At 40.7% G+C, this 144,179-nt stretch overlaps 2 protein-coding genes across 3 annotated transcripts in view; both read left to right on the forward strand.

Annotated features, from left to right (window-relative positions):
- Window positions 1-4,350: 4,350 nt before the first annotated feature.
- On the forward strand, window positions 4,351-87,097 carry LOC149271601 (CLIP-associating protein 2-like; the record flags this gene model as incomplete). Its single annotated transcript, XM_089507281.1, has 22 exons — window positions 4,351-4,452; window positions 4,667-4,693; window positions 32,134-32,304; window positions 38,763-38,870; window positions 39,345-39,407; window positions 42,304-42,410; window positions 42,797-42,820; window positions 43,420-43,664; window positions 45,273-45,336; window positions 49,344-49,507; window positions 49,621-49,699; window positions 51,740-51,790; window positions 52,973-53,116; window positions 66,511-66,654; window positions 66,751-66,857; window positions 68,158-68,311; window positions 68,623-68,851; window positions 81,037-81,233; window positions 83,479-83,607; window positions 83,738-83,944; window positions 84,212-84,328; window positions 87,011-87,097. Coding segments are annotated over 22 exons (2,720 nt in total), but the record flags the coding sequence as incomplete, so codon positions are not given.
- A 32,343-nt stretch (window positions 87,098-119,440) lies between these two features.
- LOC149271602 (upstream-binding protein 1-like) overlaps window positions 119,441-144,179 on the forward strand; it is a 26,776-nt gene continuing 2,037 nt past the window's right edge. Inside the window, exons 1-13 of one of the 2 annotated variants that reach the window (XM_089507279.1) lie at window positions 119,441-119,553; window positions 120,900-121,051; window positions 121,717-121,793; window positions 122,788-122,893; window positions 123,602-123,708; window positions 124,065-124,217; window positions 127,442-127,552; window positions 128,356-128,463; window positions 138,648-138,748; window positions 139,060-139,114; window positions 141,764-141,857; window positions 141,963-142,053; window positions 143,916-144,025. In XM_089507279.1, the coding sequence (XP_089363405.1) occupies window positions 119,441-119,553; window positions 120,900-121,051; window positions 121,717-121,793; window positions 122,788-122,893; window positions 123,602-123,708; window positions 124,065-124,217; window positions 127,442-127,552; window positions 128,356-128,463; window positions 138,648-138,748; window positions 139,060-139,114; window positions 141,764-141,857; window positions 141,963-142,053; window positions 143,916-144,025 (1,378 nt within the window). The remainder of the gene's footprint in view (window positions 119,554-120,899; window positions 121,052-121,716; window positions 121,794-122,787; window positions 122,894-123,601; window positions 123,709-124,064; window positions 124,218-127,441; window positions 127,553-128,355; window positions 128,464-138,647; window positions 138,749-139,059; window positions 139,115-141,763; window positions 141,858-141,962; window positions 142,054-143,915; window positions 144,026-144,179) is intronic. The other variant, XM_089507280.1, reaches the window with a different exon arrangement.

Consider the following 144,179-nt stretch of genomic DNA (forward strand, 5'->3'; position numbering starts at 1 on the left):
CATATCTCGGGGGGGGGGGCAGTGGCAGCATATCTCGTGGGGGGGAGACAGAGTGGCAGCATGTTTTTTTAGTGCTTTTTTAAAGAAAAAAAACGTTTTCTTTAAAAAAGCACCAAACTTTTAGGGTGCGGCCTATATACGGGGGCGGCCTATATCCGAGCCAATACGGTGTGTGTGTACACACACACACACACACACACACACGTGTCAGGCAAGTGTGAAAATTTTTTGTAAAGTAAGAATTTAGGTACACTTGCACAGAGCCAGGGAGTTTGTAGGCATATAGTTAGGTGTATGATTAAACAATTATTCCAAATAATTGCTAATCATCATCAGTTTAATATGTAAGTTGAAACACAATCATTAACTGAAACAGCAACAGCTATGTAGGAGGAATAAAAACTGGTTAAGGAACATCCAACCTCACTAACAAGATGATGTTGCTGAAAACAGTTTAACCCCTTCGTGACAAAGGCTGATTTTACTTTTTGTACCCTTCGTGACAATGGCCGTTTTACATTTCTGCGCTGCTCGTGTTTAGTTGTAATTTTCTTCTTTCCCGTTTACTGAACCCACACACATTATATATTGTTTTTTTCAGGACAAGAAGGGTTTTCTTTAGATGACATTGTTTTGATTGTATCATATTATTTACTATTAAAAAAAGTATAAAATATGGTGAAAAATTTAGAAAAAAATGACTTTTTCTAACTTTTAGTTGAAAAATCTTTTACTCATCTATAAAAGGTAATGAAAAAACCTGCTAAATAGATTCTATTTGTCCTGAGTTTAGAAATACCCAATGTTTTTATGTTTTTTTGCTTTTTTCTACACATTATGGGGCAAAAAGTACAGGTAGCGTTTTGCTATTTCAAAGCCATTTTTTCCAAATCTGGTAATTCTTCCCCCCATGTGCCATTTCAGGTATCTTTGAAGCCGGCCAATGCAATTTACCCCATCAAGTCATATATTTTTGAAAACTAGACAGCCCAGCGTATTCCAAATGCTAGTATTTTAACCCTTTCCAAGCACTAATTCTACCATCAGCCTTTGTCAAACTTTATGGTAGTCATTTTTTTTGCATTTGTTTTTTCACACACATTTTACTTTAGGTATGAATAAACAGGTTCTGGTATATGTCACTATCATAAAACACCCCAATATGTGTTTAGCAACATCTCCTGAGTACAGCGATACCTCACATGAATGATTTTGCCTGGCTGTTTGGGGGCAAAAGGGCCACATTTGGGGCATGCGCATTTTCAATGTTGAACTTTGGCATTGGGGATCCACTGCCCATGCCCTATTTGGTACATCTTTGAGCCGGGCCATTTCAGTGTGCCCAATAAAGCCATATATTTTTGAAAACTAGACACCCCAGGGTATTTCAAATGCTAGTATTTTAACTCTTTCCATGCACCATATCTACCACCAGCCTTTGTCAAACTTTGTGGTAGTCATTTTTTTCCATTTGTTTTTTCACACACATTTTACTTCAGGTATGAATTAAAAAGTTCTCGTATATGTCACTATCACAAAACACCCCAATATGTGTTCAGCAACATCTCATGAGCGCAGTGGTACCCCACATGAATGATTTTGCCTGGCTGTTAGGGGGCAAAAGGGCCACATTTGGGACATGCACATTTTTCAATGTTGAACTTTGGCATTTTGGGATCCACTGCCCATGTCCTATTTGGTACATCTTTGAGCTGGGCCATTTCGGTGTGCCCAACAAAACCATATATTTTTGAAAACTAGACACCCCAGGGTATTTTAAATGCTGGTATTTTAACTCTTTGCATGCACACATTTTACCACCAGCATTTTTTCAAAGTTTGCAGTAGTATTTTTGTGTGTGTATTTTTCCCACACACACCTACTTTATGTATGAATTTACAGCTCCTGGTATATGCCGCTGTCACACGACACCCCAATATGTGTTCAACAACATCTCCTGAGTACAGTGATACCCCACATGCATGGGTTTGTCATTTTAGGGGGGGAACTAAACGGCCACATTTGGTACGTGTGCATTTTTCTAATTGGAAATTAGATGTGTGGCCATCCTTCCACCCCGTGTTAATTGGGACATTGTTGAATCCGGCCAATTCAATTTACCCTATCAAATCATACATTTTTTAAAAGTAGACACCCCATGGGCATTTAATATGCCAGTATTTTAACTCTATCCATGCGAGAATTGTTTTAAGCTAATGTGCTAATTTTAGGACTTGCTCACAAAAATATATTTTTTATATATATATTTTAAATTTTTTTTGCCTTTTTTAAAACATTTTTAACATTTTTTTTTCAACTTGAAGGTTCCCCTGATAGTGACATCAGAGGGAAATTATTTGTACATTTTACTGGTTTTTTACTATTTTTTTTCTAATTATTAATTTTATTTTATTTTTAATTTATTTTTTCTAATCACACTGTGATTAGAAAGCTGGGCTCCATTGACTTGCATGGTTGAATGCAGTACCTGTATTCAACCTGCAAGTGGAGCCAGAGTTCTCTAGAGGGTCAGGAGACCGTCTAGCGAATCTTTTCATCTTTATTATTTTTTTTCCCAGGCTGCTGCCATCTTGCTGATGGCGAAGATCACCGGCAGCTGCGGCTGTGACCGCTCTCCGGAGCGGTCACAGTCCATCAAGAGGTAAGTGTTTGGTGTCGCTGGATGCCTCCTGATCGAGGTATTCCAGCAACACCATTTAAGTTTAGGAGGTGATCGTTGATCGCCTCCTAAACGCTTTTAAAACGGGTGTCCGCCGCCATACATTGTATGGCGGATGTTGACGCCCCGGGGAGGGGCCAGACAAGGCCCCTGATTCTGATCATGGCGTTGCTGAATGCCTCGAGGTTGAGACATTACAGCAACGCCGTTTGGGTAAAAAAATCGATCACGGATCGATTTTTTTTTTTTACCCGTTTTAACAAATTTGGCGTTAACGACATGTTTTTCCGTGACTACGGTTGAATGTAGTACCTGTATTCAACCTGCAAGTGGAGCCAGAGTTCTCTAGAGTGTCTGGAGACCATCTAGCAAATTTTTGCATCTTTTTTTTTTTTCCCAGGCCGCCGCCATCTTGCGGATGTTGAAGATTGCGTGCGGCTGTGACTGCTCTCCGGAGCGGTCACAGCCCGTCCTGGGGTAAGTATTTGGTGTCGCTGAATGCCTCCTGATCGAGGCATTCCAGCGACACCATTTAAGTTTATCGTTGATCGCCTCCTAAACGCTTTTAAAACGGGCGTCCTCCACCATATAATGTATGGCGGATGTTGACGCCCCGGGGAGGGGCCAGACGTGGCGTTGCTGAATGCCTCGAGATCGAGGCATTACAGCAACGCCGTTTGGGTGCAGAAAGCGAACGTAGATCGCTTTCTGTACCCGTTTTAAAGACATGACGGTTCTGGCACGTCAATTGTCGTAAACGACTTGTTTTTCCGTGACGGGCCAGAACCGGCAATTGTCATCAAGGGGTTAAATGTACCCCACAGAACACTACAGCCCAAATAAAATAAATTTATGCTAAAGCTGTTTCTATATATTGCTCATTTAATAGGTGTATTTTATTTTGTTTTCTGGGCTCTGTACAAAGCATGACTTCAACACATTTTTTGCTTATAGCACAGGATGAAATTTACATTTTGTATGTTAATGTATAGAGAGCTAACAGATATCTAAAGCTGTACAGTATAATGCATTTATATTAGTACAGTAGGCATGCGAAACAGGTTACAATAGGTATGTGTCCATTAAAAAGACACACGATACACAGTGATACTGGAGGGAGGAGTCTAATTGCTGGATAGTTTCAGCTAGGCTGGTAGTAATCATTTCTGAATGTGTCTAGTGAAATTGAACCTAATTATCAATTACATTTGGTTGATTTAATAACTAAGGGGGCAATTACTTTTTCACGTAGGGCCAGTTGGGATTGGAAAGCTGTTTTCCTTCTATACTTGAAATCATTTAACTACATTTTGTGTTTAATCGTATTATGTTTGTCAAATGTTTCAGATCAAACCAATTTGAATATTAGATAATAGGAGAAATCTAGAAAAGAACAAATACTTTTATTACTTTGTGTATGTTAGTGTGACTGTCTGAGTGTGTATGGTGTTAATGTGTGTCTGTATTAGGATGGGTATTGTGCGTAGCTTTCTGTGGCAGGGTGGCACTCGGCTTTCTACACCCGTTTAAAGCCATGACGGTTCCTAGCGGTTGCTAACAATGTTTTTGTGTGACGTGCCTGGAGTCAAGGAGTTAATGAAAGAGCTTAAGTAATCATGTCCTTTCATTTTTTTGGTTCCACTTTTAATGAAAGTAATGCTCTTTTTCAGGACGTGTTCGTTCAAAACTTAGCACACTTCCCACTGGCACTTCATCTTCTAAGACAGACTCAAGAGGACGCACTCAAACAAAATCTATTTCACAGTCTCAACGTAAGTATCTGCTTTGCGCACCTTTGAATGTCTTTTGAATGTATTTTACGCATGGATGTATGGGTACCCTTTTGATTCGGATGTCATGGTACACTGATTTTTGTCCGACCAACAATTTAACTTGCTACCGTTTTTTTACTAGATCTTATAAATGGCATATAGTCAAATAATCAGAGGAAAAAATGTACTGAGTTGCCTTTATGTACCATCTTAGGTTCTTCATCTCCTGACAGACCGGAAGGTATATTCATTTCTGTAGGCTATTGGTTTTGCTTGGTTTTCTGTTTCCTTCAACTTTCAGGCCATTTGAGGCCATTTTAGGGCTGGATCATTTGTCTAAGTAAAAAAACATCACTTTCCATTAAAATATTTGCTAAAATACATTATACGTAAAAACAAGACACACACTTTTGCTATTTCACTTACCAACAGATAAGTTGCCACTGATTGCAAAAAAACAAACAAACCCTACAAAACCCTGATTTATGTTATATAAAGTATTGTGAGTAAAATGCTCCGTTACATTTTTAGTTATAGCAATTTCTTATATTTTAATTTTTTTTTACTTTTTTTTTTTAATAATGTATTGTTTGCTTTTTTAATTTAACTACCACAAAACTATTGAGAGGCACACACCTGAAGTAAAAAAATAAGTGCAACACTCTGAAGCTGATGCCGATAGGACAGCAACATAGACAAAAATTAATACAAATAGAGGTGCAAATACCTATAAAAATTTGCCATTTTAATCAAAAAATCCAAATAAGATATGATAAAAGAAACAAACTTGCAAAAATAAAGCATATGGTCCACAGTCAAATAGAAATAGAATCAAAATAGGCAAAAAAAAAAAATTGCCGAAAGCTGTTCCGTGGAGTCCACTCCTGGGTGTGTTTCCACGGAACAGCTCTCTTGTCACTGCTTTTTTTTTTTATTTCCTTTTTTTGCTTCTATTTTGATTTGACTGTCGACTGATTTGTTTTGAAAGTATATTTCTTTTATCATATCTTATTTGATTTTCTGATTAAAAGGACTTTTAATTTTTATAAGTTGGTGCACCTTCATTTGTATTTTTTTGCTCTGCGAGACCTGTCTTGTAGCCAGACTCACATCACAGTGGTCTTCTTGAAAACAATATTTCTCCATCTTTTGTCTTTGATACGCAGTGCAACTGATCACAGTGATCAGCAAGCATGGTCAAATTGCCCTTGATTGTTAATTGCAGTAATTCTCCCCATCATGATCTGGTCATTATGGGGTTAAGAGCAAGTGTGTTTTATAGTGTAAAATTTCCAACTTTACAAATGTGTTATTTATAGCTGCATTTAGTTTATATATAGTGCATATGCCAACATACTATAAACCTTCGTAAATTTCACTTTCCAAATTTTTCCTTGTATTTATATTAATATCCATTTGCATTTTTTGTAAATTAAATGATCCAACCCTAAAATTCACAACATTTTGGTTCTTTTGAAGCTATTTTCTCACTTTCAACATGGTTTCTTTCTATAGACACCAAATGTCCACATCTCACATGCTTCTCTGATGGTGGTGGACACCAAACACACACACACACTTTATATACCTGGACATTTATCGGAGCTAGTTCCCCCTTGAGATGGGGGGGAGCAGAGACAGATTAGGAGTGCAGTTCTACCCTGTACTAGGAAAAGTGGTTGTTAAGAGTAGGTGGAGTGAAACACCACTCTAACACCCAGAGATCATTGGCTTTATATATACAGTGGTAGGAAAAAACAAGAGAACCCTTTTGAGATTATCAGCATTTATAGATAAATTTGTCTTAAAATATGATATGGTCTTCATCTAAGTTAAAATAATGAACAAACATTGTTTTAACTTACAACACACATTATTGTATTCTTCTTGACATTATTGAAAGTATCATTCAAGCATTCACCGTGTGGGTTGGAAAAAATATGTGGACCCCTAGCCAAGCCAAGTTGGCAAACTTGAAGTCCAACCAATGAAACGGGATGAGTGGTGTGTTTTAGCGCTACTTTGACATTAAAAAAGACACTCAAACTTTTGAGTTTGCTATTCTCAAGAAGCATCTGTTGATGTAAACCATGCCTCATAAAGATGAGATCTCAGAAAAACTACAATCAAGAATTGTTGATTTGCATAAAGTGTTACAAAGTTATCTCAAAGAGTTTACTAGGGATGCACCGATATATCGGCCGAAAAGAGCATTATCGGCAAAATGGCGAAATAAAAAAAAATTGCCAGAAAATAATCTTCCGCAGGGGCTTGGCTGCTTACCTGCGCATTGGTCGCACACTGTGTGCGAGCAGCATCTCGGCCAGGAAAAGCAGGAACTCAGCGGAATCACGTGAATGCAAATCACATGACTCTGCGTCGCTCCTTCTTCCCCTGGGGGCGTGGCTAAAAAATTTGTTCGAGAGGAAGCAGCAGGGCCCCTGCAGTAGTCTGTGAGTGAGAGATCTGCAGTCAGGTAAGGGGGTGGGGGAGGCTGTATGAGCAAGTATTTGTGATTAACGGAATCAATGAGTGTATCAGTGTTTTGGGGGGTCATGGTGTAATCACACTCCTATCACGCCCAGGTTCTAGCATGTGCTGGCTGCTAGGGCATGATAGGAGTGTGATTGCTGTTAGACATTACAGATAGATAAAATATTGATTTTTTTTTTTTGGTTAACACCAAAATTGGATGAAAAATGCAACAACTATATATAATAGCAATCCCATGCCTATCATGCCAGGCATACCTAGATTCCAGCATGTACTGGCTGACTTTGCATGATGGGAGTGTGATTTGCTGCTAACAATCATAAGTAATAGTTATTGAAATCACACTCCTATCATGCCCAGGTTCTAGCATGTACTGGTTGCCTGGGCATGATAGCAGTGTGATTGCTGTTAACAATTATATATATATATATATATATATATATATATATATAATTGTTGCATTTTTTGTCCCATTTTGGTGTTTTACTTTTAATAAGTGTGGTCATTTATTTTAAAGTTTAGTAAAAGTTCAGGCACTACACAAACAAAAAATATATATGTGTATAAAGTGAATGAAGATTAAAATATATTATAACAGGTGCTGCAAACACTTAAGTATAACCCCTTTCTACCAAAATACAAAATAAAGATTCAATAGTGTTGCGCAAAACATATTTATGCCAGTTTGAGAGGCAAAATGTAAAGTGATTATATATAATATAATGTGATACAAATAATATGTATAAAAAATGTATATTAAAGAAAACAATAATTATATTTTTCGTTTCTGTGTTGTCTTTTTTTCAGTTTCCCAGTTGTGGTTTTTCTCCCAGTGTTTCAATGTATATAAGAAAAAAAGAATAACATAGTGTTTTCCGTAAAGGCAATACATTTGTATCAGATATTTCGAATGCGGTATCCCACTCACATTGATGAGAGCATTATAGTTTGCTCTGACTTTCTGGGCGTAAATCGGACGGTTCCACCCGCCAAAAGAATTATATAGGCTTCCGAAACTCCTTCCCGTAGAAAACAATCGGTCCACACGATAACGCCACAAGGCGAAAACCAATTATCGGTCCACACGATATCACCACGTGCCGTTTTCATTATTATTTTGTTACACCTGGAAGTTGTCCAGAGAGAGACCCGAGAAAGAGATCTTAAATGTGAGCATACCGCACTTTTTTTTGTAAACGAATTAAATATCTGTATACCTTATCTTCTGCCTCTTTGCTTCGTTCCGTGGTGATATCGTGTGGACCGATAATTGGTTTTTCGCCTTGTGGCGTTATCGCGTGGACCGATTGTCTTCTACGGGAAGGAGTTTCGGAAGCCTATATAATTCCTTTGGCTGGTGGAACCGTTCGATTTACGCCCAGAAAGTCAGAGCAAACTATAATGCTCTCATCAATGTGAGTGGGATACCGCATTCGAAATATCTGATACAAATTTATTGCCTTTACGGAAAACACTGTTGTTCTTTTTTTCTTATATACATTGAAACACTGGGAGAAAAACCACAACTGAGAAACTGAAAAAAAGACAGAACACAGAAACGAAAAATATAAGTATTGTTTTCTTTAATATATATTTTTTTATACATATTATTTGTATCATATTATATATAATCACTTTACATTTTGTCTCTCAAATTGGCATATATACTTTTTGCGCAACACTATTGAATCTTTATTTTGTAATTTATTTTAAAGCCAAGTGAATCCTGAATTTTTGATTTCGGTGCAGAATTTTCATTTCGGTGCATCCCTAGAGTTTACATATTCATCAGTCTGCAGTTAGACAAATTCTTTATAAATGAAGATGACGTAGCACTGTGGTTACTCTCCCTAGAAATGGGCGTCCAGCTAAAATGACAATGGCACGCCCAGTGTGATTAAAAAACTGGTAAACATCTCTGTTCATGAGTCTATCATACGTAAAACATTGAACAGGCATGGAGTACATGGCAGGCCACCATGGGCGAAGCTTGCTGTCTCAAGGCATTGACAGCATGCCATCGCTTGCTGTCTGAAGGCATTGACAGCATGCCATCACCGAGGGGGACAATGAATTCCCAAGTTTATCTAGGTACCATACAGGATAATGTCGGGATGGCTGTCTGCCAGCTGAAGCTCAGTGGAAGTTGGGTGATGCAGCAGGACAATGACCCTAAACATCAAAGTAAATCTACTACAGAATGGCTGAGAAAAAAAAAGAAAATTTGACTTTTGGATTAGCACAGACAGAAATCCATTAGAGATGCTATGGAATGACTTCATGAGAGCCGTTCACACTATCCGTCCTTAGAATATGATTGAGCTGTTACAGGTATCCGAAGGGCTTGTTTGGAGTGATTGTATGTTCCACCAGTTATTAAATCCAAAGGGTTCACTTACTTTTTCCACCAGCGCTGCAAATGTTTAATGGGTGTGTTCAATATACACATGAAGATTTATCATTGTGTGTTATTAGCTTAAGCACATTGAAGTAAATCAGATCACGTTTAATGAAAATTAATGCTAGAATCCAGATTATTCCAAATGGTTAATTTACTTTTTCTTGGCTCTTTGTATATGTGTGCTTTGTATGTGTGTATACCAGAGTGCTTTCTTTTGATACCATTTTAGATGTTAAGTCCAACTATTAGTATGAATAATTTGTTGAGAACTTGAGTAAAATAAAAAATAAAAAAACTATGCCTTTCATTGAATTTTGTTATGTAAACCATCATGAAATTAGTTAGGTTGACAAAAATACACAAAAAATTTAAATTCAAGTGTCCTCATTCTGGAAATGCATCATTTCTATAGAATGTCCATGTATTTCGGACAATGATAGGGCAAATATAAGTTGTACATTGTTTCAAATACATTTTTATGCTGGGATTTTAACGAATATTGAACAAACTGTTGCTAAGAGTGTTTAGACACTCATCATGCAATCATTTCGCCACCAAATCACTGCAAAAGTTAGTGAAAAAGTACAGAAACTCTTTACTGTGGCTAACACCTCCATGTCGCTTTGTTGTTTTGCACAAATTATGAGTAGAAGCTACAAGGTGCTTATCTGAAGACTGTTTCCAAGATTGAAATTTTCACATAGTGTGGCCCTATGTCTGATTTGGTGCTTTAGCAATCATTTTCTATGCTTTTTTGAGTAATGCCTTTACTATTCTTGGGATTATTTTGTACGGTTTATGTGAAATGATAAATACATTTGTTCAGCTGCATCTCCAGCATTCACAGTGCAAGGTGGAAAAATGTGAACTCCTATGCTAATGACTTCGCCAAAAGCGAATTCAGCAGTCCAATGAATGAAGAGTGGATGTGTTGGTCAGAGCAACCCTCGCAAACTTTGAGTATGCTATTCACATTGCCTGATAACACATCTCTAACAAAATAGATTACCGAAGACCTAAGATTAAGAGTTGTTGACTTACATAAAGCAGGAAAGGGTAACAATATTATCACTAATAGCCTTGATCAGTCTACAGTAAAACACAATTTCTATAAATGGAGACCATTTAGCATGTGTATAAGTGTGGTGTTGTGTATGTTACAGTATGGCATTAGCATGTGTCTATGTCACCATATTTGTCTGTGTGTGTATATTAGTGCATAGGGTAAGCATGTGTGTACATGAGTGTCGAATGTTAGCATGTGTGTTACTGTTTGTGAGCATAAGACGTTAGCGTGTCTGGTACTTTATGGTGTTAGTGTGTGTAAGAATAATGGTGATACATACAAGCTTGAGTCTTTATGGTGTAAAATACCTCTGGTCTTGAAGTGGTTAACTGCAGTACTGTACAAAGTGGTGAAGCACTGAAGGAAAGTGTGTTATGTTGAATTGCCCCAAGGAAGAAGAAAAAAAGCTGGCTCTTAGATCCAAACCAAATTTTTCGCCTCATGATCTAAGGCCTTTTGTTCCTCAAAGCTAAACAGAAATTGGGTTGGGAAACAGGCCCAAAGCACTTGAAATAAATCAGTAGCAAAATAGTTTCAACAGGACAAAGAAAAACTTCTGCAGTGCCTTGGTCTCTACCTGGTTAAGATGTTGTGGCATAACCTTGAGTGCAATTCACACTAGACATCCCAAGAACACTGCTTAACTGAAACAGGTTTTTACAGAGGAATGGTCTTATCCAAAAGTATAGGAAACATTTGGTTGAGGTTATTACTACAAAAGGAGTGGGTCTACCTCTCCAAGGGTTCACATACTTTTTTCCATTCTACACTGTGAATGTTTACACCGTGTATTAAATAAAGACATGCAAAATGTGTTTTGTATAGTTAAAGCAGACTGTCTATTGTGACATAGTTGAAGATCAGATCAAATTCCATGAGCAAAATATGCAGGTAATTCCAAAGGGTTCACATACTTTTTCCTGCAACTATAAAGTAGACTTGTCCCAAAATAAATCTGCCCTAGCTATACATTCCTGCACATTTTTAACCAAAGCTGCATTGGTTTAGCTTTATTTTGAACAATGTATTTGAAATGTCAGAAATTCTAATACAAAATGTGTTCAGCTTCATCTCCAGATCACAGAAATACCCTATGTGCATAGGTTTATCATGGTTTTGTGAATGTTACACAGCACACGGTTTACTAGGCCCATGACTCGATTGCAGCATAAAAAAATAACAATATACATAAAAAAGAAATCTAATAGTCTCCGTTTCTATAAAACTCAATTGTTGATGCAGTGGTACGTGGGGTCCATCCTTATCCCATTTTTTATAGCAGACTGCACCTTTTCTGTGGCACTTTTTAACCCCTTCAGGACCGGCGTTTGCGTACTGCGTCTTCCCTGGAATACCGCAGTTTTTTTAAAATATTTTAATTCTGTGCTCGTGATTCGCTTTAAAGCGATAACGTGCACGGAATTGAGGGGGCGTGGCTGCTACGGATCGCTGGGGACACCCAGCGGTCAGTAGCAGCCGCCCCTTGCGATCCCAGCGTTCATAGTGACGCTGGATCGCGCATCATCGATGACGTACCTGGTACGTCCCGGTCTGGCGGTGACCTATGACCAGGAAGTACCAGGTACGTCCCGGTCTTGAAGGGGTTAAAGGCGGTGTGTGCAAGGAAGTTGCCTGCCATTAAGATGTATAACACCTTCATGTTGTGTATTTTGAATATGAAGGGACTGCCCAAATAGAGTGTTAACTTTTAGTTGGAATTTTAATGAGTTCCTCTTTCCCGTGCCATATTTTTTTAACAGCACATGCACAGTAAACATGGCTACCTGGGTCACCGTTTTATATTGTGTATTGATCACTCAAGTTCAGTTAAAAAAATTGCTGATTTAGATGAACGTTTGTGCAGGAACAATATCCGGCTTAGTGGCATGACATAGTCCATTCAATCATAAGAAATGGAGTCATATCTACTAACATACTATAATTTACCCACCGCAACTCCCAGAGATTTTATAGTAGTCTTCATTATTTCAAGATGAAATATGCCATTATGGACCAACACATGTCCCTGTATTTTGACCTTTCTGCATGTACGCTCACTAAAAGAAGTAGTTTCAAACCCATCGTAGAGGCCTTACAAAAAGGCAAGATCCACTACAAATGGGGGTACCCCACAAAATTATCAGCGGCAATACACACGCGCTACACTCTCCTTCAGAGGGTATGGAGAAATTAAAGGCATGGAGCATCCAGCTGCCACAAGACGCAACAATCCCACCACCAAAGAAACGTCCAGTTAAAATGCATCAAGAGCAGTCACATTAAAGCAGCGGGCCTCAGTTGCATACCCTGGAATCAAGTCTTCGCCCGTCCTAGGAGGATGAGAGGCAAATGTCAGATTGTGCAAACATCTTTTAGTCAATCAACGGGATTCCAAGCGGATTGAAGCTGGATCCACGATGGACTTTATCATGAATGATGACATTGGTCTGTAAATCACCCATGGACGAATCCTTGTACTGAGGACATTACTGATGACTGGACTAATTCTGATGGGAAGGGTTAATAGTAGGACAATAGCATACATATACTGTAGATAAAACATGATATCAACTGCTCGCTACGTTTATTATTGTCACAACAGATTCACCCTGTTATGGTTAGGTTTTGAGAGAAGAAATGGCAAAAACTGCTACTTCTCTAAACATATCCCTTGTGGATCGCCATGTCTCCTTGGCGGAGTTATATTCTCCAGGGGAGGAGGTTAATTGGAGAACCTATACGTTTAGTTATATCTGGTTTTGTTAAAAGTTTTAGTGTTTACTCGTTTAATATGCTCGATTATACACTGTTTATAGGCACAGCCCCCTTAATACTCAGACATGGGAACTGGGAAGAAGGCTAGCACACATTCTTACAGTGAGATGCAGTTTTTCAACTTTAATATTGTCAACCTTAAGTCTCTGGGGAACATCATTGTCCATTCCCACAGAAGTTTATAGATATCAATACGCATACACTGGATTTCAATCAACACCCTTCCATATAACGAACATTACAAGGCAGGTGTTTCCATTGTCTACCACTCTTTTTGTACTAGCTCTGGAACCTCAGCCATAGCTCTCTTAGAAAGTCTCCTCAAATACAAGGTTTTCACACTAGATCTAAAGAACATAAGATAGGGTTATTTGCTGCTAATATTCTATTTTCAATCAAAGTACAGCCCTACAACCTATTCAAAAGTTATTACGTCCCTGCTGTTACACTGGAGATCAGGCTGTCGTTTGACAGCCTGGACTCCCCCCTGACAGCAGAAGCCAGCATCGCTGGCTTTCTACTGCCCGATCTCATATAACAGCTTCCGGCAAGAACTCGGCTTTACATTTTTAAATGCCCAATCGCGAGACTGCTGACGTCACCCTGAAGGGTGTCTTCGAGAAAACAATATTTAGTTTACATGGGTACATTATTGACAAAGAATAATCGCTGATCTGACAGTGCAAAAAAAGGAAAAAATTGCCTCGGGCTCTGAGGTACCAAATACCCCTGGGACTGAAGGGATTAAAGCAAACCACTCCTTTGAAGAAACTGTTCAATAATATACCTGGGTATTCATCTGACAAAATGTATACAACATTTTGTGCATTATAACTAAAAACTTATGGGCCAACTTAGTCAAGAATATCCAGAAATGGAGGCAATTTGAAATATGGTGGGGACGTGGGACGTATTATCTCATTAAATATGATGTGCCTCCCTAAACGCATGTATTCTGCTACCCATCCTAAAGAGTTATCTCCTAATGTATCGAAGTGCCGTTGGCAATCATACTTGGTTAAATCGCAAAACTAGATTTGCGAAGAAAACACAATACACTCCAGTGAATGGGTGCACCAAATTTACTATACAACCACAATGCAGTTGGTTTAACACAGGCCCTACAAACCACATCTGCAGGCTCTGTCCGCAGATGGGTAGAACTGGAGAACAATCTTCTATACCAGGGGTGTCCAAGTTTTTTTTTCTGCAGTGGGCCACTTCATCAGAAATGTATATGTGCGTGGGCCGCACTCATTTTTCACTGAGAGAAAATATGGCCTTTATCCTCCTAAGGACCAGGCTGTTTATTTACCTTTTGTACCCTTTGGGACCGAGGTTGTTTTAACACTTTTGCGGTGCTCGTGTTTGGATGTAATTTTTTTCCTCACTCATTTTATCACAAGAAGGGCTTTCTTCAGATACCATTTTGTTGATCATATTATCTAGTTTCCCATAAAAAAAAATAAAAATAGAATATGATGAAAAATTAAAAAAAACTTTTTACTTTTACGCGAAAAATCTTTTACTCATCCGCAAAAGCTAATGAAAAAACCTGATTCTATTTGTCCTGAGTTAAGACATTTATGCAAGATATTCGGCAATAAGTACAAGTAGCGTTTGGCTATTTTAAAACCATTTTTTCCCCCAAATCTGGTCATTCTGCCCCATGTGTTATTTCAGGGTATCTTTGAAGCCGGCCAATGCACTTTTCCGCATCAAGCCATGTATTTTTGAAAACTAGACACCTCAAGGTATTTCAAATGCTGGTATTTTCAGCAACACCATTGGAAGTTTAGGGGACAATCAAACTCTTTTAAAACGGGTGTGTATGGCGGATGTTGATGCCCCGGGGAGGGGCCAGACATGGTCCCTGATGCCGAGATTGGTGTTGCTGAATGCCTCGACATCGAGGCATTATAGCAACACCATTTAAGCAAAGAAAGTGACCGTTTTTGCGTGACGCGCCTGACGTGTCAACGGACATTAAGGGGTTAATAAGATATGCAGATTGAAATAAAGTAAATAAAACAAAACCTTTACTTTTCTGCTCACTGATTTTTGGGCCTAGAAAGTTTTGTCCTCTGAAGTGATTAAATAAAAATTAAATAGCTAACTAAAGTGCTAGGAAACAGATGACCGAATACACACACCAGCACAGGCTCTAACACACACACCAGCACAGGCTCTGCCACACTGACACCCACATCCGGACGGACTAAGCTACAAACAATGCTTTGTCATTGACACCCCCTTTTATGTTTATGCCCCTTTGTGGATCGCCTCCGGCCAGCACTATATTTGTGCCCCAGCCTGCCCCTCCATTTAGTACTGATTTATGTAATTGCCCCATTTGCCCCTTTGTGTATTGATGCCACCAGCCCAGATCAAATGCTGTCCTGCAGTATGGGGGATATATATCTATCTAATTGGTTCCCTTCTGTTAGTCCATACATCCCCCACATTGCAGGGCAGCATTTTATCTGGGCTGGTCAGCAATATGTAAAAGTTATGTGTCCTGGAAAACATGGCTGATGTGGTCACCCCCACACCCTTGTGTATTGCCCCCAGCTAGCCCCACATTTATCCAACCACTCTCCCCCCTTTAGTATTGATTTATGTGATGCCCCCAGCTAGCACACCTCACACCCTTGCATTGCATCCACAGGAACTACCCAAGCACAGGGCATGCCCTATTTGCCCCCAAAAAGCCTGCCTTTGACATCCTAGCCTCAAACAGCCTCCCTGTGCCATGCTCCCAACTAGGGCTGCAACTACCAATTTTTTTCACAATCGATTAGTTGGCTGATTATTTTTTCCAATAATCGATTAATCGGATAAAAAAAAAGTAACATTTTCATTTAAAATAATTTAATAGGATGTTAAAAACAAACTGCAGAAAAAAAAAGATAAAAATGCATTTCTTGTTTTTATTTCCCAACCTGCCCCCCCCCCCCGTTATGCACATTTGAGCCCAGGCTTGCCACACTGCCTCCCAGGCTTGCCATGCTGCCACAGATATCCCACTCCTTCCTCCCCAGATATGCCTTATACCCCCCAGATATCCCATAGTTGGCAATGATTTTCATTATCGATTGGTTGTTGCAGCCCTACTCCCAACCACTTACACATCCATGCTATCACACACATTTTCATTAATTTACTAATTAACATTCATTCACTCATTTACAAATACTCATTCAGTCGCACATTCAGCTATTCATTCACAGATACTCATTAATTCCCTCAGTCATGCATACTCGTTCATACACCCTCCCCCGTTACCTGCACTGCAGCTCTCTTCGTGCTGCTCGCAGACTTCCACAGGGGCCGCTGCTTACCTCTGCATTCTTCACACCCTGTGCAAGCAACCTCTTTTGTACCGAACACGGGAAGCAGGAATGGAGCAGAGTGATGTGATGTAAATTCACGTGATTCTGCTGGGTTCCTGCTTCCTCTGGCGGTGCATAGGTGAGCAGTAGGGCTTTTGCGATCCTGCGATTGTGGTTGTCCTGGCTGCAGATCTCATGCGGGCTGTACCTCGAGGTCACATCGGCCAGAAGGGTTAGTGAGCTTAACATTGGTTCCTCAGGAACCAAGGTATACACCTGCCTACGTTTTAGCCGCACCCAGTATCAATGATGGAAAAAGCTCTTTATATGCTTGATGCTTTTTTAATAATCCAATGCACTTCGGGCAGTAAAAGGCGGCATAATTAGTAATGTTAGTAATAAATGGCTTTCAACTCGTATGTGCAAATGTTGAGGGTATGTGAGTTCATGCAAGTTGAAAAAGCAAGCAACTCACAGATTAATTAATTGATTAACCCATAAATTGCATGTGAGTTACAAATGCAAGTAGCAACTAAAAATTAATCCTGCATTCCTAAGAGTTTGTAAATGTCTTAAAGTGGATTAAAAAGCAATAAAAAAAACATTCTAGAGGGGCACAGACCCCATCACAAGCCTCTCCCCTCCCTGCATTCCCTATCCTGGTGGGATGCAAGGGTAAAAAAAAAAAAAAAAATACAGCTTCTCTCCCTCCCTAGACAGTGCCTCTTATCTAATGCACATACAACATAAGTTGGGGTAAAGTTAATGGAAAACCCTTCCTCTTAGCAGAAGCGTTATTAAGCACTAATTTGCAACCACTAGACAGAGACCTGTTTTTCACACGGAAAACTTGTAGTTCTACCACCACTGCAAGGTATTCTGGGTAGGTATGTGCAAATTTTGTTATTTGGACCAATATTTCGGTGGGAAAAATAAGTGTCTGGGTTGTCCAGTAGTTTAATAATGCCTATGCTACCCTCTCAACTAACAGTAACTGTGAGGGAAGTCTCATGTACGCTATGGAAAAGAGATCTGAGCGATTGGTTTAGGCCATTGCTCAGTATGGGGCTCTGAATGCCACTGCGTGTCTGACTGTTTGAGCCTACTTTGCCAACTACATATTGCCTACGTAGCTTCTGCTTTAGGGTTAAGTGGTGTCCTTTGACTTGAATGGGATCCGTTGAAAAAAAGGGGTATAAATACATGCTCCCGCATAGATCCAAAAACTAAGAAGTGATTTATACATATTATATACAGTGCACTCCACTAATATTGGAACCCTTGGGAAGTTTTTACTACAGCTGTCAATGTTTTGTGATCATTTTATATGCCCATTCTGATTGTTTTACGTTGACTAATAATCACTCTGTGCCTCCCAGTTTGCATTTGCTTTTTTGATCATTTAATAACCATTTAACCACTTTGCCCTGGCTCTCACTGTTTGTGTTTCTGCAGATTTTTCTGTTAACTGACAAAAGCTTTTTTTATTCCTGTTTGCTGCCCAACTCCCCAATGCTCTTGTCCTTTCACGTACATGGATTGCAAACCTTTCCCCTATTACTGTCTGTACACTTGTTCAGGACCACAGTCCGCTAACCCTGGTAAGAACTTACAGACTATTTATGTATGTGTCTGTATCTTTCACCTCATTGCTTGCGTGTACCTTCGTTCATGTAGAATCATAAACCATAAAATATTTTCAGCTACCCATCTTTAAAAAATTCAATACATTTTGGAATGGTTTGTATCTGTAAAGCATAGTTTTGTTTTGTCTAAAAGAGAGGGTTAACCCCATAAGGACAATGAGTTGTCCTTAAACCCATTAAAAACAATGCATTGTGAGCTCGTACATGTACGGGCTTTGTCTTAATGTCTTGATCATTTTGAGATTTCTGCTTCCTTACAATTGTGATTATACCGTAGTCCAGATGATTTAATAGCTAACATTTTGTTTAAACGTTACATCAGACTACAACATCAATTCCAAAATATGTATAATGTTTTTAATGTGTGTGAAATATTCATATAGAACCAATTTTATATGTTATAAATAGTTCATCATTGGCATCATCAAAGTAGCCTCATCTTAACCTTCACTCAAACTGTTTTTAAACTTAAGCTTTCACTATAAGTATACTTTTTTAAGTATGTAGTCATGCCTGTTAGCACAAGGAACCTTAAATGGGAACTGAATTTAATATTTTGTTGACTTTTGTGTTTACCATTATTACTTGAATCTGTTAAAAACATATACAAGTATCATGCCTTAAAAAATTTCCCTTGTGAACTGCAAATGTTGCTCAGTTTAGACCAGATCTCTGCCATGAGACATATTCAGCAGTGGATTGCAGCAGTAGAGCCAGAAACAATGTTTAAATCTTCTACCATCTGTAATGAAAGTGTGAGGTTAGATGGGTAGTACTGGTGGCTGCTGTTGGTCTACTTGCACTCCGAAGCCCTGAATGTACGTAACACTATTTTATTGCATCTGGCGCAATAGCTTGCTAAACACTTGATATTACAGCATAGTCAGTGATGCTACATCAGCTGTTTCTCCACAGCTGGTTTCCTGTATACAGTCTTAATATGATACCAACCATATGTCCTTCATTAAAATATAATTCTAAAAAGGCATTCCCTTTTTGCCTTATATCTTTAATAGTTTCCTTTCCTTCCTCTTCGAAAGCTATTCTGTTCTCCATACAAGGGGTTGTCCCACCACCACATTTGTGTTTCCACATTTATCATATTGGTGAATCAGGGCAACGGCTAAAAATATCCCTAACGCTATCACACCGACCAAATAGCCACCCCTTCATGACCTCTGTACAGATAACAGAGAGGACACTGCAGACATGTAGCTTCAGCTCCCACTACATAGTAACTACACACTGAGTGCTTTGCAGTACTCACACATTGGAAACTGTGATGCTTAGTAGGACAACATCCAATCATTTTGCAGCAAGTACACTCTAATTAGTTCTTGGCTTTATGTCCCACCCAGTGTGACTGACAACAGCATTCCTTCTGAATATAGTATCCCTTTTCCTATCACTCCTGTGTTCCAATGGCATGTTGTTAACTAATCCAAGTTTATGATTTTAGAAGAACAATTGATCGTTAGCAAATGCTTTTGCAATGCAGTTAGATATGTCCTTGTTTCCGATAAAAGCAAATAAGCGACCCCAACATTCTGAATGGTAGTTGTGTGTGTAAAAAATAATTCCCTTTTCACACTTTTTGGTGGTATGTGTCTTACTCAACCTTGAGTCCACTACCAGAGGCCTGTGTTCAGGGTTCTGTGCAGTATCTTAGCTGTTCCTGGAGTCTGTTGAAGCTACTTTCCCAGCTTAGAAGTCACAGCCCCAGTGCTCCTATGACCACTGGGACCACTTTGGCCTTCACTCTCCACATTTTCTCTAGCTCTAGTCCAGTACCTACTTGTCGGTTTGGATCTGTAAGTACCTCAGGAGCTTAGCTCTGCTATTCTCCACAACATTCTGTAGAATCTCCCATTTGGACTTGGGAGGGTTTAGCCCATACTCTGTGCAGATGTTCCTGTACACAATGCAAGCTACTTGTTTGTACCATTCAGTGTACACTGTTCCTGCAAGCATCTTACATCCCGCCACTCTGTATTGGACTATCTCAGAAGCCTCTCTACACATTCGGCACCTTCGGTCTGGTCTGGTCTGGTCTGGTCTGGTGCGGTAGATGCCTGCCTCTATGGGGCCGATGAAACAGTAATTTGTCCCTGAATCTGGGTAGCAAAACGCAGAGTTAAGTGTAATTGATTGCTCCAGTAGGAGCGGTCGGAGGGTGATGGTTCTTGCTGTTGCTAATCTACCTTTACCTCCGGGCAAACCGCAGCAACAGTGCCCCCGCGATCGACATGGTGGTGTCGTGGAGGTGTTTTGTTTTGGTTTTTTAGCTAAGACGTACCAGGTACTTTATTGGTCCACACGTGGACATTTTCTGATGACGTACCTGGTAAGTCTTCCTTTGCGAAGGAGTAAAAAACATGCATATTGCAAGAAAATAGATATTTACAATTTAAGCATATTATGCTAATTGTGCAACATGCAATACAGTTAGTTGCATCTGTGCGTGTACTTTTGTTCTTGTTAACTGTGCAGTGCTGCAGAATGTTATCCCTTAATAAATAAAGGTCAATAGTAGGGCTGAAACTAAAATCGATAATAGATAATGAAAATCGTCGTCAATGATTTTCATTATCGATTAGTCGAATCGATTTTTATCGATTTTATCCTTATAACACTAGAATCCAGATCCCCTGCAACGCTGCAGGGGACCTGGATTCCCCTCACTGTCGGCCGGTCTCTCACTTCCGTCTCTCTCCCCCTCCCATACACCCCTCTGACTCCCCCCCCCCCCCCCCATACACTGCTCTGCCTCTCTCCCAACTCCCTGGTATTTTGTGAACCTCCGTTGCTGACAGGCACTTTCACTGCAGCTTCATAGAAGCCTCAGCATAAGTGAAGGGCAGTAACGGAGGCTGTCTGTGCACATCGTGCAGACCCCCACCGGCTGACAGAGAATCGAGGTCTCCTGCAGAGGATCATCCTCTGTCAGCCGGTGGGGGTCTGCATCGCACAGACAGCCTCCGTTACTGTCCTTCACTTACGCTGAGGCTTCTATAAAGCAACGGCGGTTCACAAAATACCAGGGAGCCGGGTAGAGAGGCAGAGTGGTGTATGGGAGGGGGGAGGAGTCGGAGGGGTGTATGGGAGCCACCCTCCCATACACCACTCTGGCTCCTCCCCCTCCCATACGCCACTCTACCTCTCTACCCGGCTCCCTTGTGTCTTGTGAACCTCCGTTGCTGACAGGAGGCAGAGTGGAGTATGGGAGGGGGGGAGGAGGCAGAGTGGTGTATGGGTGAGTTATAGTGGTGTATGGGTGGTATAACGAATTTCAGGGAGGCAGAATGTCATATCTGGGGGAGTTAGAGTGGTGTATGGGGGGGTATAATTAATTTCAGAGTGGCATATCTGGGGGAGGCAGAGTGGTGAATCAGAGAATTTCAGGGTGGTGCAGGGCATTTATGGGGAGCGGAGTGGCATATCGGGGTGCACAGTGGCATATAGGGAGGTATAAGGCATAAATGGGGGCGAGTGGCATATCGATATTAGGCATATCTGGGGGTAAAAGGTATTTTAGGGGGCTCAGTTGGATATCACTGGCATATAAGGAGTATAAGGCATATCGGGGGCACAGTGGAGTCTCTGGCATATAAGAGGTATAAGGCATATGTGGGGCAGAGTGGCAAGCTGGGGGTCAGATGTGCATAACTTGGGGCAGTTTGGTAAATAAAAGAAAATATAAACAAGGCTTTTTTCTCAGTTTTTATTAAATATGAAAAATATGAATTATTTACTAATAACTTTGTCTTAAAACCTAGTTTGAGAAACACTGTGTTTGGGTTCTTGTAGCTTTTATTATTATGTCAGTAAAATAAGAAGAAGCAAAGGCTCAGCACTCAAATGATAAGGTGAGTTTATTGAGGGACTTGGTGGTACCCTGGCTCGTGCACCATTTTACTGCTGAGTGCTGCATTCCAACCTTTTTGAGTAAAATAAGAAGGTGAATAGCGAGAGGCCATTGCAATAAAGAGATGAAAGTGTAAATTGTACGTTTTTTATTACATTATTTTAAATTAAAAAAAAAATTGCATTTTTTATCCAATTAATCGAAAAAATAATCGGCCAACTAATCGATTATTAAAATAATCGTTAGTTGCAGCCCTAGTCAATAGTCAAAAAAATGTCTCCTACTCTTGGATTGCCTTCTGATAAATTTCTTCAACAGGTATTCAGTACAGGAAGTTCAATACAGGAAGTTATAAATCTTACGTATAAAGTTGTTTAGCAAAGCAGTTGGGCAAATTGGATCTCACCTAGCCAGATGGATATTCTATACTATTTTTTTGCTTCTGGCCTCTGAATTGGACAAATAAGGGGGGGGGCTGGTTTTTCAGTTATCCCACTGTGTGTGCTGTCTACAATAAATTCTATACTACAATATTTATATGTTATCACTTAGACACCGAGAAAGTAAGCCACAACTGGTTACTATATATTTTTTTCTTTCTTTCCCACCCGATCTGTTATGATGCACAAATTTGAGGTGTCACGCCAATTTATTTCAATAAAAACATTTATTAAAAAATGTTTGTTGTATGGCTTTTATTGAAATAACGTATTGATAATGATCCAGTATTTGTGACTGAACTATAGTGCGCATATCATTTCAGTATGCACCAGAAGATGAAAATGTGATTGAATACAGGATTTCTTTTTCTAGAATAAAACTTTTAATGAAATATATAAAGTGTATTTCAGATGTTCTGAAGCTTATCAGCTGCATTATCCTATTTAACTATAATTGTCAGTTCTTCAACGTTCATTTTGTAAGAAAGTAACAGTGTAGCATTTTCATGTCTTTAGCGTATTAGAATCTATTTAAAAAACTGGGCTATAATATAGAATATTAAAAAATCGATTTTAAGAAGTATGTTACCATAAAAGTGATGTAAAGATAAAAATGTGTTGGCATGCTTAAAATATTTAGCCTTACACTTTTTTCCCAACATACAGTGGCAGTACGATGGGTACTGTTCTTTTCTCGGGACAAGATGCATCTAAAGATAAAAAAACAATTAAGTGCCCCGGGACCCCTCCTCCTTACCCATAAAAACCGGGGCCGAACCGGAGGTAGACAGTTCTTTTCTTGTCCCTTTCAGGGACGGACAGGGTGTATCGTTGGTCCGGACAGGAGTTCGGCATCTCGTCAGCTGGTGAGGCGCACGGGTTGCTGCCTGGGGGTCTTCGTTGCCTCCGATTGCTCCCCGGGTGGTGAGCAGAGAGAGGCTTCCCTCCGTAGCGGTCCTCGTTACGGAGGATGTAATGGTGTTCTTCCTTTTCTGAGCAAGGAAGTGGGAGCATGCGCAGTTTAGGTGGAACGCACGCCCGGGTGGCTTTGCGTTCCACTGAAGATCCGATCGCGCTACTGAGCATGCGCGAATCGGATCTTCCGGAGGGCGGCAATTTTAAAAATTGCATTTAAGCGCTTTGCCTGTCTGACTGCTGGAGCTTTCGTCAGTACAGTGCAGCCGTGTCACCAGCCCCCCCACACGGTTCAGAGGAGGTTAGGGTAAGATATTTTCTTTATCTTGGCTCTCTCCTATCCTCTTCCCTCCTAAAAAAAAAACCAAAACATTTTATTAGATGTCTACTCCGTTACCATCAGAGAATCCGGATAAGGATAAAAGACCTGCTTCCGCTCCCAAAAAGGCCACTTCCAAAGCTAAGCATTTGTCATGTGCTGAATGTGCTACTCCACTGCCGGATGGCTGCAGGAAAAAGGTGTGCAACGCCTGCTCTGCTGCCCAGCTTGCTGCTGAGAAGCGCAAAGACCTTCAATCTTTCCTTGGGTGGTTCCAGGAAAATTTGGCGCAAACTTTTGAAGCATTTCAATTTTCGGCAGCTCAATCTCAGGAGAGAGTCAAGTTGGATTCCACACACAAGCGCAAGAGATCCAGGTCTTCCTCTCATTCAGACCTTTCCTCGGGTGAGGTCTCCCGGTCCTCTAGTTCTTCTAGTGATAGTTCGGAGGAAGAGATGATTTTCCCCTCCCAGGATCTCCGTAAATTCACCAAGGAGGTGACTCGTATGCTCCTAGTGGGTGATGTGGGGAAGGTTAAAGGTTTTCCTGTACTCCCTAAAGTGGATGACCTTATCGCCAGGGAATGGAAGCATCCTGAAAAAAGAGCCTTCATTTCTAAACGCTTTAAGCAGTTGTTCAGGCTTCAGGGGGAATATTCTTGGGAAGATCCCCCCAAAGTGGACATACAAGTGGCCCAGCTCTCCAAAAAGACTACTCTCCCTATTGGTGAAGTGTCCGGGCTCAAAGACCCTATGGACAGGAGAGCAGAGACTTCATGCAGGCGTGTGTTCCAAGCGGCAGGAGCTCAATGCAAGGTGGCGGTGTCTAGTGCGGCAGTGGCTAGGGCCCAGCACATGTGGCTTCAACTTTTGCAAGATCGTCTTGCGGATGATGCGGATTCTGAGATTAATAGACTGTTGAAGAATTTAAAGCTTTAAAACGATTTTTTTGTGGATTCAGCTCAGGAGTCCCTTAAGCTCTCGGCCAAGAACATGGCCTTGTCGTCTGTGTCACGCAGAGCCCTTTGGTTACGTTCCTGGACGGCGGATTCTGCTTCTAAATCTGCTCTTTGTGACTTACCTTTAGAGAGTAAGAAGTTGTTTGGTGCTCCGTTGGAGGATCTTATTAAGCAGATTTCGGATACAAAAAGAGCTTTGCCTCAGGATCGAAGGCCAAGGTGGAACCGCAGATATCCTTATAGGAACCCGAGACCCGTTTTTCAATCCTCCAGATCTCAGAATTTTCGTGGGCCATTTGGAGATAAAAAAATTCCAAGATCGGCCGAAAAAGCAGGATAAGGCTAGGTTTCCACTTGGTTTTTTTATGCTAAAAACGCCAATAAAAACGCCAATAGCGCCACCTGGCGTTTTTTTAGTGGAAAAACGCAGCAGCCAGATGTTAGCTGTTTTTCAATAGGAAATCGCAAAATGCCATTTCCACTTGGCGTTTTTCTGTCTGGCGTTTTTTCAGTCCTCTTTGGCGTTTTTCTGCTTTTTTGGGCTCTGTGGCAGTTTTTCAAAATCGCAGCATGTTCACACTCTGGCGTTTTTTCAAGGAAATCTTGGCGTTTTTCTCCAATAGAAGTCTATGGGAGAGAAAAAACGCCATGAAAAAGCCATGTGGGTTTATTGCCTTGGCGTTTTTTATGGCGTTTTTTCCACAGTTACAATGCAGAGGATGGTCCCAGTATCTGTGTGTCCTACGAGAAATAGGCTGGAAACAGTTTCACACAAAACAAAGTCCTGGACTGGTTCATATTGAATTTAACACCATTTGGAACAAACATGCCATTACAAACAAACATACCCGACGCATCAACTGGATCCTGCGTGCCAAAAGCAACAGCAAACAATTTGCACCATCATTTGGGGCCAATCTTCCTAGAGGAGCAGACATTCGGAATAAAGCATGCCTTACAAACCACAGAAAAGAGACAAAGGGGTCTACCAAGTAAATGACATCGGGGGCAGATACTTGCCATTTATCCTAATCCCTTTTAGCTGGGTGAAACTGCTAACTTGTAAAGGCTGGAAAAACTGCCTAAGGTCAAAAAAAGCAATTTCCACAGAAAGGCTAAAACGCCAGAAAAAAACTCCAGAAAAAAACGCCAAAACGCAGGAAAATGCAGTGGCAGTTTTCTTGGCGTTTTTCATCAAGAAAAAAAACACAGGACAAAAACCCAAGTGGAAACCTAGCCTAAAAGAAAGTTCTGACTGCAAGGTGGGAGGACGCCTACGACACTTCAGCCTATCCTGGGAACAGACCACACAAGATCCGTGGGTTGTCAGATTATTTCGGAGGGTTACAGGATAGAGTTCGTTCAGCCTCCGGGCCGCCAGTTCCTGATTTCGTCCTACCCTTTGGAAAGGAAAAATTGGACTCTTTTTTCCGAAAGCATGAAGCTTCTGGGAAAAGCGGTGATAGAGAAGGTTCCTGTTCGCAAAAGATTTCAAGGAGTATATTCCCGGTTGTTTCTGGTACCAAAGCCGGATGGCTCCTTGCGTCCGGTTCTGGACCTGAAGACAGTAAACCGCTGTATCCCCTACCAGCATTTCCGGATGGAGAGTATCACCTCAGTCACTCAGGTGCTAAAAAAGGGAGATTTGATGGTCACCTTAGACCTGAAAGACGCTTATCTTCATGTACCGATAGCCGAAGCGTCCAGAAAGTTTCTGAGGTTTGCTTTGCGCATCAATCACAGGGTGCATCATTTCCAGTTCAAGGCCCTTCCATTCGGTCTGGCATCAGCCCCAAGGGTTTTTACAAAGATCCTTTGTCCTTTGACAGCTCATCTCAGAGAACGAGATATCTCGATAATTCCTTACCTGGACGATTGGCTGATCATGGCGGCCTCCCGGGAGAAACTTTTGTCAGACCTTTCCGCAACTATGAAGTTCCTAGAACTCCACGGCTGGTTAATCAACAAGAAAAAATCTTGCCTCATTCCCGCTTCCAGGACTCTTTTTCTGGGGTTTTTTGTGGACTCAATGTCCCTTTGCGTTTATCTTCCGCGTTCCAAACGCCTCAAGATAAAACAAGAGATCTCGTCGCTGCAAAGAAATCCGATTTGCTCGGTCAGGAAGGCTATGAGCATTCTGGGTCTTCTCACCGCTGCCATCCCGGCGGTTCCTTGGGCAAGGTGTCACCTTCGTCCCTTGCAATGGCAGATCCTCTCGAACTGGTCCAGGCAAGAAGAAGATCTGGAAACGTCCTTCGCTATAAGTGGCCAGGTTCTCTCCCAGTTGAATTGGTGGAAGCAGTCTTCCCATCTCGCCAGAGGACTCTCTTTCCGTCCCAGAAGTTGGATTGTTATCACCACGGATGCCTCCGGCCGAGGATGGGGAGCCCATTTGGGCTCCCTTTTTCGAAGGGGAGATTGGGCTCCAGTAGATGCTGTCCGCTCGTCCAATTTCCTAGAGCTAAAAGCAATTCTTCGGGCTCTCCTGGCCTTCAGGTCTTTGATAGAGGGTCAAGCTGTCAAGATCCAATCAGACAACGCAGCGGCCGTCGCATATATCAACAAGCAGGGCGGCACGCGGATCCGGAGTCTTCAGATCCTGTGCGCAGTTATTATGGAGTGGTCCCAACTTCATTTGACGGATATTTCAGCGACGCACATCAGAGGCCGCTACAATTTCATCGCGGACGATTTAAGCAGAGCGAAATGGTCACAGACAGAATGGTCTTTGACCCCGCAAACCTTCTCCACTCTGGTGTCACTCTTCGATCTTCCGGAAGTGGATTTGATGGCGACTCGCAAGAACCGCAAGGTCCCGGTGTTTGCGTCCCTCAACCGATGGGATCTTCCTCGATTTTTGGACGGTCTTTCCATGGTGTGGAATTTCCGGTTGGCCTACATCTTCCCGCCAGTGGCATTGATTCCTCGCGTTCTGCTGAAAATCCGAAACGACAAGGCCAGGGTCTTGGCCATCCTTCCATACTGGCCCAACAGGGGTTGGTTTGTCCTCCTCCGGCAGTTGACCGTCACCTTTTGGGAGCTTCCTATTTCTCCACATCTTCTCGAGAACATCGACCTTCGTCCGGAACTTCTCAAGATGTTCCGTTTGACAGCCTGGCTGTTGCAAGGCTGATCTTGAGTGACCGGGGTTTGAATGAAGACGTCGCAGACTTTCTGTTGACTTCAGTCAGGAGTTCAACGTCCAAAATTTATTTTCGGGTATGGACCAAGTTCCTCCGATGGTGCACCGCTAGGCACCTTCCCATTTTTCCTCCTGCCATCAATTCCGTCATTTGTTTCTTACGGGAAGGTCTGACTTTGGGCCTTAGTGTCTCGACCCTTAAAGGGCAGATCTCGGCCCTTAGTCATTTTTTTCTTTTAGATCTGGCCTCTCACGTACTTATTAGACGTTTTTTCAAGGCCGCTACTATTCGCCGTCCTCCTAGGAGGTCCTTGTTTCCATCATGGGATCTTGCCATTGTGCTTCGAGCCTAGTGTTCAGCTCCTTTTGAACCTCTGGAGGAGGTTTCCATGAAGTTTCTTTCGCTGAAAACAGTTTTTTTTAGTGGCTATTACCTCGGCTAGGAGAGTTGGGGAAATCCAGGCGCTGTCGTCCTCTCCAGGCGTTCACGATTTTTCATGACGATAAAGTTGTTCTCCATGTTAAACCTTCTTTTCTCCCTAAGGTCATTTCCCGGTCCAGTCTTAGTCAGCCCTTGGTTTTTCCTACTTTTTTTCCGTGTCCTTCTTCTCCTGATGAATTGATTTGGCACACGTTAGATGTCAAGAGGGCTTTGGAGATTTATATTGCTCGTACCTCCGCCATCCGTTCTTCAGACCAGCTCTTTATCAAATTTTTTGGGCCGGGACGGGAGTTTCCAAAGCTTCCGTTTCTCGTTGGCTGGTGGACGCCATCCGCATGGCTTACCACTCTAGTGGTCTCACTCTACAATGGCCCATCAGGGCACATTCCACTCGGGCTATGGCGGCCTCCTGGGCTGAAAAAGCTGCAGCTTCTCCTGAGGACATTTGTACGGCTGCTACCTGGTCCTCATTTTCCACTTTCGTGCACCATTATCGGCTAGACATCTTTTCCTCCTCTGCGGCGGATTTTGGGCGTAAGGTGCTCCAGGCGGTGGTCTCCTGATATGGCCCCCCCATTTCTGGGATCTTGCTACATCCCATCGTACTGCCACTGTATGTTGGGAAAAACGGAAATTTTTACTCACCGTAAATTCCTTTTTCCTTAATACAGTGGCAGTACCAGTTTCCCTCCCTTATGTAATAAATTATGTTTGGCAAGCTATTTGGTGTTTGTCTTGTTACTTACTGTCTACCTCCGGTTCGGCCCCGGTTTTTATGGGTAAGGAGGGGGGGTTCCGGGGCACTTAATTGTTTTTTTATCTTTAGATGCATCTTGTCCCGAGAAAAGAACAGTACCCATCGTACTGCCACTGTATTAAGGAAAAAGGAATTTACGGTGAGTAAAAATTTCCGTTTTTATTCAGTTATATCATACATTTGGAAAGATAAATTAGCTGGAAATGTGTGTGATTTGTTTTAGCCTTTAATCTATCAACCAGATGTTGCTACAGTAGTTATGATACATAAAATATAGACTATATTTAGAATAAATAATTTTAAAACGAAATCAGTAACCCATTTAATATTGTGGGTTCTTCCACACATAGTAAACCTAAATGTTATCAACAACTGTTTGTTTGTGATCCATAAACAAGCTCTTTAATGGTCATTTTATTTGAAAATAAAGGTAAAATAGAGGCAATGAGAAGGATAGCTCTCATTGTCCTTGTAACTTTCACTTAAGATGAGCCTTGAAGAGCTTTCTTATTTTACGTGTGTGTGTGTACGTGTACGTGTATACACACACTCCAGTACTGTTCAAATGTTTGCGGTCACTCATGGAAAGCAAATCATTTTTAGCTGTACTAACATAATTGCAAAAGGGTTTTCTAATGGTCAATTAGCCTTCTAAAACGATCTTGTGTTAGCGAACACGACATGCCATTGGAACACAGGAGTGATGGTTGATGATAAAGGGCCTCTATATGCTTATGAAGATACTTTATTAACCCCTTGATGACAATTGCCGGTCCGGGCACGTCACGGAAAGTCGATAACGACAAATGACGTGCCAGGACCGGCACGTCGTTAAACGGGTGCAGAAAGCGATCTATTTTCGCTTTCTGCACCGAAACGGCGTTGCTGTAATGCCTCGACCTCGAGGCATTCAGCAACGCCATTATCGGCACAAAGGGGCCATCTCTGGCCCCTCCCCGGGGCGTCAACATCCGCCATACTTTGTATGGCGGCGGATGCCCGTTTTAAAAGCGTTTAGGAGGCGATCAACGATCGCCTCCTAAACTTAAATGGTGTCGCTGGAATGCCTCGATCAGGAGGCATCCAGCGACACCAAACACTTACCTGGGGATGGACTGTGACCAGCGGTCGCAGCTGCCGGTGATCTTCGCCATCAGCAAGATGGCGGCGGTCCGGGAAAATTCAATAAAGAAAAACAAAGTCTAAAAAGTTCGCTAGACGGTCTCCAGACCCTCTAGAGAACTCTGGCTCCACTTGCAGGTTGAATATAGGTACTGCATTCAACCATGCAAGTCAATGGAGCTCAGCTTTCTAATCACAGTGTTATTAGAAAAAATAAATTAAAAATAAAATTAATAATAATTAGAAAAAAAATAGTAAAAAAACAGTAAAATGTAAAAATAATTTCCCACTGATGTCACTATCAGGGGAACCTTCAAGTTGAAAAAAAATGTTAAAAAAATTTAAAAAAAAGGCAAAAAAAAATAAATATATATATAAAAAATATTGTTGTGAGAAAGTCCTAAAATTAGCATATTAGCTTAAAACAATTCTCGCATGGAAAGAGTTAAAATACTGGCATATTAAATGCCCATGGGGTGTCTACTTTTAAAAAAAAATGTATGATTTGATGGAGTAAATTGAATTGGCCGGGTTCAACAAGGTCCCAATTAACACGGGGGGAAGGATGGCCACATATCTAATTTCCAATTAGAAAAATGCACACGTACCAAATGTGGCCTTTTAGTTCCCCCAAAAAATGACAAACCCATGCATGTGGGGTATCACTGTACTCAGGAGATGTTGCTGAACACATATTGGGGTGTCGTGTGACAGCGGCATATACCAGGAGCTGTAAATTCATACATAAAGTAGGTGTGTGTGGGAAAAATACACACACAAAAATACTACTGCAAACTTTGAAAAAATGCTGGTGGTAAAATGTGTGCATGCAAAGAGTTAAAATACCAGCATTTAAAATACCCTGGGGTGTCTAGTTTTCCAAAATGATATAGCTTTATTGGGCACACTGAAATGGCCCGGCTCAAAGATGTACCAAATAGGGCATGGGCAGTGGATCCCCAAATGCCGAAGTTCAACATTGAAAAATGTGCATGCCCCAAATGTGGCCCTTTTGCCCCCAAACAGCCAGGCAAAATCATTCATGTGGGGTATCACTGCACTCAGGATATGTTGCTGAACACATATTGGGGTGTTTTTTGATAGTTACATATACCAGAACCTGTTTATTCATACCTAAAGTAAAATGTGTGTGAAAAAACAAATGCAAAAAAATTACTACCATAAAGTTTGACAAAGGCTGATGGTAGAATAAGTGCTTGGAAAGGGTTAAAATACCAGCATTTGGAATACCCTGGGCTGTCTAGTTTTCAAAAATATATGATTTGATGGGGTAAATTGCATTGGCCGGCTTCAAAGATACCCGAAATGGCACATGGGGGGAAGAATTACCAGATTTGGAAAAAATGGCTTTGAAATAGCAAAACGCTACCTGTACTTATTGCCCCATAACGTGCAGAAAAAAGCAAAAAAACATAAAAACATTGGGTATTTCTAAACTCAGGACAAATAGTAGAATCTATTTAGCAGTTTTTTTATTACCTTTTATAGATGAGTAAAAGATTTTTCAACTAAAAGTTAGAAACAGTCATTTTTTTCTAAATTTTTCACCATATTTTATACTTTTTTTTAATAGTAAATAATATGATACAATCAAAACAATGTCATCTAAAGAAAGCCCTTCTTGTCCTGAAAAAAACAATATCTAATGTGTGTGGGTTCAGTAAACGGGAAAGAAGAAAATTACAGCTAAACACGAGCAGCGCAGAAATGTTAAAACGGCCATTGTCACGAAGGGTACAAAAAGTAAAATCAGCCTTTGTCACGAAGGGGTTAAACAAACCGTTTCCAGCTACAATAGTAATTTACAACATTAACAATGTCTACACTGTACTTTGATCCATTTAATATTATTTTTGATGCTTTTCTTTCAAAAACAAGGAAATTTCTAAGTGACCTCATACTTTTGAATGAGTCAAAATGAGTTTTGAGTGTGTGTGTGTATATATATATATGTTTATCAATTTTGTTTTTATGAATTTGTTTTAAGCTGGAAGTCGATCTGGTTCACCTGGGAGAGTTTTAACTACCACTGCACTATCAACTATGAACAGTGGAGTCCAAAGAGTATTGGCCAATCCCCCATCAGCACAAAAGCGGAGCAAGATACCTAGAAGCCAGGGCTGCAGCAGAGAGGCCAGTCCATCCCGTCTTTCAGTTGGTAAGTCACAAATATATTTTTGATAAATACATTTTGTTAAAAAAAAAATATTGTAAAAATGTGATGGCAGCAGTTCCCTTTTTGAGGATTAAAAGTTTATTCTGTTATATTTTTCCTCCCATTTTAATAAACATCCTGGCATGCTCATAAGGGTGTGTCGAAAGGGAAGAAAGGTACATTCAGGACAGGGAATTTTGGCCACCAGTTGCAACTAAAACCAGCTCAGCTATGACAAAGTCCTTTACTTTCAAACTAAATTATCTCCAAAACAGTTTCACTGATTGAGAAAAAGCAATCTGAGTATTTTTTTTTAACCCCTTAAGGACAATGGGCGGTCCCTAAACCCATTGAAAACAATGCATTTTGAGCCTGTACATGTACGGGCTTTGTCATTAAGGGGTTAAATCCTGTGAATACATTGTTTTTAAACAGTGTCATGTATTGATATCAATATCATTTTGTATGGAATTACATTTTTAGCATTTTCATTTGTATATAACGCCTTGTATTTCCAAAAAATGAGGACTACAACAAATTATTGCATTGCCTTGGTATTAACAAATCTAGATGTTATGTTCCTAAACACAAAAATATGAAAGTTTTCTAGAGAGCCTACAATTGTGAAGCTATTTTTATACAGTGTGTACAAAACATATATTATCACGTACACTTAAGCATATGCTACATGCTGAGTGCGCCACCTTGCAGATGCTTATATTTCTATTAAAATGCAATTTACAAACCCTTTAGCTATTGTGTCAAAGTCACACTTTTATTTTAGTAGAAGGCTGGAGTGCTTCCTTTCTGTTTCTGGCATGATGGAGTTAACAGCATGAATTTAGTCTTTACAGGATGACATTTTGTTGCTCTGTATGATTTTGTAGCTCATCTATTATTTTAAATACTGTTAGTCCAATAAAAAAAGGTATTACAAGATTCTGCAACATTCTGGAGTTTTTTTGGATGACGTTTGAAAGGCCCTCTTGCATGCTACCGCTGTGAAACAAGAGACAAATCAGTTGTTAACGACTCAAATAGAGAAGCTGTGTTGGAGGCACAGACTGTCCTGAAGGAGATGGCATAACACAAACTGCTACAGATGAGCAGAAAAGCAATACCAAACTAATCTTGGCAAGTCACTTGCAAAAAAAAAAAATAGTCCACACCTCATTACCTTTTAAGGAGCAGTGGGCTGAAATTATTGCACCCTTCCTGTTTGGGATTACAGACTACCAGACCCCATTTCAGTGTGGGGAGCTGGGACACGTATAAATTGGATGTCAATATTTTGCCAGAACCCATTGAATGTGGATAATGTTCTGATAAACTATTTTGTGCACTAATGTTTTTGGTATGGAGCAAACCAATAATTGTATATTTTGAAAAACTAATTAAAGGGCAAGGCAATTTTGGCTCTTGTGGAGTGAAATTAACATAATTCCTAAAAACTTCCTTTTACCCTCGAAAGTTCTTACAAAAGAGAAGGTAGAAGTACTCTGTGTAGATGACTATTGTTTCTTATCCCACTGCTTCTTTACAAATAGAACTTCTTTATCTGAAAGGTTAATGGATCAATGTTGTAAACATGGATATTGACACTCAATTTGAAAGGGAACACATAGGCAATTTGACCTTGCAGAATACTTATAATAAAGTTGTAGAGGGTAAGTTGTATGGGGTTTTAGTTGAATGTAAACCCAGAGGTGTTTATTGGAAATTATATACTTTATATTGTTGGTAAGGAAGAGAGACGCAAGATTTGGTAGATTTAGTTCATACTCATATTTAAGGCAGACACTTGGGAGTTTATGAAACTCAAAGAACCTAAAGGATATTATTCTTCCCAGCGGTCTATGAAGAAGTAAACGGGTACTATGCCTTGTGTCCAGGAAGCATTTAGGAGCACCCTTAATAGAAAAATCCATTATTGAGACATCTTGTGAGAATATCACTATGGATTTAATGGGTCCTTAAGGGAAATCAGCTAAGGAGAATGGATAGATTCTGTCCATGGTGGAATGTGCCATAAGATATCCAGGTTGTTAACTCCAGCATGTCAGGAATAGGGAGAGCTCCAGTTTGTTTCTAATATGCCTTATTCTTCCTCTTCTGTGGACAAACGATTCTTGCCATTGATTGTTTGGTGGCTGCATCTGCAAAGGGATCTGAACAGATTCCTTCGGCAGCATTTGTAAAGCCAGTGCTGGAGCTGACTGTAGGAAAGTATATCACGTGCATAGAAATGCGTTTAACCAAACCTGATCAATGGACAAAGGGGAAAATGCATATGGGGAATTATGCAGAATCCCCCCCCCCTCTGCATTTGCAAGGATACCAGAAAATTGGACCATACCTTTAGTCCAGAGTTATCAAATATAAGTTTGCCTTATAACTGAATTTTCTGAAATATCTATACAGTTACCCTGAAGAAGTGTTTATTTCCTCCATTTTTTTTGCTAACTCAATTGTAATATCCTAGTGCTGATTATCTCTGCTACACTTTTATTTGTATATAAAAGTTATCTGACCAACCAGAAAATTATATTGCATTGTAATTAATACAATGGCCAGAGAATGAGGAAAGTTTTTATGAACTATCCAACAGGAACAAATACAATAATATAAGTGTAGCCAAACGATACATATTATCATCTTGGTATGAATGGTGCATATTTAGTGCATATTTTCCTGGGCTATAAATGACAAAGTGCTTGGATAGTGACCAATTAAAACTTAATGTGGCAACTTTTCTGGCATTAGATGGGGTTGGATGCCCTTATGATAGAAAAAGTGATTTGATTTGGGACAAGTGGAAGATACACTATATTGATAAGTATTAGTAACGCCTCTTAATTATTAAATCAGACCCATTGCCACAGGTGTAAAAAATCCAGCACCTAGCCATGCAGTCTGCATTTACAAACATTTGTGGGGGAAAACAGGTCATTGTGGAGAGCTCATTGAATTCAAGCGTGGTACTGTTATAGGCTGCCACCTTTGCAATAAGTCAGTTTAAGAAATTGAATCCGTGCTAGATATTCCACAGTCAACTGTAAGTGTTGTTATTGTAAAGTGGAAGTGTTTTTGAACAGCAGCAACTCAGCCCCGAAGCGGAAGACCGCATAAAGTGTCATAGCAGGGTCACAGAGTGCTGAGGCGCATTTGCTAATTCCATAGCTGAGGAGTTCCAAATTTCTACTGGCATTATCAGCTCAAAAACTGTGTGACAGGAGCTTCATGGAATGGGTTTCCATGGCCTAGCTGCTGCATTAAGCCTCACATCACCAAGTACTAGGGCTGCAACTAACGATTATTTTCATAATCTATTAGTTGGCCAATTATTTTTTCGATTATTCGGATAAAATGTAAATTTTGCGTTTATTTTAAAACATTTAATAAACAGGGTCCTAAAAACAAACAGTAGAATAAAAAAAAACTGATAAAAATGCATTTCTTGTTTTTATTTCCCAACCTGTCCCTTCCCCCCAATTATGCACATTTCAGCCCAGGCTTGCCACTCTGCCCTCCCCACATATGCCACTCTGCCCTCCCCACATATGCCACTCTGCCCTCATAGATTCACAGACTTGTTCACAGCACACTGACACAATACATTTATAAATAAATACAGGATTAATCTTCACTGCCCCCAGGATTTAGATTCCCCTTTAGTTCCCCCCCTTTACAACTAACTGCACCTTAAGTTAACCTTATTAAATTAAGTTAACCCTCAGTCCTCAGCATTAAATTAACCCTAAAAACTCCAACCATAACTGCCTCTAAATTAACCACCACCTCCTCTAACTTTCAGCAGCCCAAATACCGTATTTGCTCGATTATAAGACGAGGTTTTTTTCAGAGCAAATGCTCTGAAAAATACCCCTCGTCTTCTAATCGGGGTCGTCTTCTAATCAGACCTCAAATAGAGTCTGATTAGGAGACTAAGATCCAGATCCCCCGCACCGCTGCAGGGGACCTGGATCCTCCTGTCTCACCCCCCCCCCATCATACACACACTTACCGGTGCTTCCTGCTGTATTGCCGGGGCAGCGGGTTGACGTCTACGCGATCCGCGTAGACAACGTCCGCTGCAGCCGGAAGGAGGTGTGGCTAGCAGCGGGGGTTGTCTGCGTCCGTCGCGCAAACCTTCCCCGACTGTCAGAGATCAGAGTTCCCCACACCGGTGCGGGGAACTCTGATCTCTGACAGCCGGGGAAAGTATACGCGACGGACGCAGACAAACCCCCGCTGCCAACTCCACCTCCTTCCGGCTGCAGCAGAAGGCGACGTCAACCCGCTGCCCCGGCTGGAAGCACCGGTAAGAGAGGGCTGAGAGGGGAGGGGAGGGGAGAGTGTGTGTGTGTGTTAGTTAAATGGGGGTATAGGGTGTGTGTGTGTGTGTGTGTGTGTGTGTGTGTGTTAAATGGGGGCATAGGGCATTTCTGGAGTGGCGTTAAGGGGGCATTTAATAGAGCACTCTGCCTCCTGAAATGCCTTATACACCTATATGCCACTCTGCCCCATAATATGCATTTTAACCCCCTAAATGCCAGAGTGGCATATAGGGGTATAAGGCATTTCTGGAGGCAGAGTGCTCTATACAATGCCTTTTAACTCCCTTAATGCCACTCTGCCTCCTGAAATGCCTTATACCTCCCTATATGCCAATCTGCCCCATAATATGCATTTTAACCCCCTAAATGCCAGAATAGGATATAGGGGTATAAGACATTTCTGGAGGCAGAGTGGCATATAGGGGTATAAGGCATTTCTGGAGGCAGAGTGGCACATAGGGGGTCAAAAGGCATACCATGGGGCACAGTGGCATATAGAGGGTTAAAAGGCAGATCATGGGCCACAGTGCCATATTGGAGTGGCAAGCCTGGGGGCAGATGTGCGTAACTGGGGGACAGGTTGGAAAATACAAGAAATAAAAACAAAAAAAATATTTTTCTCAATCATAGCTTTTATTAAAAAAAATAGTTTACATGAATTAACATTTACTGGTAAAACTTTTTTCCTTTAGGGTCGTCTTATATTCAGGCTTTTTCTTTTTTTCCTAAGTTAATATTCAGATTTTGGGGGGTCGTCTTATAATCAGGGTCGTCTTATAATCGAGCAAATGCGGTATTAAATTTATACTTACTGTCAGATGAGCTGCTGAGCAGTGTGGACGCTATAAGGAAAGGGGCGTGGTCAATAGTCAGTGGAACTGTAAATAGTAACTGCTGTGACAGGTCGGATTATAAAACGAGGGGTATTTTTCAGAGCATCTGGAAAAAAAAACCCTCATCTTATAATCGATAAAATCGATTCAACTAATTGATAATGAAATTTGTGGGCAACAATTTTCATTATCACTTATCGATTTTATCGATTAGTTGTTGCAGCCCTACCAAGTACAATACCTAGCATCGGATCAAGTGCTGTAATGCACCCTGCCACTAGACTCTGAAGCCGTGGAAACCAGTTATATGGATGGACGAATCACGCTTTTCTGTTTGGCAGGCTTATGGGTGAGTCTGGGTTTGGCAGATGTCAGGAGAACGTTACCTGCCTAACTGCATTGTGCAAACTGTAAAGTTTTGTGGAGGAAGGATAATGATATGAGGCTGCTTTTTAGGGGTTGGGCTAGGCTCCTTACTTCCAGTGAAGGGAAATCTTAATTCTTCAGCATACCAAGGCATTTTGGACAATCCTGTGCTTCTAATCTTGTGGGAACAATTTGGAGAAGGCCTTTTTCTATTTCAACATGACTGTGCCCCAGAATGCAAAGCAAGGCATGAGTTTAGTGTGGAAGAACTTGACTGGCCTGCACAGAGCCTTGACCTCAACCCCATTGAACACCTTTGAGATGAACTGGAAGGAGCCATTACGAAGCCAGGCCTTCTCATCCAACCTAAGTGCCTGACCTCGCAAATGCTCTCCTCGATGAATAAGCAAAGATTCCCACAGAAACACTCCAAAATCTTGTGGAAAGCCTTCCCGGAAGAGTGGAAGCTGTTATAGCTGCAAAGCGGGGACCAAATTCATATTAATGTATATGTATTTAGAATGTGATGTCATCAAAGTCTCTGTTGGTGTAATGATCAGGTGTCCCAATACTTTTGTCCATATAGTGTATTTCACAAGTATGACACAAGGGCTCGCAAGTATGACATTTGTATATCTCCTGGTTAGAAAATGAACATTAATGTACAATAACAAACAAAACCCTTTTCTTTAACAGGTAGCTAAACTATGTAGTATTCTGTTATTCACATGGATTTCGTCTTTTTAAGTATTTTTTTTTAAAGTAATTAAGATTGTAAAGTTATAACTAAAGTTTTGTATATGAATTCTGTTTAGCTAACTTAAGCTGTACTAAGAACGTGTTTGGGCAAAATCTGTGACTTTTTTTGTGTGTTTCTCTTTCTTTTCTCTTTTCTTCGCTTGATGTGCTCCCTGAATCACACTAGCACGAGGAAGTCGTATCCCTCGACCTAGTGTGAGTCAGGGATGCAGCCGGGAGGCCAGCCGTGAAAGCAGCAGGGACACAAGCCCTGTCCGCTCTTTTCAGCCTCTTGGTAAGTACATGGAGAAAACTTTGACAATGCATGGCCACCTCTCCTTTTTAACCTAGTTCCTGTTATGGTGAGATACCACCTTAACTTCCTATAATCTTTGTCCTCTGCTAACCGGTATGTAGAAATAGAAAGTCTGCAGTGACATTTTCCATTCTTAATAAAGATGGTTAAAATCTTTATTAATTCTTAAGAGAAATTGGGGTTATAAACAACAAACCAACTAAAGTTACTTGCCTGTCTTTTACACTGGCGGGATCTATTAAGGAAAAGCTTTATAGACAATTAAACTTGTATAATTTATCATACCGAACACATGGTTATATTTGGTAACTTACAAACATTGATGCCGCTTTAACTGGGAAGCATGCTTGTTGTTCTACTTTCAGATTATCCTGAGCTTTGTACTTTTTCTAAGCAATTTGTTTAATTCTTCCCATGGTGATAGATATAGTTTCTGTGATCCTATAATTACAGCCTCCAGACATCACTCCAGATCTACTGGTGCTCTCCACACCCCTGACGTGTATGGGGCTTCAGGTGAAGGATGAGTAAATCTTTTTTTCAATGTCTGTGCAATCAGTGCTTGTAACCCCATTTTAACAATTTTCTTTGATATTTTTTTATTTATTTATATATTTTTGAACAAACCTTTAATTGCATCTTTTAAAACAATTATGTTTTAATGCTCTAATTTTTTAAGCTAAATTGTGTTAATTTTCTAGTTGAATTCATCAGATTTTCACTTGATTTTAAGTCACAGACTTTGTTACTCATTCCTTCCATTTGTTAATTTAATGTGTATTTTTATTTTTTATATATTTTTTGCTTATCTTTGATCTCTTTTGTATACCTGATATTGTGTATTTGTTTTTTCCTCTTCAAACTGTTGGTATTATCTTCTCAGTAAACTGCTAACATATAAAATTGCTTTTAGAAGTGCAACAAAGGTTAATATATTTGCATTTGTATTTCAAATTACAGCCTTTTCCCTAGTGGTTCTGTTTGTCTACCCCAAACGGTCAGTTCAACTAGTGACAGTGATTGTGAGGCAGTGACTTTACTTTGGATATCCAGCCAATATCTAGATATTGACTAATATGTAGGAAAATGCAAATATTTGCTTGCCAAGTTCCTCAACTGAATAACTGGAGACATATTTCTTTAATATATATCATATCCTTGACACCCCCTGTAGAAGAATGCTTATTAAAAGTAGCTGAAAACACAAATGCCGCCTGGCATTTGGCAGGGGGACATGGAAAAGGGACAAATGAGTTTTAAAGGACCACATAGCTTTCATATGCATTTAACTATGTGTCCCTTTTAAGTGCATCTTAAAAGTGTTTTGTTGTTTTTTTGTTTGTTTTCTTAAAGGTTTAGCCACACCTTGTGTTGCCCTGAGCTAAAATGCTTATTTCGAAAGTTAAAATGAATGGCAATAAATATTTTGCTCTGTGGTCTCTGTTTTCAGAGTACCTTTAACCCCTCAGGACTGGGTTTTTTTTGTTTTTTTTTTGCCATGTTTGCGCTAAAAATTGTGTGTATTTGCTACATCTTTATTCAACTGTGATTTCCCACCTACTCATTTAGTCCACCCCTACAAACTATATATAGGTTTTTGTTTTCAGGACAAGTAGAGCTTTCTTTTACATTTTATATATATGTGTGTGTCTATATATCTATATATATATATAAAATCTAAAGTACACAATTGCACACCAACCTTAATTACTCTGCCCAGTGCCTGGTAACTGAAGCAGTAATGCATATAGATTCCATAAAAGACTGAAACGTTGACTTGTAATACAGAGCTTTGAGAGATTTATTGAAACCAAGTCCCAGGAGTGCCGGCAACTATTTTTGGAATATATATATAATATATATTTATACACACCATCATTTAATACGGTATAAAAATTATACATAGCCAGTGCAAATGAGTAAAAAAAATTTACAAACTGATTTTGGAAACACCTCTTTTCATTCATTTTGGTAGCTACAGGGTTAAATATGAATGACTCACATCACTGTTTTCAAACAGGTCATTTTTAAACTGCAGCAGACTCTTTAACTGACAGTAATTGACCTGGAAGCACCTTTGACTTCCAGGTCAGTACTGCCTCCCCCCAGTTAATATTTTAACTCTGAAGCTGTCTATGGCAGCTGGGACAGGACTGCTGCAACCCTGGACCTGACAATCCATGATCGCTCCTGTGGGAGCAATTAAAGTCTCGTGGGGGCTCTTTTTTGTTATTGATGGTCTGCCCAGCTTCCAGGCAAATAGTAGTAGTGCCTCATGAAAAAGAGTATTGACCACTAAAATATTCCTAAAAGGGTTCATGCTGGGCTGTCTCTCATATGGAGCGATCGGTCAGTAGGGGAGTGTGGGGGCCTAAGAAACACAGCCCCCTTTCTTGTAGCTTCCTGTGGCAGCTGGAAATGCGATGGTGGTAAACCGGCGATGTGAGCATGTATAATCGCTCCTGTAGGAGCAGTCAAAGTCTTGGGGGTCTTTGAGTCAGTGTGCTTGTATCCACGGACCTCTGGGCAGACAGCCGCAGTAGTATGCCTGCAATCCCCAGGTACGTCACTGGTCCTATGAGGAAACCTTGACAATGATGTACCTGGTGCGTCTGTCGTCGTGAAGTGGTTAATTCAGGATTACATTTGAAACGGAATTTATTTGTTTACAACTGACTGCACTTTTTATTTATAAGTCTATATTTGTGTTGGTACATTTGATTAAGAAATACAAATCTCCTTTTTCACAGAAATAAAGTTCCTCATTACTGTATTGATATTTTGCATCCCAAACAAACACCTTTTGTGTACAGTTTATAATTGGGTTGATAATTTAAGCTTCTTGACTTGGCATTATGAAGGTCTAACCCTAGTGGGCTTCTCCTTTATGAAGGCCCAGGCTGGCCATGCCTAATACATGGTAATAGGCCAAGATTTCTGAAAAATCATCTCACAGGTTTATATGGTCAGAGGTGTGCATTATGCACAGCCGACTCAGAACTTGGTAAGCTTGATGTGATTGACCGAAAAATCGTCATGTTTACTAAATACACCCCATAGTCCATCCGGGTAAAAACTCTGTTCTTTGCATGTCGCTATGTGCAGGGTCTTCTAAATAATGACTCACAACTAGTATTTGTATTTACAAAAAGGTCACCTGGTCAGGGTTGATTTAGTCATTCGTGGAATAAAATACAAAGTTTACAGTCCGTACAAAGTTACATTTTCCATGTTAACATCATGTTATTTTGTGTTAACGTGTGTGTGTGTGTGTGTGTATATATACCCAGTAAACACGCACTCACTGGTCTTTTCAAATGTATGAATTGCTCATCGTTTCGGTTAGTTTACAATATAGAATTCATGGAAAACCAGTGTCAACTCGCAAGTTGAATACTCTCTGCTCTAACAGGTGTAGGATATGGCATCAGTCAACAAAGTCGACTGTCTTCATCTGTCAGTGCTATGCGAGTGCTGAATACAGGATCTGATGTAGAAGAAGCTGTTGCTGATGCTTTGGTATGTGTTCTGATTATCTAGCTACATGTCACGTATGTGTTCCGCTATTTAGATCTACGTATCACTCGTAAATTCTGAGAACACCATGTCAAAAAGACTTGATTTGTGTACGTTTTATGATTGTGCATACACTTGTCCAGCCCTCCTTTTGGATACATTAATAGCCCTTTGTCTTCTTTCCCTAGAGAGTCGTCCAAGTGTACTGTCAGTTCATTCTCTTTCCTCTGCACTTTTAGTTACTGCTAATGTGTCACCGTGAATGTCTAGTATAATGAATGTTGGCAGTACATTTAACGCCTGATACTATGGGTCTTTATGTTATTTTTGTTAAATAATGATTCCTCAATGTTCTCAATTTTTCTTTTTCAATAATGTACTGCTCTCAGCTCTTAGGAGACATACGGACAAAGGTATATATATTTTTTAAGTTTATGTTGTAATTTGCTTATGTAAATGCAAAAAAGTTAGTTATAAAAAGATGAATGTTACAATATTTACCGTCATGCCATATAATAAGGCCAGCAATCAGGTTTTAGCTACCAAGTGTATTTGTTGTATTTAGCACCCATTGACCTTTTGGTGATGTGTTTAGCACTAAACCTGTATTAGTTTTAGCACTAAAATGTTTGTATGTCATTGCGACATTTGATTAAGAAAAACTAATTTTTTTTTCTTCTCAGACAAAAAGAGATTGTAAAATCCCTTCATGTAGTTAAAAACCTATTGTGTTTCATGTGTTTGCACAGATTTTGTGCCCAAGGACCAATTAAAAGCCAAAACATCCTGCCTATAGAACAGCTAAGAATAGTTAGTTTGAAGTCTTTGTTTGACATTTTTAAATGTATGCAATATTTTATTTTATGGGGATAATTGCGAAAGCAATATATTGTAGATCCAACCCCTTTATGCCATGTGAATTTGTGTGCATATGTATATATGTGTGTGTGTATTTGTATTTATATTTTATGTACCAAAAATCTGTTATAACAATTTTTTTTCCCTTTGACAGAAAAAACCAGCCCGCCGAAGGTATGAGTCATATGGCATGTATTCAGATGATGATGCCAATAGTGATGCCTCAAGTGCCTGCTCCGAACGCTCGTATAGTTCGCGCAATGGAACCATTCCCACATATATGCGCCAAACAGAGGATGTTGCTGAGGTCCTAAACCGATGTGCAAGCTCAAACTGGTCTGAGAGGAAAGAGGGACTGCTTGGTCTGCAGAATCTTCTAAAAAACCAGAGAACTTTAAGGTGAAATATATTTTTTGTAATTTATTTTTATTTTACTGTTTTTATACCCATTTGTAACTAGATTGTGAGATATGAGCCTGGTAATTTTGAAAACAAATAATAAAACTCATGTTTAGCAATTTTGGTCCTATTCTTTATGTATATGGTGCTGACAGTTTTCCTGCTAAAGATAATTGTGTTTCTACTCTTACCGACATGGGTACTACACTTAAATATCTATATTCTGTAAATTAGCAACTCATCCTCTCTGATCTTTTGTATATGTCTCCCTATGTGCTACAGGTAATAGCAAGGGAAACGGAGAATACCTTACCTGGGAATTTATTTCCTTTATTATCTGGTAGCACATACATTTCTTCCCACCCAATAAAGTTTTCTGGCAGTTGCCCACTTTGTTATTTCAATGGGGTAGAGGTCTGTGGTATTTAAATGTTTCTGTCCTGTCTAGAAAGAGGAGTAGCTGTATTCTCCCTATGTATTAATCAAGGAAATTAAATTCCCTGGTAAGGAATTGCTAATGTGAAAGCCCAGAAAGTTTTCTCACACATACTGCTCTCACTTTGCCACATAGTTGCTGTTGACGATAATGTGTTTCTGCATTTGAATTGGTTTCAGTTTCTACAAAATCCAGAACACTAAAATTTGTAATTTTTGAGTTTTTACTTATTAGTTCCAGAGAAGATCATTGGACAGTAGTAGAGACTGTAGCTCCACTTTGAGTCCAGCATATTAGGCACATTACCACCAGGGGGACTACATTGCTTTGTATGGAAGGTTTTAGCAATCTGTGCAAGCTACGAACTATACCATCAATTATCAATCAAATAACTAAATCAATTTCAAATTAACTATTTAGCAAACATCTAAGCCAACCAATAATGTAGTTGTCAATAAATAAAATAACCAATTAGTCAGTTTAAAAAAAAAAAAAAATTACGGTTAGGTGTTGGTGTTAGGTAATGCTGTGATAGGTGTCAATATAGAGAATTTACAGTTGAGCAGCAGCAGATTCTGTAGTGATTTATTATGTCAGAAAATATGAAATACTGTAAAGTAGGAAAGTAATCAATGGTACATGACAGGTTTAGCTCACATAAACAATCACTTATTAATTAGTGGCTGCACGTGACAGGAGTGATGGTGGGATAGCCAAGGATTTTATCATATCACTCATGTTTGTTAAGGAGTGATCTGATCACTAGGATCCAACTTCTTATTGGCTCTGCTGCATTTTCAAATTATACTGTAGAACTTCACTGACAGCTCAGATCTGTAAGCATCTATCGCTTCTGAGTCAGTGCTGTCTTTTTTTATTCTTTAAGTACTTTGATGTTGGTGGTACTTATAAAGTATAGTGAAAAGAGGGGAACTCCAGGTATTTCCCTTAAAAAAATTAAAAAATAAAGTGTTTTAATAATTACACAACAGACCCCAGTGATGTCATCATGAGGGCTGCTCTATAGTTCAAACAAAGAATACCCAAAGTTGACATCCAGTCATTCTGCACCCTGATTAGAGCAGTACAAGAAAGTAAAATAAATGCATCCTTGGTCAAGTAATTGTGTTTATGCAAAATTTTATAATTACTGCTGTTTTGTGTTTTTACAGTCGTGTTGAGCTGAAAAGACTCTGTGAGATTTTTACAAGGATGTTTGCAGATCCCCATAGCAAGGTAAATTAATTTATCTACTTATTGTGTATGTGTTAGCCTATATGTAAATGCATCTTAATGCACCAAGGTGCCCACCGTGAGTGAGGGCACACCAGGATTCTTGCAGAATGTCTATCTACTGGGTTATCTTTTTAGCCTGGGGATTTTTACCTTCATAGGTCTTCCCATAAAATGATACATCTAAATGGCAGGTTCTTAAAATCGGTACTGTGCTGAGCACCTCACTGAAACCAAGAGCTCTAATTTCTGTCTGTCAAGACACACCCATAGAAATAGAACTATTAGTTATAGATCTTTAGTTAGCAGAATTTGTTGTAGTAGTGTTTTCCGCGAATGCACAGGTGAGGGGGAATCTCAATAGACACCCACAGAGTTCACCAAGCCAAGGCTTGGAAAATAGCATGGCATACCAAAATCACACAGTTTCTTCAGAAGTACTGCTGAACGCTACTTCATAAAATCCGAATCCATGGAAGACTTTACTCACTACAAATTCATGCTTTTCACCTACAACTCTGCTCTCTCTCACACTGCATACCTCTTCTATGCTCTCATATCCTCCTCCTTCCAACCCACATTGCCTATTTTCTACCTTCAACTCCCTTCTCTGTCCCTCCATACCCATGCCACAAACCTCTCTCACTGCCCAAAATTTTGCTACCCGCTTCAAAGACAAGATCAAAACTATTGGACTACAACACCCTCTATCGCCCCCCCTGCTTAACCCATATTATCTACCTTTTCCCCTACAACTGAAGAAAAGCTAGCCGCTCTTCTTTCTTCCTCTCACCCAACAACCTTTCCCCTTGATCCCATCACATCTTGCAAAGTCTTTATCCCTCTCCCTTGGTCCATAACTTACCCACCTATTTAATCGTTCTGTGTCACCTGGAACTGTACCAACAACCTTCAAGCATGCTCTAATCCTGCCCATTCTAAAAAAAAATCCTTGGTTAGATTCCATCTGTCTGACGAACTACCGCCCTATCTTTTTTTTACCTCTAACTTCTTTAAACGGATTGTTTAAATTTGAATCTACCCTAGTCTAAACTTCTCTCTTACAAGTGATCTGATAGTAGTTTGTTTATTTGTTGTGTATTGTACCCAACATTTTACGGTAAACCAATCTGCTTAGACAATTAGAAAAGCAATGCCTTGCTTGAACACAAAAAAAAGAATGTGAATATAATAGGTGGTGATATGTTGGGTTGTGGCTCAAAAAATAATTAAATGTTAGATTGGTTGTGTAATTTTTATTTCTTTCCTTGCAATGTTGTGTTTTTACTCGTAGGAAATGTATTGGACTAATTTTATGTGTTTTTTCTTTTGTTTTTTGTGCACGCGGCCCCCTGTGTTGGAACTCTCTATAGAGAGTAAGTTGGCTCAATGTTTGCTGAGAATCTATAAGCTAATTGCATGACATACAGTATTAACCTTTTGATAAATCACTGTGCTTAGCAGCTCATGCAGAGACAAAAACATTACTTATAAACCTTTATTAATGCATATTAATGGATATTGATGTCTGGGTTTTTTTTCAGTTTCAATTGCTTGGGGGATTTTTATTGTGCCAAAAATCTAAGGGAAGAAATATAATGCAAGTTTAGAATGGGCTTTAGTCATAATTAAAAGTACATTTAAAAAAGTAGACACAGATCCTTATATTTCTTTAACCCCTTAACGACCTATGATGGGCCAGGCACGTCATCTAAAAATGGTCAGTTAAAGATCAATGACGTGCCTGGCACGTCATGGCATTAAACAAGCTTAGAAAGTGATCTATGATCGCTTTCTTCGCTTAAACGGTGTTGCTGTAATGCCTCTGTGTCAAGATCAGTATTAGGGGCCATGACTTCAATGGTGTAGCTGAAATGCCTCAATAGCGAGGCATTCAGCAACACTGAGCTCAGTGGAGCGCAGTTTTCTAATCACAATGTGATTAGTAAAATATATATATTTTTAAAATAAATATGGGGAAAAATGTAGTAACATTGAAAAATAATTATGCAGTTATGTCGCCATCAGGGGAACCATCCAGTTCCAGCAAAAATAATTTAAAAAAAATGGAAAAAAAAATTATCATGAGCAAGTGTTAAAATTAGTGGTGTATCTTCCCAAAAATCCTGACATGGAAAGAGTTAAAATAAAAGCATTTCAAATACCCAAGGGGTGTCTAATTTAAAAGAAATGAATGGTTTGATGGGGTAAATTGGAGTGACCAGTTTTAAAGATAGGGCATAGGCACAGACCAAAATGGGTGGGGTAGCTCACTTTCAAAATGTGGCCTTTTAGCCCCCAAACAACCCCATGCATGTGGGGTATCACTGTAATCAAGAGATGTTGCTGAACACACATTGGGGTGTTATTTGATGGTGACATATACCAGGAGCTTTAAATTCACACCTGAAGTACAATTTGTGTGATAAAAGGGTTTAATTACCGCTATTTTAAATACCCTGTGGTGTCTAGTTTTCAAAAATATATGGTTTAATGAGGTAAATTGAATTAGCCCTCTTCAAAGATGGCCCACTTAGGACATTGGGGCAGTAGAGTAGGACCAAATGTAAAAGTTCCAAGTAGAAAATTGCGTACTTCCCAAATGTGGCATTTTACCTCCTAAACAACCCGAGAAACCCATAGGGGGTATCACTGAACTTAGGAGATGTTGCTGAACACATATTGGGGGGGTGTTTGATAGTGACTTATACCAGGAGCTATAAATTCATACCTGAAGTACAATTTGTGTGAAAAAATACAAAAATAATTACTGCCACAAACTTTGGCAAAGGCTTGGTGGTAGAATCTCATGCATGGAAACGGTTAAAATACCTTTGGGTGTCTAGTTTTCAAAAATATATGGTTTGATGGGGTAAATTGCATTGGCCGGCTTTAAAGATACCGAAATTGGGACAGAATGACCAGATGTGGGAAAAAAAAACCAACATAAAAACATTGGGTATTTCTAAATTCAGGCCAAATAGTAGAATCTATTTAGCAGGTTTTTTCATCCGCTTTTTTGGCTGAGTAAAAGATTTTTTTAAATGCTTCATATTTTTTTTTATAGGAAATTAGATGATATAATCAAATAAATTGATATCTGAAGAAAGCCCTTCTTGTCCTGAAAAAACAATATATAACTTGTGTGGGTTCACTAAATGGGAGAGGAGAAATTTACAGCTAAACATGAGCACCGCAAAAGTGTTAAAACAGCCTTGGTCACAAAGGGTACAAAAAAATTAAATTTAAAAAAAAAAAACAGCCTGGTCCTTAAGGGGTTAATTGAGAATTATTAAGTAGTATGTAACCTAATATTTAAAATTACATTCACCTACCGTATTCAGTCAAAATTAAAAAAAAAAAAATTGCCACATTTCCTAATAGGAATATTTATTTTAAATTAACTTAACAAAATCTGATGTAATGACAATAAAATGTGCCATATCAAAAAAGATTACTTTAGTACTTCAGTGTAAAAAAAAAACAAAAACAAAAAATACCTTCACCTCTCTATGTATAATGAAGCATACAACCCAGATGTATTTTTTTACTAATTTTTATTTTCGTTATAATTTACATGTGGCTATTTAAATACTTTTTTTCTGTAGGATTTAGATACAGTGCATGTCTATAGTTGAAAAATCGAGGGATTTTGAAATGTATGCATGCATATTCATCACCCAATCCTTTCAGTGATTTCTTAATGTAGTTATGATGTATGAGAATAGCAAACTGATTTCTCACCATAGCATAAAATGTAATTTACAAAGTGTTTCAGTCATTAGAAAATTTCAATATTGGTTTCTAAACCAATTGGAAGACAAGACCGGTCACTATAATAATAATAAATAAATAATACCTAACTCTTTTTGGCTGCTTAGTTGCTGCATCTTTTTCACCATGTGATTTTCCTTATCACGTTACCCTCATTTCTAACTTTTGTGCCTTCTAGTTTTAACATTTGGGGTCTGAATCCTTTTTCTTGCTCTCCCTTACCTTTTATGTTGTAGGTATTCAGTATGTTTCTGGAAACATTAGTTGATTTTGTTCAAGTACATAAGGAGGACTTACAGGACTGGCTTTTTGTGCTTATCACACAACTGCTTAAGAAGATGGGTGCCGATCTACTGGGCTCTGTGCAAGCAAAAGTTCAGAAAGCTCTTGATGTGACTAGGTAATGTATATTATTTATGGCCATGCTTACCTTAAGTACCTCTTTTTTTCCCATGTAACCGCTGTGTGTGTGTGTGTGTAAATTCTCTCCCTCTTTCTATTTTTATAAAACAGAGAATCTTTTGCAAATGATCTTCAGTTCAATATCCTCATGAGGTTTACAGTTGATCAAACCCAGACTCCAAATCTCAAGGTATGTGTCTCCATAAATAATGTTATGGCACATTTCACATGTTTATCAATAGTATGGCTCAAAGGAAGTGTAATGCATGTGGGGCGATTCTGCAAAACCCACTCTATTAAATTCCAAAAGGACACCAAATCATTTTATAAGGACTTCATAAAGCATATAATAGCTGAGAAGCATAAAATGCCCCTTTAATGTGAGAAAGCGCACAATACTGTGTTAGTCCGTAGAATAGACAGGAGTCAAGGTACTTTTTCTAATATTGATAAAGCATTTTACTTTTGTGATTTCTCTATTACAGAAAAACACATACTCCTGTCTATTTAATAATTAAAACCAAGGTCACTGTTTCAAAAAAAGAAATATAATGAAATATATCTAGTACATATATTCACAGTTAACATGTTTGTATAGTAAGGTCATCTTCAGCTAGACATTATGCTAGGGCAAGCAGGTCTATTTTTCTGTTGTCACTGGCCAACTGGATTAATGTATCAAACATCATCTATAGATTTGCTAGCAATTTGGTGAGCACAATATCGTTTTTATTATAATATACCGTATTTGCTCGATTATAAGACGAGGTTTTTTCCAGAGCAAATGCTCTGAAAAATACCACTCGTCTTATAATCGAGGTCGTCTTCTAATCAGACCTCTTTCTGCTGGGGCCATGCTGCTTACTGGGCTTTGGTCGCGAGCAGCGTCTCTGCTTGTAGTAGCAGGAGAACAGGAAGCTAGGAGCGTCCTCACATAACTCTGCCTCCCCCTCCTTCCTCTGGGGGCGGGGCCAGAGAAGTTGCTCGCACAGCCGGGCCCCTGCAGAAGTCTTCGAGTGAGAGATCTGCTGTTCAGGCAAGGGGGTGGGGGAGGGTTTTTGTGATTAATGTGTGAAGTATGTGTGATTAATGGAATGAATGAGTATTTAAATGTTTGTGAATGAGTGTGTGTGTGATAGCATGGATGTGTAAGGGGGGTGGTGGTGGTAGCATGGCATAGGGAGGCTGTAATCCCACTACTATCATCCCCAGGTTCCAGCATGTACTGGCTGCCTTGACTTGATAGGAGTGTGATTGCTGTTAGCAGTTATATATATATATACCTCCAGAAATGCATTTTAACCCCCTATATGCCACTCAGCCCCATGATATGCCTTTTAACCCCCTATATGCCACTCTGGCATATAGGGGGTTAAAAGGCATATCATGGGGCAGAGGGGCATATAGGGGGTTAAAAGGCATATCATGGGGCACAGTGGCATATAGGAGGGTATAAGACATTTCTGGTGGCAGAGTGGCATATAGAGGGTTAAAAGGCACATCATGGGACAGAGTGGCAAATAGGGGGGTATAAGGCATTTCTGGGGGCAGAGTGGCAAGCCTGGTGGCAGATGTGCATAACTGGGGGGGGGGGCAGGTCAGCAAATAAAAGGAAATAAAAAAATATATATATTTTTCTCAATCATAGCTTTTATTAAATATGAAAAAATAGTTTACATGAATTAATATTTACTAGTAAAACTTTTCCTATAGGGTAGTCTTATATTCAGGCTTTTTGTTTTTTTCCTAAATTAATATTTTGATTTTGGGGGGTCGTCTTATAATCGGGGTCGTCTTATAATCGAGCAAATGCGGTAATAATAAAATGTTTTTATAATTAAGTTTTAACTTAAATTGATCATTTTTTATTACTCTGACAAAAAATGACTTATCTCAAAAGCCTTCCTTGTATTATAAATTGGAAATACCGTCTACACTGTCAGTTTTTCTTATCCCACTCCAATTCATATACCTCACTGTTTTTAACAGTTGTTCCCTCACTTCTCTGGGAATGGGGAATTATGCTTTGTGTTTTTGTTTGATTTCTGTAACCTCATAATTATTGTTTATAGAAGGCTGAAATGTACATTTGTATTTGTTTGGTATGCTGGATTTTTCAGACATATAATCACCTAGCTAACTGCAGCTTCAAGGGTCTCAAAGAAATGTTGGTCCTTTGTTTAACCATTTTAAAATAGTGGATTTGTTCTCTTTTTCATAAACCTTTCAGACAGCCAAACCAGCTCTGCAGGACCAGCTTCGCTCTTTTTGGAGCTCAAAGGTTTTTTTTTTGTTTTGTTTTTTACTCTTCTGGTTTTATTTCTTTTTTTCATCTACTCTGCAACCCTCTCCTGTTTTCACATACTCCAATATGTGTATTTATTTCTGTTATGTTTTGCTGCACCAATTTAACCCTTCTCTATATCTCACAACTTTGGCTGGATGTATTTAATTTCTCTGTGGATAACATAATGCTGTGGGTTTGTTGTGAGCAACTAACTCTCTGCAAAAAAAGCTTATGTAGCATGTGTGGATGGTTAGAGTACCTTTTGAACATATCATGCCCTAAACCAGTATGATAGCAAAGCTTGTGGGTTGATAATTATATTATAAGGAAGACAATGAGCTGTGGTTCACTAATATCAAGACAGGATTATCTAAACTGCATTTGTATATGCCTTGCTGATTGAACACTGCAAAAAGCTCATATACATTTGACTTATGGTGTAAGCATGTTTTTCATTATTTATTACACATATATTTATGTATTATGTATTTCTAATAATTAAAAGGTAGCAGAAATTTGAATTGTCTGTTCCCCAAGTAGCTTGTCCTTTTAGTACTTTTTTCATTTTTTCTTTCAGAAAGACTGTTTTTTGCTTTTTTTTTGCACTTAAATCACACATAATTGGTTTCAAGATTATGTAATTATAACAAATGTTATAATTTGTATTTATTTCAAGGAAAGATGTTTTGGATTCTCCAATTGCTGTTATATTACTGGTACTGCTGTGTAGTTAAACAGAGTATATAATAGTAATAGTGAAGTCTATACCTACCAAAGATTTCTTCTTTCTTCAAGGAGAAAAAAAATCAGATGCCCTTGGCAAGGGCAAAGATACTAGGATGGCAATATCCCAATATTAATAAGAATTTGAGTAGTTATATATAACTACTAACAATTTTGAAGGAATCTAAGAATGTATTTTATTTGAAATCTGGTAATAATGTGCCTGTTTTATGTTACAATGAATCCTGTGTTTCATTAGAATATTTAAAAATACAGTTTCATTTGCAGCTTTATACATTTAGCAATGGACTTGATCACAGGTTCAAATTGACAGCGACCCTCAAAACAGTTATATGCGCTAAAATATTATTACATAAGCAATAGAAATCATGTGTATCTATAAAGGGAGATGCAGATATAAAAATTAAAATGTAATTAAACCTCTTGTTTTAGGTGAAGGTTGCTATTCTTAAGTATATAGAAACACTTGCTCAGCAAATGGATCCTGGAGACTTTGTGAATTCAAGTGAGACACGACTTGCAGTTTCTCGTATTATAACTTGGACCACAGAACCCAAAAGCTCTGATGTTCGCAAGGTAGGATTTTTTTTTTAATACAAATGTAGGTTTATCTCTGTCATCTTCTAACACTTTTATGAAAGTCGCATTTATTTGTATGGTAATCTACAACACTTAATGCTTGAGTGGGGGATTCTGTAGTTACTTTGCATGAAATACAATTCACATATGATTTCAAGGTTCAGCAGTTGTTACAAGATGGCTTTGCCCAGGAGGCCTTTTGAGATATAAATCATTTAAGGACCCAGAAGCATGAAAGTCATTCAGGAATATTCTGGATATTTACAGTTTTATTTTTAACCAAAGAGGCAAAAGTAGGCATTTTAAAAATGGTTAAACTCAGTCTTGTTTGAATGCCAGGAATTGTAATGGATTGTTAAATGTCTAAGATTGTCGAGGCAGCACTATCATTTTTAATCGGTTCACTTAAGCACAGCGGCTCGTGCCGCTCAGACTAATCTTTCATCTGAACAGCATGCCAGCTGCCAATGAATAACAAGCAACCCCATTACTTTTATTTGTGCATTTTTTTTATCAATACATTTTAAGTTCATTACATGTAGGCTTTATCAGTGCTAAGTGCACAGTGGCTGGAAGAACCTTCTAGATTTAACCCTTTGAGTGCCAGGGGTCTAGAAACATTTTTCTCTTATCATAATGCCTTGTAGTAAAAAATAGAATGTTTGTTGTATCCAACCGGCCTGACACTGTGATTAACCCTTTCAGTACCGGGACGTACCTGATACTTCCTGGTTAACAGTCACCGGTAGACCTGGACGTACCAGGTACGTCTCCTCCAAAAAACGCCCCCACATCACCACAATCGCGGTGATCGTGGGGGCGCTGCTGCTGCTGTCTGCCCAGTAGGCCCCCAAGCCTACGATCACTCCCACGGACGGATTTTGTAGGCAGAAACAGCGATTGCAGAAAAATCTGCAATCGTGGTTTCAGCTGCCACAGGCAGCTTCAGGGAAGGGGGGGGTGTTGAATGGGTCCCCACACAAGTGAGGGGACCTTATCCAACACCCCCCTGCTGCCTGATCGCTCCATGAGACCAGCAACAGCAAAAACGACCCATCAAAAGTCCTCTGATCAGTCCTGTAGGACTGATCAGAGAGACTCCTCCCCTACAATCTCCAGTCTATTGGAGATTGTGTCCCAGCTGCCAGAGGCAGCTTCAGGGACAGGGAGACAGGGTTCTTTGGTCTCCACATGAGTGTGGAGAACCAGACCCCCCCACCCTTCCTCAGTTCACCCCTACCCCCTCTCTTCCTCAATTAACCCCTTCAATGCTGCGATTGTGTATGACCCCCATCGCAGCTGTTTATTTCAAACAAAACAATGTACTACCCAGCTTAATATGGTTTCAAATGAAAGCCCTACTTGTGCTGAAAAAAACAATATATGATTTGTGTGGGTGCACCAATTGATAAGAGAGAAATTACAGTTGAAGAAAGACATGGCAAAAAACACAAAAACGGCTCCGGTCCTTTAGCGACACGTTAGTATCAAAATCCCGGTCCTGAAGGGGTTAATGAAAGTCTATAGAGGAAAATGTTTAATTGTACAAACCAGACTTGTAGGATTGCTATAAAGAGTTATGCAAAATATAATAGCTGACAAATGCACTCCGGATCTTGAAGGTATATACCGAACGAAATAAAACTAATAAAATCTGTGTTTTCCTGAAAGACCTGACCATTCTCTGTAGATGCATGTAGGTTATGTTACAAAAACCTATTGCAGGGTAGAATATGTGATTAAATGATTTAATTTTAATAATAAACAAACAAACTGGTAGATGTGCACATCCACAAGTACGACATTTTTTCCTGCATACTGGCCATTGGATCTAACAGGAGAAACCTATGGGTACCTGAACAGCTTTCATTGATGCTTTCATTGATATTTTTGACCATAATGTTAAACAGCTCAGAACTTGCAAGGGTTCTGGTCATTTACAAAAAAAAACCATTATTGAATTTCTTCTCCAAGATGGGTCAAGTTGATTTGTCATAGCTCATAGTTAATACGGCTTTAAAACATTTGTAGTCACATTATTAGTAATCGGGCTACAAGCCGGTATGTTTTGGGTGTGTGTGAAAAGGTTAGTGCCGACTAGTCCTCCTACTAACTCGTTAACCCCCTCCCCAAATGGCACGGACAAACTGAAACACACTAAAACGACATGGTTCATGTCACAAACCCAAAGTACTCACTGTTACCAACTTGTATTATTTAAGGCTTTTTAAGAATGTAAATATGTTTATATACTCTCCTTGACTATACTTTGATAATATAAAACCTAACTTGAGAGAGAGAGTCAGTTTTTATATAAACCCTTCTTGTGTCAAGGACACTGTCTATTTTGTGTCAATTGGGAAACGTGTACAGAAGCCAGGTATTTGATACGTTCCTAATGATATAGGTTGTAAGCTGTTAAACCGATCCTTGGTGTAATTAAGTATTTGGCTCTGAGTTCCCATTCTAATTAATCATGAACCCTGCTACAATTGGTGGAATGCTCCTAATGTACACGCATGTACAAATTAAATTATCATTTAAGAGCTGTGTTATGTGAAGAAATTCAGAAGGGGCAAATACTTTCACAGCACTGTACCACTACTTTTAGCAGGCTTAGACATTGCATGCAAACCTCCTTTAGCACTGTCTTGTAATCCTGTCACATAACACGGCTCCAGGGAAACTGAGTGTAAAGATGGCCTCCTGTTTCAGGCACTAGGGTAAGCCTTCCAACATAAATCTTGCAGGGTAACAGTCGAAAAGCGGTCAGCCTTTGTGGGGCAGACCTACATGTAGAGCCACTTAATCATAGCTTTATTTTCTTCTTCTTCTTTGAAGCCCCGAGGTCAGTGGCTCCGCAGCAACCAAAAAACCCCAGGTCCCCCTCTTTGTTTTTTTCGGGGATCGCACTCCCCAAGGGATATGTGGCCCCTTCCTTCCCTCCCCAGTAAAAATAAATTTACCCTGAACTTACCCTAAAGGCTGGGGCTAGTGTATACAAAAATAAAAAGTTAACGTAGGGGTAAAAAGTGCTTATCAGCATGTGTAGTAAAAAAAAAGTGAAGTACTCAACCTCACACATCATCATCATCAGTGCCCAGCGCCCAGTCTTGGACCAAAGACTGGGGACAAATTGCAACCTCGGGCTTCCTGCTATCCCACCCCTAAGGCCAGAGGACCAAGCTTTCCCTCTGTCACAGGTACTCGCTTGATCTTAGCCAAAAGGCCAAAAAGCGATTTATGATAGCCTTAAGATAGCTCTTAGCTTATCAGTCCCCAAGAAAGCAGACAACATATGTCTTTATATACACATACATCAGGAAGGGCATAGGTAAAAGAATCAATCAGGGATTGATTGGATTTCAATACTGTTATTAAAATGTGATGACATTGTGTCTGGTACAAGATAAGGTAACAATGACAAAGGTGACAAATTACATCATGCAGTCTAAACATTCTTGTTTCACAGATGAAATTAATTATGTATATTATAACTGGCCTATTAATGCTTGAGTGTAAATTTGAAATGTAATGTCTTGTGCTATTTAGTTTACTGAATTAAGCAAGAAATTAGTGGTTCATTTTAAAGCTTCCTTGGTTGAATTCTGCAAAATATTCACGTTTATATGCTTAAAACTAGTCTGCAGAATAGATTAAATAATCTGGGGAAACCATTATTATTTTTTTAATAATGATAGGTGTTATGCAGTACAGCAATGAGTGTAGATAATGGGGATTGTAGTATGCAACCTCTGGCGTGCCAAAGGCTACTTTACTGTCCGTGTTCCATTAGTCTCATGCAAAACACTTGCTCGGGCCTCAACCAGCCCAAAATGTGAATAAATCACTGGGTTTTTACCTTAGCACAAAGGCTGAAGGCTCTAGTTGTGATCTTTTTTAAACTGTTTGCATGTTAGTCTAAACTAGTAACATAGTAACATAGTTCATAAGGTTGAAAAAAGACCAAAGTCCATCAAGTTCAACCTATATACATATTGTGTCCCTACTGTGTTGATCCAGAGGAAGGCAAAAAACCCTTATGAAGCAGATGCCAATTGCCCCATACCAGGGGGAAAATTCCTTCCCGACTCCAAATATGGCAATCAGAATAAATCCCTGGATCAACGTTCTGTCCCTATTAATCTAATATCCATAACTTGTAATATTATTGCTTTCAAGAAACACGTCCAGGCTCCTTTTGAACTCTTTTATTGAGTTTACCATCACCACTTCCTCTGGCAGAGAGTTCCATAATCTCACCGCTCTTACTGTAAAGAACCCCCGTCTGTGCTGGTGTAGAAACCTTCTTTCCTCCAGCCGTAGAGGATGTCCCCTTGTTATAGATACAGTCCTGGGTATAAATAGGTCCTGGGAGTGATCTCTGTACTGTCCCCTTATATATTTATACATAGTTATTAAGTCCCCCCTAAGCCGTCTTTTTTCCAAACTAAATAACCCCAATTCTGATGATCTTTCTGGGTACTGTAGTCCTCCCATTCCCCTTATTACTCTGGTTGCCCGTCTTTGAACCCTCTCCAGCTCCACTATATCTTTCTTGTACACTGGTGCCCAGTACTGTACACAGTATTCCATGTGTGGTCTGACTAGTGACTTGTACAGGGGTAGAATTATTTCCTTGTCGTGGGCATCTATGCCCCTTTTGATGCACCCCATGATTTTATTTGCCTTAGCAGCAGCTGCCTGACACTGGTCGCTACAGGTAAATTTACTGTTAACTAAAACTCCTAAGTCCTTTTCCATGTCAGTCGTCCCCAGTGTTTTCCCATTTAATACATATTCCCAGCCTGGATTTTTCTTCCCCATGTGCATAACCTTACATTTATCTGTGTTGAACCTCATCTGCCACATCCCAGCCCAAGCCTCCAACCTATGCAGATCCATTTGTAATCGTGCGCTGTCCTCTATTGTGTTAACCACGTTACAGAGCTTAGTATCGTCTGCAAAGATTGATACTTTACTATGCAATCCCTCTACAAGGTCATTAATAAATATTAAAAAGAATAGGACCCAAAACTGACCCCTGTGGTACCCCACTAGCAACAGTCACCCACTCAGAGTATGTACCATTAATAACCACCCTCTGTTTCCTATCACTGAGCCAGTTACTTACCCACATACACACATTCTCATTTTATGTACGAGCCTTTTATGTGGCACCGTATCAAATGCTTTGGAAAAATCAAGATATACGACATCCAGCGATTCACCCCGATCCAGTCTTGAGCTCACCTCCTCATAAAAGCTGATCAGGTTAGTTTGACAGGACCGATCCCTTGTAAACCCATGCTGATATGGAGTCATACACTTATTTTCATTGAGATACTCCAAAATAGCATCTCTTAGGAAACCCTCAAACAGTTTACACACAACAGAAGTTAAACTAACAGGCCTATAATTCCCCGGGTCACTTTTTGTCCCCTTTTTGAATATTGGCACAACATTTGCTATGCGCCAGTCCTGGGGAACAGACCCTGTCACTATAGAGTCCTTGAATATTAGAAATAGGGGTCTGTCTATTACATTACTTAACTCCCTTAGAACGCGGGGGTGAATGCCATCTGGACCTGGTGATTTGTCTATTTTGATTTTTTTTAGGCGGCACTGCACTTCTTCCTGGGTTAGACAGGCGACATGTACTGGGGCATTTATCTCATCCTGCTGTATATTACCTGGCATTTCATTTTCCTCTGTGAATACAGCAGAGAAGAATATATTTAATAGATTAGCTTTTTCCTGATCCCCGTCTATAACTTCTCCCTCATTACTTTTTAAGGGGCCAACGCTTTCATTGTTAACCTTTTTACTATTTATATAGTTAAAGAACATTTTGGGGTTTGTTTTACTCTCTTTGGCAATTAGTCTTTCTGTCTCCAATTTTGCTGCTTTTATCTGATTTTTACATATTTTATTTTTTTCCCGATAGCTTTTTAGTGCTTCCTCACTGCCTTCCTGTTTTAGTAGCTTAAATGCCTTTTTTTGCCATTTATTGCCCCCTTTACATTTTTATTTATCCACATTGGTTTTCTCTTGTTCCTGACTCTTTTATTCCCATACGGTATGTACCTTTCACAGTGAGAATTTAAGATATTCTTAAAAATTGAGCGTCTGTACTCTTGTTTTTGAGGACATTTTCCCAATTTACAGTGTTAAGGGCTTCTCTTAGTTGATCAAACTTTGCCCTCCTAAAGTGCATAGTTCTTGTGGCTCCTCTAAGAGTTCCCTTATTGAAGGACAAGTTATAATGCATCATATTGTGATCACTATTTCCTAGATGTCCCCTGACCTGCACATTAGTTACTCTGTCAGGTCTGTTGGTTAATATTAAGTCCAGTAGGGCGCCCCCTCTGGTCGGGTCCTGTACCATTTGGGACAGATAATTATCCTTACTTATAGTCAGAAACCGGTTTCCTTTATGAGATTCACAGGTCTCGGTTTCCCAGTTTATGTCGGGATAGTTAAAGTCCCCCATAATAACCACCTCATTGTGATTAGCTGCCTTGTTTATTTGCTTTAATAATTGATCTTCTGCTGCTTCCATTATATTTGGTGGCTTATAGCAAACCCCGATCAGTATTTTATTATTTTTCTTTCCATATATTTCTACCCATAATGACTCCACATTATCATTTCCCTCACATATATTCTCCCGCAGTGTGGCCTTTAGGCTGGACTTTACATAAAGGCAAACTCCTCCCCCTTTTCGTTTTTTCCGATCCTTCCTGAATAGACTATACCCCTGTATGTTAACCGCCCAGTCATAGCTATCATCCAACCATGTCTCTGTTATACCCACTATGTCATAATTTTCTTCAGACATTATTAACTCCAGTTCGTCAGTTTTATTGGTCAGACTTCTGGCATTAGTAAGCATACAATTTAGAGGTGTATGGTTTTTTTCCCTATGAAGCCTATCCCTATTAACTATTCTAACCCCTCCCTCTGCTCCACCCCCAGGTACATTTATAAGCCCCAGCTCTCTATCTACACTATCTTCCCCTTCTATATTGTAGTTTCCCTCCCCCCCTTTCCCTAGTTTAAACACTCCTCCACCCTTCTGACATCTTCTCCCCAAGCACAGCTGCACCCTCCCCATTAAGGTGCAGCCCGTCCCTACCGTAGAGCCTGTATCCGACAGAGAAGTCGGCCCAGTTCTCCATGAACCCAAACCCCTCCTTCCTACACCAGCTTCTGAGCCACTTGTTTAGCTCCCTAATCTCCCGCTGCCTCTCTGGTGTGGCACGTGGTACAGGTAATATTTCAGAAAATACTACCTTGGAGGTCCTTGCCTTAAGCTTGCTACCTAAGTCCCTGAAATCATTTTTAAGGACACTCCGCCTCCCTCTCACTTTGTCATTGGTGCCAATGTGCACCATGACTGCTGGGTCTTCTCCAGCCCCTCCCAGTAATCTGTCAACCCGATCCGCGATGTGCCGAACTCGAGCGCCAGGCAGACAACACACTGTTCGGCGATCCCGGTCTTTGTGACAGATCGCCCTGTCTGTCCCCCTAATAATTGAGTCCCCCACTACCAGCACCTGTCTGGCCTGCCCTGCGCTCCTCCTTCCCTCCTTACTGGAGCAGACACCCCTCTGGTGGTCAGAGGCAGTGACTTGCTGCAGTACTGCTAACTCTGAACTAACATCCCCCTCATCTGCCAACCGGGCAAACTTGTTGGGGTGTGCTAGATCAGGACTAGCCTCCCTGGCGCTTTTCCCCCTACCCCGCCTTCTAACTGTAACCCAGCTAGCTGCCTGACTGTCCTGTACCTCCATCCCACTATCCTCCCCCACCTCTACCTGCGAGAGAGCTTGCTCAGTGAGCAGCAGACTCCTCTCCAAGTTGTCAATAGATCTCAGTGTTGCCAGTTGCTCCTCTAGACTCAGGATTTGTGCTTCCAAATGAGCAACCCGCACACATCTCGCACAGCAATATGCACCCTCGAAGCGCTGCTCAAGGATTGCATACATTGAGCAAGATGTACACCTGACCGCATTGTCAAACATGGAGGACATCTTGGCAATGGGGATAGCTCCAATAACTGGCAAAAACAGACAGTAAGGCGCAAAATATATATAAATATATTATATGCAATCACAAGGATTTATACTTTACCCTCCTTCTTGCTTTTTAACTCCTTCTTTGCTTGTAACTCCTCACTTAGAGATGTCACTTAGGAGATTCGCCCCAGCTCAGGATTCACTTGTGTGTCCAAGCTAAATGCAACTGCAAAAGCCAAGCAGAACTCACAGAGCAGTTTTTTAAATTCAGATGGCAAGGACAAGTCGTTGCAAGGGTATTTGTAAATGTCAGTGAATTTTAAATGGCTTTAAATGCATTACACCATTGGTACCTTTGCTTATAAAACCTTTCTCTTCAGGGAAGCCTACCACTGACATAAACATCAAAACTTCTCTCTCACCCACTTACAACCCTTATCTCGCCCTACATTAACGTCATTCACTACCACACAGTCCTCACTTCCTGTTTCTCACCCCTTATCCACCTAGATCCTGTGGGGACAGGGCCCTTCATTCCTCTTGTATCTGTATGTCAATTACTGTATTGTACTTGTCGTTATCTGTATCATTTTCTTTGTACAGCGATGCGGAATCTGTTAGCGCTTTATAAATAAAGTATAATAATAATAACCATATTTATATAGATAACAGGGCTTTCCAAATATTTGTAGGTTTTATGAGCCAAACAAAGAAATTCAGGAGCCTGGAAATGGTACATCCTTATGGTTCTATTTAAAACAATCCACAAATGTAAGAGCCCGCATCTTATGGTTTCCCAGATCCTTAAATCTTAGGGGATCTTATTCGCCATGTCTCCTTGCTCCTGGAATTTTTCAAATCCTAAGAAAAATTGGCTAGTTGAAATTTTCGTTGTTAGATTTATGTTTTGATGAATTAGGTGTATTTTATTTACATACTCGTATTTTTATTGTAGTCTTTTGAAACTTAATTCTAAAGGAGATGGTGGGGCAGAATACCTTAAAAAGAAGAAAACATGCTAAAATAGAATATAACAAACTGTCCATCAATGGCAAAATGGTTAGGAAAAACTGCATCAACCGATGAGAATACCATCATTATCAAGTACTAACAATCATGAGACACTCAGCACCTTAAATATCATAACTGATACTCATAGTAATGCGAACATTTATGATCGAAATTTTAATGTTCCCCCATTTGGCCTTGCATAACAGTTAAAATAAGGTGCTACCTTATTGAGCATGGACCGAACCATGGAAAAACGGCAGATTTTCGAAAGCCAGCATGCGAAGATGGTAGAAAATTCTGAAAAGACTGACAATTTCACCATCAGAAAGCTTCTTGAAAAACCAAACACAATTGGCTATTTTTGTGTCCCATGTATGTTTGATCAACGATCCACCAAACCAAATATTGCCATTCCAAAAGTAGGGTTTAACATTTTAAAAGTAATACTTGATGCTGTAATGTTTTGCGCTAAAAACTATTTACCTCTTAGAGGATCAAGTAATATAGAAGATCCTTGTAACAGGGCCAGGTTAACAGGAGTTGCCCTGGACCTCCTGTCCCCGGGCAAAGACAGACATTCTTGTGGAACTCTGGGTCCGGTTGTCTGGGGGCAGTTTGCACAAAGTGTTTTGTTGGGTGAGGGTCTTTTGGAGGTCTTTGGGGATTTGTGTGCGGCTTAGCCGGGTCATGGAGCGCGTCTGTGTCCTATACCTGATCCCATGACCTGGTAATGTTTTGTGTTTTATTTTATAACCGGCCCCAGAGACTGAATGTGGCTGCAGCTCCGGCCATTCAAAGGGACAATCATGTAACCTGGCTGGAGCTCTTAATCGGCCAGCACAGCCCAGTTTGCCCTGACAGCAGCCTCACTACAGGGGAGATAACACAGGTGGGGAAACCCATTGTATCCCTTAATCCCCTCACCTTATCCATTCCCTTTGTACTCCCCGAGCTGATGGGATTTGGGGTTGGGTTCTGTGTAACATAGTAACATAGTTCATAAGGTTGAAAAAAGACCAAAGTCCATCAAGTTCAACCTATATACATATTGGGTCCCTACTGTGTTGATCCAGAGGAAGGCAAAAAACCCTTATGAAGCAGATGCCAATTGCCCCATACCAGGGGGAAAATTCCTTCCCGACTCCAAATATGGCAATCAGAATTAATCCCTGGATCAACATTCTGTCCCTATTAATCTAATATCCATAACTTGTAATATTATTGCTTTCAAGAAACACGTCCAGGCTCCTTTTGAACTCTTTTATTGAGTTTACCATTACCACTTCCTCTGGCAGAGAGTTCCATAATCTCACCGCTCTTACTGTGAAGAACCCCCGTCTGTGCTGGTGTAGAAACCTTCTTTCCTCCAGCCGTAGAGGATGTCCCCTTGTTATAGATACAGTCCTGGGTATAAATAGGTCCTGGGATATATATATATATATATATACATAGTTATTAAGTCCCCCCTAAGCCGTCTTTTTTCCAAACTAAATAACCCCAATTCTGATAATCTTTCTGGGTACTGTAGTCCTCCCATTCCCCTTATTACTCTGGTTGCCCGTCTTTGAACCCTCTCCAGCTCCACTATATCTTTCTTGTACACTGGTGCCCAGTACTGTACACAGTATTCCATGTGTGGTCTGACTAGTGACTTGTACAGTGGTAGAATGATTTCCTTGTCGTGGGCATCTATGCTCCTTTTGATGCACCCCATGATTTTATTTGCCTTAGCAGCAGCTGCCTGACACTGGTCGCTACAGGTAAATTTACTGTTAACTAAAACTCCTAAGTCCTTTTCCGTGTCAGCCGTCCCCAGTGTTTTCCCATTTAATACATATTCCCAGCCTGGATTTTTCTTCCCCATGTGCATAACCCTTACATTTATCTGTGTTGAACCTCATCTGCCACATCCCAGCCCAAGCCTCCAACCTATGCAGATCCATTTGTTATCGTGCACTTTCCTCTATTGTGTTAGCCACGTTACAGAGCTTAATATCGTCTGCAAAGATTGATACTTTACTATACAATCCTTCTACAAGTGTAGATTGAGCAAGAATGTTAATAGAATTAAGAATCTATATAAATTCTATGTGGTTTTAATAAAAGTTGTTCTTCTTTTACTGCACAAATGGTGGTCTGACTGTTCCTTGGATAGCAGGAGCTATCCATATGAAGGTACTGACTGGGGTACCCAGCCTTTGGTATGGTGACCATGTAACAACCCTAACTGGTTAATATTTTTTAGTTGCTGGAACTTAGAAGTCACTAGATACAGCTAAAACAGCATATCACAACTTTGAAAAAAAGGTTCACCGAGTTACTTTTCACTGACCATAAAAAATTAATTCATTGGCCTACTGGGAGACCATGTTTGTGGTGAAATTATATCCAATGCTAAAAAAAAGCTAAATATTATTCACTCCTTTTGGACTGCACACCAGATATATATCGTCAGGAACACATGTCCTAGATTGTGAGATACATGCAAATTGACAATAGAGTTATATTTTCTCTTAGGTGAACCACTCATCAAAATGGATACTGTGAGTCTACAAAAAGCAGCAGTAGATTTGAGTCTAAAATACAACCGTGATTTGAATATGTGTGAATTTTCATCTGAGATCAAGCGTTTCTAAACATCAGGCTTTAGTGTTGCTCTTGTCGATTAACCAAGACATAGCAAAAAAATATATACATTTTGATCCAATTATTGACAAATTTGCTTCATTAAAGACACGGAAAATACAACTTTGAAAACCTGCATCTGTAATTTATTTTATTTTGATTTTTAAGTTAATATTTATTTGCTGTATTATTTGCAATATTATATTTTTCTATACTTTTTATTTAATTTTTGTTACAAGTTTTATTTTATTATATGTATGTCGACTTGACAATTTAGACTCTTCACATCATCTGAATATTTATTTTGTGCCTTATGGCTAGATATGTTTGTGGATTCATGGATACCAGGCATATTATTTTATATATAACAGGCATATAAAGTTGTTGTATTGGTTCATATACTATATGGACAAAAGTATTGGGCCCCCTGACCATTACACCAGCAACTAATCGATAATGAAAATCGTTGCCAACAAATGTCATTATCGATTAGTTGAATCGATTTTATCGATTCTAAGAAGAGCGGTTTTCTTTAGAGCAAATGCTCTGAAAAATACCCCTCATTTTATAATCCGACCTCAAATATAGGTCGGATAATAACGCTAAGATCCAGATCCCCCGCAGCGCTGCAGGGACCCGGATCCTCCTCTCTGGCAGCCGGTAGGCGTCTGTGCGATGCGCGCAGACATCCTCTGCTACTGTTGGCGCTTCCACTGGGGCTTCTATGATGGAGCACCGGTGTCAGATGACCTTGCGGTGCTCAGTCATAGACGCTCCAGAGAAAGTGCCGGCCAGCAGCAGAGGTTGTCTACGCACATCACGCAGACGCTCACCGGCTGCCCCTACTAGACACCAAGGAGTATGGAACACGGGGGGTGAGTCTGGAGGGGGGCATATCCAGGGCACAGTGGTATATAGGGGGTTACAAGGCATATTTGGGGGCCACAGTGGCATATAAAGGGTATAAGGCATATCTGGGGGGGGCAGTGTGGCATATAGGGGGCATTTTATGCTGAAGTTTGACACTGGGAATGTTCCAGCACTTGTGATAAAATTGATTAACTTGATCAGTGTTTTTCAGTTATTTGGATAGATTTTGTTTGTACTATTTTAAACACTTCCGCTCTATACACAGGGAAACAAAACATTCCAAAAACCTCTTCAGATGATTCCAGAAGCTTATAAGAAACCTTTTCTTCTAACTTCAAAGAAATATTATTTCCAATTCTTAAGTGTTCAGTAACTATCAGAAAAATCATGGTTGCTAGATCACAAAGATTGCGAAGAGCTCAAGTGCCATGGTAGATTAAGAGAACTACAAGAGAGATTGTGCCTAACGAAAATTATATCCACTGCAAGCTTTATACTCTAAATTCTGTGGCTTAAATAACTACTTCAAGATCTTTATATGGAACATGTGTTTTATGTTAAGGCCTGTTTAAGTTGTTAACATTTTTACTGCTAAATGCAGTGATTACAAACATCATTCCTAGTAATAAGGTCATTTTTGGTTGCCTTCATACTTTTAAGGGAAACATGTATTTGTCATTTGATGCAAAAGCAAGCACTTATCAATGTAGTAACTGAGGGATGGTAAAATGTTTTCTTTAGTTGGAATAGGGCCTTATATACCTATGCAGGATAGTACCTTGTGTAGATTTATGGATTTTATCATTTAGCGTGAGCTTGAGAAGAAATAATTTTGTTTGATTTTTCTGAATACATTTTTTTCAGGCTGCTCAGGTGGTGCTAATTTCACTGTTTGAGCTTAACACCCCCGAGTTTACCATGCTTCTTGGAGCTTTACCAAAAACTTTTCAGGATGGGGCAACCAAGCTTCTCCACAATCATCTCCGCAACACAGGCAATGGCAGCCAGGTAGTACAACACTGTGTATAATTTTGGATTCTGAAAAATAGGAAGGTTTAGATCAATGTTTGTCAGTCTCCATCCTGATTGTGTTTTTGTGTTAAGGGTTCAACATGTAGTCCTCTAACAAGGCCATCTTCCCGTTCACCTGCCAGCTGGGGTAGCCCTCTCACATCTCCAACAAATACATCTCAAAACACCTTATCTCCAAAGTAAGTTAAATGTTTTATTTATTGATATACTTGCAACAGAAGTAATATTCAAATAAGTCCACGAATAGATTATGTTGTCCCAATATATTTTCTTCCATTACAGCATTTGGCCAAGTCATGCTGATTTATATTTATTTTATGTTTATGTTGATTTATTTCATTATATTGGTATAACCATTGTGTTTATTTTAGTCGGTTTCTAAGTGGAATATTAACCATTCACCCTTTGGAAGCTTCTTAGCCTTTGTCATTTTCAAAGCTGGTTAGTGTAAAGGTTCCTTTTATAGCTTGAGTTAACATTTTGGTCATCTCCTGGGTTTACTTAATTGTAGCACTTAAGACTACAGTGTTTTCAGCTTGGTCATAAGGCAAAATCTAATATGGTGAATGTTTGGTTGATTCTTGTAGTTAGTTATAATTTGCTTACCTGCAAGTTTGGACTTGTGTTATGGTCCATTAACTCCACACAGCATTTTGTTTGCTTTCACAAGCTGTGACTAAATGTAAACAGTAGTATTTTAAGGCGCAGTAAAGGCTAGTCATATACTATTATATGTATTATTATATCTGTATTATAGACAACTTTGTTTAGAGTTATATTTAAAAAGTGATCCTGGTGCAAAGTTAAAATAGTGACAGTATGCCAGTAGCAAATATCTGTAGACTGGGCATTCCATTTGTTGCTTCAGGGATAAGACCCCTCCCCAACCTTTCCACCAGGTTAACCCCCAATGTTCTATTTTGAATGGCTGTCTACTTGTAAGTTTTGAAATATCCACTTAATGCTTCTCAAAGTAAGAGATTATTATTATTATTTTAATCTAACAGGAGGGACTGAGATATTGTCATTTTCTGCACTTTCAGTGATTTTACATACACAGCCCATACCATGTACATGACATTCTTTTGTTTTTCAGTCTTTTGTAGGATGTGATATTTCCCAACCATATTTTGTATTCTAGTCTTGGTCCTGTGGCCCACACAACATTACAAAACAATGCATTCTGCTAGCTCTAGAGGCGAAAACCATGGACACATAATAAATGTACTGCTTACTGTAAGACCTAAATTGGCATAAAGAACAAGGCAGGTGCAAAACATATTTAATACACTACATTCTAACAAAACATATTGTTAAAATTCAGTGCTATTTTATTGATATGTTTTCAGTAAACAAAATTATAAACATGGTATTGAGTGCCTACCAAAAACAATACATTTTTCGTTTAGTTCTTTATTTAAGAAACCCTCAGAACATGCTTAAGATCAAATAGCGTTTTACCCTGTTCTCGGTTTTCAGTGCATTTGACTATGATACTGAGAACATGAACTCTGAAGATATTTACAGTTCGTTGCGTGGTGTAACAGAGGCCATTCAGAATTTTAGTTTCAGAAGTCAAGAAGACATGAATGAACCTGTGAAGCGTGAAGCTAGAAAAGATGAAACAGATTCAGTAAGTAATACTGGGATATATATATATATATATATATATATATATATATATATATATATATATATATATGATTTTTCATTAATTGAGATACTGTTTTTTTTCTGAAGTAGCTTTAAATAACACACTAATATTTATTAAAAAAACATATCTAACATTTGTCATAGTGAATGTAACCTTTAATCTAATACCTTATTTTCTGGATGAAAGTTTGTTACTTGAGTTGTATTTTGTGTAGAATAAACGGTCAGTGAAAACCTGAAATGCTCTTTGCTTATGTAACAGCACTCAATTAAACTAATTGTTCTTCAAAGGTTTGTAGTGCTTCTGGCTTGGGTGACTTAAGAAGCAGTGGTGATTCTTCTGATACTGGAAGAACAGCTCTTGATAATAAAACTTCACTGCTCAACACCATGCCCCCTCGATTGAACCAGCGAGCACGGGACTACATCCCAAGCAACTATTCAGACTCTTTAGGCTCTTATAACAAGTCAGCTTTGAAGGAAGCCATGTTTGATGATGATGCAGAGCAGTTTCCTGAAGGTATGCTCAAGATGTCTTGCTTTTAAATTATTCTATTTAATTTTGTTGTTTTTTTTCTGTTATTTGTGAGTATTGTTTATCTTGCTTACTGAGAACTGATTGATTTCTAGTCCTGATTTAAACGTAGAGCTTATAAATAACTACCTGAGTGCAAAATGCGGTAAGCTGTTTGATTTTTTGTTCTGCTGTGGTCTGGTCTACCCAATGTATCAGCATTGGATCGACCTTTAGGACTGTGTACCTTTTTTTTTCTCTCTCTTGTTCTCGTTGATTGGTGCAGGCAGGGTCATCTTGCAGGTGACTGGCGGAAGGACCTAAATTTAGTTGCTTCCTTATGCCGCACAATGAGACCACCTGGAACTCTCCACCATTGATTTTGTCTGACCTGATTTAAAATTAGTTCAGTGCAGTTGGTGATTTATAGGGATGCACCAATATATCGGTTGACGGAATATATCGACCGAAAAGGGCATTATCAGCAAAATGCCCAAATGTCCGCGGGGGCCAGGTTGCTTACCGGTGCGTTGGTCGCACACACTGTGCGAGCATCGTCTCTCGTACTGGCCAGGAAAAGCAGGAGCCCAGCAGAGTCATGTGACCACACCCTACAATTATGTAGCTGTTTATCTTCCCGAGATTCCTGCATAGATGGTATCATTGTGCTCAGGTGATATTGCTGAATACATGTTGGGGGTGTTGGTTCGGCACTGACACATACCAGGAGCTGTAAATTTATATTTGAAGCACAATGTGTGTGGGGAAAAAACACAAGAATACTACCACAAGCTTTGACAAAGGCTGTTGGTAGAATTAGGACATATTGCACCTTCAAAGATTACCTTGAAAGGACATGGGGGCAGACTGACCGAATGTGTAGTTCAAAAAATGCACACGTCCCAAATGCAACCCGGCATACTCATGTATGAGTAGTATCACTTTACTCGGTAGGTGTCGCTGGATACATATTTATACCTAAAGTTAAATTTGTGCAGGGAAAAACCCAAATAAATTATTACCCTGTGGTGTGTAGCTTTTAAAAAAGTACATGGTTTGGGGTAAGTTGAATTTGCCAACTTCAAAGATGTCACAAAAAATACATTGGGTAGGATTATATATAATATTTATGGCTTTTAAACCCATTTTGTGTAGCCACCCATATTTTATGTGCTGTCACCTGCATAAGCTTTGTGTGTAATCCACATGTATGTACAATTATACCTGTGATTTGTTTACTGAGTGGTTGGAGTATTTCTGTGTTCATTATTTTTCAGGCTGTTTTGATTTGAATCATACAAAAATGGGGATTTAAATAAAATTTTGAAAGTATACCAAGTTATTGGAAGAAAAAAGCAATTAAAGATTTTCATATTGTTATGGCAACTGCAGGCATAATCTAAGTGATCATTGAACTATCCGTGACCTTTAGTTAAATCAACCCTTTCTAGAAAAATGTAACACTGGTCACATGATGCAGCCAGCCACCATCAGTAAGGAAGAATTATTAACAGGTAAAAATAAAGATCCTATAGGTGTGTATTATTGGTGCAACAGGTAGGGAAGCGCAGTGAAAACAATGTGAAAATATCGTATCCGGGATAATCTAAAATGCAGTCCTTTCCAATGTGATCTGCTAAATCTAGGGTGGGCCATATGGCGACACCTCTGAGTTCCAATCTGGCTTCAAACGGCATTGTGATCATCTGATTGGCGCAGGTGTTGTCTTTTCAATCTCTGGAGAGCACGGAAATGGAGTGGTCCCGGAAATATGGGCTGAATGGATGCTGATAAGGGGCCCATGATGCGAGCTAGAGGGCCCAACATAGCTCCTTCTTTATGTTGTTGATCTTGGTCTTAGGAAATCGCAAGACTGCCGAGACTGAATCCACGTCGAAGGCTTGAAATTGAACATGGGAGTCAAAGCAGACTTCTGTTGATTGATCACAAAGCCCAAGCATTCGATATGACTGATGACGAAGTTTGTTGGTGACCAGTTGCGAGTCCTGGGACATAAGTAGGATATATATTAAACGAATGCCTAATTCCCTGAAAAAGGCCACGACAGGTTTAAAAACTCAACCCAAATGGAAGGCAAGTGAATTGCCATAGCCGAGCTTTCCGCCTGAACTGGAGGAACTTTCGACAATCCTCGTGGACCGGAATGGTGAGATGGTGAGCGTCTTTTTGATCTAACCTGGTGAACCAGTCCCCTTTTAGCGAAGGATCGCGAAGATGTATACCTTCCATCTTGAAATGGTGGTACACTACGAAGTTGTTGAGTTCCCGTAGGTTTATTACTGGGCGAAACTCCTTACTAAAAAAATTTTGCTGATTAAGGTGGGAGGGAGATGAGAAACCTCTATAGCCCCTTTCTCCCATAGTGATATCAACTCCTTGTGAACAAGACTGTCATCTGCCTGAGACATAGAAATGGGACAAGGTGCTATGGGTTGAGAGAAATCTATGACATAACTCTGTACAGTTTGAAGGACCCAGGGATCCAAGCATATCTGAACCCAATGATGTAGAAACAAAGCTAACCTGCCTGCGATAATTAACTGAGAAAATGGTTTTAAGATGGTAGTACTCACCGAAAGATCCTCTTCCCCAGGATCCCGATTAACCCCTGCCACGAAACTTCCCTGTCAGGGCTGAGAAAGGAGTGCAGATGGCGTACTGCACTCTGAAAGATCCTCGCTGGTGAAAACTTTGGTAACTGCCTCTGGAGCCGTATGAAGCTCGGCTGGATCCTTGGCCCCTCTGGAATCCAGCCCTGGAGGAAAAAACCCCCTGGGGTGTAAAAGCCTTTTTTCATGGATGGCTTGATTTTTCCCAAGGAGGAGTAAAGCTGTATGTGACGAATGATCTCCTTGATGAAAGATTCACCGAACAGGAGACCTTCAGCAGACGAGCACAACTCTTTCTGCCCCAACTCCAGGAGATGACCGTCAGTCCTCAATAAAGCCGCCTTCCTGCATTCTGCGGATAACGCAGCATTAGCATTACCCAGTAGTATCAGAGTATGTTGGACCCATTCACTAACAAGACAAGGATCCACCTGACTTACTTCCACTATCGCCTGATCGGCCAGTAAAAAGATCTGAGAGGCTGGACCCGCCACATCCAGCAACTTGTCTTGTGCACTGCGCAAACCTTTTTCAATACCCTTCCGGTGGTCCTTTCCGTGACCACCCAGGAATGTCACTATTGTAGAATCGAGCTCCGGAGTCTGCACCACATAATGGAGCACAGATGGTCTAGGACACTCCGCCCTCAATTTATTGCGTGAAAGAGCACCTCATCCATTTCAGTAGAACATTGGACGTATGCTGCGGGGGTGACCACTCTGAAGATCTTGGGTGTTTGATGTTCTTTGGGTCTACAAATGGGCTCCCCCAGTGCATCTAAGACTACAGCGTCATCCACAGAAGTCTTGCTGGATGTTGCTACTTCTGTGGGTTGGTTAAACTCGGATGAAGCCAGTCTGACCCGTCGAGAATTAGTTGGGCCGGGTAAAACACCGGTATATCACTTCAGACTGATCAGCTTGGCAATCCGAACCATACGTATCAGGTACCCATTAAATCACGACATACGCAAGTAGCGCAACAAGGGGAGTACCCCAGGGAGTCTCAAAGAGTCAAATGAATGGGGAAGTACCCCAGGTGTTATACACCTGTTCAAGAAAAATAAACACCTGCAGGCGGTATCGGGTAGTACCCAAACTCCCTTAATAATAGCAATAAATATGCTAAGGGGTTTTATTTATTTATTTTTAAAGTTAAAAATATGTACAGCAAGAAAAAGTGCAGCTTACCAAGATGTTGCATAGGGAAATGTAAAACGACCATACAGAGGTTGATGGAACAAGTACAATAGAGTCCATTGTAATATACATAAGTGCACAAAGGTACAATCAAGGTAACATTGTATCCACAGTAACAAATAAAAGTGAGTGAGCCTTTGGGCTGGCATATTGTATAATCAGTAGGTACGTGAAGATAGTGAATCCGTGTAAAAAAATAATTGTTTTTTCCCTTGCCATTCCAGGTGGCACATGAGAAGAAGGCTCCGCCTACCAGGTAGGGCAGGAAACACTATAAAAAAGGAGACCTCCCCCTTCCTCCCCAGTGTTGTTTCCTGCCCTACTCAGGTAGCGGTTAGGCTTTAGCTTACCTTTTTTTTTTCTTCTTTTTTGTTTTCTTGGAGCCCCGGGGGGGCGTCCTTTCTCTCCGATCCCCGATAGTGATCCCGGTGGATCCAGGGTGATGCGGCAGCCTCGGAGGATGTAACTCCGCGTCCTCGCGGTTACTCGAGGCTCAGTCCTCGTTATATGCTGCCCACAGCCCAGGGGGCTCACTGGGAGGTGCATCCCCGGGCTCCGGTTCTCTCCGTCCCGGGGAGGAGGAGGAATCCTCAGCGTGAGACACGGCAGGAGAGCGCTCCGGAGGCGCTGCGAGCGGGACTCTATAGCCGGCTGTGCCGGTTTCACGGCACCCGTTTTTTATTATTTCTCCTATCTGCTTTTCTTCCGGCACTGCGTCCGGGGTCACGAGAGGTCAATTGACGGGGAATTTCCGGATGTGACGTTTTCCGGGCCTGGGCGCCTAAATGCCGCTATAAAACCGCCAGAATGGGTAAGATCTTTCCTTGCTCTCGTTCCTGTACTGTATTATTGCTTTTTCTACTCCTTTTTTGTGCCTGCCTGTGCCTGAGGATTGTATATTGCCTTTTTCAAGTAGGTTTTCCCTCCTGGGTTGAAACCATTGCCTATTTCTATTACTTTCTGTGGTCTCATCCTTGTGTTTTTCTCCTCAGTCATGTCAGACAAAAATCCAGACATTCCTCCTGAGGCCTCCCCACATAGGAAGTCTGTGGGAAAAACGAAACACAAAGCCTGCTCTTCCTGTAAAAAGACCCTACACGACCCCACGGCCAAAATGTGCAGCTCCTGCTCTCGGCCTAAAGAAGTTTCCGCAACAGAATTTACCTCCTGGTTGAAGGGAGAACTTCAGTCTACCTTTGACTGTTTTCGGGCCATGGCAAGTTCCCCTCAGGCGCCGGTGCCTCAGCATCAACTTTACCAGCAGGGTCCACCAAATGTTCTTCCAGATGCCATGGAAGATTATTCGGCTCCTTTTTCGGAATATGACTACCAGTCGAATGACCCCCAGTCTTCGGATGAGGAGGGGGAAATTAAAGAGGAAACCTTTTTCTTCCCAATCGAAGAAACAGGGAAGCTCATCTCTGCAGTCAGATCTACTTTGAATCTACAGGATGACATACCAGTCTCAAAACCGGATCCTTTTCAGGGTCACTCTAGGAAACCGCAGACCTTTCCAGTTCACGATTCACTTTCAGCAATAATTACGGAGCAGTGGAGATATCCTGACCGGAGATTCTTCACGTCTTCAAGAATCAAAAAGCTGTTCCCTTTTGATGGTAAGAATTCCGATGCCTGGGAAGTTCCGAAAGTGGACACCGCAGTAGCCAAGGCTACGAAGAAAACAGCCATTCCGATGGAGGACGCGTCCCATTTCAAAGACCCCATGGACCGGCGGGCTGAGAATGCCGCCAAGAGGGCTTTTGAAGCAGCAGCGGCGAACTTTCGTCCAGCCATTGCCATAGCGTCAACTTCTAGAGCCATTAAGATCTGGCTTCAACAAGCGGTGGAAGACCTGGCAGTTATTCCAGGGACTGAGCAGGTTGCAAGAAACCTGTCCGACACCTGCTTAGCAATTGACTTCATCTCCGATGCCTCCATTGAAGCTGTCCGTGCATCTGCTAAAGCTACGGCACTTTCAGCGGTTTCTAGACGAGCGCTTTGGCTTAAGTCATGGTCTGCAGATAATGCCTCAAAACACAAGCTGTGCAGCATTCCGTTCCAGGGGAATCACCTCTTCGGCAGCGACCTCGACACGATTCTAGAATCCACCACGGGCGACAAGCACTGGTTACCTCAGAGGAAAGGACCACCTCGTTTCAGGTCTAATTATTATAGAGCTCCAAGAGACAGGGAGTTCTACAGGCCCTCTACCTCCAATCAAGACTACCAGTCCTTTCGTGGTAAACCCTACGCAAGAGGTAGATTCCAGAGAGGAAGAGGCAGAGGCAGGGACGGTAAATCAGGAAGGTTCTGACGCCAGCAGGCTCCAAGTAGGGGGCAGGTTAACCGGTTTCTTTCATGCCTGGGAAGAGATCACCTCAGACCCCTGGGTCCTTCGCATCATCAATCAAGGCTATGCACTGGAGTTTACTCACCTACCTGCCCAGAAATTCCTGCTGTCCATGCCTCCTGCAGATCCTTGGGAAAGAGCGGGATTTTTTTTCCACACTCAACAACTTAATTCACGAAAGGGCTCTAGTCCCGGTGCCTCATCTAGAAATAGGAGAGGGAACCTATTCCCACGTCTTTGTCGTGCCAAAACCGTCCGGGAAATTCAGATTAATAATCAACCTACAGTTGGTAAATGCCTGTATAAGATACAACAGGTTTCGGATGGAATCCCTGAAGTCAGCCACAGAGATTATTTCATCGGGGGACCTCATGGTCACTATAGACCTGCGGGATGCCTATCTACATGTCCTCATCAGGGAAGACCACCAAAGATTCCTCCGTCTGGCCGTTACACTGCCTCAAGGTGTTCGTCATCTTCAGTTTCGGGCCCTTCCTTTTGGAATTGCTTCAGCACCACGGATCTTCACGAAACTCATGTCAGTGGTCGTGGCCTTCCTGAGGCAAAGAGGCATCAAAGTGGTCCCATACCTGGACGATTGGCTCCTAATTGCAGCCTCGGCATCATTGCTCCAATCCCATCTAGAGTTTTCCCTCAGGACTCTCCACAACCTGGGATGGTTGGTGAACTCTCTAAAGTCAAAGTTACTTCCAAACAGACGTCAGACCTTTCTGGGAATGATCCTCGATTCAGAAGTACAGAAGACGTTTCTCCCGCAGGACAAAATCCTAAGATTACGGGAATTCACACATGCGGTCCTACAGAGCAAGTCAGTGTCCCTCAGATCCGTCATGTCTTTGCTCGGTCTAATGACCTCCTCCATCTCGGCGGTTCCCTGGGCACTGGCTCACGCAAGACCTCTTCAACAGTTTTTACTGGATCACTGGGATCGCTCCAGGACGTCCCTATACAAGAAGGTCCGGCTTTCTCCCTTCGTTCGGGAGTCACTCCGCTGGTGGCTGTCAGCCAAGAAGCTTTCACAGGGACTCCCTTGGCAAACAAGAGATTGGGTGGTTATCTCCACCGACGCCAGTTTGACAGGCTGGGGTGCTGTCATGGGAAGCCATATTACCCAGGGAACCTGGTCTCCTCAAGAATCAAGCCTGCACATCAATCTTCTAGAACTGCTGGCGGTCTGGAGGGCTCTAAGGTTCTGGTCTCCAATCCTGCGGCACAAGTCCATCAGGATCCTTTCGGACAACGTCACCGTGGTGGCCTACCTTTCCAAACAGGGTGGCACCAGAAGCAGACGCCTGCAGACCCTGACTGCTCAGATCTGCCGATGGGCGGAGTTCAGTCACTGTACTCTCTCCGCGGTCCATATCAAGGGTTCACTGAATCAGGAGGCGGATTACCTCAGCAGGAACTCAGTACCTCCGGGAGAATGGTCCTTAAACAAAAAGGTCTTCGCCTTCATCACAAAGAAATGGGGTACTCCCCAGATAGACCTGATGGCCACGCATCTGAACACTCAGGTAAAGGAGTTTTTCTCTCTTTCACCAGTCGGCCGTCCCCGAGGCCTGGAAGCACTCTCGCAGACCTGGGATTTCGATCTCGCATACGTTTTTCCTCCGCTTCCCCTTATCTCCAGAGTGCTCCGGAAAATTCGGGAAAACCCTCAAAAAGTCATCCTGGTTGTTCCTTTCTGGCCTCGAAGAATTTGGTTCTCGGACCTTACCACCTTGTCCATAGACAAACACATGCTTCTTCCTCAGGTGAAGGATCTTCTCGTTCAAGGTCCTGTTCTCCACCCAGATCCCTTCCGATTCAACCTCTCCGCATGGCTTCTGAAAGGGAGATCCTGACCTCTAAAGGATTAGCTGCACCAGTAGTGAACACCATTCTCTCCAGCCGCAAAAATTCCACGACCGCCAAGTACCAGAAGGTTTGGGAAACATTCATCGCCTGGTGCAATGTGCACGAAGTATCCTCTCCATCTATCCGTGAGGTGCTGCGCTTTTTTCAAGATGGCTTTGATAAAGGATTCCAACCTGCTACTATCAAGGTCCAGATCTCGGCACTGAGCAACTTCTTGGACTTCCATCTGGCTTCCCATCCTTGGATCTCCAGATTTTCTAAGGGAATGTGTAGACTTCGCCCTAGGCTCCGTCCGTCGGTCCCGCCTTGGGACCTTAACCTTGTGTTGCACCAACTCACCACGTCTCCCTTCGAGCCTCTAGAGGATACCTCTCTCAAGCTGCTCACCTACAAGGTTGTCCTCCTAGTAGCCCTCACTTCTGCTAGGAGGGTGAGCGAGCTCCAGGCTCTCTCCAGGGTAGAACCTTTTCTCAGGATTCTGCCGGACTGCATTATCCTTCGTTTGCCTCCGGAGTTTCTCCCTAAAGTAGTCTCTCCCGTCCATTCGGATCAGGAGATCGTTCTGCCTACTCTCTGTCCGGATCCCAAGAATCCCAAAGAACTGGAACTCCACTCGCTAGACCTGCGGAGATGTATCCTGTCTTATCTCTCACGTACGTCTGCCTGGAGGAAATCCGATTCTCTCTTTCTGTCCTTTGCAGGAACCCGCAAGGGCAGATCAGTATCCAGGGCTTCCGTGAGCCGCTGGCTTAAAGACGCTATCACCTTGTGTTACGTCTCTGCGGGAAGAGTACCTCCCTCCGGCCTGAAGGCTCACTCGACCAGATCCGTCTCGACTTCCTGGGCTGAACTCTCCGGGGTGTCTCCGTCTCTCATTTGTAAGGCAGCGACCTGGAGGTCGATTCATACGTTCGTAAGGCACTACAGGCTGAATCTTCATCTCTCAGATGAGTCTCAATTTGGTCGTTGTGTCCTACAGACTGGAATCCTTCCCTCCCTATCTTGCTAATTCTTCTCATGTGCCACCTGGAATGGCAAGGGAAAGAAAGAATTCTTACCTGGGAATTCCTTTTCCTTGTCCATTTCCAAGGTGGCACACTTTTTCTCCCACCCATTAAATTTACTTTGTTTGGTTTTTATTTGTCTGAGTCTTTCTTTTTAACCACACTGGGGAGGAAGGGGGAGGTCTCCTTTTTTATAGTGTTTCCTGCCCTACCTGGTAGGCGGAGCCTTCTTCTCATGTGCCACCTTGGAAATGGACAAGGAAAAGGAATTCCCAGGTAAGAATTCTTTCTTTTCCGGAAATCACATGTGCGAGATGACGCATATCAGGGTAACATAGATGTTGGAATAAAAGAAAAGAGAGAACACAAACCAAAACGGCGTATAATAACATGAAGTTTAGGGTCGACATAATTTCGGAGAAAGTGAAGTTCCATGTAGAATACATGGCATGAGCCACTCAACGTGTAGTGTGTGGAGAAGCAGGAGACGGTGCAGAGTGGGAAGTATAGCAATGAAAAGCTCATCTCCTCTAGCAGGATAAACCGTAAGAAGCAATTGAACACAGTGGTGCAGAGTAAAGTATGTGGCTGAGAAATCAATAATCAAAGCATATACATATCAAAGTCACATGTAGGCTAATCATCAAGGGACAAAGTGTCCCGGTTATTAAGCCAAGGAGACCAAACTTTTTTATATAGTTCAAAGGTAAGTGAGGATTGGTGTGACATTTTCTCTAAGACAGACAGTACTTCCGATAGTAGTGGAGGAACTTTCGCTTTCCAGGATCGTGCAATACACAATTTTACAGCGATAAAGAAGTGAATGATTAATTTCACTTCCGGGAGAGGGTCCAACCTGACATGGAGTATAGAGCCAATAATAGAGAATATCCTCAGCTGTAATGGGGTCAATGCTGGACAGGACCACCACATATGTAACATTGTACCTTCTTGGCCACAACCTCTCCAACAAGATCTAGGGTAACCAGGGACCATGAAAGAAAGACGGACTGGGGTCAGGTACCAGCGGCAGCTACGTTTTTTTCTGGAGTTCCAGGTGATTAAAACAGTGGGAAACTCCCTTCATCATAGATTCTGATTCAAACCAAGACTCTAGAGGGAATGTGATCTGTAACTTTCTCCCATGCTAACATATGGGATAGCTTACTATTGGAAAATTTGGAAAGTAGCAGAGGTTACCAACTAGAGATTGCCCCTTTAATGTGCCGGACTGATTTAAATAGTTTTACAATCGGGTGAAGAATGTGAGGAGATGGGCTTACGGGGGCGACTCTGGTGTTGAGGACATGACGGGTTTGTAAATGTTTGAAAAAAATCTTGATGAGAAATGTTATGGGTCTGAGCGAGATGGTTGAAATAGGCCAGAGTAGTTCCATGATATGTCACCCAAGGTCCCTAGTGTAGGGTGAAGCCAATTGCAGATGGTCAAATCAGGAATGAGAAGTTCTATCGTTTATAAAGGTGTAAAGGGAAAAAATCTAGTGAGGGAAGGGAAACGCCGTAGGCATTTATTCCAAACTGTAAACATGTAGGCTGTCGTGGGAGGGGTAGGTTTTGGACAGGAGGGTGGTGTGTGCGACCAGTCCAAAAGAGCTGTGAGACTTTGTAAGGTGAGAGGATAGTGTTTTCATGAGTGACCCAGGTCGGTGTATTGACATGTGCATGGAACATTTAAATCTGGGATAAAATGCAAGCCTTGTGATACGATTCTTTGTGCGGGATTCCCAAGCCACCTTGGAGTCTGGAAACGAATCGGGTACGGTTAGCAATCAGAGATTTACCTTCAACTTTAGTGAAATTAATAAAATAAGTTTGTATGGAATGTAACAGTGTAGGAGGAGGTGATATAGGCACCATACGGAGAACATAAAGCAGTTTGGGAAGAACAGCCATTTTGAGGGCATTAATGCGACCCATCCAAGAAAGTTCAAATTGTCTCCATCGTAAAATATCGGATTTAATTTGTTTCCATATTGAAACGATATTGAGATCATTAAGAGAATGGATATTTTTAGGTAATTTGATCCCTAAATACGTGAGGTAAGAGTCTCTCCAGTCAAATTCATAAAGAGAACACAAAACGAAAAAAGTACACTTAAAGCAAGACAGTAATAGGCGGGAGGCAAAGGGAAATCTGTTATTTTTATTTGATAAAGATACTTTATCGCAAGTAACCCCTTCTACTAGTCAGTGATGCCAACCAAGTTGTATCAAAAGTTGTGCAGGAGAAATATTTTTTCGTTTGATTTGATTCATTGTACTAACATCTCTTCACTGGTTGCCTGTGTGCACTTCAGGATTCATTTAATACTCTCTCGTCTCTAAATACACATCTATCCGGTCGGTCCCTTCTCTTATCCAATGATCTCCTTCTATCCTCGTCTCTGATTTGTAGCTCTCATGCACGCTTGCAAGATTTTTCAAGGGCTGCCCCTATTCTCTGGAATGTCCTCCCCGGGCCTATCCGTCTTTCAGCCTGCCTTCGTTCCTTGGCTACCTGATTTTTTTGGAGTGTGAAAAAGCGAATATCAGTTGTTTTAAATACGTTTTGTTGATATCTCGACATAATTACCGTATTTCCCCATGTATAAGACGCACCTTTTTTAGAAAAATTTAGGGTCTAAAAATTGGGTGCGTCTTATACAGTGGTGGTAGATATAAATTAACACAAAAATGATTTACTGACTGCATAATCAGGGTCCTATCATGGCCATCAATTTCCCCTGACTTGAACCTCATGGAAAACCTGTGGGGTGAACCAAAGAGGAGAGTCCACCAGTATCGGCCTCAAAATTTGGAGGATCTGGAGAGATTCTATATGGAAGAAAATTCTGATCCCTTGCCATGTGTTCTCATACCTCATCAGACATTATAGGACAAGACCCATAGTTGTTATCTTGGCAAAGGGAGGGAGCCCAAATTATTGACTAAAAGAGTTAAAAAAAAAAAAAAAAAGTTAGTGGAACCTTCTATAATATTATGCATATGTCATTCTTTTTACTATTTAAAGGCTACAGTGCAGATTGTCTTGGTTGAGGTGTGATAACCTAAATTTTAATTTTGTTCTGTAAGATGTTTTAATTTATTTTTATTTTTTAAACATTTTCAGCTGATTTGCCTCTGGATTATTCAGAATTTGTTGGAGAGCTACTTAAAGAGCTGTCAAACCATAATGAACGCGTAGAGGAGAGAAAGGCAGCATTGTGTGAGCTTATGAGATGCACAAGGGAAGAATCCTTCAATGTCTGGGATGAACACTTCAAGACAATTTTACTTATTTTGCTTGAAACTCTCGGGGACAAAGAGGCAAGTTAATATGTTTTACTGTTGCCTTGTTCAGTAACTAAAGTCATGTTGCAATACATACTGCTAAACTGGAAAACTACAAGGGCAAGAGTTCCCTGTATATTTTTCTCAAGAAGGCTTAGTTTAGTTTAGCAATTCCCATATTTGTTAATTGCTGTTGATCCAAAAAAGGCAAAAAAAATTCAGTTTGTAGCTCTTCCCAGTTTTGCAACAAACTAGGGGGACCCCAGAATAGCAGTCAGATCTTGGATCAAGAAGCTATTTCCCCATAATTTCCTTTGTTTTAGACAACATCTCCTTCCTTCCAGTCTAAATGCGTGATCGCGTGTCCTATGCATAGTCCTGTTTACTAATAGATTTCCAGAAAATGGTTTGTATTGGCCCCGAATATATTTGTATAATGCTATCATATCCCCTCTGAGGTGCTGTTTTTCTACGCTAAACAGATTTAAATGTGTTAACCTTTCTTCATAACTAAAGTGTTCCATTCCTTTTATTAATTTTGTAGCCCGCCTCTGCACTTTTTCTAGTGCTATAATATGCTTCTTTAGAAAAGGTGCCCAAAATTGCACAGCATATTCAAGGTGCAGTCTTACCATTGATTGATTTATAAAGTGGCAAAATTATATTTTTATCCTGCAAATTGATGCCCCTTTTTCCACATGACAATACCTTACTGGCCTTAGCAACTGCTGACTGACATTCTACATTGTTGGCTAATTTGTAGTCTATAACAATTCCCAAATGCTTCTCATTTGTTATCCCTAATTCACTACCGTTTATGGTGTAAATTGCTTGTGCATTCCTTACCCCGAAGTGCATAACTTTATCTACATTCAATGTCATCTGCCTTTGTGTGCCCAGTCCCCCAGTCTATCGAAATCCCTCTGCGGCAAAGTAACATCCTGCTCACATTGTATTACTTTACAGAGTTTAGTGTCATCTGCAAACACGGAAACATGACTATTGCAAGATCATTTATAAATATGTTGAATAAAATTGGTCCCAGAACAGAACCTTGAGGGACACCACTTACCACTTTTGTCCAGCTTGAAAAATTACCATTTATGACAACTCTATGTACTCTATGATTAAGCCAATGTTCTACCCAAAAATTTCCATCTAGACCAATTTCTTTTGTGTGGAACCGTGCCGAACGCCTTGGCAAAATCCAAGTAGGTTACATCCGCTGCAGCACCTTGATCTACACTTCTACTTCTTCATAGAATGCAATTAAGTTAGTTTGCCATGACCTATGTTTCATAGAGCCATGCTGATTTTTGCTAATAACACTGTTCTTCCCCATGAATTCCTGAATATTACACCTTAATAACCCTTCAAATACTTTCCCAGCTACAGAAGTAAAGGTCACAGGTCTATAATTTCCAGGCAAAGATTTTGAACCGTTTTTGAAAATAGGAACCATATCTGCCTTCCTCCAATCCTCCGGTACAATTCCTGAAAGAAAAGAATCCTTGAAGATTAAAAACAGAGCTTCACTTTTTTCCACACTTAGCTCCTTAAATACTCGGGTGAAAGGCTGCATTTGTCTGAAATGTAGGGCATCACGTATTTGTAAAATGTACTCTCCTATTCAGTAGCAATCTCTTAAGTAACCATTGTTAACGTTGCTTCAGTAAGAAAGATATAAACATATTTTCCTTTAAGATTATAAACTTGCGAGTAGGGCTCCCTCCACTGAATGTATCGGTTTGTCATTCTCATCTTGTCATACATCTTGAATATATGTATTGTATTAAGCGCTTTATAATTGGCGCTTTATAATAATAAAAGATAATAATTCCAAGGCATCCCCTTGAACAATGAAACCTGTTTTTAATGTGTAGCTTTCAGTAGGGAATCAAGCCATTGCTTCATTCTAATAGATTGTAAGATCGCAAGTCCACAGCCGTGTTCTCATTCTGTACCCTTATGTCATAAAGTGTGGAATACTTATTCTGGAATTATATATTAACCATTTGTAATATTCATTTTCATTGTCCACCTACTGTAAAAGTGTTTTACAATCGCCATGCTTTCCATAAATAAATTTGTATATGTAATGTTTATTTTCATAGAGGCCAGAGAGTGGTTATCTTTGCAAAGAGTTTTACATTTCTGCCACAGGAAGCATATAATATTGAATGTTGCTGCCTCTGGACTGTGTAGGTTAAACACTTCTTGAACACATGCAGTTTATGTAATATGTTGACAAGCTCATGATGATTCAACTTTTGTATTTTAGCATTCTATCCGTTCCTTGGCACTGAGAGTGTTGAGAGAAATACTCAATAACCAGCCATCCAGGTTTAAAAATTACGCTGAACTCACAATTATGAAAACCCTTGAGGCACACAAAGACCATCACAAAGAAGTAAGATCTTATTTAACTTTTTAGTTTAAATTTGGTTGTGTAAATGAAAATGGTAAATGTTTTTCTTTTTTAATTACAACCATATAAGCAATAGTTTTGTGCATCTTAGCATTTCTGTTTCTTCAAATAGGTAGTACGAGCAGCAGAAGAAGCAGCATCAACGCTAGCCACTTCCATTAGTCCCGATCAGTGCATAAAAGTATTGTGTCCAATTATCCAGACAGCAGATTATCCCATTAACCTAGCAGCAATCAAAATGCAAACTAAAGTTATAGAGAGAGTGCCGAAAGAAGTCCTAACACAACTTTTACCTGAAATTGTGCCAGGATTAATACAGGTAACTAATTGTTTTGTAGGCAAAGTGTTTGGTTTGCCATGCATCTGGACGTTACTGCTAAATGAGAAATGATTGAAACATTTAAATATTATGATCACATAGAGGGTATCTTTTAGATTGGTTTCATTTGAAAACGTGCGTGTGCTGCCGTTACTGCTATATGCACAATACACTGTGTTTTTTACATGTGGTTCATAGAACTGATGATCTTGTCTGTTGAGATTTTTTGCCTACATATTTTACATGAAAATTATTTTGTTTTCCTAGGGATATGATAACTCTGAGAGCAGTGTCCGTAAATCTTGTGTCTTCTGCCTCGTAGCTATCCATGCAGTTATTGGAGATGACCTCAAACCACATCTTAGTCAACTCACTGGCAGTAAAGTAAGTATATAATCACACACTGTCATAGTGACCTCTGGGACCTTAGCACCAATTTCCTAACTTGTTCTATGTGATTTGTTCAGAAGGGATTGAAGGAATGTCTATAGAACCAGACATTTTTTATATGTTTGATACTGGCTGATGTATAGCTAATCAGCATACTGTAAGAAAACCCCCCAAATCTCTGTATTCACTAAATTATATTGACATTCTTTGTATACATGGGATGAACACTAGCAGTGAAAAATAGAACATTATGAAACAACCTTATGAACTGTATTTGCTCGATTAGAAGACAACCCTGATTATAAGATGACCCCCAAAATTTTAATAATTTAGGGAAAAAAAGAGAGCCTGAATATCCAGATCCCCTGCAGCGCTGCAGGGACCCAGATCTTCCGCTGCTCACATGACCTGGTGCGCAGACACCATCCTCCACTGCTCACATGACCACCTGCCCTATAAAACCTGACTTTTTATTTCCTTTTATTTGCCACTCTGCCCCAGTTATGCACATCAGCCCCCAGATATGCCCTATATGCCATTCTGCCCCCAGAAATGCCTTATACACCCCCACATGCCGCTCTGCCTCCCTGGCATTTTAGCCCCCTATTTGCCACTCATGCCCCAGATATGCATTATTCACCCCTATATGCCACTCTGCCTTCCTGATATGCCTTTTAACCCCCTATATGCCTCTAGAAAACCATTCAAACACCCCTCCCCCCCAACTTACCTGTGTGACCCGTGCTTCAGACTCCCTGGTGTGGTGACATAAGTTTTGTTGTCAATGTTTTAGCCAGTTGAACTCTTCCTGTATTACATGTCTTTTGATATGTTAACGAGGGCACACCTACAGTGATTTAATATGCCTGTGGAATGAAAAATCTTAGTTCAGGTTTCTCTCTGCCCACCATCCTGCATGGATGGGGTAATCGGTGGTGTGCTGGGTTATGTTGGACCTTTAGGTTGCAGGTTAGTCTTGGAAACTGTTGCATTGTATGTTGGGCTGTCACTCATTTATTGTATGTTACTGTGTTTCTGTCTCTTATTAAATATCTGTTAAATGTAGACGAACCTTTGTGTTATATTTTTATATTTGGTTTAAACACCACACCTGGTGTCTAGTGGGGCAGCCAGTGGAGGTCTGTACGATGCAGCCCTCCGCTGCTGGTGGCCAGCACTACCGCCAGCATCACATGATCTTCCGTTGCTCCACCAATGAAGCCCCAGCGGAAGTGTCACTGCCTGCGGAATGCACACAGACAACCTCAGTTGCTGCCAGCACTTCCCTTGAGGCTTCTATGGTGGAGCACTGGAAGGTCATGTGAGCAGCGGAAGATCCGGGTCCCCTGCAGCGCTGCGGGGGATCTGGATCTTAGTCTTGTAGTAAGGCCTCTATTTAAGGTCCTATTAGAAGACGACCTTGAATATGGTTATTTTTTTGAGTATTTTCTCTGAAAAAACCTTGTCTTATAATCGATCAAATACGGTAATACCCCATATGACAGAGGAATGGGTAAGAGGTTGTCTCTGGTGTGTGCAAAGGTGCCTCCCTGTTGCGGAAGTATAATGCATACAGATCAGTGGAGTAAGAGAAGCATTTACTTATAGGCTCCCTGGAAATCATACATGACCCAGATAGCTGACATGATCTGTGCATTTAAACTGCTGGGCAGCAGATGTGTTAGATGGAAAAATAGTGCAACTGTATAGAGGTGTCCCTTTTTAAAAAGAAAATGCTAAAATATAAAGTAAAACAACTGTCATATGAGCATATGATGACTGGAGTGTGTTTTTGAAGTTAGGTACACATTGTAAAGCCGAGTTAAACATGTTACTTGTTATTAGTAAAATCTAATTATTGTATAGCGTTATGGAAGTTATCTTAAAACTGTAACAACAAGTTGAGTGTTCCTGCTCATGGAACCATTTTAATTGGTCTTGTCATACCTCTTTTAGCCTTTTGAGTGTCAGAAGTTTTCAGTATGACATAGATATTGAGGAGAGAGAAATGTCAGGACAAGTTAAAGGGAGACTTCAGATATCATGTGCACTTTAATGCAGAATTTGCCCCTTTCCACATCCCTGGCTAAATGCTGCGGTGGAGATGTGGTCAGTCAGACACTTATCCATGAAAGTGATATATTTTCCTCCAATCAGATCTATGGCTAGCTAGGGGAATGCTGCTTGCAGGGAATTAAGTCCTCATTGGTTTCAGTAGAGCATGTTCCTGATGCTAAATTACTTTTCAGACATCCAATTAGTGCCAAGAAATGTTAGATCATGAATAAGACAACTGCTTTTTTATCTTAAAATATGCAATATGCATTCTTCTATAGTTAGGGTGTCAGCCATGCTAAACTGTCCATTTAAGATTTTCATGTTCATAAATAGTTAAGCCAAACTTTCTCACATGTTTAAAAAAAACAAAACCAATATGTTCCCATTATTTCCCCAGCTGTGCCGAATCAAAGCAGTATTATAAAACATCTGTAGATTTGGTAGCACTTACAATGATTAAGAATAAAAAATTAACATTGCTGATGCTTTTGCACTCTCAGTAGTACCAGATATGGCATACTGAATGTGTTGTCTGTAAAGAGATCAAGAAGCTGAATAAACAAATGTATTATTCCTCAGATTTTTCATGGATAAATATGTTTCTCATGTTCTTTCTAGATGAAACTACTAAACCTTTACATCAAGCGGACACAAACTGGCACGGGGCCAATCGACCCAGCTGCAGATGGCTCTGGCCAGAGCTAGTATATGATCACAAATCCCTGGATCCTTCCCTGTTAGCCCACTGAACAACGTGACAGACCTAAATTGTTAAGACATTTTACTATTCAGTTTTCAAACCTGTTTACCTCATTCTATCACTTTCCTTGGTTTTATTTTTTTCAAACCAACAGACATCCAGTGGTTTGCATGTGACTACTGAGATAGTTAGCCATCACCCAAGGAGATCAGTATTAAACTCAAATCTATTTAACTTAATAAAAACATAATTGATTAATCCCTGTGCGCACTGATGTGTTCCTGAAAAGTTTTGACTGACATTTACTAACAAGAATATAGTAATAGTATACATTTTAATGTTGTGATGAAATCACCAGGGCTGTCTTTAGAACCTACCATGCCAATGTCAAATATATAATTTGTTTATCCATCTTGAAACACATCAGATATTTCCTTGCATAATGCATTTCGTACTGATAAAGATCAAACACAATACTTTTTTTTTTTTTTTTTTGCAAGCAAGGCAAGACTAGTCTAGGCTGCCACAGGACCTGTCACTGTGTAATAGATGTACCTCTTTATTTATACTTTGAGTGGAACATGCCCAGAAAAAATAAATATCAACTGGATTGGTCACGTTTCTATAAAGTGGTTCTTATTTGCCCATATGTGATTCCTCCCTGCCCCTTGTGATTCTGTTTTCTGTGAGACTGTAACTGATATTTGTTCAAATACAGCAAGATTGCAAGAGGTATAACAGAGCTGCACAAATAGTTCAGCGGTTGAACTTTCTTCTTTGATGGATATGAACCCTGCATGTCATTTCTTCAAGCAGGATGGATCAGAATGGAGTCCTCTTCACAAACATACGTCGTATGTATTTTCCTCACATCAAGAAGCATATTAAACTTAACTAATGGCTCTACAACTCTCGTAATAAAAAGTTAAGAAAATTCTAGGCAATTCTAAACAAAAATTTTACATTTAAACTGTTTTCATCTAGCAAAGTTTTCACATATAGAAAGTATTCATTGAAACATTGTAGTTTGATTTCAGCAATGCATCTAAAATGTATATGCATTGTCCTACTTTATTTTATTTGTACTGTACTAGATATGTGAAAGCAGATTTTGAGTGAGTACAGATTCTTGAATGTTGAGCAATGTTCAAAATGTTTTAATAAGGGAGCACTGATAAATATGTATTTTGTTTGAAAATTACATACTTAAGTTATTCTTAATTTTACAGGTAAAAAAATAATTGTGTGCGCGTTAAGGCAGCCCTATGTACTTGGGTGAAAGGTAGTGTCTGCTCAAATGTTATATTTATTGTTTAATCTTTTCTGGGGAGGAACATTTGTAAAGTATCCATACATAAATACTTTCTGTCATATGAAATAATATATTTTTCCTCAAAACAATTCTGCTAGTTATTATTTTTCTGCCCCTAGTATCTGGCAGCCAGTTCTGTGTATCTTGATATTCCATATGTATCCAGACTCGCATATAAAATGTATAGCATTACTTTATGCATAAGGTTGTCTTTCCACTATTTAAATAGTGTATTTAAAGGTTTATGTGTATAACTGTTCATATACAAAACATTTGAACAAATGCATGAGAAATACTTTGTTTCGTGGTTTTATTACTATATTTGGTGGGCATTAAGCTATTAACATAAGAGATGGTTTAGCTTTAAAGGAAATTACCATCAATAAAAATGTAATAATTTTAGTAGTAAAAAATTTTTACAAAGGCGCTAATGTTCATAAGGGATTATAACAGCTGTTACTTAAATGTTTTACATGTATTAGCATAGCAGTTTACTGACTGCTAAGGTTTCTTTCACATTTCTTTTCCTCTTACCTGTCACAGAGCTGAATATGCTGGGGTCAAACAAAACACTTATAGCCTATCTGCTTTCTTTATTTTTTCATTTGCTATAAGCAAGTTTGGATACTAAAGGAACAACCAGTCTGGAGTGTATTGGTAAATACTGTGATTATTAGAGAGATTCGGTTTTTTCCCAAATACTGCTAGGGAGAATTGTATTTCTTGTTAAATTTGGCATGGCTCAGAAACACAAATAGAACTGTGAGCCGGATAGCCCAAAGGACAGCAGTAATGCCTTTTAAACCTTCACTCTTGATACCTAAGCAGCAGCCTATATATACTTCAAAAGATATCGATGCTGGAGTAGATACCTTCCCAAAGAATGCTGTGCTAATTTCAGTTTTCTTAACTGCATATCCTACAGTGTAGTTTTTGTTTTGTTTTTATATCTCCCCCTCACATGACCACAAGTAATCACTCTGATTAATCCTCAATTTGCTGATGTGAGTAGAAAAAAATGTTAAATGTTTCTGAAATATGCTGTATGCCCAAAAATATGTTGACACCTGACCATCACACATATATGAGCTTGTTGAGCATCCTGTTACAAAACCATGTGCATTAATATGGTGATGGCAGTCCACTTTGCAGTTATAACAGCCTCTACTCTTCTGGGAAGTTAAGGAATTTGTGCCCATTCAGCCAAAAGAGCATTTGTGAGGGCAAGCACTGATGTTGGACAAGAAGGTCTGCCTCACAATTAACATCGCATTTCATCCCAAAGTTGTTTAAAGGTCAGGGCTCTGCAGCCCACTCAAGTTCATCCACACATACTTTTCAAACCATATCTTTATGGACCCTGCTTTGTCAGTCATGCTAGAACAGGAGAAGAGCCTTCTCCAACCTGGTACTACAAAGTTGAAAGGATATTAGTTGTCTTCATTAGAACTAATGGGCCTTGGCCAAATTCCGAAAAACAGCCACTGGCATTTTTCTCCTCCACCAAATTTTACAGTAGACTCTGTGCATTCCAGTCTGTAGCATTCTCTTGGCATTTACCAAACACAGATTACCATTGAACTCGATATAATGAAACATGATTCATTAATTCATAGAGCACTTTTCCACTACTCCAGAATTAAAGCATTGGCTGAAGTGGTGTAAAGCACAGCTGCTCGGTCAAGGAAACTTATTTCATGAAGCATCCGACCCACAGTGCTTGTGCTAATGTTGCTTCCAAAAGCAGTTTTGAACTCTGTAGTGAGTGATGCTACGAGCTTCATCACTCGGTGACCTTGCTGTCAGTGTGCATGGTCTCCCGCTTTGTGTCTGAGCTATTACTCCTAGATTCTTTCACTTCGCAATATTGGCACATTCAGTGGATCAGATCAGGGCAGATCTGTCAGTGGGTGGGATATAATAGGCAGCAAGTGAACATTTCATCCTCAAAGATAATGTTTTAGAAGCAGGATAAATGGGCAAGTGTAAGGATCTGAGCGACTCTGACAAGATCCAAATTGTGATGGCTAGACTGGGTCAGAGCATCTCTAAAACTGCAGCTCTTGTTGGGTATTCCGGGTGTGCAGCGGTCCAAGGAAAAGCGGTGAACCCAGCCACAGGGTCTTGGGTGCCCAAGGCTTTTATTGATGCACATGGGGGGGGCGAAGGCTGGCCCATGTGGTCAAATCCAACAGACGAGCTACTGTAGCTCAAATAGCTGAAAAGGTTAATGCTAGTTCTGATAGAAATGTATCAGAATGCAGAGTGTTGCATATGTGGCTGTGTAGCTACCAGTCAAGGTACCCATGCTGACCCCTGTCCACTGCCAAAAGTGTCTACAATGCCTACAAGAACTGGACCTTGGAGCATTGGAAAAAGATGGCCTGGTCTGATGAATCATGTTTTCTTTTACATCACGTGGATGGCTGGGTGGGTCTGCGTCGCTTACCCACCCAGCCCAGAACACATGGCACCAGCATGCATCCATGAAGGACGCTCCTCGCAACTTACAGGACTTAATGGATTTGCTGCTGTCTTGGTGCCAGATACCATAGCACACCTAGGTATAGTGGAGTCCATGCCTCAATGGGTCAGGGCTGTTTGGGTGGCGAAAGGGGGGCCGACACATTATTAGGCAGGTGATCATAATGTTATGGCATCCATAGGCAGAGGCAGCTACCAACATAATGCATGAAACAGCATACATAAAATTGTGTTACACTGTATGAGCAAAAGTATTTGGACATCTTTACAGTAAGAGCGGTGAGATTATGGAACTCTCTGCCAGAGGAAGTGGTAATGGTAAACTCAATAAAAGAGTTCAAAAGGAGCCTGGACGTGTTTCTTGAAAGCAATAATATTACAAGTTATGGATATTAGATTAATAGGGACAGAACGTTGATCCAGGGATTTATTCTGATTGCCATATTTGGAGTCGGGAAGGAATTCTCCCCCTGGTATGGGGACAATTGGCATCTGCTTCATAAGGGTTTTTTTGCCTTCCTCTGGATCAACACAGTAGGGACACAATATGTATATAGGTTGAACTTGATGGACTTTGGTCTTTTTTCAACCTTATGAACTATCTAACAGGGACTTTGATGACATCCCATTATATGAAGTTGGTCCCCCCCCCCCCCCCTTGGCAGCTATAGCAGCTTCCACTCTTTTCGGCAGGCATTTCACAAGATTTTGGAGTGTTTCTGTGTGAATTTTTGTCCATTCATCCAGTAGGGCATTTGTGAGGTCAGGCACTGATGTTGGACAAAAGGCCTAGCTCGCAATTTAAATTCTAGTTCATTGCACAGTTGTTCGATGGCTCTGTGCAGGTTAATCAAGTTCTTCCAAACACATCCAGCCATTTCTTTATGGGCCGTGTTTTGTGCACCACTATATGGACAAAAGTTTTGAGACACATCTCTTTATTGAAATCTGAGTTTGGACTAGGCACGGTAAAGGGAAATCTTAATGCTTCAGCATACCAAGAAATTTTGGGCAATGCTATGCTTCTGACCTTGTGGAAACAGTTTGTGGAAGGCCCTTCTCTATTCCAGCATGACTGTGCCCCAGCACGCTAAGGGTGGACAAGGGGCAGTGAGAGTGCACGTATAGGAGCAGAAAAAGAGAAAGTAAAATAAGACGTAAATTGACAGGCATGACGTGAATTTCACCAAATAATCAGTGAGAAAATGCCACGTAACCCAGTATGGGCATTCTTGGGCTATCAAGCAAAGACAAGAGTAATATGTGTACCTAGCAGAGAAACGGGAAAATAATACATAAAACATTAATAGATGTTAAGATCTGTTGTGCCAGCCTGTATAACTTTTTTTTTTGCAGAGATTTGGTGGATTGCTTGGGGTCTTAGTACCATACCAGCTAATCAAAGGTCCCTATTAAATAGACTATTCCATTAGATTCTAAGGTGAGGTGACCACATTCTAAAGTGTATCAAAATGTTTGTGCGCTTGGACAAGACATTTCAACTTATCTCTAATGAATATGCCTTAGAAACACAAACGTGTGGGGCTTATTTATAATATAAATATTTGTATATAATATACATTTTAGAAGCAGGTACCTTTTGTCCACTATAAAATACTGCTCAGTAATCTCAATTTGTGAGCATTTCTTTTGCAAATAACATTAAAGCCATTGTGTTTCTTAAATGCATAGAAAACTACTAGTGTACAAAATGATTGCCCTTGCCTTTGTTTTCTATTTATAGAAAACTACTTGTTTACAAAATGACTGCCCTTGTTTTTAAGATATTTAGGAAGGTAAAATGCTTTTATATTCAAAAGCCAAAATTGCAAAGAGTAATAGTTCTACCTGCTCTGCTGAATTAAATACATTTATAGCTAAATACAGCATTGGAAATATAATTCATGGTACCCAAATACCAAACTTGTAAGTCTGCCTCATACCCACATTTTTCCAGGTTATGTTTCTTATGTGAAACAAAAGAAGGCACTGATAAAATGTTACTATAGACACTTATAAACATTTATTAAAAATTTGGGGTTAAAGCCATAAAATGTCATATCTTGTAAGGTTTATTTGCATAGCATGTTAGAGATCTAAGTTAACATTCTGGAACAGCACCTTTAACCGCTTGATGATCGTGTGTTTTTTGAAGGTCAAGGCTTACTTGCTGTTTTTTATCATGTTTAGATACCAGTATGCCACATTTTTAACAAAAAAAAATACAATAGACATTTATGTTGGGCAGCAAGGGTACTTGAAGTTGCGAGATTCCAACTGTGATACCTCAAATAAGGGGCCCTTTACCTTCACACGTCAGTTTTCTCTGCTGTACATTTTATAATCTGTTAATAAATGACATATTTGCTCAATTATTTTCCCATTTAAATCAGGGAATGGAAGCTCATCATTGTACTTTTTAATGTTGTGCGGCCAAATTACAGTATTTCAATCAAAATTTTCACAAACGCAAGATTTCGATTATAAATGTTTTCCCCACACCCTTTTTTTGATCCATGAGGAACAAATTATCAACTGTTCCAGCACAAAGGATTTTTGTTTTACTTTACCTTTAAAGCAATAAACTAGCAGGAGCTTTAACATTTATGCATGAATAGATTCACTATTACAACAGTAATTTCAGAAACAATAAAAAAAAGAGTGGGAATAAAGTATGGTTGTAGGCTGATACCACAGATTTAATACAGCTGTAGACAGAAGTCAGTTGAAATACTTTTTTACCTTACTGGTTTCCCAATTTAGCTCTGTAAAATTATAACAAATCTTTATACCAAAGAATAATACAACTTTAGATTTGTGCTTTTATATTAGAATTATTAGAATCAGATTTATCTATAATGTAAAGAGAGTACGGAGAAAGACTGCAATTTCATCTCCTTTCATACTCCAGTCATACGTAATCATTCCTACATGTTATCCTTCCCATGTTAAGTTTTTTTCATTGATTTAGGCAACATTTGCAAAGGTGGACTGAGGAAAAGGGTTAGACCTTCAGGATAAAAAAAAAAAAAGTAATTATGTAATGCAAGCTGTGCAGACCCATATCTCAGCTTTCATGATGTGAACTGTTGAACAACCAGCTCTTCAAAATAAATACCTCCCCCGGGTTAGCCTCCCCATATTAAGAATTTTAACAAAAGATCATTTAATTTGTTAGGTCTTTGTTAGATCAGATCAACTTTGTTAGATCAGGTTGGCCAGTCCCCTCTCAACAAAAAAATTCAACAAACTGTTTTTGATTATGATAGCTCCGCATTAGATCAGGTTTGATCAGACAACATTTTTGTTAGATCTAGTCTAGTTACTGAGACAATGCATATTTAATGAGGGGGGCTGCCCCCCTCAACTGAAATTTGGAATTGTTTTTTATTGATTTTGGTAGATATTCGTTAGATCCGGTAAGAGCAATTGTTTTTTTTCATTCGATCTATCATGCAGGAGGCGGTATTCATAGTCCTATTTTGTGTGCAGGGGATGGGAATACATACAGGTTGACCCCCACAACTGAAATTTTGAATTGTTTTATTGATTTGGGTAGATATTCATTAGATCTGGTAAGATTAACTGTTTTTTTTCATTAGATCTATCACCTGCATCAAAATAGGATTGTGAATACCACCTCCTGCGTGATATATCTAACCAAAAAAAAAAAACGGTTGATCTTACCGGATCTAACGACTATCAACCAAAATCAATTTAAAAAAATCCAAATTTAAGTTGAGGGAGGCCAGTGTATTTTAGAGTCGATCTAATGGGGGGGGAGCTGATCTAACAAATTGAATCATGTTTTGTTAAATTCTTAATATTCTTATATATAATATAATATATATATATATATATATATATATATATATATGCTAAAATATACGGTGATAACAGCTTCTTTGAAGGTCTGAAAAACAGCATATTGTGCTCCATTACACAGTTATGTCATGTGTCTTCACTTTAAAACAAATAAAATGACAAGGTTTGCACTGCTTCACTGTTCTGTCTCTTAAAGGGCATTTTTGTTATTACAGTGGACAGTTTTTGGAAATGTACTTACCTTTTTCTTACTAGCATCATGAAAGGTCTCATAACTATACAGTATACAGGTGCTTCACTTGCCTTTTAAGCAGATCTGCCCCTTTACCCAAAGGCACAATTCCATGCACAAGTAAACACAACAGTCTTCAATGGTCAAAACTGTTTAGTCCAGGTCAGATATGGTTCAAACAGGAACACCGAGACCTGCCACCAAGGTAAGTAAGTAACACAGTAACTCCCAAGGCGGAACCTTTGACACCACCCCCCCCAGCAGCCCTCCTGGGACCAGTTTTGGAGGGTACAGTTTATGGAATATGAATGTATGGACAACTGTGGAGGCTTGGATTAAACAAACTGATTACATCATCTTTGCTCAGGTTAATAGCCCTTTCAAAAAATAGAAAAATGCACGAATATTGGGAGAAAAAAAGAACAAACAGTAGTGCAGATGGAAACAAAATGATAAAATAAGCAATCCAAGAAAATAGGTAGTATACTCACAAACTAACATGGTAGAACTTTGCATTTTAGCAAATTCATTCTGTACGGGGTCTATTCTGTTTTGATTGATGTGGGGAATTAATAATTTTATTATTTATTGTTTAATATAGCGCTATCAAATTCCGTAGCGCTGTACAATGGGACAAAGTCTTTATATGCTAGGTTTCAATGATTGTAACAGCAATAGAGTTGGGTGGGTGTAGTTTGGCTATATGTAGGAGAAGAGCTCTTTTCCAAATCACCATGCATTTTTGCCCAGAACAATAATTTCCACAAGTGATAAATGGTCTAGGGGCTATCTGTCCATTTGATCTGTCAAAAACCATTGTCTAACCATTTCATGAGAGGTCTTTGGGTCCACGCTCTCAGATTCGTAAGATTCAGATGCAGATTTCTGTCCAACTATCTCTGACTTCAGAGATTGGCACACAAACCTTCATATACAAGGATAAACTCATACTGCTAAAGAAGATGCGCTGAGTTTCCAGGTGCTTTGTTCTGACATTTAAGATATAGGAGAAGATCTAGAACAACATATAAATCACCATTGATGCACAAGATACCGTATTTGCTCGATTATAAGACGACCCCCCAAAATCTGAATATTAACTTAGGAAAAAAAAGAAAAATCCTGAATATAAGACGACCCTAAAGGAAAAAAGTTTTACTAGTAAATGTTAATTCATGTAAACTATTTTTTTTAATAAAAGCTATGATTGAGAAAAATATTTTTTTTCTTTTTATTTCCTTGTATTTTCCAACCTGTCCCACAGTTACGCACATCTGCCCCCAGGCTTGCCACACCAATATGGCACTGTGGCCCATGATATGCCTTTTAACCCTCTATATGTCACTGTGCCCCATGGTGTGCCTTTTGACCCCCTATGTGCCACTCTGCCTCCAGAAATGCCTTATACCCCTATATCCCATTCTGGCATTTAGGGGGTTAAAATGCATATTATGGGGCAGAGTGGCATAAAGGGAGGTATAAGGCATTCCAGGAGGCAGAGTGGCATTAAGGGAGTTAAAAGGCATTGTATAGAGCACTCTGCCTCCAGAAATGCCTTTTACCCCTATATGCCACTCTGGCATTTAGGGGGTTTAAAGGCATATTATGGGGCAGAGTAGCATATAGGGAGGTATAAGGCATTTCAGGAGGCAGAGTGCTCTATTAAATGCCCCCTTAACGCCACTCTGCCTCCTGAAATGCCTTATACCTCCCTATATGCCACTCTGCCCCATAATATGCCTTTTAACCCCCTAAGTGCCAGAGTGGCATATAGGGGTATAAGGCATTCCAGAAATGCCCTATGCCCCCATTTAACACACACACACACACTTACCGGTGCTTCCAATTTCCTGCTGTATTGCCGGGGCAGCGGGTTGACGTCTCCCGCTGCAGCCGGAAGGAGGTGGAGTTGGCAGCAGGGGTTTGTCTTCGTCCGTCGCGGATACCTTCCCCGGCTGTCAGAGATCAGAGTTCCCCGCACTGGTGCGGGGAACTCTGATCTCTGACAGTCGGGGAAGGTATCCGCGACGGACGCAGACAACCCCTGCTGCTAGCCACACCTCCTTCCGGCTGCAGCGGACGTTGTCTACGCGGATCGCGTAGACGTCAACCCCGCTGCCCCGGCAATACAGCAGGAAGCACCGGTAAGTGTGTGTGGGGGGGAGACAGGAGGATCCAGGTCCCCTGCAGCGGTGCGGGGGATCTGGATCTTAGTCTCATAATCAGACCTCTATTTGAGGTCTGATTAGAAGACGACCCCGATTAGAAGACGAGGGGTATTTTTCAGAGCATTTGCTCTGAAAAAAACCTCGTCTTATAATCAAGCAAATATGGTATATCTCTGCAAAGCCAATAAATACAATGTAAGGATCTATACTGCAATGTTGATGATTCGTATAACAGGGAGTGGTTATCCGAATCATCCACACATTTGAGTACAAAGGAATCCTTGAGACAGTGGTACCTGATGCAGTTTCTGATACTTTGATAATTTTCCATAACCCTAAAGGTATGCTTACTAAACTTGTGTGAGCTGAGGTAGAGTGGTCCACGGTTTATTTTTTCTTGTCTCTCTTGGACTACCTGACGGACCTGAAGGGTACTATGACCACTTAGTAAGGCCCTGGAGAAAGCTGGTATGCAGTATAGGTGGAGACTTCCCTTTAGGCTTCTAGCCAAATGTGGCAATACCACACCATATTGAAAACTCATGATCTGCCAATTTCTTGGCCCTTAGATAAACTCCATACTAAATGACCACTACCTTCCGGTACAAATAAAAATTAAAGGTGTAAAACAATGTTACTGGTAAAGTGTTGGCACCTCTGGCAGGCATACATGAAATATTTCATGTACTACTCTCACCCACCCAATTAACCATAGAAGTATTTCATTAGACAAATAAAGCTCTTTTGTAAGAGGTTGATACTCTGTTTGGCATCTAAATTACCATGTTGTCGATTAAGGTTTTCCTCACAGATACTAGGAAGATTCAGTATTTGCAATGTGGATTGCTTTTCTTTCACAGTGAGCCGAGTGTGTCGACTTACATCACCGCTTGTTCATCAGATACAGCAAACGTTCTAACAAGGAAGTCACCTTTGAGCATGGTGACAAAGCTAGGAAATACTTAGTGACAGGTCATTGTTCAACAGTCATAATAATATCATAGAGATACGATAATGGTAGAGTTGGCAGGACTGTAGTGGTTTCAACTTCAGGTAATTATTCAATTTGAAGGGACAAAACTGACATAGTTTAATGTTTGAGGAGACTGTTGAGATATCTCCCTGGTTTACCTATTTTATCTGGAACCAGCCAATACCTCCCTGCAGAAGCTGGCTAGGATTTTGCCTTCATAATGTAGGGAGAAGTAAAGTTATTTAGTAAATAAACCCTTGATCAAAGTTTAAAAGATATAACTGTCCTATCAAAGCCAAACAACTTACTTGTAGCAGCTATAGAATCTCACTTCTTTAAACCTTCTTTAGCGAGTGTGCTTTGTACCCAACAATCGCCTCAGGGGTGCCCTTGGGTCCCCATGCTTAATGTCTTAGCATTGTATCCCCTGGCCCAATTGATAGGTCAAGACTTTAAAATTGAGTCTCCCTTAATTTGCAGACAATATATTTCTGACCCTTAACATAACTCCTTGTATCTCACTGCCTGGCCTTTTGGAAGACATTGAGTATTGCCAAATATCTCTGTATAAGGTTAATAGTGAAAAATCTCAGAAACTAACACATGCTTCACCAGTATAAGAGAGGAGGTTACTAAAGACAAATTATAATTTCCAGGGGACTGTAAACCATCTCAAATATTTGGGTATTAATGTAGCCTTCTACAAGGATGTGGTGACATTTAATTACATTCCCCTCCAAAAAGATCTCTCTAAATAAATATAAGAATGGAAACATCTTTACCTATCATGGATAGGCAGAACTAATCTCATAAATATTCTCTTCGGAAGCTAACATTCCTATTTAGATCCATAGGAGCCTACATGCCTCTGGCGATAGAGAGAAGAATACATATTATCTCATCTCTTGGAAATAAACTCATCCCATCTGGGCAATTGGTGGAGAAACATGGATTAGATATAAAAGAAATCTTTAATTATACACGTTTAAAACACTGTGTAGAGGGAATTCTGAATAAACAGAGAACAGAAAATATACTACCCTTTTTTTTTTAAATTATTATTTATTTATATATAAGAGAATGGAAGCCAGTAGGAGGGTCAATGCTCTTCTGAACTTTACACTAAATCATAGAACTAATGGTGATTAAGAAGTGAGAAACTGAACTGGGCTATAAACACTCAGAAGAGGAATGGCTATATGCTATAAAGCAAACTAAACTGATAATACATAATGTTGTCCTACTGGAGGCATTTTACAAACTCCTTTATATAGGGTATGACACCCCAGACTTAGCGGGATGTTTGTTAGTCAAGATGAGAAATGTTGGAGGTGTGGAGAAACCAATGGTACCTTCATTCAGTTAGTACATAGTACATAGTTCATAAGGTTGAAAAAAGACCAAAGTCCATCAAGTTCAACCTATATACATATTGTGTCCCTACTGTTTTGATCCAGAGGAAGGCAAAAAACCCTTATGAAGCAGATGCCAATTGCCCCATACCAGGGGGAAAATTCCTTCCCGACTCCAAATATGGCAATCAGAATAAATCCCTGGATCAACGTTCTGTCCCTATTAATCTAATATCCATAACTTGTAATATTATTGCTTTCAAGAAACACGTCCAGGCTCCTTTTGAACTCTTTTATTGAGTTTACCATCACCACTTCCTCTGGCAGAGAGTTCCATAATCTCACCGCTCTTACTGTAAAGAACCCCCGTCTGTGCTGGTGTAGAAACCTTCTTTCCTCCAGCCGTAGAGGATGTCCCCTTGTTATAGATACAGTCCTGGGTATAAATAGGTCCTGGGAGTGATCTCTGTACTGCCCCCTTATATATTTATACATAGTTATTAAGTCCCCCCTAAGCCGTCTTTTTTCCAAACTAAATAACCCCAATTCTGATAATCTTTCTGGGTACTGTAGTCCTCCCATTCCCCTTATTACTCTGGTTGCCCGTCTTTGAACCCTCTCCAGCTCCACTATATCTTTCTTGTACACTGGTGCCCAGTACTGTACACAGTATTCCATGTGTGGTCTGACTAGTGACTTGTACAGTGGTAGAATTATTTCCTTGTCGTGGGCATCTATGCCCCTTTTGATGCACCCCATGATTTTATTTGCCTTAGCAGCAGCTGCCTGACACTGGTCGCTACAGGTAAATTTACTGTTAACTAAAACTCCTAAGTCCTTTTCCATGTCAGTCGTCCCCAGTGTTTTCCCATTTAATACATATTCCCAGCCTGGATTTTTCCTCCCCATGTGCATAACCTTACATTTATCTGTGTTGAACCTCATCTGCCACATCCCAGCCCAAGCCTCCAACCTATGCAGATCCATTTGTAATCGTGCGCTGTCCTCTATTGTGTTAACCACGTTACAGAGCTTAGTACCAGTTGTGGAAGGAGTGTAAGAAATGAGATATCTTCTGGAAGAAAACATCTGAGATTCACATGATGGATGTGCAGCTGACAAATCTGCAGCTACCGTGTGATGCCATCATGTCCATATGTACCAAAATATCTACCCCGTTAAATAGCATGTCCGTGGATCCAGAACGCATCCATAGCTTCTGGTACCCATGGAAACAAAGGTGGGAGAGAGGAATGGAGCCCACTCAAGAGACCAAACTGGCTACTTGGCATTATGCTATCCCCACTGCACTACTGAGAGCATGCAAGCAGCTAGGAATCATGCTCTGCCAAGGACTTGGTCAGAACAAAAAAGTAGCCAGAAAAATTAGAACTACTACCTGAAGTAGAGCAGTTGGGAGGGGAAAGTATTTTTTTCCCTGTTCTACCTGGAGGGCATCTGTCAGGCATCATCAAGAAAGGAATGTTACTATTCCTATTAGACTTACGCATTCAGTTTCGAATTTGCCTATTTTGTTCATTTGTACGAATGTCTGGAAACAAGGAGGGTCCTCGATGTTTGAATTTTCTCACTCACTCTCTGTCACCCTGTCTTATTATTTTTCTTCTTGTTTTTACCCTGGCCTTCTGGAGCATTTCCACATCAGGACGGAGCCTCAGAACGCAACACGGGGACCATCTCTCCCCAATTGGAGGTTGTACTCATGGTGCATGCTGGGGTTCCACCATGATGTGGAAGTCCTCCAGGGGGCCAGAATAATACAGACAGATCTGCAGAGACGCTTCTCTTTCTCCACTGATGTGTCTATTATTTTGGCCTTATGGAGCACTTCCGCAACAAGGCAGAGGAAAGAACCTAGCGATGCATGCTGAGACTCCGCCTTGATGCGGTAGAGCTCCAGGAGGCAAGGGTAACGTAGCGGATCACAAAAGAAGAATGGAATAGAAAGGATAACAAAGAAAAAGGAGAAGCAGAGCTATGGAGGCATGGAAGCGGTGAAAGTAGAGAGACATTCAGAGAAAGTATAAGCGAGAGCAGTAAGTGACGGTGAGTGACAACCACTTTCTTTTTAGAATTGGAAAAGTACACATAGCAAGATGTTTTCTGTCTGGAGCATTTCTCCAAAAGAACCTTTACAAGCATATAAAAAGATTTTGATCTGCTGCTGAAATGATCAGTATGTGTGTACAACAAAGCAAGATATTTGCATGTACCTAGCAAATACTTTAATGCTATTGGAAAACTAGTATGGAATTTTTCACACTATATACACTCACTGGCCACTTTATTAGGTACACCTTGCCAGTACCGGGTTGGACTCCCTTTTGCCTTCAGAACTGCCTTCATACATCGTAGCATACTGTGACGGACAGACCAAGGACCTCAGGTTGTCCCTTCTCCCGCTAGGACGACAAACCGCCGCGATCCGTCGGCAATATCCCCAAGCAAAGTAATGGGATATCGCTATCCAGTACCCAAATAAACAGGCAAGACTAGTCTTTAGGTACAACAAGAGGAGAACTGATTTATTTTAGATGCAGACAGCTGGATATAGCCAACAAAACACACATAAAACATGATACTGGCAGTAAAGGGGTTAACAATACAAAAGGATCCCAACCTCCACTATCTGTTACTGGCCAAAACCAGTTACAAGGTCTGGCCGGGATAAATGTCTGTAGTAATGGAACTCAGGGGAAGGGGGGGGGGGGGGGCGACAACATAGTTGTGCACCATGAGGGGGGGTGTCTGATATTAACCCCTTCAATCCCCTATGGACGTACCAGGATGTCCAAAAAACGCCTAGTAAGAAACCTCTATGGACGTACCGGTACGTCCAGCCCTTCGTGCAGCGTCAGGGACACATCCCTGCCGCTGCACGGGAGATCAGGCTGTCAAGACAGCGTGGACTCCCCACTGACAGCAGAAGCCGGCATCGCCGGCTTTCTGCTGTCCAATCTGATGTAACAGCTCCCGGCATGAAAGCCGGAAAGCTGTTACATTTCAAACTTCCCGATCACTGCTGACGTAACCCGGAAGTTCATCGGAGGATAGGATCTCTATGCACGTCTGTGAGGACCTGCATAGAGATCACAGTGTGATCGGTGCAGGGGGATCGTGGGGAGGGGAGTGAGAAAACATGTCTCTCACCCCCCCTCCTGTCCTGAAACAGAAAAGCAGGAAAAAAAACGTTTATTCATTTAAAAAAAAAAAAAAAAAAATCATTAAAATAATAATATAAATAATAATAAAAAAAATGTGCTGTGGTGTCATTGTGACATCACTGGCATGTTCAGGAGGTCCCTAAGAGGACCTCTAACCATTTTTGTTTAAAAAAATTATATAAAAAATACAAAAAAAATAAAAAAATATATAAAAAATAATTAAAAAAAATTAAAAAAACTTACGTCCCATTGCCCTAGCATAACATCTAGCCAGTATAACCCTCCTGCCCCCGTTCATTACCCCCATACCCGTTAAGCCATAGGCATAAAAATTATACAAAAAATGTACACCTTATAGTATGCTCCCTGGTGCTGGGAAAGTATGGAAAATCTATATAAATTAGGTATTTCTGCAATCTAATTTTCACTAGTTTTTACTAAATTTCTCATTATAAATTTTCAGCTAATCATCCAACTATGGTATCAAAAGAAAGCTCTATCTCTCCTTGAAAAAATAATATATAGTTTACATGGGTACACTATTCACAGGAAAAGAGAATCATCTCTGAACCGACATAGCGCAAAAATGGCAAAATTGCTCCGGGTTTTGAGGTACCAAAAACCCCTTGGATTGAAGGTTGCAGATCCTGGCTGTCTGCCAGAGATAACCTCCTCAGCAGGTGATGAGATGATATCCTGTTCGGGGTAGCCACACAAGTCTCTACAAAGCCAGGGACCATAGTCAATAGGGAGTTGGGTAGCTCTCATGCCTCTCCAGTGGCCCCAGTGATGGAGGGTTCTGTCACACATACTTTCTACAAGATGCTGGAAACATTCCTCAGTGATTTTGGTCCATATGGACATGATGACATCACGCAGTTGCTGCAGATTTGTCGGTTGCACATCCATGATGCAAATTTCCAGTTTCACCACATCACAAAGGTGCTCTATTGGTCTGAGATCTGGTGACTGTGGAGGCCATTGGAGAACAGTGAACTCATTGTCATGTTCAAGAAACCAGTTGGAGATGATGTGAGCTTTGTGACATTGCATTATCCTGCTGGAAGTAGCCATCAGAAGGTGGGTACACTGTGGTCATAAAGGGATGGACATGGTCAGCAACAATACTCAGGTAGGCTATTGCGTTTAAACAATGCTCAAAGGGTACAAAGGGGCCAAAAGTGCCAAGAAAATCTCCCCCGCATCATTACACCACCACCAGCCTGAACCGTTAACACAAGGCAGGATGGATCCATGCTTTTATGTTGTTTATGCCAACGTTCTTCCATTCCTCCATTGTCCAATTTTGGTGAGCCTGTGTGGATTGTAGCCTCAGTTTCCTGTTCTTTGCTGGCAGGAGTGGCACCTGGTGTGGTCTTCTGTTGCTGTAGCCCATCTGCTTCAAGGTTTGACATGTTGTGCCCTCAGAGATGGTATTCTGCATACCTTGATTGTAACGAGTGGTCATTTGAGTTAATGTTCCCTTTCTGTCATCTCAAACCAGTCTGCCCATTCTCCTCTGACCTCGGACATCAACAAGGCATTTTTCTGTCCACCCAACTGCCGCTCGCTGGATATTTTCTCCTTTTTGGATCATTCTCTGTGAATACTAGAGATGGTTGTGTATGAAAATCCCAGTAGATCAGCAGTTTCTGAAACACTCAGACCAGCCCAACAACCAAACAATGTTCAAAGTCACTTAAATCCCCTTTCTTCCCCATTCTGATGCTCGGTTTAAACTTCAGCAAGTTTTCTTGACCACGTCCACATGCCTAAATGCATGTGATTGGCTGATTAGCTGTTTGTGTTAAGCAATTTTACAAGTGTACCTAATAAAGTGGCCAGTGAGTATATATGGTCACAAATTGATTAATCTGACACAATGCTAATTATCCCATTTTTGACTGGTCCTACTTTATCCTAATATGCCTATATTGTTTAACATGGGGTTGCTTCCCTTTTGATATATTTTGCACCATTAATGGCATCCTAAGAGGGTCATAAATAGCGCTAGAATATTAGTGGGTTTAAATGTACCACTCATTCAGATGCATGGTACGCAAAAAAAGACATGTTAGGATGATACTTTGGGATACTTTGATACTTTGAAATAGTGTCAGTTTAAACAATGAACAACCGTATTGTGTGATGGAATTATCAATATTTAAACTTGAGGTAGGTGGTTTTAACAGCTTAATAGAAATTGCAATATGTACCTATCATGTGTGCTCTTGTTGCTTGCTTTGGTGTCTCTTCCAATGAATCCACAATTAGCTTTTTGTCAGATCCAGCTTTGAAATGTACCTTGCATATGGTTGCCACACTTTCCATAAAAAAAAATACTGGCCATAGTTGGGGGTTGGTGGGGCGGAGCTATTAAAGGGTGGAGTCATAATACAATGTGTAGTGAAGGTTTATTTGGAAGACTGGAGCACTTCCTGTGACACTGGTACCCACACTTCAGAAGATGTAAACAGAGCCCATGCTTCCCTCCTTTGATATTGTGGGCTCACACATGCACAGCGCTCCATCCGAATATGCATTTGCATATTCTGCCAATTTGCAGCTCCCTAGGGCTGCTATCAGTAGTATGGGGCCCCTTACAAAACAAATAGTTCCCTCTACCCAGATGACCCCCCTCCGCACCACTTGTATATTTTCTTATACTCATCTTTTTTGGTGGCAAAGATGGCTCAGACAGGCAGCACCACAAGATTTCTGAAGAAGGATGTAGATTGGTGCTTAAAAATGATAAAGATCTCAGCCTTTGTCAGCAAAGGCTGAGATCTTAATAACCTTAGGGCCAACCCTAATATCCTTGTTGTACTACCCAGATCAGATGGTCCAAGCAAATGTGGAAGAGCAGAGGAGACAGCAGTTACCCCTGTCACACTCCTCTCCCACAATATATCTTCTTAATATGAAAAAAAGAATAGCTCTCTACATCAGGTTTAATTCAAAAACTACTGGCATCTGTACTCCCCATAAGTCACTGCTCATGACTCTGCAGGACACTCTTCTGCTTACTGTTAGTCTATTTCACCTGTAACTGTGAGTATTTCAGTGTCTAAAACAACCTGGAAGCATTCCCAATTTTCACGTTTGCAGATGTCATATAAAGTGCAGTTTGTAAGGTATATATTCCACCAAAATAAAGTGACTGCCAAATTGAAGTGCTTAATCACTAGAAATTCGTTGGTTGGCAGTCCCGGCGACATCATTGGGCGGTCCCACTGATGTCGGGGGCTTCCCACTGATGTTGGGGGCGTTCCCGCTGATAGCAGCGGGAAACACCGCCATTTAAAGGGGAACTGGGCGGGGAGTGGGGCATGTCAAGACCCCACTCCCGCGACCCGGAGATTCGGGTCTTGAACCGGAGGAGCAGCACTCACCAGGCAATCTCCGGGTCAAACCCCCACCTCCTCTTGGAAGTTAGGGAGATAGAGGCAAGTCCAAGTGTCAGGACTTACCTCTTTATCCCTATTCCTGGACCTGGGGCATGCCTCCATCTATTTAGTGAGGAGGTTGGGCTATTGCCTTGATGCCCCTCCCCACCAGATCTACCAATGTTCTGAGCACCAGCATTTGACGTCACCAGCAGAATCGCAAAGGAGCAGTGAGATGGAGGTCTGAACAGACCCTTTGCTCCTTTTTTTTAGGGGGCAGTTAGAGGGACATCCATGATCTCTCTGACCAGCCCTGCTCTTCCAGCGGATTTACGTAGCGTGGCTCCAATGCAGCGAGCTGGACTGCCTGCCCAGTTAATCACAGAGGAGAGGTCCCCATGTACATCTGTTCTTTAGGCCTATAGATAGCCCCTGTCCTGTCTACAACCCTCTGTGGAGTGGCTAAGTGCATTAGGACTAAAATGTTTGCTTACATAGCTTCTTTAATAGTCTCTGTGGCATTGCATTCCTGGAGAAACAGCTGTTCGCCAAAGAAACATATTTTCTCTAAGTGCTTTGATGCTCATCCTGATAAAAAAAAGAAAGACCCTATCACAGGGGTGTCCAAGTTTTTTCTGCAGTGGGCAACTTCATCAGAATTGTATACGTGTGAGGGCCACACTCATTTTTGTCCAATTGTGGTGTGTTACTTACTTTTAATAAAAGTGTGGCTAACAGCAATCACACTCCTATCATACCCAGGCAACCAGTAAATACTGGAACCTAGGCATGATGGGACTATGATTGCTGTTAGCAATAACACTCCTATCATGCCAAGTCAGCCAGTACATGCTGAAACCTGGCTAGCTGCACCCCTTGCGGGCCACATGTTGGACGTCCCTACCCTATCATCTTTGGAGGGAGCCCAAGTCTAAGCGAGAGTCTGATAAAGTCCACCAGCCTAAGTTTTGAGTCTAGTTGGTCAGTGGGTGTAAGACTTTATCCCACCATAGCTGTCTATCATCTCAGAACTTTCTGTACTTCTGATGATTAAATTAGGCTATACCACAGGGTTTGCTTCTTTTTTTTGAGGAGATTTCTGATTTTCAAAACCTCATTCAGAACTTTTTTCAAAGAAAAACTTCTTACCACAATTATTTTTGTGGTGGCTGCCCAACAGTCATTTGTTTAACACAAGTTTCAAAATATAAATTTTTGAGGCTCTATATCCATAAGACTATTTAAGAGCACATTACTGGTGCTTAGCTCAAATTAGCTGGTAAATATGAGGAAGTCTCGGCTGTCTCTTTGTCAGGAACTGTTGTTCTTAGGCATGGGGATGCATAAGAATGGTATCAAGCAACCTTTCAAAACAGAGCATCTGTGATGCCTGCATCTGGTAGTTCTTCAGGAAAGATCTTGTTACCTCAAGAAAGTTATCGTTAATGTCCAGATGTGGACTGAGACCATCCAGGGCCTGGGCAACAAAAAGTAATGGGTCCCCAGCGGTGATGCCCCTCCCTTAGCCATGCAGTATCATGACCATGCCTCTTCCTGGTAAAGCCTCTCCCTGGTAAAGCCTACATACATATCTAATTTTTCAGCATGAATAACAACGTGAACCGTACATGCCTTATAAAACAATATTTGAACTTGTTATATTAAATTCAACATTTGCTTTCACCTACAAATAACCCTTTCCTAAACAAGGTCTTTTAACAGACGACATATAAGGAGAGAAGCATCACGCATGTACAGACTTTTCTCCTCCAGTAGAGCCTAGCACACGCTGAAGGCATGTAGTATCTAATGTATAAAGCAGCAGATGGAGATGGGCAAACAAATCTGCCCATTTCTACCTCCTTTGAGAATTATGGGAAACATATTAAGCCTGAAATGAGACAGACAGAAAAGCCAGTTTTCCTCTTCTTAGTGAACCACTGATCCTATTTATGAACCACACCACTACTTTCTGTTACAGGGTGAAACAAATCAAAACATCAAGATAAAATTGATAAACTTAGGACAACTTATTTAACAGCTAAATTCATATTCCAAAAACATGGCAACTGGAAGATTTTTTTGTATGTTTTTGTATGTTCTATATACTCTATACGATTAGTAAAATTTGTTTTTTCAGGGGATGTGTAATTTTGAATGACTTTGCTGATATATAAAATCAGGTCCATGTGACTTTGTGACTGTAACCCAGACATCCCAATGTGCAAAAAGTAATTTCACTGTAACAACCCCCCCCCAGCCACCAAACATGTATTAACAAGGACATGATAGAACACAACTACCGTATTTGTTCGATTATAAGATAAGGCTTTTTTAGAGCAACTATGACGGAGCGCCGGCATGACTTGACCTTCCGGTGCCCCACCATAAAAGCCCCGGCGGAAGTACCATCCAGCAGCAGCGGAGGTTGTCTACGCGCATTGCGCAGACGTTCACTCGCTGCCAGAGAAGAGGATCCCCCCGCATCGCTGCATAGACCTGGATCCTCCTTTCCGGCAGCCAGTGAACGTCTGCATGATGCGAGCAGACAACCTCTGCTCCTACCCGACACTTCTGCCGAGGCTTCTTTGATGGAGCACCGGCGTGACCTTCAGGTGCTCAGTCATAGAAGGCCCCAGCAGCGTTCAGACGTCCACTGGCTGCCCACACTTGACACCAGGGAGTCTGGAGAAAGGTAGACAAGTCTAGGGATGCATCGGTAAGTCGGGGGGGGCATATAAGGGGGTATAAGGCATATCGGTGGGGTCAGATTGGCAGATCAAGCAAATACATTATTTACTTAACTACATATTGAACAGTCGTTTATGCAAATAGCTTTTCTACTTATTTTGCGAACTTTCATTGTACTGTGTAGCATCTTGTTTGGCAGATTTGAACATTTTGCTGAAAGTCTAAACCTCGTAGCTGTCTGCGTCAATAAATTTGTTACGTTTGCAAGACATCAGATTCACAAGTGTTTTGTGAGACAGCTGACGTCTGAGTTCTGTCTTAATGAGGCAGTGTTGAAGGCCCTTTTCACATTACACTTAGAATTTGGCAGCACCAAAAGCAGCTTTATCAAATAGCTTTATCCGTCTCCTCCGCAAGGCCTCTAGCTCGGTTGCGGTGCGTCATGCTGAGCGCCGGAATATGACGCGTCGGCATCGCAGAGAGGGGGTTAGATTATGAGAAAGGAGGGAGGGAGGGAGAGGGGGGTAGATTATGAGAAAGGAGGGAGGGAGGGAGAGGGGGGTAGATTATGAGAAAGAAGGGAGGGAGAGAGGGGTAGATAGTGAGAAGGAAGGAGAGGGGGTAGATAGTGAGGAAGAAGGTTGTAAGAATATTGAAATAAAGAGTGAGATTGAGTGAGAGAATAAATGAATTAGTGTGTGGATGAATTGTGTGAATGAGGGAGAGAATACATGAATTAATGTGTGGATGAATTGTCTGAATGGGTGAGTATGAATTAATGTGTGGATGAATTGTTTTAATGAGGAAGAGAATGAATTTGTGAGAATGCATTAATGAATATGTGTAAATGATTTGTTTGAGTGAGAGAATAAGCGATTATGTGAATGAAAGTGTGAATTAGTGAGTGACTGTAAACGTGTTTGTGTATCATAGATGTATAATTGATTTGTGGAAAGGCAAATAAGGCACAAGCAGTGTTTATGGGACAAAGATGGCATAGGACTGGCTCTTTGGAGGCAAAGTTGACTCATGCTGTGCTGTTGAGACAAAGATGGCAAGTCTTTCTTGTTCTATGTGGGCAGTGTGGATGCCAGGGCTGGCTTTAGGGTGTGCAATCTGTGATCTATGCCTGTAATTTAGGGGGTTTTATCTATACCTTTAATGTTGAGTTTTTATGTGAATTCCAATTGATCTATACCTGCAAAACTGGGTTTGTGTGTTATTCTGTAGATCCATATCTGATATGCTATGGTTTCATACATTATTTATGTATACCTGCAAGTACAGGGTTTTTATGTCTTATTCAGTTGATCAATATCTGCAGTGCTGTTTCCATGTCTTTATTTGATCTATACCCTCAGTGCTGCGTTTACATGTGATTTCCAGTTGATCTATACCTGCAATGCTGGGCTTGTGTGTTCTGCTGATCTATACCTGCAATGCTATATTACCATACATTATTATTCTATACCTGCAAATACAAGATTTGTTTGTTTGATTCTATGCCTTCAGTGCTGAGTTCACATGTGAATTTCAATTGATCTATACATGCAAAGCTGGGTTTGTGTGTTAATGTGTATCCCTGCTAAGCCATGTTTCCATACATTATGTATGTAGTTATGTAGGTTTGTATGTCGTATTCAGTGCTGTTTTATGTGTTGTTTATTTGATCTATACAAGGAATTGCTTGCATAGGGTCTGAGCAGTTCAGCTGTTATTTTGAAATCATATAAGACACCTGATAACATACTTCATTCTAATGTGCATATCTTACCTGGTTACAGCTGTGAGAAGTTTATGTAGCAAATCAAGAGGGCTCTCTCTGCAGCATAACATATTCTCCCGTAGGGAGAATTCTGCTTCAGTTTTACAAACCAGCAATCCGGTATAATATGCATGCATTACTTAGAGTATTTATTCTGCATTATAATGTAATTGATTAGATTTCTGTCTTTTTATTTTATCTTCCACAGAGACAACTTAGTTGAATACCCCGGGTCACATCATAAAATGCTATTATGGCACAGTCAGTCTGACCATTACCATCACCAGTATGCATCTGGAAATAGCTGTTTTCGGTAAGACAGGTTTAATCTAACAGATTTACATAATTAACCTGGAAAAAACATGAATTTAAAATGAGCGAGCAGGGGAGGTCAGGCAACACAAGCCGGGGGAAAAGGTACAACCCAGTGGTCCATTTCTGCTATCACACCAGCAGAGAGGGGCTGGCACCTTCTGGGCTTAGAGGTAGGAACAGCTGACTGGCACCTTGCCCTCCCCCAGTAACATACACACACCCACATGCTCGCTCTACACACCTAAACTGAAACATCCTCACGCCATCACACCTCACCACCACACCTTTCACCTCCATCACACATCACAGCTTGCCTGTTTTGTCTGGAAAACTGTGCAAGCATCCTCAAGAACTCAGCATGTTAGGTGCCTCATGAATCACATCATGTTAGGTGGCTCTACTGTGTTCCCGCAAATGGGCTGGTGCAAGTCAAACAGGCCCTTTTTTTAAAGAATTTTGGACTGGCCGGGGCAACATTCATTTTCCATCTAGGACTTCTCAGTTTTGTGGTCTGTTGTTCCAAAAGACTGTTTAAAAAATTATTTTAAATACTAATACTAAAATAAATACAATACCATATGTAGTCACTAGAAAGGTGGTAGATTGTGGTAGACTGCAAAAATCTTGGTGTGGTGAGAGTTGCAATGCTATTAGTAAAAGTGACAGTCTAATATCCTTGACACCCCTCTATGAGTACCTTAATATGCATTTACCAAAATAATAATAGAAAATAAATAATGCGCTTGGCTGAGTTAGAAGATGCAGCCCTCCTCCTCTGTGGTCTGACATTTGTTGCAACTTATTTGCAGGGTCTGGATAGAATTTGGGTGATGATACAGTTGTGATCAAAAGTTTGCATACCCTTGGCGAATTTGTAATATATGTACCATTGTTAAAGAACACCAGATTAAGCAGGGACAACACTTTTATTCCTTATGGGATACATATTCAACTGGAGGTTAAAATAGAAGGGCACAATCATAAAACAAAACATGGCAACAAAGAAAAAAAAATGAAATGACTCCTGTTTAAAAGTCTTCATATTTCTTAATACTGTATAGTGCCCCCTTGAGCATCTATGAGGGTCTCTAAAGCCCCAGATTCTTGCAGGTTATCTTGCATGAACCACAGGTTTGAGATCTCCCCAGAGTGGCTTGATGATATTAAGGTCAGGAGACTGTGATGTTCACTCAGAACCTTCAACTTTTTCTGCTGTAACCACTGGAGGGTCAACTTGGGTTTGCGCTTCGGGTGATTGTCATGTTGGAAAGTCCAAGGACGTCCCATGCGCAAGAATACAAATTCTCTGCCAGTATTTTCATACTGCATTCATCTTGTCATCAATTTTGTCAAAATTCCCTGTGCCTTTAGAGCTTACCCCCCCCCCCATAACATCAGTAAGCCACCAACATGCTTCCCAGTGGTGATGGTATTTTTTTTCACTGTAGGCCTTGCTTACCGCTCTTCAAACATAGTGCTTATGGTTATGATGATTCTCTATTCTGGTTTTGTCACTACAAATTACAGTGTGCCAGAAGCTGTGACACGTGTACAATGTGTTGTTGGGCAATTTATAACTGGGCTTGTTTGTGCCATTGGTACAGTAAAAGCTTCTTTCTGGCAACTCAACCATGCACCTCATTTTTTTAAAAGAAGCCTTTACTGCGCCATATCAATCATCGTATTGAAAAGCATAAGGCTTTCCTGGAGGCAGAGTGCCCCATGATATGCCTTTTAACCCCCCTTATGCCACTCTGACTCCAGAAATGCCCTTTAACCCCCCTATATGCCACTCTGCCTCCAGAAATGCCTTATACCCCCCCATATGCCACTCTGTCCCATGATATGCCTTTTAACCCCTATATGCCAGAGTGGCATATGGAGGTATAAGGCATTTCTGGAGGCAGAGTGGCATATAGGGGGTATAAGGCATGTCTGGAGGCAGAGTGGCAAATAGGGGGTTAAATGGCATATTATGGGGCAGAGTGGCATATAGGAGGATATAAGGCATATCAGGGAGGCAGAGTGGCATATAGGGGGTATAAGGCATTTCTGGGGGCAGAGTGGCAAGCCTGGGGCAGTTGTGCATAACTGGGGAGCGGCCGGTTGGCAAATAAAAGGAAATAAAAAACAAACATTTCTCAAACATAGCTTTTATTAAATAGGAAAAAATAGTTTGCATAAATTAATAACGAAATAAAAGTTTCTTACAAGAATATCGTGAAGAATAATGGGATCACTGTTTTGTTCCACTGAATAAAATGGAACTTTTTCATCTAAAATGTTTTGCCGTAGCAAATGTTTTGATCCCAAATCAAAGGGCAGTGTACATGTATATGTGTGTAAGGGCAGTGTACATGTATATGTGTATGTATGTGTGTGTGTAAGGGCAGTGTACGTGTCTATATTTTTCTTTAAGGAAAGTGTACGTGTATATGTGTCTGTGTAAGGGCAGTGTACATGTATGTGTGTGTACAAGGGCAGTGTCCATGTATATATGTGTGTAAGGGTAGTGTACGTGTCTATTTTTCTTTAAGGGCAGTGTACGTGTATGTGTGTGTAAGGGCAGTGTACGTGTATATGTGTGTGTATAGGCAGTTTATGTGTATACGTGTGTTTATGGGCAGGTGTGTGTGTGAAGGCAGTGTGTAGGGGTCCTGGGAGGGAGGCTAACATTAGCCTTCTTTAATAAAAAAAAATCTCTGCTGCTGTGGACTACTCTTCCAATGACACCTGGCTGGCTGAGAATCATAGGAATCATAGGAATTTTAGTTCACAGCTAGCATCTGCAGCTTTACTGTTCCTGCACTTCCCATGACGCTCAGCCAGCATTATGGAAGTAGTATGTCTGGCTGAGCCTTATGGGAATTCAATGTGTTGGTTATTTTTGATATGCATGACTGTGCTAACAAAAATGAAGCGTGTTTTAAGTGGCGATGCAAGCGCTTTTAACCCTCATGTATGCCACTCTGCCCCCCAGATATGCTTTATACAACCCTATATGCCACCCTCCCTCCCTGATATTCCTTTTAACCCCCTATATGCCTTTCTGCCTCCCTGATATTCTGTTTAACCCCCTATATGCTACTCTGCCTACCTGATATTCCTTTTAACCCCCTATATGCCACTCTGCCTCCCTGATATGCTTTTTAACCCCCTATATGCCACTCTACCTCCCTGATATTCTTTTTAACCCCTATATGCCACTCTGCCTCTAGAAAGCCCTCATACTCCCCCCTATATGCCACTCACCCTCCCCCGACATACCAGTGCTTCCATAGACTTCTCCCCTGTGCTTCAGATTACTTGGTGTGTAGTGGGGCAGCCGGTGGAGGTTCTGCACGATGTGCACAGATAACCTCCACTGCTGCTGCCGGCACTTAAAATGAATGAGTACCGGAAGGTCATATGACGTCATAGATGCCCCGGCAGCAGAGGAGGTTGCAGACGCCCACCAGCTGCTGGAGAGAAGGATCCATGTCCCCTGCAGCGCTGCATGAGAAGTGGATCTTAGTCTTGTAATCAGATCTCTATTTGAGGTCTGATTAGAAGACGACTTCGAATATAAGACAAATATTTTTTTACATTTTTTTTAGAGCATTTGCTCTTGAAAAAAACTTGTCTTATAATCAAGCAAATACGGTACTTTTGTTTAGTTAACTGTATTTCCCAGTCCTACTGAAGTGACATGCAAAGAAAAAGTTAAATTGGAAGCATTGCATACATTTTGGACAATGCTATGCTTTCAACTTTGTGGGAACAGTTTGAGGAAGGCCCTTTTCTAATCCAGCATGAGTGTGCCCCAGTGCCCATTGCAAGGTCCATAAGACATGGTTGGATGGGTTTGGCATGTAAGAACTTGTCCCAATACTTTTGTCCATATAGTGCATAGTAAATATTATATGTTGGATTTTTGGTTCTCATTGCAATACTTGTCTATAATTTATAAGAGGTAAAACTGTAAAACATTCTTTTAATCACTAAATTTTTACATACTGGAAAACAAACAATATATAATATGTGTGGGTACGCTAAATGAGGAAATTATGGTTGAACAAGAATAGAGCAGAAATTTTGAAAATGTCATCCACAAGTAAAAAAAAAATGGCTTTGTCCTGAAGGGGTTAAGATTGGAGTCATTACAGCAGGTTAAAATGGGCCAAACGATTCTTACTAGTAAATTATATGTTTTTCACATTTGCCACAGTCAGAGATTGGCATAGTGTTTATTAATGGTAGTTTACAGAAATACATGCTTCTCGCCTCCATTTAACCCCTTGACGACAATTGATGTGCCAGACACGTCACGAAAAAAGTCAGTTAGCGACAATTGATGTGCCTGCCACGTCATGGCTTTAAATGGGTGAAGAAAACACCCAAACATTGTTGCTGTGATGCCTTGATAGGAATCACCGGGATCGGCAGCAGGGCCCCCATGTGGCCCTTCATCCTGATGTCAATGTCCACCTATATTGTATGGCGGCAGAAGCTGAAATGCCTCGATAGTAAGCCATTCAGCGACACCGAAAACCCACCCCCAGGACTTGATGTGACTGCTCCGGATACCAGCAATAGATAAGAGATAGATAGAGATAAGCAATACCCTTTATTAAGTAGGAGGGTAAAGTTGTCTATCTTTACCCTTTGTACCTAAAAATCCTTGTAGCATTTCCACAAATATGTTGCTTGAAACACAGTCTGTTGCATGGTAAAATTTTATGGGACTATAATGCAAATGGAGTTTGTATGCACGACTATTCTTTTTTGTTTAATGTATTGTGACAAACCCTGTAGCATGAGGGCCATAAATGTCACATTTAGGGGCCCTAAAAACAGTCTTATAGGGCAATCAGAGTCAGGAACACCAGTTTATAACAAAACAGCACTTTATTTTAACTATTTAAATGCAACACCCCAAAACAAAATCATAAAAAGAAACACCTAGCTCCCAATTGGAGCCCTCTCTAACTGTACGATGCCTGCCCAGACTGTCCAGTCTAATCACCCACTAACTTGACCTCCCAGCCAGACCCAGCTAAGCCAGGGTCTGGAAAACCTCCCCCAGACAGCACACAAAAGGTCCAGGTAGGTAATGTCTCACTTGGCTCAGGGTCCTCTTCCCCCAACAGTCTCTCTGATTATCAGGCTCCAGGGGTTTGCAGTACCTGCATTCAACCTGCAGGAGGAGCTCGAGAGTTCTCAAGAGGGTCTGGATAGACCCTCTGTGAACTCATTCAGTTTTCTATTGTTGATGCCATCCTGTGAATTACGGCAACGTCATTTACAGGATGGCACTTGTGGTTGCTCTTCGGAGCAATCACAAGGCTATCGGGGGTAGTGTTACTGACATGCCTCGATATCGAGGCATGTCAGCATCACAGTTTATGCTTAGGAAGCGATTCCGATCGCTTCCTAAGCTGTTTTAGCCCGTGAGCACTTGTGAGGCTTCCGTGGATGCTGCGGCATTGCAGCTATTTAACGGCAGCCCGTACATGTATGGGCATTGTCGTTATCATGTTGCACGGCAACCCCATACATGTACGTGGATTGTCGTTAAGGGGTTAAAAAAAACCTAAATTATAGGCATAGATCACAGGTTGCACACCCCAAAGGCCAGCCCCGGTGTTCACATAGAATTTGACCAGCATCCAGATTACACACACAAATTACAGCCCAGCCTGAGCCATCTTTGTCCCCAAACAGCCCATCCTGAGCCATTTTTGTCCCCAAACTGCCCAGCGTAAGACATCTTTGTCCCCAAACAGACCAGCATACGACATCTTTGTCCCTAAACAGCCCGCCCTGTGCCATCTTTGTCCCATAAACACCCTGCCTGCGCCATCTTTATCCCATAAACAACCTGCCTGTGCCATCTTGGCCCCCAAGGCTCAAACACCCTGCTTGTGCCATCTTTGCCCTTAAGCAAATCTCTTATACATCTGATACACACAAAACACTTATACAGTCCCTCATTTACACAATTCCTATAAACAATTATTAATCTCTTCCCCTTTCTCACTATCTACCTCCTCTCCTCCCCTCACTGTCTACTCCGTCTCCTCACTACCTACCCCTTCTCACTATCTACCCTCCTTTCAGGTTCACTTACCCTGGTGAAGTCCTGTGGTGGGAGCGCGAGGCCTAAGTCTCACTGCCTTCCACTGCGTGCGCAGCTTCACCACTGAGCGTTTGAATATGATGTCATATTCCGGCGCTCATCATGAAGCACCACACTGCGACCAAGGCCTCGCACTCCCACCACTGCAGTCAGGGCAGCCGTAGGGAACAGAGGAGACAAAGGGGCCTGAGCGGTTGCTTTTTCATGTGCAACCACTCTGCGCCCCTCTCTCTCTTTCCTGTGCACCCGCCTTGGCACGGCCCTGGCGATGGGCCAGCACAGCTTGCACACCCCAAAGGCCAGCCCTCACTGCTGACACCCACCTGAAGTTCTCTTTCTAGACTCTGCGGAGCTCTCCCATTGCTCCCCCAAATGTTTGATTGCAATTATACTAATCTGCTATGGAGGTAGTTTCCCCCTTTCCAAAAAAAAAAACCAAAAACAAAAATTGACTAGAAAACCCAGTTATATCACCATTACATCACTGGTAAAAAAAATGTTTGAGATCCCCAAATAAGATCTCATGCCATACTATACTAAGAACAATGCAAAAATAAATTAAAAAAATAATACAATAAAAATGTTCTAAAACAAACAAACAAAAAATCACAACCACCCCCCAAACCCCTGAAGTCAATAGTATTAAAAAAATATGTAATATAGAACCTGTAATATAAAATATGGAAGACAAAAAAATATGTATGTTGGGTATGACTATAATCAGATGTTGCTGAGAATAAATTGGGTCGTTGAACGGAATAGAAGGAAATGTAAGATTGTTTTATTCTCTATTTTATTTTTTATGTATTTCTATTTTTTTTAAAGGCCTTACTTCTCTTGAACAAAATGGTGTATACGTTGCCTGCATTTATCAACTATGAAAAAGGGAAATTATGGTTTAACAAACCTGGTAAAAATGACAAAACATTTTTTGGTCATGAAAACCAGGGGACTGAAGGGGTTAAGTCAGGGTGCAATATAACTGGTCATTGGTACGCTAACAATTATCGCACGCCACCCGAGAGTGGAATGGAATCTCTGCAAAGCTCACAACCCTTATTTTATTCACTAACGTAAGCAATTGCTGGCAAACACTGTAAAAAAAATTACGACGCTAAGGAAGAAAATAGCACAGATTGTACTAAAAGCGGGCCTCGATTGCCGACGGACTACAGAAAACAAAATAACATGGCAAAGCCCTTGTTGCCTCATGACGCAGTTTTCCCAGAACTCCGTGTAGTTCCCTTGTACGTGCTGAGGTAACACGCCGGAAGTGTCTAGCGTGCTTTTAATATATTCCATAGAAGCCGGAAGCGGCGGTGTGCATAGAGAGTGATGGTGTTGTCCGGGGCTTTGGCGGGTCGGCCCGTCTAGCTAGAAGGTGGTGGGGGAGGATTCAGATTGTTCATTATAACCAAGGAAATCATACACGATTTGGACAGTGTACCGGCGGGACCCGAGGGCAGGGAATGATGTTGTGGCCGCTGCTTCCTTTTAACTTGGCGCTGCAGCACGTCTTGCTGCATATTGGGAGCAAAGCCAGACTACCCCCAGCACGCATTCACCGTAACAACTAAGCTGTCCATAGCAGTCCTGTTAATTGGTATTGCTGACATCATTCCCTGCCTTTCCGCTAAAGCTGCATCACATTTATATCACCTTCCTTTTAGTCTTTGGCTTTTGCTGGCACCCTGGTCTTTCCTATACTAACCAACCCGGAAAATATATATTTTTTCTTTTATATTTCTGTTACCTGCTTTGTTCTTCTACCGCTAGATCCCGAATTCCCTGCAGTTGTAACCAGTCTGTAAACCCCCTTTGTCGCCTAGTTTCGGTGGAATTGCTAGGTTTGCCACCAGCCTTTTAATTGTTTTTGGTGTTGGGCAGCTGTGCAAGAATAGTATTTTTCGCTCCTTCACTTTTGTTCAACTCCCCTTTTGTTGTGAAGTTGTGTGTTATTGATATTTCCCTTGATTACTCTGAAGATCCATCTCATTCCTCCTATTCTGCCTTGTTATAAATGCTTTTTTGCAAGGAACATATTAACCCGAGATGTTGTTTTGCCATAGCTTACGTTGTTTGAAAATGTGTTTTGCTCACTGAAGCTTAGTGCTCATGAGATAACGAGATTCTGCCCTATACCGTTTTATTGTTTTATTCATTTTCTTTGCTAACTAGTTAAAAATAAATCTTAGCTACATTTTTAGTTGTTTTATTAACACACAGTTACTTTTGCTCAGTCCAGATTGTAGCTTGATACGCAGTTTCTGTCTCTTTTTAAGTTACTTTGTTAAATAGTACTGTTGTTGTTCCCAGGCCTTCAAGTTTTGTACCTGATTCATTGTTTATCTGTGTACCTTACATTTTCACTGCAATCCTCCTTCACCTCCCATAGCATGATGAATCACTTGGCCAAAAAGGAGAAATATTTTTTGTAATAGTCACTTTTGTTGTTTTCCTGTTGGAGCTTTTTTTTTCTTTTTTTCTTTTTCTGGATCATTGCTGTTGGGATCTGGGCTGGCAACCCTATACAAAGAATAACATGGCTTGGGTATTGAAGATGGATGAAGTTATAGAGTCTGGGCTTGTGCATGATTTTGATTCAAGCCTTTCTGGGATCGGTCAGGAGTTGGGAGCAGGAGCCTACAGCATGAGGTTAGCTGAGCTCACCTTCAAACCTTGTCAATTTTGTTAACTTAATCTGCATATTGTTTAAAAAAAATATTTTGCTAACATGAATGTGTTTCAAATGCTTGGGTCTTCAGATGCCTTTTTGTGGTGGTCTTGCTACACCACAGATTTTATGGGTATAGCTTGCAGGTTTTGCGGCAACTTTGAAGTCATACAAAAATAGACACTTTTGTTTAGAGGATAAACTTTTCTTTGCCTTTTATACTATATTTGCCTACTGGGGCTTTATTTAAAATTCACAAAACCAAATAGTAAACGTGAAGATATGCATGTTTCATGAGTGAACACCATCTTGTATAAGCTATATTACAGTCACTAGTGCAGGCGAAACCTGTTTTAGTTTCCCAAACTTTTATTTTACAAATAGTTTCACTATGCCTGTGTGAATAGGTTATGATCCCGAAAAAGGGACATTTCAGGATTTTTTTTTTTGCTTTTATAAATGGCTTAATCTGACAGACATCAAGTATAGCTTAGAAGGAATACCTTAAGCAAAGAATATGTGATGGAAAATACAGGACAACCAAAGTTAAAGTTTTTCTTAAGCACACCATACAGTTCTGTATACAAAAAATGTAGGTTAGAATTGATCACAACCTGGTGTTATTTCAACTTGTCCAATAAATTTCCCTGATCTGGGGTGTTACTGGTGCCAGTCATGTGATATTTTGGATGACTTTCATTGCTTAAACACCCACTGAGCTGTTTATTTAATGCAATGCTAATGAAATCTGTTTCTCTGTGGAATTTCATTAGTGTCCAGCTGGCTGATTAAACCTTGAGCCATTCTATTGTTTGCAGGCTGTGTGATAAGGTCCCTGGGGTGTTTGGTATATTATGGTAAGCAATATGCTGCTACCTGGAAACGCTATAATGGGGGGGAAAAAACAATTTTACCATAGTAAACGGCACAATCATTTTGAAGCCAGCCATGATTGGGTTCACATGCCTAACGCTAGCAAAAACATGCTGCTAGTAAGAATTCTTAAAGACTTGCATCAATAAAGGTTAAGGCACGTTTTATGAAGTGTCCTAAAATTGCAAATTAACTCAAAACAAGACCAGTTGGATTTTTTTTTTACTCGACCACGCACAAATGTATCCCCTTTAAACATCAAAACGCTCTATTTCTTGTGGTTCGAAGCTCTGTATAGAGTGTGTTTACCTGTTTATCAAGTGAACGTCTATCCATGTGTATGCACATAAAGCATGTGCAGCCACAGAAAACATCCTCATGTTAACATGAATAGTTTAAAGGGCCATAGTGTAATGTTATAGTAAAACTTTACAAAAATGCTTTTTTATTTTAGTGACGTGTTGGCGCTTCCTATTTTCAAACAAGAAGATGCAAGCCTTCCTCCTGACGCTGAGACGAAGCATCCTCCATTTCAGTATATCTTGTGCACTGCAACATCTCCAGCAATTAAACTGCATGATGAAACGCTCACATATTTAAACCAAGGTTAGAATGTCCATGATTGGTGTCTGTTAGAAAACATGAAATATTAGAAATCAGGTTTTTTTTGTTTTTTTTTAAAGAGATTTTATTGAGTTTTCAGAGGTAAGTATAAACATGATAAAGTACATCAACATCCAATGACATACTTTGACCTTAAGCCTCCCTGGATTTTTTTTCAGGTGGTCTGGGTGCATATGTCAACTTGTTACATACAGGTTGGAGATTTTAACATATTACAAATTGTTGCAGTACTAACATTCAATTCTATTTGCAACCATATATTTTATCTATGAATGTCGTACCTCGTGTTATACTCTTATTTTAAATGTACTTTGTATGTTTAGATTCAAACATTGTTGAGCCATGTAGAGTAACTTTGGTTGTTTTGTTGCATACTAAGGTACTAACATTTAAACATAAACATCATAACCAAGTTAGCACTACTTATAGTTTATCTTGAACCTTTAAGGTGGTTCATTTATTACTTTATTGGTCTAACGTCACTGTCCAACCATAATGAGAAATCAGTTATATTGATGGTGCTACCTTCCAGGACTATTCATATTGTATGCATTCATTGATTTCAAGTCTGAATGTTGATACATTTTATGTGAAATGTCTGTATATAAAAAGTATACTGTGTGCTTTAACGGTAAAATATTCCACAGGTCAGTCTTATGAAATCCGAATGCTTGATAACAGTAAAATTGGGGATTTTACTGAAACTAGTGGTAAATTGGTAAAGGTAAGAACACCTGTCTAAATGTCAAATTATTAATTATTTTAAAAATACCTGTTTCTGTTTTAATTGTGATAGCCAGGCTTAATGTAAACTGGACTCCTACAAATGTTATTATCTACAGGAAGTTATAACAAATGCAGCCAGCTATTTTGTAGAATTCATATAATTTAGATTAACTACAGTAATTTCTTGAGTGAAAAAATTGCCGATTTGAAATTGGTTTATATTTCACTATAACCACTTATTATATTTATAAACCACCTTACACATTTAACAGTGGGAACACTGATCTTATCTACATGATTAGTGGGTTTTTATTATTCCTTCGGTTTGTGGGAACTGACCGTAACATGCTGGTGAGGTCAAAAGGGGGTCTACTAGGTGATGAGACTAGACTGTTTTAATATTTTAATGCTGCGATTGCTCCGGTGAAATACTTCCTTGTTTTAAAATTACATTTCTACAGAGCCTGTTAACAGATTGAAAACAGAACACATCTATAGTTTTGCTAAATACTTCTAAACATGACAATAGCTGTGACATTTACTCTTTAAATTGGACCAGAAAATGAAACTCAAATAAAATCCTTGCTTGTATATAGAGGGACAAAATGATGGCCAATTGACAGATAATTAGTCAGGCATCATCCGACTCTATTCAGTGGGGCCATAAAAAGGTAAATGTTTTATTTAAATGCTTGAATAGAATAACTTTTTAATTGAGATTCTATGGTATCCAATATAATATTGGATATTAATTTTAATATATAGTTTCCTAAATTCATTTTATTATATAGTTTTCACAGAATAATTCTGATTATTAAGGCACTTTTCACCAAGCTTCTTTAGATTGAGTTACTGTATATTTCTCAGTCGTTTTTCCTGCAACTCCTGCAACCGGTAGAACATTTGTCACTTCCCAGAAATCCTGCGTTTTACAGTTGTGTAATTTGTAACCACCATCATAGTATGTTAATGTATTTTCTGCACTCTTTTAGAGTATTATAAGAGTCGTGTTTCATGACCGGAGACTACAGTATATGGAGCATCAGCAGTTGGAAGGTTGGAGGTGGAATCGTCCTGGGGACCGCCTACTTGACTTGGGTACGTTTTTTTTTTTCCATGGCTTTGGGAAATTCATCTAATTTGAGAAAATAGAGACTTTGATAAATTTTTTAAGTAGAGTTGTGCATTCACATTTGCATACGTTTAAATTAAATTTGCCAATTTTGTTAATTCGTATGTATGTCTGAAAGGGAGGGACCCCAACAACACAAATGAAAACAAAGCAAAGTGCACTGAATTTTATTTGCTATTTTCGGGCCCTGTCAATGTCTTACTGCCTTTTCTGCCAACCACTTCAGTGTCCCTGTCACCTCCACTGATTGTCTTGCCTGTTCTTGTGTCTTCTGTATTTTTTCTTGGTTCGGTTCTTCACACTATCGCCTGGCCTCCTGAAGCATTTCCATGAGGGTGTTGGACCCTTTAGGGGCAACCTAACCCGATTGGAGGAATAGGCAAAGACTGTCTTTGTGGGGCATAATACAGACTTACTTGTGGAGACAAATGCAGAAAAACTTCTTTCTCCGTGTATCTGTCCGCATTATTCTGAACTCGCCACACCCCACATAGACAATCTCTTCCCATTCTTCCAGTCAGGAAGCAGATTGTGCTTGGTTATGATGCATATTGTGACTAAATATTCCAGTGTGTTGTAATTTCTTGACTATCAGTGAACTTCCTTCCAAGAAAAAGGAGAAAATATTAGTTAAAATTGCTGTAACTCTTTTATGGCTTTTTTTGTTTTCTTAGATATACCTTTGTCTGTTGGAATAATTGACCCAAGGACAAATCCAGGACAGTTAAATGCTGTTGAGTTTTTATGGGATCCATCCAAACGCTCTTCTGCATTCATTCAGGTTTGGAAAAAAAATTCCCATAGTTCATTCTGCAGTCATGTCAAACTTAGGAAAGAATTTAATCTTTGATCAAATTGGGTGAAACCTATTCAAATTAAATGGAATCTGTATAAAAGGGCTGTATTCACTAAAGTATCCAAGTAAGTTGTAGTTTCAATCAAGCCCAGACAGCACCCAATAATTATGCATCTCCTGGTAATGTTTTGGGACATTTGTCATACATTTAGTAAACTTTGTTTTTATTTTTAAATTGCGAGGAGTGTAACATGACAATAGTCAGTTCTTTTGGGGATTTGTTAAAAAACATTAAACCCTAAAGTTTTAAATGGATTGACTTTTTTTCCCTCTCACCTCAGGTGCATTGTATCAGTACAGAATTCACTCCTCGTAAACATGGAGGAGAAAAGGGTGTTCCATTCAGAATTCAGATCGACACTTTTAAACAAAACGAAAATGGAGATTACACTGATCACTTACATTCAGCAAGCTGCCAAATCAAAGTTTTTAAGGTAAGATTATGACTGGGCTATTAGTATCATTTTAATAGCCCTTCTCTGAACATTCTCTAACATAATCTATATCCTTCTGAAGATACGGTCTCCAGTACTGTACTTAGTGAGGTCTCGCCAATCTGAAATAATTACTCCTAAATCCTTTTCCTCACATGTTGAGAATAGGACAGTATCTATCAAATATTCTATAATCCTTTTTATGCCCTAGATGCATTACTTTGCATTTATCCACATTAAATGCCAGTTGCCACAGCTCTGAACGTTTTTCCAGTTTACATAAACCATTTGCCATTTGGCTTATCCCTCCAGGAACATCGACCCTGTTGCAAATTTTTTGTGCCGGCAGCAAAAACACATACCTTACTATAAATACCTTCTGCGATATCGCTAATAAAAATATTAAAGTCTTCACTCAGCCACTGCCTAATCCATTCAACAATATTGGGATTTAAACTCAGTTTGTGGTTTAAGTCTCTATGTGGCACAGTGTCAAAGGCCTTACTGAAATCCAGATACACAATGTTTACTGCACCAACTTGATCGATTACTTTAGTCAACCAATCAAAAAAAAAAAGCAATAAGATTAGTTAGGCATGATCTTCCTGAGGTGAACCCATGTTTTTGATTTTGAAACCCATGTGACTTTGTTCAATAATACTATCCTTTAACATTGTTTGCACTAATGTAACACTGGCCTGTAGTTGCCCGACTACTTCCTACTGCCTTTTTTTGTGAACGGACACAACATTCGCTAATTTCCAATCCCCTGGGACGACTCCCGTCAACAATGATTCGTTAACTGATTTATTTAACGTTTTTGCTAGTACACGACCAAGCTCTTTTAATAACTTGGGGTGTATCCCATCAGTCCCCATCGACTTATTTGTCTTTATCTTAGACAACTGAAATAGACTCCGCTTCGATAAACTCGCATGTGTGAAATGATTTCCTAACTAAGGTTCATTTCCTTCATTTTCATTTGTAAAAACAGAATAGAAATGTGTTCAGGCAGTCAGCTAGACCTTTATCCTCTTCTACATACCGTCCTTTTGTTTTAAATCTTACCACTCCTTGTTTTACTTTGCTTTTCTCATTTATATATCTAAAATATATAATGTATGTGTTTTATCTCCCTTTTTTACTCTTACTGACCAGCCTAATACAATTTTTGGTTATCTTCAATATTTCAACTTTTAAGTAATCCAATTTCTCCGGGACTCCAATGGCCCCAGTCTGACTCCTCTACACATAGTATCATTTTAGAAAAGTAACCCAAACAGATATTGTGTTTTCCTCACCAACTTGTTAGATTGTTATTTTTCACATATAGGACTACCCCTCCCCTATTCTTGCCCTTTTTTCTATATAAAGAGTACCCCATTATTGCTATGTCCCAGTCAGTTGTCTCATTATACCATGTCTTGGTAACAGCCACCATATCAACATTCTCAGTTGTCACTGCTGTTACAAGTTCATGGATCTTATTCCCTAAACTACGAGCATTTGTAGACATGACCTTTAGTTTGTCATTTAACACATGCTGCAATTGCTTTCTGTCCTTGTTTTGGAGGGCACAATATATGCTTCTCCCTATTATCTGTACAGACAAGCCCCCAGATCTACCCACCTGGTTAAATCACCTTCCTTTTCTATATTTTCTAGCCCAGTATTTATTCCCTACCCCCAATCCTAGTTTGAAATCTCCTCCAACCATCTAGTTGTTCTCTCCCCAAGCACATTGGACCCTCTTGCATTTAGATGCAATCCATATTGATAATAGAGATCCACCCCAAAGCAAAATCAGCCTGGTGCTCTAAAAACCCAAACCATCCTTCTTACACCAAGACTTCAGCCATGCGTTTAGCTGCCTAATCTCCCGCTGTCTTTCTGGTGTAGCGCATGGTACTAGTAGTATCTCTGAGATCTTGGAGGTCTTTTTGTTTTTTAATCTTCCTCCCTAAATATCTGGGGAAATGAAATTAAATAATCATAAGGTAAACCTGTCTGCACAAAAATGCATGAGGAGTGAGGAATACCCAGACCTCTATAATGTTAGATGTTTTTTTCTATATCTCCTAGTAGTCTCAATTGTTTCTACTTTGCCCAAAGAGAGAGAAGTTTCAATGGACCACTGGCAGAGTACATGACATATTTATATATTACACACACTTTTTGATTTTATCTGTGGCAGTGGGTTTCAATCAAACCCATTGCCACAGATAAAATCAAGCACCTAGGCATGCAGTCTCCATTTACAAACATTTGTGAAAAAATGGATGGTTCTGAAGAGCTCCGTGAATTCAAGCATGATACCATGATAGCATGCCATCTTTGCAATAAGTCAGTTTGTGAAATTTTGTCGCTGTTGGGTATTCCAAGATTAACTATGGCATTATTGAAGAGTGGAAATGTTGAGGAACAGCAGCAACTCAGCCGCAAAGTGGAAGATACAGAGCGGAGTCGCCAAATGCCGAGGTGCATGTTGTGTAAAAGTTACCAACGCTCTGCTGATTTCATAGCTGAGGACCTCCAAATTTCCCCCAGCATTAATATCGGCATAAAAACTGTGTGACAGGAGCTTCATGGAATAAAAAATGTGGGATTCTAAAGAAACCCAGGAACTGCCTTTGGAGGCTCCTTAATGAGATGATTGGGTTTATTAAGGAGAACATACTGTTTGCATATATTTCAATCTACACAAACCAATTAAACATTGTTGAGAATACAGTGACACTTGAGTGTTGGTGGCCCAAAACAGTTAACATTAACATCAAAAATTTAGGGGGGTCATCTTTTTTTTTTTCTTCCATGCACAGTAATCTTGGCCATAACCATGGGACAAACTTTCCTTCACTCTACACACCCTAAGTTTGGCATACATTTTGTGCTGACATTTAGTTAGGAAGTTCAGCTATAGTAGGCACAAACAGTGAGAGGTTTGCCTTTACTGATTTACCTATAGTTGCTTGCAGGCATTCTGTTTGCAGATGTCCCTGTTCCATATTATAAGTGAAGGATTTTTTTAAGGTTTTATTTTGTCTGCCTGATATTTCATGAACACCTTTCTTAAATTTTTTTTAAACAATGTAAGTGCCTCCACTAGCTAAACTGATATGTTGTAAAAAAAAAAACCAAAAACAAAAAAACAATGGTATAATAATTCGAATAGCATAATAAGTTTGTTTACTTATTTTATTTTCAATTATCCCTAATGTCCATAGCCAAAAGGAGCTGACCGTAAACAGAAGACAGACAGAGAGAAGATGGAGAAAAGAACAGGCCAAGAAAGAGAGAAATATCAACCTTCCTATGATACAACAATTCTAACTGAGGTAACAGACTAAATGTGTAAGTGTATATACAATTATACATATACTGTTAATCTAGCTGTTAAAATCATGTGTATTGCACATCTCTAGAGACTTCTGTACAAAGAAATACTGTTATCATGAGTAGCTGGAGACAACAGCGGGTGTAGCTTACGTTTATATATTTTATATTTTGATTACTAGGGTTGTTGAGTTTGGAAATTGGTTTAATTCTTCATATATATTTTCTTCGTTGCTTTCTCTCTAGACATTACTTTAAGTTGAAAGGCAATCCTCTTCTACCTTTTTTGGTTGTATTGTTCAGGAATAATCCATAAAGCATGTTCTTCTGGTCTTTATTTTATCGTAAACATCTATACAAGATTACAGCTTGGGTCTGATATGCATTTTTAACATGGCAAAGATGGAAAGATGCCATGCCATCATGGCCTTTTAGTAGTGTGTTCTGTCTGTTCAAAGCTGAATAGTGTCCTAAATTCGGCTAACATGGCTTGATAGTACTCTATACATGCAAGAAAACTACACAGATCTTTCGGCCCCTTTGGTGAATAATCCTAAGGGTCATCAACTCTGTCATGCAGAACGTGGGATTTCTTTAACTACAAGATAAAAATACTGTTATGTACCAATCTAAAACCTTGACGTCTGAAAAAATTAGAAACAATCTATATTAAGTCTCAGAATATACTTATTTTTTTTTTTTTTAAGTCGTCAAGCTGAAGGTGATAAAACACAAAAGGCATTTAGATCTTTCTTGACCATGTCATGAAAAGAAAATTGATCCGAATCTTTGGTGTTTATCCCAGATGAGGCTTGAGCCTATTATTGAAGATGCAGTTGAACATGAGCAGAAAAAGTCCAGCAAGCGGACTTTGCCAGCAGACTGCGGTGATTCTCTGGCAAAGCGAGGCAGTGTAAGGGACCTCTGCTTATTTTTTTTTTTTCTTTTTTTTCTTCATTGTGCAAGATCTCTTGTGCAAGAATAGCTGTGTTAGATCTAGGACATACTCCGGCCATTTCTGCTTGACTTTACAGAATTCCCATAAAACTGAAAGATACCTTCTGCAGTTTCAGTAAATGTACATGCAAAGACACCATTCATGTTGCTAATGCATGTCTGAATACAAAGATACATAACATTTTTCCTAAATTGCAAAACGGCATGATTTTTCTGGATGTTCTCAATAATTAGGCGTTTTAGTGTTTTCTTTAAATAATAAAAACAAAAATTGTGCTCCAAATTCTTGCGTTTGGAAATCCCTCTTCCCTTTCCCAGAGTTGCAACTATGACTGCTGAGATCGTGACCCATGGAATTTTCTTGCATTGCTCTTTGGAATTTATGTGCAAGCTCAGGTAGGCCAGTGGGTGCAAAAGAGGATGTAATAATAATATAACTGTTTTTTTTTTTTATATAGGCCAAATGATCGAATGTCTGTTAGGTGTAATAGTTCTATAATTTCACTGGGAATTATTTAGAAACAAATTTAAAGTTTGAGCACGTTTGGTGTCTTTGTTCAGAGCATTTCCACCCACACGCTGTATAATTTCAATTATCAGGGGGAGGGGGTCTTCCTAAATCTAACACGTATGCCAAAATGTACTTCTGTAGACTTAGGTGCTAAGTGTTGTAGGATTTTTTATTTTTTTTTAAATACAATGCTGTCTGCTTGCTTTTTTTCTTTTCAGTCATGTAATTGTATTTTTACACTTATTTATGACCTGTGTGTGGGAGAGGAAAGCCTTTGTGAAGTCGGAAATCCAGGCTGTTTTGTAAATTTAAATTTGTGTATTTTTGTAATGTTTAAAATAGCTTGCATTATTTAAGGCAGATATTTCGCTGTTGCAATCATATGTCTTATAGTTGTGAACTAAATCATATGTAGTGGTTGTTTCCCATTGTTGTAAGTATATAAACAAATGGAGTACATCATGGTCAAGCTTGGTATTTGATACTTTTATACAGATCAGACTCTAGTGTCTACAAAAAATCAGTGTCGTCATGGAATTAGGACACTAATATGGCGCAAATTTAGAATTCCCTGACCAGTTCATAACTTATCAGGGAGACATAAGTTTCAATTAGAAAACTTTCATTCTGATAGGAAATGATCATGTTAACACTTCTAAAACATACAGTTTAAGTTATATATATTTTATAGGTTTAAGTAATAAACAGATGTATTGGAAATCTGCCTTTAAATGAGTATCATGTGGAAGTATGTTAAATTCCTTTTCTGAGGAAAACTCGAGATGTAATTATCACTTACCTATTAATTGGTTTAGTCACCCTTTCTATGGGTATCCAAGGAAAAGGGAAATAGTTGATTAGTCTGCAGTGGTTGCTTTTAACCGTACATTTTTACATTTGCTATACATTTCAGTGTAAATTAGGTAACATTTCAAAATGACATGTTTTTTTACTAGAAAAAAAAAACTAGTGCCATCCCTATATTAGCGGCCATGAAACTGTCATGTTACCTAAATTCATAAGCAGTAAACTGAATTTTACTATTTTCGCAGTGAAACGTATGCCTCCCCCTTTCAATGTATTTTTATTTAACTGTCTCTATTAGCTTTGGATCAAAAGATGTTACAGAATACAAAAGTTAGAAATTATGTGTCTCATGGGTTAAGAAGTTACACGTGCATATCAAATGACAGAAATAGTCATGTACAACTCTTATAACACCTGCTCACTGGCAGGTAAATGCAATGAAGCCATAAGTAAACTAATGCAAAACCAGATAATATATCTAAACAAGTGTGTGTGCATGAGAACACATTTTCCCTGCCATCCCAGGTGACATTAGGATAGACTCCTCCTCCGTACCTGATAGGGCAGGACTCAAAACTTTAAAAGGGCCCTCCCCTCCTACTAACACCAGTGTTTTTTTCCAGCCCTACCAGGTAGGGGACTCGTCTACCTTTTATTATTTTTCTAGGCTCTAGGTTGAGCCGTTTCCCCGGGCTAAGCCCCCATTCCTGGGGGATACCTTGCACCTCAGCCTGATGGCTGGTGCTGCGTCTCCCACGCTTGTCCCGGTCACGGCGGTGTTCGCGGCTTCGGCAGCACCGTTGTCCTGACGGTGATCGCGGCGGCACCGTTGTCCTGACGGTGATCGCGGCGGCACCGTTGTCCTGACGGTGATCGCGGCGGCACCGTCGTCCTGACGGTAATCACGGCACCGTCGTCCTGACGGTAATCTCGGCACCGTCGTCCCGGCGGTGGCGCCGGCGTCCCGGCGGTGTTCGGCTGCACCGGCGTCCCGGCGGTGATCGTGGCCGCCGTCCTGGCGGTTAGCGCGGAAACTCCTCCGGCCGTGATCCGGCGGGTTGCCGGCACCTCCTATAGCCGGGGACGCCTGCCGGTCTGGCTGTTCGGCGTACAGATGCCGCTGTTGCGGCTTACTGGCTTCGGCCAATATGGCGTCTGATGTCTTCCGGTTTTGGGCTTCTGCACTTCTGGTTGTGCGTTCCAAGCCTCGTTTTGGTCGAAATTTAAAATTTTGGCGCCAAACTCTCTGCTGTTGCAGATTCCAGCCTAATTTCAGCTCCTTTCACTGTATATATATAGAAGGTAAGTGATTTGGATGTTGTGTGTGTTCCTGCTGTTTTCTTTTGGTCAGGTGCTGTAGCATCTTTCATCATGTCAGCCCCTGATAATTCTGAGCCGCCCTCTGTTGAGGACAAGCCTAAGAAAGCTGTTATGAAGTCTAAACATGCCCAATGCTCTGGGTGTCACAAGGCTTTGCAGGATTCAAGGAAGAAACTCTGCTCCGCTTGCCTGAGGTCTGTAGCGGATTCTGAGCCGTCTGGGGGTAGGGAATTTTTGGTCTGGCTTAAAGAGGAGATGCAGTCTACCTTCTCTGCCTTCTGTCAGTCAGTTCCTGTTCCTGCCTATCACCTTCCCGCGGTACAAGACCCTGCTCTTCTGGGGCGTCAGCCCTTGTTCTCAGACTCTGAGTTTGATTATCCTGAGGTAGAGGAAGGTTCCTCAGAGGAAGGAGAGATCCGGGAGGAAAGTTCTTTTTTTATTCCCGGTGGAGGAAATTGAGACTTTAATTTCTGCTGTGAGGTCAGCTATGCATTTGGAGGAGGCCTCCACCCAGAAAAATGACTCTTTCTTTGGTGCCAGCTTCTCCAAGCAAAATAGAAAAAGGCTCCAGGCACTCAAGGGTTCCATCAGACAGATTTATTGAAGGAAACGGACAACAACGTTTCGACCTCACAATGAGGAAACGTTGTTGTCCGTTTCCTTCAATAAATCTGTCTGATGGAACCCTTGAGTGCCTGGAGCCTTTTTCTATTTTGATTTACTAGGGAGCTGGCCCTTCCCGGCACAGCTAAGCACCTGAGTTCCTGTGGGGAGTGAGTGCTGATTCCTGATTCTGGTGAGCTTCTCCAAGCAGTCTGCCTCGTTTCCTGTTCATCCTGCGCTTTCTGACATTATCAAGCAGGAATGGAACCACCCGGAAAGGAGGGTTAACCTGTCCAGACGGGTTAAACGCATGTTTCCCTTTGATGAGAACTTTGCTGATTTTTGTGCTACCCCGCTGGTGGTTACTGCTGTTATGAAGGTCTCCAGGAAGACTACTCTGCCGCTTGAGGATGGCTCTCATTTTTCTGACCATATGGAAAAGAAAGCCGAAGCTGCAGTTAAGAAATCTTTCGAGGCTTCAGCTGCGACCTTTAAACCTGGAATTGCTTCTGCCTCAGTTTCCAGAGCTGTCAAAATTTGGCTCTCCCAGATCGAGGAGGATATTGCTGCCAAAACCTCCAGGGAGACTATCCTCAAGAATGTTGCTGCCGTGAGATTGGCCGTGGATTTTCTCTGTGATGCCTCAATTGAAAACATCAGAATGACGGCCAGAGCTTCGGCGCTTTCGGTGGCAGCCAGAAGAGCCTTGTGGCTTAAGGCCTGGGCGGCGGATAATGCCTCTAAGAACAAGCTTCTTAATATCCCTTTTAAGGGCAAGACTTTATTTGGGGAAGAGCTGGAGTCCCTTTTGGAGAAGACCACAGGGGACAAGCATTGGATGCCTCAACGAAAGCCTCCTTCGAAAAGACGGCAGTCCTTTCGCCTTTTTTTCCCGGGACAATCTAGAGGCCATAGTTCTAGATTCAACCCCTCGTCTAGAGAACAAAACTTTCGAGGCAGATTCCCTCGCGGAAGGGGGAGATTTGACAGGATCGCCTTCCCCAAAGCGTTTCAAGACCCCAAGAACGCTGCATGACGCCTCCTCCATTCCGGTGGGAGGAAGGCTCCGTTTTTTCACCGACAATTGGTTCTCACTCACCCGAGATCCCTGGGTGAGAGCCATTGTATCGCACGGCTATCAACTTCAATTCCGGACCAGACCTTCAGACCGTTTTTTGATCTCCCACCTTCCTCCAGACCAGGCAAGGCGGTCAGTCCTGTTATCCACCATTCAGCAGTTGTCAGACCTCAGAGTCCTGGTTCCTGTCCCCTGGCCAGAACTGGGCCAAGGGGTTTATTCTCCGGTTTTTCTGGTCCCCAAGAGACCGGGTGGTCTTCGCTTAATCATAGACTTGCGTTTTTTGAACAGTCACCTCCAGTTCATCAGGTTCAGGATGGAAACTGTAAGATCCACCCTCGACACCTTATGCCTCAACGACTTCATGGCTTCATTAGACCTAAAGGATGCATATTTCCATGTTCCCATCCATCCGTCCCATCAACGTTTCCTGAGAGTGGCGATTCCTCGGGGTTCAACTGTCCAGCATTTCCAGTTTCAAGCCCTTCCATTCGGATTGTCGGCGGCACCAAGAGTTTTCACAAAACTTTTGGCAGTCGTGGCGGCCCATCTCCGTGTCCAGGGAATCTCAGTCATTCCTTATCTGGACGATTGGCTTATCCATGCCCGGTCGGCGCAGATTCTTCGAGTTCATCTTTCCACGGTGGTCAACACATTACAAGATCTCGGCTGGATTCTGAACTGGGACAAATCCTGCACCGTTCCCTCTCAACGTCTAGTGTTCCTGGGTCTTCGTCTGGATTCCTGCTCCGGGAAAGCTTTCCTTCCGACTGCCAGAATAGAGGGGATTCGATTCCTAGTACGCAGGATTCGCTCTGCGCACCGCAGCTCCTTACGGTTATGTATGTCCCTGCTGGGCAAGATGGTCTCCGCAACTTATGCAGTGCCCTGGGCTCTGGCCCACATGAGAATACTTCAGGGATTTGTCCTCAACCATCTGGAAGACAACCCATTGGCTCTGGACAGGCGTGTCTGTCTTCCTCCGCAGGTCAGAGCTTCCCTCTCCTGGTGGCTCCAACGGAACGTCCTTGCCGCGGGGAGAAGATGGTCTCTTGTCTCCAAGGTACTTCTCACCACCGACGCCAGCGTCAAGGGATGGGGAGCTACGTATCAGGACCTGTTTGTGCAGGGTCTCTGGTCTCCAGCTACGAAACTTCTTCCCTCGAACTGTCTGGAGTTACTTGCAGTAGAAAAAGCTCTGCATCACTGGGAGCATCTGCTCGCCGGCAAGGACATTTTGCTTCGTTCCGACAATCAAGCAGTGGTAGCCTATATCAACAGACAAGGGGGCACAAGAAGTCCTCGGCTTCTTCATATATCGCTCAGGATTTCCTTTTGGGCAGAGTCCCATCACATGACTCTGTCCGCCATTCACCTCAGAGGAACTTTGAATTCTCAAGCAGATTTCCTGAGCAGAACTCCTGTGCTAAGCGGCGAATGGGCTCTGCATCCGATGGCCTTCAATCTAATCGTCCAACGGTGGGGCTTACCCGAGATCGACCTGATGGCATCCAGAGACAATGCTCAGATTCCGGTCTTCTTTTCCCTCAGGCCTCAGGATCATCCCTTGGCAATAGATGCCTTCTCACAAGAATGGAATTTCCGTCTCGCATACGTTTTCCCTCCGTTTGCCCTAATCTCCAGGGTCCTACAGAAGATCAAGAAGGACCACGCCTCCGTGATCCCGATAGCACCAGACTGGCCGAAGCGGGTCTGGTATTCCGACTTGATCGCTCTAGGTCTCTCTCCCCCTCTGAAGCTCCCAGCTTGGAAAGACCTTCTACATCAGGGTCCATTCCTACACCCAAACCCTGCCGTGTTCCACCTGACGGCCTGGAGATTGAACGCGGACTGCTGAGAGCTCAAGGATTTTCTTGTCATGTGGCTGAGACTCTTCTGCAGAGTAGAAAGAAGGTTACCTCTCTGCGATACATTAAGAGCTGGAAGAGATTTCACAGTTGGTGTTGTTCCAAGGGGATTTTGCCAACTTCCAGTTCCTCTGCCTCTGTTCTGGATTTCCTCCAGGAAGGATTCGACTGTGGACTTCAGCCTTCTACGATCCGGGTGCAGATTTCTGCCATCAGTGCTCTCCTCGGGTTCGAGCTTATATCTCTGCCTGTGATCAGACGTTTTGCCAAGGCCATCGTCAGGATACGTCCTCGTTCGGTCACCAGGATGGTTCCGTGGGACCTGAATCTCGTCCTTCGAAGACTCACATTACCTCCTTTTGAGCCTCTTCAGTCGGTTTCTCTGTATCTATTATCGCTGAAGACAGCCTTCTTAGTAGCGATTACTTCCGCTCGTCGGATTTGTGAACTCCAGGCTTTGTCTATGAAGGAACCGTTTCTCCGTTTTTTCCCGGATAAGGTGGTTCTGTCTCTGCCGCCAGAGTTCGCACCCAAGGTTCAGTCGGCTTTCCACAAGAACCAGGAGATTGTGTTGCCTACCTTTCTTCACACTCTGGATCTGAAGAGATGCCTCACCATCTATTTGGAACGGACTCTACCCCTGCGTAAGTCTTATCGTTTATTCGTGGCCTCTTCAGGGCCCAACAGGGGCATCAGTATCTCCAAGTCTTCCATCGCTAAGTGGATTGTTGCAACCATCAACTTGGCATATTCTGCAGCCGGCCAACCTGCTCCTGTGGGGATCCGTGCCCACTCTACTAGGGCAGTCTCCACTTCCTGGGCTGAAAGATGTTGTCTTTCGCCCGACCAGATCTGCAAGGCGGCTACTTGGCGGACTCTCCACGCTTTTGTGCAGCATTACCGTCTCGACCAGATGGCTCAGGAGGACTCTCTTTTCGGTCGGAAGGTCCTTGAGGCTGTTTTGTCTCCTTAGTTTGCCCACCCTTCTTCTTTGGTAAATCTATCCTAGTGTCACCTGGGATGGCAGGGAAACAGGAAGTTCTACTTACCGAGAGCTTCTTTTCCCTGTCAATCCCTGGTGACACGTTTTTGTTCCCTCCCTTCTTTTCAATAAATTTGTTGCATCAGATTGCTTTGCCTGTGTGGTCTTTGGTATTCACTGGTGTTAGTAGGAGGGGAGGGCCCTTTTAAAGTTTTGAGTCCTGCCTTATCAGGTACGGAGGAAGAGTCTATCCTAGTGTCACCAGGGATTGACAGGGAAAAGAAGCTCTCGGTAAGTAGAACTTCCTGTTTCCAAAACTGCTTCTCTGCAACCTTTTATATTCCATCACTCACCTGGTGCCCCAGTGTACCATTTATCTGCACCTAAACACACTTTCCAATCCATGTATGCGTTCTGTAACTTTTTATCTTATGCTCTTCATGTAAATGATTTAAAATTTTGGGGGCAGGGGAGTAACAGACTTATTGTAAAGATGGCATTTTAATGAATAATGGCAAGAACATGGTATCAAATTGGGCTGCAACCTGAATAATCTAAGATATCTGGCGCATACATACTAACTTATTTTTAAATGATAAACTATTTGAGTAATCAAAGGGCAGTCTATAAATGTGTGTGAGGAACTTGCATGCCATCACAACAAATATGACCTAAAACATAACTTATTTGATCCTAAAAAGTATTGATATACCTTGACTGTGTTTAAGTATAATATATAACCATGGTCAAGCCAGGTACTAGCTGCTTGTTAACAGAACACACGCTATGTATGAATATATGATATCATAACATATAATGTGTCTTCGAGAGCAGCGGAACGCTAACAGTGTGCACAATGTTACATCTGTTTATGTAATCTATTCATTAAAGTGTCAGTTATGAGTTTAAAAGTCACTCACTTCGGTTTTAATGGGGACAGTGTAATATGCATTCTTTGGTGAGGCTGTCTCGGACATTAATATAGGGAGTGATACCTGCTTTTTGTGTTTCCTCTTCCTGACGATGCGAGCTGAGCCAGCACTGATTGGTAGGGTGGTGAAGAAAGGGGGATTTGCAGAAACCCTACAAAAGTTTAGGTTCAAACAGGTCAGGCATCATACCCCATTAGTACAGGAGTATGCCTGGCAGGTGCTGCTTATAACTGATCATCGCCATCAAAACTGAAACCTAAACAGACTATTACAAATATGCAGATAAACATCAAGTTCACTTGACTGTGGTACAAATACGATATCCACACGATTCCGGTTATGTAACAAAAGTACATTCGATTTTCTTAAAATAAAGATAAAGATGTACAGAGAGACATCTTGTGTGTTTTGCCTGAGCAGGTTAATCATAGTCTTATTAGTATTGTACATCTCTGCGAAAAGGTATACCGACTAGACCAGGATATCCCCAACGATGGTGTTAACCCTTTGCTCCAGTAAGGCCATTTATCAGCCATCTAACTAACTGGACTTGTCATGCTACTCTAACCACTTCTTTCCTATATGTGCCACTATCCATTCTGACAGTAGTCAGCAGTCTCCTCCACACCTTAAGTTTATCTATACCCCATTCTTTCTTGTGAGCTTGCGAGCAGGTTCCTCTTTACCTAATGTTTTGGTTTGTCTTTGTCAATTTCAGTTTTGTCATACCCATTGAATATATGTATGAAGTTGATCTTAAAGAAGCAGTTATGTAAAATGTTTTAAGTTGCTCTGTTTAAAGGGGAACTAACATTTAAGGTTGACCCCTGTAATTCTTATAACTTCTGTGTAGCATGGTTTTACTTCGCTACATAAATAGTATAAAACATCTCTAGTTTTCTGCAATGCTGTGTAAGCTGCCATATTGCTTTGGGTTATATTTGTGAAAACTTTCACATAGGACCTCCGAATTTGTTATTAGAAAATTAGAGAAAAAAAATAGTTCGACAGCGAGGAGGAGGGACCCCTTTTGAAACAAATAAGCTCAATTTTCTTTCGTATTTTGTTTCTTTGCTCTCACACTGATGCACTCTCAATGCATACCTACCTTCTCTGCCAACCACTTCCGTATACCTGTTTGCTTTTTGGCAGCTCCACTCTTCTTGCCTCTTTTTGTTCTTCAGTCTTATCGAGTTACTTCCGCAAAAGGGCAGGGCCTCCCGGATTGAAGGTACAGATGAGAGCCTGTCCTTGTGGTGTGCACTATGGCTCTGACCTTTGGTGGAAGTATTCCATAGAGGCCAGAATATTGTAGACAAGTTCAGAGAAAGAAGCATCTCTGCACTTTGTGAATCTATCTTAAATATTCTTGCTTCTTGCATCACGGGACAGCCTCTCCCTCATTCCTTTAATCGAGAGAGGAGGCTATGTGTGGAGGCTCTACCTTTTTGTGGACATACCTGAATAACTTTGCTCATGGGGCGGCGGCGGAAGAGAAGTGGAGCTGCGGAAAAGGAGACAGGGAGATGGAAGTGGTAGGGTGTAGTAGGTGTGGAGACAGAGAATTTGAGACGCAACATATTTTAATTCCGAATAGAATAGAAAAGGCGTGTATTTCGTCTGAACCTAAAGGGCAGGAAATTAAAAAAAAATACAAATTGTCAGGATCGTTTTTGCTTCAATTCCCCAAGGCTGGTATTCATAATACGGATTTATGTGATAGTTCCCAAAGTCGAAAAGTCCAGCTGCGCTGTATGTCACATTGTCCTCTCCAATGCTGCACCCTAGCTTCCCTCAGTTTTCTGTGCAGATGGCATGAAGAATATTTGTTTTTGCTTGCAGTGTGCGTTATCTGAACGTTTAGGTTTGGTTGTAAAACTAACCTAAAATAGCCATTGGCCTGTTTTAAATCAAAGATGTTCCAATAAGATGCTAAAATCTGCGCTTATATTCACTTGTCCACTTATAAACTTTACATATAGTTTTGTTTTCCTAATGATGATCTTCAACAGACTCACTCAAATGTTCCTTTTCCTCAGTGTTCGCCTTGGCCAGATACAGCTTATGTAAATACAAGTCCTACCACAACTCCTACATTTACTTCATCTACTCAACACAGTACCTACAGCGTCCCAGACAGGTATGTAGGAAAATCTGCACAATTTGAAATGCCGACTACATGTGTACCACCGTAGACAAAATATTTCCGCAGGGATACAGATTTCTAGTATAATTGATGGGGAACAAAGCCTGATATTTTGTTGACTTAAATAGTCTTACTTTTCACTATATCTGAATCAGTGCTGCTTTTAACAAAAGTACATATAGGTGTGTACTGTATTTTGTCTAACTCAAAAAAGGCTCAGCTGCATGGGCTCTGTACTTTTAGATTTGAAAAGAAAAAAATAGCTCTTGCTTTTGTTTAAGTCAAACCTATTTGTTTTCTTGCAGCAATTCTTCTTCTCCAAATCATCAAGGTGAAGCAATTCCACAAGGGACTTCAGACGTATGTATTGAATTCACTTTGTTGCTGATATAGGTATTAGACTTGTACATTCTGATTTGTACAAATTGCAAAATTCTGGTAAAATCTGCAATTCGTGCGGAGCCATGAAAACTAGGCCAGACCCCCAAAAAGCTTGGGTTTCGCCTGAAATTCGTGGGCCGACATTCACTCACTCTCTAAATATTTCTCTGCTGACCAATTCTGCATTGTCTATTGCATCTTCTACCTTCTCCATTCTCTTCTCTGGCATCTTTGTCCACATCGCTGCAGACATAACCCAGTGGGAACTTCCGCCAAAATGGACCACTTAAATTGTCCGAAAGAAGAAGAAAAAAAAAGAGCAAACTGAATAGCTTTTTTTTTTTTTTTTTTTTGTCCATTTGTACCTGTATAATTGGATTTATAGTCCTAAAATTTGTTCTCACCGTTCCCTTCATATTTGCCAAAAAGCTTTCAAGATTTAACATTTCATTCGGTTAAATCAGCAAATTGTTGTCAGTGTTGGGCTTTTCTCAGAGGACGAAGACCCCCCCCCCCAGGCTTGGTCCGGCTTCTCAAAACCGGGCTGACCCACTCGGCTTCGGCACAACTGGTGAATGCTAGTATGGTGAAGCCCGCTGTAAAATAAAATAAGCCAGTCGGATCCATGGTGGCCCCACCTCGCAACTTACAGTATGTCTTTGTGCCAGAGACCACAACACAATTTCAGAAGTCTAGTGGAGTCTGACGTTTCAGGGTTGTTTTGGTAAATATTAGGCAGGTGGTCATAATGTTATAGCTGATCGGTGTATATACGCGATAGATGATAAGAACCACACTATGGACTCTGATCAAGAGTATGAAGAATTTTCACATTTCAGCTGTTGCGCTAGAAAATATCATATTTGTTCAATTATAAGACAAGGTTCTATTTGAGGTTGTCTTCTAATCAGACCTCAAATTGAGGTCTGACTACAAGACTTAGATCCAGATCCCCCTCAGTGCTGCAGGGGACCTGGATCCTCCTCTCCGGCAGCCGGTGGGCGTCTGCAACCTCCTCTTCTGCCGGGGCATGACATCACATGACCTTCCGATGCTCATTCATAGAAGCTCCGGGGGAAGTGCCGGCAGCAGCAGCTAAGGTCCTCCACCGGCTGCCCCACTAGACAGGAACCTGGAGCATGGGGAGATGTCTAATAAAGCACCGGTAAGTCGAGGGAGGTTAAGAGTGGCATATGGGGGGCTTTAAAGGGCTTTCTGGAGGCAGAGTAGCATAAAGGGGTTAAAAAGAATCAGGGAGGCAGTGGCATATAGGGGGTTAAAATGAATATCAGGGAGGCAGAGTGGTATATAGGGGTATAAGGCATATGTGGGGGCAGGTTGGCAAATAAAAGGAAAAAAAAAAGAGAATTTTTTTCTCAATCGTAGTTTTTATTAAATATGAAAAATAGCTTACATGTGAATTTATATTTACTGGTAAAACTTCTTATAGGGTAGTCTTATATTCAGGCTTTTTATTTTTTTTCTAAATTAACATTCACATTTTGGGAGGTTGTCTTATAATCTAGCAAACACGGTACAATTGTCCATGACTAAATATGCGTTGGGTCAAATATATTCCAACATTAGTTAGTTTGACCCTGAAACTTTCTGAGAGTGCCAAATCTACATGATATTCATTCTAAAAGAGTTGCTGGACACAGGATCTGTATGATTTAGATTAACTGACAATTGCAACAATGCTCAGTATGCCAAGTGTTTTTAGCCAAAAGGGTTAATGGTGCTATAATGCCAATAAAATTGCATCTTATGGCAAGGGTCTTGCTCTTATGAGCTTTGTTTATTAGGATGTATGAAAGGTCAGGGACTCCTCCGGAGAGTATAATCTGTTTGTAGCTATTATCATGGAGATCTTGAAAGCTGATGGTTTCTTTCCAGAATTCAGATTTCTATTGGGAGGGTTGTGTGGTTCCCTGTACAAGTGGGTTTAAAAGTAAGTAATTTATATTAGAATGCTTTGGGAAGAATCTGACATTGGGGAATTCCAGAGAGTAAGAGTACAATGTGTGAGTGGGAAGAAGTCATAGCAGAACAGTATACAACTTCTGGATACCGTTCTGCGTAGAATAGATGTCCCCCGCCGGCCCCGCAAGACACCCGGGACTCTGGGAGTCTGCACTGGTAAGGAGGATTCTTAAAGCTTACCGCGCAGACGTTCACCCCGTGGGAATTCCCGGCAAGGGAGATTGTTAAAGCACACCGAGCAGACGTGCCGGCAGCGGAGGTTGTTTACGCGCATCGCCGGTGAACGTCTGCGCGATGCGCTTAGACAATTCCCCGTGGAAAGTGCTGGCAGGGGAGGCTGTCTGTAGGATGCAGTTCCCCTGCACCGCTGCGGGGGATCTGTATCCTAACCCTGCTGACTGACCGGCGCCCGGAACTGCATGTCCCGGGCGTCGGGCGCTAGACCCCGAATATAGGCTGCACCCCCACTTTAAAGACTTAAAAGTGTGTGTGTGTGTGTGGGGGGGGGGGGAGTACGGCCTATATATGGGCAAATACGGTAGTTTATATTTGTGTGCTATATAAATGTGTATAAACATCTTAAGTTGGTGAGTTTCTGTTGGTCACTATACATCATGCTAATATTGGTTTTATTCTTTCTCTTAGCATCTTCATCCGTCAGCTAGTATACAAGATACGCAACAGTGGCTGGTGAAGAACAGGTTCTCCACATACACAAGACTTTTTTCTAATTTCTCAGGTAAGCACTGCTTTTTCTGCCTTGGCAAGCACTGCTTTTTTTTTGCCTTTGCTCAAGCTGGGTTTAAAATCAAGCTAAATTTGAACCCTTTTTTCTCTTGTATAGGGGCTGATTTATTAAAATTGACAAGGGAGGATCTTGTTCAGATTTGCGGTCCAGCTGATGGCATTCGTTTATTCAATGCCCTGAAATCACGGTAATACATGTTTTTAAGTAAAAAAAAAAAATCCTCTTTCCATTACAGCTCTGTGCTTTAGAAGCATTTTAAAACATTTTCTTAAAATAAAAGTTGCCTCCTATAACAGGGGCGTACAAGTTTTTTCTGCAGTGGGCCACTTCATCAGAATTGTATACGTGCGCGGGCCGCACTCATTTTTCACTGTGAGAAAATATGGCCTTTAATAAGATATGCAGATTAAAAAAAAGTAAATGACACAAAACCTTTACTTTTCCTCTCACTGATTTCTGGGCCTAGAAAGTTTTGTGACTACAAATTCAGGATTCTGGATAAGTAAAAATAAAATAGTTCTATTTATTTTAGTGATGCACTAAAATGAAAATTCTGGACCAAAACCGAAAATTCAGGGTTCACTTAGCCGAAACTGAAAATGACCCCCCACACACTTTTAATAAAAGTGAGTTACACACCAAAATTGTACAAAAAATTATATATTATGATTGTTAATAGCAATCTCAGGCATACCCAGATTCCAGCATGTACTGGTTGGCTGGGCATTGTATTGTATTTTTTGTCCAATTTTAGTGTGTAACCACACTTTTATTAAAAGTAACACACCACAATTGGACAAAAAAAATCAACAATATGACTTGGCATGATAGGAGTGTGATTGCTAACAGCAAACACGCTCTTTTTATACCCAGGCAACCACTAAATGCTGGAACCTAGGCATGATGGGACTGTGATTGCTGTTAGCAATCACACTCCTATCATCCCAAGTCAGCCAGTACATGCTGATACAGGGTGGCTGTAAGTGCAGACCCCATACTGCTGGCAGCATCAATACACAAGGGGGCAGCTAGCCAGGTTCCAGCACTTACACATCCATGCTATCACACACACAAATTCATTCATTCACAGATTCATTCCCTCAATCAGGCATACTCATTCAAACACCCTCCCCCACCCCCTTACCTGCACTACAGCTCTCAATGCCGATCAGACTTCAGCAGGGGGCGCGGCCTCCCTCATTCTCCCCACAGAGGAGGCAGGACTGGAGCAGAGAATAGCCCCTCCCACAAGTAAGCAGCAGGGCTCTTGTGATCCTGGCTGCCGATCTCACGGGGGCCACACCTCGAGGTCCCGCGGGCCGCATGTTGGATGCCCCTGCTCTATAAGATGTAACATTGGTATTGCTTCCTGTCACTGTTGTGACATTTGTAGGTGGGGAGGTTGATGCAGGCTGTCTGTATGCTGTGGTGTCTCTGCACACCACAGTGTTCAAATTTTCCAATATACAATATCTTCCAACTAATATTAGGAGGACAAAAGAGGTCAAGGTTGCTCCCATCTAACCATTGAAGAAAATGGCATTAGTTACTTATAACTTTACACTTTACCAATACCTCTTTTAATGAAACATTTTGCCCATTGAACAAATCAAGTCCCTCCAGTAGTCTGTTTTGAGCTTTTAGTAAATGAAAACTCACACCACACAGGTGCATGAAGAGACAGGTACATTCACAGCAGCGTTAAAGAGAGAAAATGGATTAACATCTTTTAATGTGCGTGGAATGTAATGCACTCTGCAAGCCAGGGCTTCCCTTTTTAGCATGAATGCTAACTGTGCATGTTTGTACAATGTGAAACAGGAGAAACATTGGCACTTTGTATATAGTATTAGTAAGTCTGTAAGTGAATATATCAGGATATATACAAAAAAAAAGCTTTGCCATTGGTTTAGAGCCATTCCAATGCATTCATAAGGGTAAATGAAACATTTTCTCTTTATTCTGGGCATCAATTACCCTAGGGAATCGGTAAAACATTCTTCCCCCTTTCCGTTTTATGAGGCATTACATTTTGACCTTGTGTTCTAGGGCTGTCCGACCCCGTTTAACAATTTATGTTTGTCAAGATATACCAAGTGCTCATCTGGGAAGACCAACAGAAGGAGACAAAAGGGAAAATGGCAACGGTCATTTACAAAGTAAGAAATGAAATGTTGAAAAGCAAAAAATGTCCATACAGAATTTAAATTGGCTGGCAAGAGGCAGTAGGGGCAACATTTAGCTGATGGATGCACAGAGCCGAACATAGAAGATCCGTGTACAGAGGTACAGCCCTGATGCTAGTTTGGACTT

The sequence above is a fragment of the Sceloporus occidentalis genome, unplaced genomic scaffold (assembly GCF_023333645.1).
Source record: "Sceloporus occidentalis isolate IW3139 unplaced genomic scaffold, rSceOcc1.0.p SCAF_485, whole genome shotgun sequence".
Taxonomy (NCBI): Eukaryota; Metazoa; Chordata; class Lepidosauria; order Squamata; family Phrynosomatidae; genus Sceloporus; species Sceloporus occidentalis.